This window comes from Rana temporaria, chromosome 7, assembly GCF_905171775.1.
Source record: "Rana temporaria chromosome 7, aRanTem1.1, whole genome shotgun sequence".
Taxonomy (NCBI): Eukaryota; Metazoa; Chordata; class Amphibia; order Anura; family Ranidae; genus Rana; species Rana temporaria.
Window position 1 is genome coordinate 173,398,485 of NC_053495.1, and position 144,179 is coordinate 173,542,663.

Below are 144,179 nucleotides of genomic sequence, written 5' to 3' on the forward strand. Positions count from 1 at the left end.
CTCTTGTAGAGTTATGGGCACTGCTGCCATCAGTGTGTCCGATAACACATCCCCCGCTGGGCGCTGTGGTTCCTCCCGCTGGCCACTACATTACTATAGAACACAGCAGTCTTTTAGCGCTAGCAGAAGGAACCACAGCGCCCAGCGGGGGACATGTTACCACATACATCTGATAGCAGCAGTACCCATAGCTCCTTAAAATGGAAGTAAACCCGCCTATCATTTTCAGCCAAGGAAGCTGCCATCTTGGCCTCTGTTTAATCTTAACCTGCCATGATGCTGCACATGTGATCAGTTATGACACCAGCCATTGGATGGTGTGACAGTTTGGTTGAGAGCACAGCCAATGAGACAGTTAGCATTTCCGGCATGCCGGGAATGAAACTGTCTTTGGAAACTATTAAAATCATTGGGTTTACTTCCGCTTTAAGAGAACAAAGATTTAACTCCGCACTGGAATACCTTTTTTTTTCTCTCTCTCTCCTGTAAGGAGAAGTAAGGTGAGTGTACAAATACACACTCTATCTATCTATCTATCTATATATATATATATATACATACATACACACACACACACACACACTGACCCAAAAAGTACTAAAACCAAAAAGGCAACTGCCATTTTCAGGAGGAGGTCAGCAATGTCATATTTCCATTAATATATTCTAACGCCGCGTGCACACGATCAGATTTCCATCTGACTAAGCGTAGGACTTTTGTGCGAAGGGCGTTGGCTGTAAACTTTTATTGCATACAGACGGCAAATATTTGTTGGCCAGCAAATACGAAAGTGTGGTTGTTTTTTTCAGCTCTTTAGCGCAAACATTTGGGCAACTTCAGCTAATATTGTGTTATGGTGAGCATTGCTTCCGAGCATGCGTGTTTGTACTTTGGATTTTTTTCCCAAAGGACTTGTGTACACACGATCGGATAATCTGACAACATACATTTGATGTTGGGAAATTTTAAAGCAAGGTATCCAAAATTTGTTGGTGGAAAATCCACCAACAATTGTCCGGTGGAGCGTACAAACGGTCGGATTATGCGATTATGCATCCTGCCATCACACAATTCCTGTAGGAAAATCCGATCAGGTGTACGGGCCTTCGGTGTGGTAATCGGGGCTCATTTTGTGTCACTCCAACTGTTTCTGCTGTGGCACGTCTGGAGCCAATGTGGAGAGACGTTGCTGCATCACCACCACAGGTCCTCTTTATTCTCCTCACAGATATCATCAAAAATGGAGTCACAGGCTAGGACAGGCAGCAGAATCTTTCCACAGCCACAGTGCTGGGTTTACAGTGATGGTGAACCTTGGCACCCCAGATGTTTTGGAACTACATTTCCCATGATGCTCCACTACACTTGAGTGAATGAGCATCATGGGAAATGTAGTTCTAAAACATCTGGGGTGCCAAAGTTCACCATCACCGGTTTAGGACAACAGGCAGTGAACAGTCACTTCTCTTTACTGTAGATCATGGGTCTTCAAACTATGGCCCTCCAGGTGTTCAGGAACTACAATTCCCATCATGCCTAGTTATGTCTGTGAATGTCCGAGTTTTACAATGCCTCATGGGATGTGTAGTTCCGCAACAGCTGGAGGGCCGTAGTTTTAGGATCCTTGCTGTAGACCTACAAAGAATCAGTCAGAATGGAAAGAAGTCCATGCCTTTGCGATTTGCTTATGAAGGAGTTACTTAAAGGGATGCCATCCTTAGCTGCACTCTGTTATATAGAGTTCCTAACCCAGCATATGTATTTATATATATGTTTGGATCTCTGCCAGTCCCTGCTTGAACCATGTATGGGCAGGCTGATCCTAAAATTAGATAGATCGACTTGGGTACAACCAGCATGTCGGCTTTTTAGGATGTGATTATTGCCAGCAGCTATAGCGTATAGCAATAATCACTGTGTTCTCCCAGCTACAATGGCTTCCTGCACCCCCCTTCCCCAGGAAAACACAATAGCTCTGCGGGAGGGATACGCAATCAGCGCTGATGGGGGAATCTAGCGATTTTTCTTTCCTGCAACCCATGGAAAGAAAATCATATCATCTATAGCCGGCTTTAGCCATGTGGATTTGGATTTGTTAACCTCATTAAAATGGGGGCATTGTGCCTATGAAGGGTCAGATGGATGATGGCAGATGCTTATAGAATCATGTCAAAGAATTGATAGCTGGCGCTACCACAAGCAATAAACAGACATTTTGTAGCCTGTATTTGCAGACCACACAATCAGGGATAGATTGATTTCAGTAACAATACATTCTCTGATGTGATGGGTGGATGTAGTGTCCATCTCTCTGGGGGTTATTTACGAAAAGCAAATCCACTTTGCACTGCAAGTGCACTTGAAAGTGCAGTCGATTTAGATCAGAGGGGGGATATGCAAGGAAAATAAAAAACAGCATTTTAGCTTGCACATGATTGGATGATAAAACCAGCAGAGATTCCCCTCATTTCAGATCTACCCCTCAGATTTACAGCGACTGCACTTTCAAGTGCACTTGTAATGCAAAGTGGATTTGCCTTTCGTAAATAACCCCCAGTGTGTCACTAGACAGCTCATTTATCTGTCAGCATCTGATGAATTGCACTGTAGAAAATAAATGCTGGACTTCAAATAACACCGGACATGACGCAGAAAGTGCTAATCAGCCCAACCATTTATCATTGCAAATAGATTTATGACCTTAGTACTCATTAATGACTATAGTCATGATGTGGCAGGTGATGGTTAAGCACAACGCAGCTTAATGGTGTTCAATGTATGTATCATCATCATGTCAGATGTCATACAATGAGGTGGATAAGTGGCGCTGGCCATAAGAGGTTTGAGTCCAATATAATAAAGCTTTACAGCCTTCCCTTTTTCTAAATTAGTGCTGCTCTGGTCCTGATAGGTCCTTGCAATGCTCAATACTCTTATACAAGCAGAAGTCCATGTGAATAAGGCCATAATGGCCAATACAATGTCTAAGCTCATGTACTGCAGACAAAAGCTGCTATACTGCACATACAGTTCTGATTGGTCACTGTGAAAGTGAACATTACATAGTGCAGTAATTGCACCCATTAACTTTATTTTCCCCATCTTCTTGAGGACTGAATAGGAGGCAGGCCCAGACTGGCCATGGGGCAAACCGGGCATATGCCCGGTGGGCCACAGAGGCCCGCCGGCTGCATGTCACATCTCCCCCCCAGTGTAACATGCAGGGGTCCAGAACTGTTAGGGGGTGTCTGTAATGTAAAGTGGTGCAGGTTGCCATGTAATGTAAAAGGGCCCAGAGGTGCAAGGTGCTGTGTAATGTAAAGGGGTCCAGAGTGCTGTGTAATGTAAAGAGGTCCGGAGGTACAAGGTGCCGAGTAATGTAAAAGGGTCCAGAGGTGCAGGGTGCTGTGTAATGTAAAGGGGGTCCAGGGTGCTGTTTAATGTAAAGGGGTCCAGAGGTATAGCTGAGTCTCTAGTGCAACACCACTGGATCGAGATGGAGGGCTGCTGCACGCTCAATGTTTTTTATTTTAATGCTTAGAATACATTAAGATAAAAAAAACACACCTTCTGCCTTTAGAACCACTTTAAGCTCCTTTCCTCTAGAGACTGACTGCAGTTACAATCTATCATAAGCGGTAAGAAGCACTGTTCAGGCTTAGAGAAGGTCTGAGAAGTTTTTATCTGAAATTTTTTTGCCAAAAATAGTTCAGAACATTGTAGATGATTTAAAATCGTTTATATCAAAATCTGATGTTTCTTAATGAGGAAAATGTCTGTATTTTTCTATTGTTTGTTCACAATAAACATAATTTTATCTATTAAAGTGTTTCATGCTCCATAGAATATAGACGGCTGCTTTTTTGATTCTATGAATCAGTCGCATAGATAGAAACAGAGACACGACGGCGTATCAGCAGATACGCCGTCGTATCTCTTTTGTGAATCTGGCCCTAACTTCCTGGAAGTCTTGGATGGGGAGTGAGAATTGGGCAGCGCACTGCATCCTGGGAAATGATGACACACATTTCCAAGGAGCATTAGAGGGAGATGATGTCAGAATCCTAGGTGGTTTCAAAGGCAGATTTCGTGGGACCGCATAGCAACAGGCTTTTCCAGATGAGTAAAAAAAAAAAAAAAAAAAAAAAAAAAAAAATTTTGTTTTACTTTTTTAGGTCTAATGAGCATAATAATGAAAAAAAAAATTGGGATGGAAACTCCACTTTAAGTTAATTATTTTGCAGCTGCACATATTTTTACAATATGAACATTTATTTTCCATCAGTTTCTGTTCTTTTACCATCTTGTTATGTTAAACACTACAGAAAGAGAGGCCACATTCTCCAAAACCCATTGGCTAGAATTTACTTCTTTAAATCATATGCTGCTAGGCGCAACACAACACCAATCACTATCATACTGATAAACTCAATCTTCATCACCATCAGAAACACAAGAGCCTGGGATCCAAAATCAGTTTCTCTCCTAGTGTACACAGAGCCTTACTAGTGGTATACTAAATAGCCACTAGAGGGCAGTGGAGAGTTGACAATAAACCAACACCCCACACTATTACCAATGCAGAAAGTACAGTTGTGCTCATAAGTTTACATAGAATTTATGATTTCTTGGCCATTTTTCAGAGAATATGAATGATAACACAAACATTTTTCACTCATGGTTAGTGTTTGGCTGAAGTAATTTATTATCAATCAACCGTGTTTACTCTTTTTAAATCATAATGACAACAGAAACTACCTAAATGACCCTGATCAAAAGTTTACATACCCTGGTGATTTTGGCCTGATAACATGCACACAAGTTGACACAAATAGGTTTGAATGGCTAAGAAAAGTCAAACTTTTGATCAGGGTCATTTGGCTAGTTTTTGTTGCCATTATGATTTAAAGAGAGTAAACACAGTTGATTGATAATAAATGGCGCCAGCGAAACACTAACCATGAGTAAAAGAAAAGTTTATATTATCATCATTTGTATTCTCTGAAAAATGGCCAAGAAATCATAAATTCAGCCAGGGTATGTAAACTTATGAGCACAACTGTATATGGGACTGGACCAGCCATTGGAAATTAAAACTAAAAAAAATATATATATATATTTTGGTTAGTTCAGGGTTTAGATTTGCTTAAAAGCACTTTGTAAATACACTTACTGCAGTAATAAGACATCTGATGTCCCATTAAAATTTGGAAGGGATATAATTTTCCTAAAAATGCATATTTAGTATCCAAAAGGTAATCTGTTAAACCCCAGAATCTGTGTTCATTTCACACACCCAAGAATATGCAGGAATATGAAGTAAATGCAGACTCCCAGCTCCCAGAATAACTATTTGTACAACCACCCCCTTCCCAAAATCCCATTTTATAAACCAATCAGATCGCTGTCCACAGGGGCATTTTGAAAGGCTTGCACAGGTAATAAGGGGGATTGTTTCTTTTATTTAGACCTATATAGTTGCAATGCCTGTGTATTACTAGATGTACAGTACATGCTGAGCACTGGTGCTCAACTCTGGTCATTGAGAGCCACAATGCACGTTTTCCCCATCACCAGGCAGGGCCAAAACTGCTTTATAGCTCAACTCCAGGCAGAGATGAAATACACAAATTAAATATATAAAAAGGAGTTTACCTGCCAAATAATGTATACAGTACTCAGATGTGCACAGCTCTTGCACAGAGCACGGTCTTGTCGAGCAGGGAAAGGGACCCGATCTTTTTATGCTGCACTTTCCCTTTCCAGCTCCCTTGTCCACCCTCTGGACAGTGAAAGTAGGAGAAGCAGAACTGATGAGCTCATCTGTCACTCACTCTGCTCTCTTCAGTCATCAGCATGCACCCCACAGGGCAGCACACCGGAACAGCTCCTTGTGCTATACAGGGACTGATATGTAGTCAAATGCAGGTACATACATCATTAATTAAATGTATTTTTTACATTACATGTATTGATGATTACACAGAACTGCATTTGTGTCTTTTATGTGCTTGGAGTTCAGCTTCAAATATTAGGTTGTGCAAACGTACACCATCATTGTGCCATTACTTGAAGACACTTCACAGATACTGTACAAGATGACAGCTTTCAACTATATCCATTGTCGGCTATGCGATTCAGTGACCCCTTTCTAATACCTTCTGCACCAGAATCCATTCCCTGCAAACAGCTTGCTTGGAACATTGTTGGTAGGATTTGCTTCTATTAAGCCACAAGAGCATTAGTGAGCCTGGCACTGATGTTGGCGGATCAGACCTGGTACACAGTTGGCATTCCAATTCATCCACAGCTGTTCATTTGGGTTGAGGTCAGGGCTGTGTGTTTGCTCCAATCTCAGACCACCAGAGAAAGCTCTAACGGGGCAGAAATGTGATATGCTGACTTGTTGGAAAGCTGGCATCCTACGATGGCTTCACACTGACAGTTACCCGGCTCTTCATTACAAACCTTTTTTTCTGCCATTTTTCATTATGCATCAATTCATTGCACCTGAACCGGACCCAAAAACAGGTCCCTTTTCAAAATCACAACGCAGCCGCCCCAGACATGTGAGAACCGATCACATTCACATTTTATGCAAATGTTATACTTGCCTTTTCCCTGTGCAAGGGTTTTGTACAGGGTGGCCCAGATCCTCCTTTTTTCCCCTCACTCTATAATTAATAATAAATAAAACAGACATTTTAAACAAATTCTGCACTTCAAATTTTGTGGCAGCCATTTGGGGAAGACCTTTTCTGTTCTAGCCCCTGTGCAAAAAGCCATAAAGGCCTAGTTCGGAGAGTTTGGTGTGGAGGAACTCAAGTCTTCTACGCAGAGCTCCGATTGCCTCCCTGAGCAATTAGATGGAGTTGCCCCCGCCCCCCAGTGTTATTACAGCCTCCATTTATTCTGGCAAGGGTTCCCACAAGATTTTGGCACACGTCTGAAGATTTGTGCATATTCAGCCAAAAGAGCATTTGTGGGGTCACATTTTGATGTTGGATGAGAAGACCTGGCTCAGTCAACTTTCCAATTCATCCGATTATGTTCAGTAGGGTTGAGGTCAGGGCTCTGTCAAGAACAGTCAAGTTCCTCCACATCCAACTCCTCCAACCATATCTTTATTGATCAGGTTTTCCTTTGGGTGCACCATTATCCTGGAATAGAAAAGGGCCTTCCACAAATGACTACGTAAAGACATTTTTGGACAACTCTGTACATCAAACTAAATGTATGTCACTAAACACACATAATAAAAAATCAGAGTTAGACTTACCGGTAACTCTGTTTCCAGGAGTCTTCCAGGACAGCCCCTGAGAGATGGAGCTCCTCCCTGGACAGGAAACACATCACCTCCAGCTCTTTAAAAGGCAGTCCCTCAGGCATCTGGTCAGTTTTATCCAAGAACCGAAGGACGGAGCTCAAACACAGTTAATACCGTACATACAATTTATTTTATCTATGTACATATACCTACTCAAAAATAGGATGGGAACGTGCTGTCCTGGAAGACTCCTGTAAACAGAGTTACCGGTAAGTCTCACTCTGATTTTCCCAAGACGTCTTCCAGGACAGCCCTTGAGAGGATGAGCAAGTACTCACCAGCTTAGGGTGGGACCACTGCTTGGAGGACTTTCCTCCCAAAGGCTTGATCTTGATCACTTAAGACGTCCAATCAATAGTGTCGAATAAACGTGGACATGCTTGACCATGTGGCGGCCTTGCATATCTGCTCCGGGGTAGCGCCGGCTCTTTCTGCCCAGGACGTGGCTAACGCCCTTGTAGAGTGTGCCTTCAAGCCTTGTAGAGGGTCCAAGTGCAGAGTTTTGTACCCTTCCATGATGGCTATCTTAATCCACCTGGCTATTGTTCCTTTGGAAGCCTGCTTTCCCTTCCGCTTGCCTGAAAAAAGAACAAACAGGGCTTCCGATGTTCTAAAGCTTTTAGTCACTTCCAGATAGGCAAGGAGGCATCTTCTGACGTCTAGCCGGTGTAGCTGTTCCTCTTTGCAGGTTTATTGCAGAAGTAAGGTAGTATGATGTTCTGACTCTTGTGAAAAGAAGAAGCAACTTTAGGAATAAAATGGTCAGTCTTTAAAATAATCCTATCCTCCAATATTTGCATATATGGTTCTCCGATTGACAGAGCTTGGAGTTCACTGACTCTGCGAGCAGAAGTCATAGCGACTAGAAAGACTGTTATTAAGGTAATCAGTCTTAACCACTTCCATACAGCGCCATAGGGAAATGACAGCGGCAGGAATCCCTCGCCGATCCAGGTGGACATCATATGACGTCCTGTGTTCCCGGCGACCTAGGGCGCGCGGCAGCGCTCATGACCCGGCGGCCGCGATTGCCGGTAATCACGGCAGGAGTGTGGATCTGTGTGTGTAAACACAGTGGTGTCTGTCAGCGGTGAGGTGACCAATGTGTGTTCCCAGTGCAGAGGAACACACCTTAGGGAACATTTTAACCCCCTAGTGGTTAACCCCTTCCCTGCCAGTCACATTTACACAGTAATCAATGCATATTTATAGCATTAATCGCTGTATAAATGTGAATGGTCCCAAAAACGTGTCAAAAGTGTCCAATGCGTTCACCGCAATGTCACGGTCACAGTAAAAAAAAAAAAAAAAAAGAAAATCGCCGCCAATACTAGTAAAAAAAAATTTATAAAATAAAAATGCCATAAATCTATCACCTATTTTGTAGACGCTATAACTTTTGCGCAAACCAATCAATATACGATTATTGCGTTTTTTTTTTTACCAAAAATATGTAGAAGAATACGTATCGGCCTAAACTGAGGGAAAAGTTTTTTTTTTAATTGTGATATTTAATAAAAAAAAAGTAAAAAATAGTTTTTTTTTTTAAATTGTCGCTCTTCTTTTGTTTATAGCGCAAAAAACGAAAACCGCAGAGATGATCAAATACCACCAAAATGAAAGCTCTATTTGTGGGGGGGGGGGGGGGGGGGGGGGAACAAAGATTTAGTTTGGGTACAGTGTTGCATGACCACACAATTGTCATTCAAAGTGCAACAGCGCTGAAAACTAAAAATTGGTCTGGGCAGGAAGGGGGTGAAAATGCCCTGTATGGAAGGGGTTAAGGATGCCTCTGATATTGGCTCAAAGGGATCCCTGATGACTGCTTTCAACATAATAGAAAGGTCACGTCGTAACTTTACAGCATGGGGCCGGGCGCTGTTTAGCAAAACCTATTAAGCGGATCCTGCTGTAGGGAGCGCTGTACATAGACTGATAGGGCAGCGATCTGTACTTTAATCGTGCATAAAGATAACTTTTTGTCAATGCCCTCTTGTAGAAACTCCAAAATTGTTGGAGAATCGTATTCTTTTCTTTTGCCATTTTCTGTTAGCCAGAGGTTAAATTTCTTCCAATTTTTCAGGTATATTGCTCTGGTATTTGGTTTGCGACTTTGTAATAGAATTTTAATCATTCTATCCGATAGACCCTTGGATTTCAGGATGTCTACTTCAGATACCAGGCCGCTAGTTTTAGCATGGCTGGATTGGGGTGCCGTACTGGACCTTGGGACAGCAGGTCCTGACTGCACGGTAACATCCAAGGTGTTCGATCTACTAATGATAGCAGAAGTGAAAACCACACCCTTTTTGGCCAAAATTAGGATAAGAGAAGTCTTCCCTGTCCAGATCTTGGAGAGGACTCTCGGTAAAAGATGCAGAGGCGGGAAGGCTTCAAGCATGGTGAACGTCCATGCGTTCTGGAGTGAAACGACTGCCACTGGTTGATCCCTTGGGTTCAGTGAGAAAAACTCTGGTAGTTTGGCATTTTTTCTGTTGGCAAATAGGTCGATCCTCGGAAGGCCCCACTTGGCAACTATTTCCGCAAATACTGTCGGATCTAGTGACCACTCTTCTTGTGAGATTAATTGTCTGCTCAAAAAATCGTCTAGATTGTTCTGTGTACCTTTGAGATGGACTGCCCAGGTTATGTTGTCCGACCTGACATGTAGGTTTTGGTGTTTGAGCTAACTTTCGAATGCTGAGATTCCTTTGGCTACGGCCTTTAATTCTCTGTAATTGGATGAGCGTCTCTTCTCTAGGCGACTCCAAGTGCCCTGTGCCCATCTAGATGGGCTCCCCATCCTTGGTTGCTGGCATCCGTAGTTAGGATGCGCGTAGTCGGGGGGGTTCCATAGCAGACCTTTTTGCAGGTTGTTTTGGTTTCTCCACCACCAGAGGGCCTGTTTTGTTTTCTCTGGCAGCTACACCTGGTCTTCCAAGTCTTTTCCTACTAGATTTTGTAGGAGAAATGACTGGAGTGGTCTTTGGTGGAACCTGGCCCATTTGACTGCCGGGATGGAGGCTATCATGAGTCCTAAGACTCACATTATTTCCCTTATTGTGACAGGGAGATTTGTCTGCATTTGCGCTATCCGCTGACCCAAATGAGCGATTTTGTCTTGCAGGAGTATGGTTTTCTGTTCTGTTGAACTGATTATGTAGCCCAAGAACAGGATCTCCTGTGAGGGAATGAGGTTCGATTTCTCTTTGTTGATGATCCAACCCAACTGGGTTAACCACTGTTGGGCGATCACTAGATTTTCTAGCAGTTTTTGCTTTGTTGGTGCTATGAACAGCAAGTCGTCCAAGTAAGGAATGACTGTTATGGCTTGGAGTCTTAATAGAGCCAGCGTCTCTACCAGGATCTTGGTAAAGATCCTCGGAGATGAAGAGAGGCCGAAGGGGAGGGCTTGGCTCTGAAAGTGATGGACCCTTTTCCCCCATCCGTACTGCTATGCGTAGGAATTTTTGGGAGCTTCCCCTGATGGGGATGTGAAGGTAGGCATCCTTCAGATCTATTTTTGACATAAAAAAAATCTTTTTGGAGTACATTTTTTACAGAATAAATTGATTCCATCCAGAATTTTTTGTACTGTTTTTTGTACTGTTCAAAGGTTTTAGGTTGAAAATCAGGCGATATTTGCATGACGGTTTCCGCACCAAAAAGGCGTGCAAGTAAAAACCCTGGCCTTCCTCTTGTTTGGGAACTGGTATTAGGACTTTCTGGTCCACTAGTTCTCCTATGAGTTGCTGTAATGCTTGCGCTTTTGCTGGATCCCTCGCCAGCTGTGTGACCAAGAATCTTGCTGGTAGTTTTTGGTTGAACTCTAGGGCATGCCCTTTTGCCATTACTCCCCTGACAAAACTGTTGGAAGTCCGTTTTTTTCCATTGTGGAAGGAAGTCCCCCAGTCTTCCTCCCACCTGGATGCTGGCATCACTGCGGCTTGGGATTTTTGTCAGGAGGGTTAAAGAGCACCTTTGCTTTTTGTTTCCCTCCTTGTGCCGCCCAGGGTCTGTTTGGTTTCCCTTTCTCTTCCTGGGAAATTACTTTCTTTTCAGGAAAATAGGATTTTTATAACAGCTTACCTGTAAAATCCTTTTCTTGGAGTACATCACGGGACACAGAGCTGCATAGCCATTACATGTGGGTTATAGAGTCTACCTTCAGGTGATGGACACTGGTGTAATCAATTAAACAGGAAGTTCCCTCCCTATATAACCCCTCCCCTACTGGGAGTTCCTCAGTTTTTGTAGCAAAGCAATAAGTGTCCCAATATCCCCAGACAAGAGGGGTGGGAGCTCTGTGTCCCGTGATGTACTCCAAGAAAAGGATTTTACAGGTAAGCTGTTATAAAAATCCTATTTTCTTTATCGTACATCACGGGACACAGAGCTGCATAGCCATTACATGTGGGATGTCCCAAAGCAATGCTTACTGAGGGGAGGGAGACACCAACAACGCAGACCGCCATCAGACGTGAGGACCTATAATGCTGCCTGCAGCATACTGCGCCAAAAAGCTGCATCCTCTTGCCGTCTTATGTTCACCTGATAGGAGTTAGTGAACGTAAGCATAGATGACCAAGTTGCGGCCTTGAAAATCTGCGTCATAAAGGCTTGGAAATGCATTGCGCATAAAGCGCTTACCATCCTGGTAGGGAGCACCCCCACAAAAAAACAGGGGGAATCCTACTCTAACCACAAGCCTGAATAATAACCTGATGAATCAACCTTAAAAACAGTTGATTTTAGACGCTGCCTGCCCTTTCCTGGGGCCTCCTGGTAGCGCAACAACATCAGTTTTCCGAGCAGCCGCTTCAGATAGGCCTAGACCCTTCTTACTCCAACGAGAGAGAGAGAGTGTAACCATTTTAATAGCTGACCTGAACACTGCCTGCCCATCTAGGGTCTTCTGGCAGCCCAATAAAAACGTCAGCTTTCTATATCTGAAACCTTCAGATAGGTATTTAACTGCTCTCATCTCAATTGAGAGAAAAGCAATAACCTTTCCTTCCGTGAAACAAGGTTTTGAAAAAAGGGAAGGTAAGAATATCTAGATTCAAATGAATACTAGATCCTTCTAGTAAATAAGGTTGGGTGAGGATGAAAAAATCACTCTACTTGTACGAATAATTGAGTATGGCTCTATACCAAGAAAGTTGCCAATACTGAAACTCTTGGAGGCTACCACAACCAAGAACACCAATTCCCTTGTTAAAGGATGAAGGGAAATATGGTGCATCGGCCCAAGGAGCTGACCCTGTAAGCCGACAAAACTAGAGCCAATCCTCCGAGCACAAGGGCGACCTAACTGGTGGACTTATACAAGGGGTGACGTGCATAACAGCCCGGACCAAAGAGTGTGAAGTAATCGACCTCTGGAAGCAAGGCCGAGATCGGATCCTTGATATAACTTAAGGCTAGCTCCCTCTCCTTTCCAAATGTAGGAAGGCAGGAATTTTACCTTTGACAAACTTCCACGGATGCCACCATCTGGTTTCACACCAGGAACATGGGCCTTCCAGACCGTAGGCTATCTGGTCCTGGAGGCCAGCTCTCTTGTATGAATCAAGGGAATTGCCGCTGATTCTGAAAGCCCCGATCCTCGAGAATGTGGTCTATAATAGCCAGACCATTAATTCACCTGTTGCAAGGCAGAATGTAATACCCCCTGCAAAGTAGGCCTGGACAAGATGTAAGGGACTGTGGGTCCTCTACTACCACCCTTACTGTTCCTGCACCGAGAGGTCGTCCGGGTTATGCCGGAGTAATCATGCCAGCTTCCGTTCTCCTCTAAATGTTGCATAGAAGCCACAAAAGTCGCGGCACTGGGGGGAGAGACACAACCAGTGACAACTGGTCCCCCCCCTCGGATTAAAAACACATCTGCCCCGCATGCGGGTGGATCCTTTATCCTTGACCCCAAGCTGTTCAATCTCTTGTTGAGCCTGGACGCCAATACATCTTATGTACAGGGTACTATTTCTGTGACATTTGGTCAGGAAAACAGTCGGGGTGTAGAGGTCATTCTCCCGGAGACACTTGTTGACGGCTCCAGCGAATCGCCTGCCAATTCTGCATTTCATGAAATGACGAATGTCAATAGGCAAGGCACAAGCTCCTCCTTGGTAAATTAAGTAAATCACTAGTATGGCATAGTCTGATTGTACTCTGACAGAACCAACCTGCCACCTGAACGTTCAGGCCCCTAAGCCAGATGCTCCATCGGTAGCTCTAGCTGACAGATAAGGCTCCCTTGGAGCTTGACTACTTCCCCTGGGCCATGGTCTCTTCCTGACCTGGCAAACTCTTTTAGTTAAGAATCACCAAGAGGAATTCCAGCATATCTCTGGGACCGGGTTCTTTGGATAATGCTAGGTCAAGATCCACTCTTTCTAGGCCGACAAAATACTGTTTATAACAGCCCTGAATAAAAGTTAGTATAGGGAACTGTCTTGAATGAAGCCAGCATCTTCCCTAGTGCCTTAATCAAAAGGCCAAAAGTAAGGAACTGTTCCTTGCCGTGACCACATAGACCAGTTTTCTTATAGCGATGGTCTTGTCTGAGGCCAAAAAAAAAAACTCTCCTTTTTGGACTGTGCCAAACATACCCAGCTTCTTGTCAAATGAAAGAATGTATCTTTAGAGTTCCAGATACTTGACCATGCTGGACACCCTTAGGTCCAGCCATGCTACTGACTGACCCATCAGCAGGAGTTTGCTTCGGTATGCCATTACTGCTATACCCTGGGCCTACAGACCTGCTAGAGGCGGGCCCTAGCACCCTGACAACCCAGGCACGGAGGCTAACCCAAAAGGGCAAGACCACCAACTGGAGATAGTGCTGTTCCCCTGCGAAATGCAGACAACCTCTGCAGACCCAAGTAAATAAACACATATGCAACTGGCTCCCCATGTGTGTATGTGGCAAGTGTTAAAGCCATATGCCTCAATGGAAGTGTGTGTACATGGCAGCGTGTGTTCCTGGAAGCATGAATTCATATAAATATGTTTTAAGAAAAACATGCATATAGCATGTGTGCTCTGGAACAAGCATCTTGCAAGCAAGCATGCGATATAAACGTGTTATGCAACAATGTGCAACATGAACCCATGCAGACACGTATTTCTATGCAAACACAAGGAATCCTGTATTGCTTAATTAGGCCGCCATGTGCAACTTTAAAGTAATCATGCATCCTTATGCGATTCAGCATCTTCCATGCGATCAACATCTTATGCATTTTAAGCACTACTGTGCGGACAAGAACCCTTGTGTGACCAAGGACTCTTGTGTGACCAAGCACCCCTGTGCGATCCAGCATCCTTATGCACTCAAGCATCTTAATGCGACTTTAGGCATTTCTGTGAAACAAGCCTCTCTATGTGATCAAGTATCCTTGGGTAATCCAGGACGCTGTTGATCCGACAACCATGTGTGATCCAGCTTATTTTTGCATTCAAGCATCTTTAAGCGATCTTTAGGCATTCTTGTAGAAACAAGCCTCTCTTGTGCGACCAAAATATCCTCGAGTAATCAAGGACTTGGGTGATCGGGTAATCATGTGTGATTCAGCATTTTTATGCCTTCAAGCCTCTTTATGCGATTCTAGGCATTTCTGTGGAAACAAGCCTCTTTGTGTGACCAAATATCCTTGGGGAATCAAGGGCTTGGGTGATCGGGTAATCATGTGTGATTCCAGCATTTTTATGCCTTCGAGCCTCTTTATGCGATTCTAGGCATTTCTGTGGAAACAAGCCTCTTTGTGTGACCAAATATCCTTGGGGAATCAAGGACTTGGGTGATCAGGTAATCATGTGTGATTCCAGCATTTTTATGCATACAAGCATCTTTATGCGAACTTAGGCACTTCTGTGGAAACAAGCCTCTCTGTGTGACCAAATATCCTTGGGTAATCCAGGACGCAGATGATCAGGTAACCATGTGTGATGCAGCATCTTTTTTGCATCCAAGCAACTTTATGCGATTTTAGGCATTTCTGTGGAAACAAACCACTTCTGTGTGACCAAACATCCTTGGGTAATCAAGGATTTGGGTGATCAGGTAACCGTGTGTGTGATCCAGCATTTTTATACATACAAACGTCTTTATGCGATTTTAGGCCTTTCTGTGGAAACAAGTCTCTCTGTGTGACCAAATATCCTTGGGTAATCCAGGACTTGAGTGATCAGGTAACTAGCATCTTTATGCACTCAAGCATTTCTATGCAACTCTAACAAACATGCAACACCATACAGACAGAAACATGTATCCTTATGCGATCCACAATAAAACATGCTTTGTTACTTGTTTTTATCCCACATGCATTCCAAACTTATGTATCTTATGCAACATGCGGACTGGTAAAAAGGAAGTTATCCTCTGTAGATGTGCGTTTCCTCAATTAAGAGACGTTAGCAATGTGTACCAGCAACTGTGCATCCCTCAGATGTGCATTTGGTTAGCCTGAAGCCGACACCAGGCTGAGGACCATATGGAGGTCTTACTAGCCACCTATAGGAAAACCTCTCTTTACACTCTAAGGAGAAGATAGAGGCTTTGGCCGAGTAGGCAGAGGGAAATTATATGCAGCATGAATCTCTGAAAAGACTGCAGGTGCAATCAGAACCTGTAGGGCTATTGATAGCTTCTCCTCGTTAGGCTGCAGCTCCTGTCTCCTGTCCTCTGACAGTGAACCTTCATCCCCAGCTCTTCTAATCCCTTTGTTTAAGGATTAAAGCAGGAAAAGGGACACACCCTGCTTTTTTTTTTTTTTTTTTTGCTTCTTGTGAGGATGCTGCGAACATAGCAGTTAACCTCTTGTAGAACAACAAATGTGATGCAAAAAACAAAACACATGCAGAGTGGCTGCAATGTTGGGGGAGGCTGCATTGATTGCCTGACAGGTCTGATGGCTCAATCTGTGAGCTGTCTCTACAGGGGAGAATAAGGGGCCACCAGGTTCAGGTGGCGATTCCTTTTTATATTCCTACCCCTGACCTTATTCAATGGGAAGACCAAAGTCCTAAGCTAAAAGCAGAGGAGCTTAACCCAGGTGCATCAACAGCTGAACATAGTCTGGCAGCAACAATGCCTGCTAATCTGCACAGCTAGATGCGGAGTAGGCGTCTTAGATGAATCTGTATCCAACTCACACAAGGTGCTTGCGTTTGTGTCCCCCTAGCTTTACAGAGCTCTGACGTCTGGGCCTTTTTGAAGAGCCCTCTCTGCGACTGTACTGAGCCGGTGAGCACGTGCGACATGGTAGAGCCTGAAGCTGAGGAAGTGGGACACACAATAGACCAGCTAACACTTAAGCTTCCGTCTTTGGAAAGCATGGTAAGCGAAAACATCAGGCATGTCTTTTACTGCCCATAGTAGTGGAAAAACAGATAAGACTTGCAGCTACTCATGGAAGACAATGCTTTGCATAGGATTAAGGGCATTTTTTTTTTTTTATGTACCAGCCCCTTCAAGGGGAGATATATGGGTACTACAGCCATCCTGTCTGAACAGACATAGTGGCCCAGGCTACATGCCGGCTAGGGGAGGTATATGGGTGCCCTGAGCCATCCCGTCTCAAAAGACATTGTGGTTTACATTGCCCATGCATAAAAACATAAATATAGGCGAGACCCATAGTCCCCTACAGAAGACCTACTGTCGAACCAAGTCCCGTAGGTCCCTCTCTTACCTTTCCACGCTGCAGGGTATTGCCAAGCAAGAGGCCCAATCTTCCCCCTTCACCGTGGGTATAGTCCTAGACCTTCAGGGACCGGGGTCCATGGCAGGAACACCACACCCCTGGACCTATATAGCACCCTGGCAGCAGAAAAAACATTTGGTCCTTAGAAGGCACAAAGTTCTGGAACCCAGGATCCAGCCCTCCGCAGAGAGGCATTATAGGCTAAACCTCGTTCTTCGTACCGAGGCCCGGGTACCGTCCACTTTGGCTATGAAGCACCTTGGACGGATCCGGATTTATGGAGGCTTTTTACATCCAGCATGGATCCCTCCAGTGGAGCTCCTAAGAGCACATGTTAACTCGTGACCAACACCTTAGACACTGATGAAAAAACTGAGGAACTCCCAGTAGGGGAGGGGTTATATAGGGAGGGAACTTCCTGTTTAATTGATTACACCAGTGTCCATCACCTGAAGGTAGACTCTATAACCCACATGTAATGGCTATGCAGCTCTGTGTCCCGTGATGTACGATAAAGAAAAGTCTTCTTTTTATCCGCAGTGCATTCTAACGCTTCGTCTAGCGGAGTGCCAAACAGAAATTTAGCTGAAAATGGAACGCTACATAGGCGCAATTTAGAGGCGGTGTCTCCCAGCCTGGTTTTGAGCCAAAGAGTTCTCCTGGCTGCTACTGACAGTGAAGCCGCCCTGGCTGAAAGTTTTACAGATTCTGTTGAGGCATCTGCGATAAATCCTACTGCTTTAAAAAGCATGGGGAAAGATTTTAGCATATCTGCTCTAGGGGTACCTGCCGTCAGGTGTTCCTGTAATTGTTTAAGCCAAAGTTCAAAATTACGGGCTACACACGTGGTTGCTATGGCTGGTTTAAGGTTGGGCATAGCCGTGTCCCAGGATCTTTTGAGGATTACATCCCCCCTTTTATCCATGGGATCCGCTAAGTGTCCCATGTCGTCGAAGACTAGGTCTGAATGTTTTGACACCTTCGCCAGGGGGGCATCCAGCTTTGGGGACTGGTTCCAAACTGCACTGGGGTCCTCGTCAAAGGGAAACCTTCTTTTCAGGCCACCTGAAAAGAAGGGCCTTTTATCAGGTTCCTCCCATTCCCCGAGCACCAAATCTACTTTTCTTCTGTTTAACCCCTGGTACATTTTATCATGTCGTGAGAGCGAGGTTTTTTTCTTCCTTCAGCTCTAACATTTCATGAATGGCCCTTACCAATTCGTCTACTTCCTCTTGGGAGAGTTTGAATCGGGTGGGGGTGCGGGAGTCATCCTGACCTTTTTCCTGCCCAGAATCTGGGTCAGTATTTCTAAGGGAAACATCCTCATTCGCCACAGATTCACCTGATTCTGATGCTACCGGAGTGGGAGAGGTGAGCACCTCTTGCTGCCTGGCAGTTAGGCCTGGGATTTGAGTTTCAGCAATAAGTTTTCTGAAGGATTGGAAGGTGGATTGCATTTTATCTTTGAAGGATCCAAGGAATTTGGTAAGAGGGGAATCCTCCTTGTTGTTTAATACTGTTGTAATACAGGGGGCACTTAAGCTTTTAGTATAATCGGATGAAAGCCTTGCATTACATGTGGGGGCACTTCCTCTTGTCTTTGGAAGGGCCCTTTGCACTGTGTTCTTTAGGATCCTTCTGGGCAGGGAACAAAAAAGGGAGAGGGGGAGATTTTTTTAGTGACCACAACATAGTAGTGTCCCCCTCCCCTGTCTTAAGGTGCCCACTGAGCTCTGAATACGTACACTGCCCTTTCTAGCTCCCCTTCTATGCAGGTGAAAAACACAGGAAAAAGGTTGTTACGGCCAGCCTACCTGTGAAGAGCCGGCGCCAGACTCCCCTGGAGCGTAGGAAGCCTCCATGATGCTCCGGTGTTACAGCCCATGCTTGATGCCTTATGGGCGCCGACTCGGCCTTCCCTCGTTCTCTGCGCCGGAAACAGCGTTTCCGGCGCAGTGATGACGCGCATCCAGGCCGGAGGTTACTCTCGGCGACTTCCGGGTCAAGGCGCCCACCGCGAGGGGAGTGCTGCCGATGCCGCCGCCATGCTGGCCATCACTGCCCACTCCCTCACCGGGCTCCGGAGAGAAGAGGGAACGGGGAACTCCATGCACAAGCGGAGGGAACCCGAGGCCTTAATGGAGAGAATTTTTAAGGTGAGGGGCAAAAGGCTTAAGTGTACAGCCCATACGGTCTTCCTCCTGCCCTTGTGATGGATATTCTCCCGGATCCATCCCCCTTTTTTAAAAGACGGTTCTTCCAGGTAACATGTCTCCTCCGTCTGAGGAAACACAAAAAAAAAAAAACTGACCAGATGCCTGAGGGACCGCCTTATAAAGAGCTGGAGGTGATGTGCTTCCTGTGCATGGAGGAGCTCCATCTCTCAAGGGCTGTCCTGGAAAAAACTCATAATTGGTGTATTCCATGCTTTTCATACTCACGCAATCACTAGGAGGTTAGTTTGCTGTATTCTGCATAAAACCTGGTCGATCCTGCTGCTCTCCATCTCCACCTTCTGTTCAGGTCTCCAATTCAGCAAGGGATTTTGCAGCTGTGGTGGCAACTCTGCACATGCTTAGTTTTCGTTGAGTTTCTGTGCTGAGCATTTCCCATCACATCTGAGCAGGCCACACAAGTGGGCATGTAGACAGTGGTAAATGACAACCCACTCCCTCCCTCCTTCTCCATGCCCACTAACCAGGTAAACACGATGAAGGTGGGAAATTACATCAAGATCAGCTTTTTGAAGAGTGAGGGCGACTTTGTAACTGGTCGCGGGCCACAATAAGTGGAGGGGGCAGATGACAGGTCTGTGTCTCTGCACACAGCAGAGCGGACATGAACACAGCCCACTCTATGGGCCCTCTGATCCACCTAGACAGAAAGGGACGGATCACCTTCTGTTTTTTTTGCGAATTTATTTAGAGGTAGGCGGGTGTAAACAGACACAAGCCCATTTACATCTGCCACTCCAGAGGAGTGAATGGGGGGTCCAATTGGGTTGGCTCAATTGTATGAAAAGGGGCTGAGGCCTGCTTTCACACTGATGGGCTGCTGTTTACCCACATGGGGGAGGGGGTGCATATATACACTGCGATTTTAGAGTCCTACAGTCTTCCATTCAGGTAGCACCGGCTGTTGCTGTCCCAGGCAGAGTGCATTTGGTATCACCCACCTGTGACAGGAGCAGACACTATACAGGAAGCAATAGCTTATGCAGCTCTGCTCTTCAGCCACTTGCTTACTCTACTGGCTTAATTCACAACATTGATGCTCTGGGATAGAGGGTCAGCAACTAGTAATCTGAGCTTGCCGACCCCCCCCCCATCCCAGAGCAGGAGACTGCGGGCCACATCAGAGGGCTTTGCGGGCCAATGGTTGGACACCCAGATGGAATAAAAGGGAGGTGAAGCCTCCATTAATCTACAAGACACAGGCTGGAGGGGTGTGACAGCCTGTGGGTGGCAGAGATCCCCAAGCACCATGTTATTTCTACAAAATAATAAAGATTTGATTTCAAATATATATTTGTATGACAATTTAAAACAGTTTATTGATATTATTTATTTTTTACCCTGTATTCCAAAGGCTGTTTTTTTTTCTTTGAACATGTGACCAGCAGCAGAAAACTAGAAGCTCCTCCTACTTATGTTTCCCTGCAGACAGGCTGGGAAAGAGCTGGGCCATGTGACAACTGTATATCGATTAGGAAAAAGATACTTGGATCGTTTTTTTTTTTTTAATTAAAATAATTAGTGCCATCATTCATATACATTAAACGAAGGGACAATGTAAATTAAACAGTGTGTGTTCAGTATCACTTTAATATTACCAGTACCCTTCAAATGGAAAGACCTGAACCCAGTGTGGTGGGATGTCAGCATAGGTTTGACCATATAGTGTACCTAAAATCATGTAACAAAAGTCCATCAGCTTGGTGGTGTTTTGAAGACCTAAAGGATCCAAGACACCACTTTTGGAATGTGACTTCTAACAAGAGGATATAAGTGTGATGGTCATGTGGCGATTTAGTGCATCAAATGTGTAATAAAGTTTGTTGCCAGCCAAGTATTGTACAAATCTCCAGTTACAAACTCCAAAGCCAAGCTCATAGTTAAGCATTAGCGCTAGGAGGTCATTTCCACCCTCGTCTCTGTTGAGCTCAACTTCTCCAGATCAGATCACATGTTCTCCTGGTTTCAGTTTCCACAAAATGAGACCCTGCATGGCCATTACAAGTTAAAACAGAAGCAGGCCATCTTATCAGACTAGTACTATTGTAATGTAACAAATGTATCCGCATGAGTTGCAGATCTGCTATCTGAAATGCTGAGAACAGGGGCTCTTCAGTCCTGGGTATTAAGCGTTTTGAAGCACAGCCAAATCAGGGGTTTAAACTTTCAGAATACACAGCTTTAATCTGATGCTGAGCTAGCAACACCACTTTTCAAAGGCCGATGATGAAAATACAGTTGAGTTTAAACAAAAAAAAAAACAAAAAAAACACACAAACAGAAAAATATACGGTAGTGATTACATAAACATAAATGTAACACAAATGATGGTTAATCCCTTTGAAGTCAGCAAGCGCCCACCTTGTGCGGTGGGGATGTCCTGAACCTCACAGGGGCTTATTCTACACAAAAAAAGGTTCTGCAATTTGTGTATTTGCTTAAAATACACAGTTTAAAAAAAAAAAAAAGAAAAAAGAAAAAAAAAAAGGAACTCACGTTTGGTTAATGGATCACGTTCGAACACTTCGTGATTCTAATTGCAACACTATTCTGCAGTCACCTCTCGCTAGGCTAAGCATGGGCAAGCTACGTCTCTCCAGCTGCTGGGGAGCAGCAGGGCATGCTGGGATCTGTAGCTCCACAGCAGCTGAAGCGCTAACTGCATCAGACAGCGTCGCTTGGGTGAGGAGCCTGTCCTGTGATGACAAAGTTCAACGTTACAGGGACCTAAGGCCATGGAATTTCCATTTCCAATGGAAAGAAATAATAATAATATAATATAATTAATTATAATAATAAAAGGTGCAAATAAATCCTCCGCTCAAGGAGGAGCCAGAAGCCTGTCACAGGCCATCCTGGGAGCCAAAGGGTTAAAACTAGTTGCGTGCCAGTCCTTTAAAACAGGAGTTGTCCTCCACAAATCGATCACCGTTGGCACAGATGTGCCCGGACCCAGAGGGCCTGGTGTCTCTATAAAGAGTGGATTCCTCTTCTCTCTTCTGCAGACTATCCTTCCAGGAGGTAAAGCACAGGAGGATGAGCACCCTAGCGGACATCACTGTGTGCATATATCAGCCGCGTTTCGTCCAAAAAAGGTCCACATACAGAGCGACAAAAACACTAGTGCCCAGTATATCCATCCGACGCCAGGCCTCGTATAATGTCCAGGGCGATGCGCGGCTTTAACCCCATACAATGACAGACACAAACCCTCACAAATTCACTTAGAACATCATAACAGGCTACTGAAGGAGACGTGGAAGGTGCGGAATAATGACAAGGCAGGAGACAGAATCAATAGAATTAACATACATAATAGGCCTTGTATCCAATGACAGGAACATAGAAGTGAACAAAGCATTGTTGTTTTTTTTTTTTTTAAGCACGATAGGATCCGAGAGGGAGAAGAAATCATCCATTAGACAGGAGCCGCCACTTTAAACCCCCGGTTGGATTCCTGTGATAAAAATGGATTCCTTCTGACGTGAAGTACTTGGGATATATTGAAGGATGCCGACAGGAAGGTCATTCAGTATTTTGTGTGCAATCTCCTAATCCGTATGCTCGTGGCTCTTCGGGTTCAGACGAGGGGAACCCTGGGCAGCCATTGTTTTGTTGTGCGAGGTCCGGGAGAGGCTCAGTTAGTCTCATAAGATGACAGCAGGGCTGCATCCACTGGTTCCATGCAGGAAGGGCAAGTGAAGGATCGCATTAGCCAGTCATCTATACAGTCCATGTGATAAATATGCATGCAGGGCAGGAATCGTATGGGGTCCCCATACACAAAGTCCATCATACAGATCACACACCTATGGAAAGAAGACGACATTCAGGTTTATTGAGAAATAATTGGCATGTAGCACACTTATAAAAAAAACAAAACAAAAAACGAGGGGTAGAATACACATGCCAAAGTGCACTGGACATTTTTTTTTTCCCTTTATAGTTTACAGACTATATGACCCAATAGAAGACGAACTTCTCAATGTTTCTTTTTTGGGCACCCTTCTTTTCTGTCTTTTCTGCAGAATTTTAACCAAAAATAATTTTTACATAATGCAGCAACGTCCACACACGTAGGACACCAAACATTAGCCCTGGTTCACACCAGTGCGACTTTGAAGCCAACATTCTTGCCCAAGTTCATTACGCCTTGCATACAACTTCTTTAACAGAAGTCAATGCAAGTGGTGATGAAGTCGCACCAAAGTAGTGCAGGAACATTTTTCTAAGTTGGAGTGACTTGAGTCGTACCAGTTAGAACAGTTTCATTGCAGTTAATATGGTGCAATTAGTCATGCAACTTTGAGCTCTCAAGTTGCATGACAAGTCGCAGCAGTGTGAAGAGATGATTTATTCTTCCAAAGTAAACACACCTTTGCACCCTGGTACTGACTAGTATACCAGAGTTTTTCCTCCCTCAGTTTCTATCCCTCATTCAGCCAATGTGACCCCAGGGGTGATGGAGAGGGGCAGTGGAGGGGCAAAATAGGTTGCTGTGCAGGCGCTCAACATCCTCTATCAACCAATGACATCACTGGTTAGTAGGATGCCAGTGGCTAGAAGGTTGTAATGGTGCACGATAAAAAAAAAAAAAAAAAAACTTTTTTTTTTTAACCAAGAGGCAGGCTTTATCCACCAGTTGACTTATATACAATGAGGACTTTTTGGGCATTTTGTCAATGCACCCCTGAAGAAACTTGAAGGCACCCTGGTTGGAAAAAGCTGATCTGGTTCATAGGCTGCATGTTTATTTCCAGGCAGTGACTCAAGAACCTGAAACCCTCCACATCACTGCTCTGGGACTAGTTAGCAACTTGTGAACCTGGGAAAGGCAAATTACAGACACTTCCAAGTGTATGGATTAATGAGATTGCCAATAAAAAGGGACAGTAAATTAGATTTGGCCAATGCCAATAGCTGTGGGCCAAGGAATCATCTACACCTCTCATATTTCTGAACCTTGGGGGAATATAACCTTCTATATTAAAGGATGAAATTCTTAGGAAGATCTCCTTTTTGAGAAAGGAGCAGCAATAGTGCAGTGGCAGAGGATAATAAAAGGATACACCAATATGGCAATTGTCCTGGTATAAAGGTTAGGTGATCATGTTCGAGGACTGACAAAATTAATACTTTTACTGCTCATACAGTTGCCTTTTCTTTCATATTTATCTGTATACAACCTCCCTGGAATTGTGAGGATTGAAGATGAAGGCAATATAGATAACTCAGGGAAGTTCTGTGCTTTGAAGGACAACTGCTGACCAATTAAACTTGTCAGAATACAATAGCACAGCGGGAGAGATCCCACATCACATTGTTGTTTGGATGTCGGGATGAGTCAGGTTTTTTTTTTCCATTCAACCCACTGATTGCAGAAAAAAAAAAAAAAGAACATGTATAGCCAGCTTTAAGGGGGATTAAAGTGTATGGAAACGTTAACAATGAACTTCCCTTATCTATTCCTTTTTGACCTGCAAAATGTACCATTGAAAGCATTTTGTTACATCTGTTCAGCAAGTGATTTATTTTTATTTTTTTACTGTTGATACTGCCAGAAGTCTTGTGTGCCGATATATTCCTTTGATCTCTGCTTGTGCAGGAGGGGGGATTATGGAGGGGAGGGGAGACTGGTGCTCTTTATAATCCATGAGAAATGAAAGCAGAGCTTAAATTTACCTTTCCATCAATGGTCCACATTTTCTACTGAGTGTTGGTCTTTGGCTGTCTTCCTTGGCCAGTTCAGGACAACACAGGATGCCATTCCGGCACACAGACACGGAGTTGGGCCTCTCAGTGTACATTCTAAAAAAGATTGCAGATACGTTTCTTTTATGCATAAGAGAGATTGCATATCTCTCTTCTGCTATAAAGAGTCTGTCTGCTTGCGGTTTCCGACAGTGGGACTTTAGTTTCCGTTTTAACGTGGTTCTAAAGCAGGGGTCTTAAACCGGCGGCCCTCAAGCTGTTGCAAAACTACAAGTCCCATGAGGCATTGCAAGGCTGGCAGTTACAAGCATGACTCCCACAGGCAGAGGCATGATGAGACTTGTAGTTTTTCAACAACTGGAGGGCCCCAAGTTTGAGACCCCTGTTCTAAAGGCTTAGTTTTATTTTACCTTAATGCATTCTCTGCATTAAGGCTGGATTTACACCTATGATTTTTGCATTTTGCAGATTTGCACTACAGAACGTGTTCCATGGGAAACCATGTTAAATGGATTGTAGTGCAAATCTTCAAAATGCAAAAAGCACAAAAACTGCATAGGTGTGAACCCAGCCTAAGGCTGGGTTCACACCTAAGCAAATTGGATGTGGCTTTCTCTGCATCCAATTTGTATAGACGGAGAATGTGACTGGCTCTCTATGGTGCCAGTTCACGTATCTCCGGGGTGGCTGCGGAGTGCACTGAACAGAAACAATGTGCATCTTTGGTTCCATTTCAAGGACGAATTCAGGCAAAGATCCTGCCCGATTTGTTCCTGAAATGGAAAACAGGGACGCGTTGCTGTGTGATCCGAGTCCGGTTTAGGTGTGAACCGAGCCTAAAAAGGTAAAAACCTTCTAGTATCAGCTCCTCCTCCTAAATACCTATCCTGGCTTCTTTCAATCCAGCACCCTGCCCAAGAGCAGCCTTGCTGCTCTCTCTTCCCTCGTAGGCAGAGGCAGCAGCGAAAGCCATTGGCTCTTGCTGCTGTCAATCATATCTTCTGAGGGAGCAGGCGTGGAGCCAAGCCACATCCTGTGTGTACGTCCATGGACACAGAGATCCTGCATGTCTGCCCCCATAGCAAGAGCTTGCTATGGATACAGACACAGAAGAGGAGGAGTCAAAGTACAGGCAGGGAACCCCAGAGAAAAAGGTTTTGTGCGCAATAACACTGCACAAAGCAGAAGAGTATAGTTAATTATATTAATCGTGTTTTAAGCAAGAAGGGCTGACACCAGGTGCTTTAGAATTTAGAGCCAAAAATGTGTGTTGTCACATTAAAGAGAAAAGGTAGGAGCACACAATTTTTCTGGCAGATCAACTGGATAAAAAATTGAGAAATGTACATGTATTGTAGAGATGTGGGCTATGTTTTTGATTGCCACGTGGATGTTTGTGAATCGTAACACTGTTCAACTTTATTTGAGCTGTATAAAGTGACACTTCATTTGTGTCACCGTGCTGGAGCATGGTGCACTGCGCTGCTTACAGCGACATGCGATTCAGCCCAGAATTCTGAGATCACTGCAGCACAGCTCCGGGCAGCATTGCCGTGCGAAGAAGACAGAAAACTCCGGTCACTGCAATATATGTGACCTTGCCCTTAGAGAGTTTGTGCTTCAACTGACAGAAACTGCAAAGATTCTGGAAGATAACCGCAATTGTTTTTTTTCTTAACTGCCCAACTCTTGGCCTTTGTTATGCTCTGAAAAATAATAGCAGATCTCTTCTGAAAAGCCTGTGTCCCCATAGGAAGACTAAGAACACACATACTGTACACAATCCCTCTGGGCTGGAGCGGAGGAGCCTGAAGTACGCGTTTGTGTTTACAGCTATTCCCGTGAAACTTGCAGCAAAAAATGTGTATCAACTACAGCCACCAGGACTATTGCAGATCGCTTCAAAGAACTGCACTGGATTCAGGGGTGGCTATTTGGTGAGCCAGTAAACTTGTGATCTGCTAGCTTAGGTTAACCACTTAATGTCCATAGGTCATGTAACGGAATGACCCGGGACAAACAGAGACTTTGGAAGGATGAGGGGTACTCCTGTGCCAGCGTCATTAATAACTCTTATGTCTAGGGTCACCTTATGTCCGATAGGGCCATAGGGTGACTGAGAAATTATATCCTAAATTACAGGACAGGGGACATTACTGATAGCTCATATTGCAGGAGATATTGCGAAGTGTTGGTTTATTCTATGACTCATCTCTCTGTGTAGACTGTTGACATGCTAATTAAGTCTGGTCCAGGATCTCTCATTATGTATGCTAAATACTGTTGTGTGTGTGGAATGGAACTTGTCAAGCTGTATGCGGAGACAGAACGTCTGTCTAAAGATGTGGATTGAGAAGAAATCATTGTGTGATGGTGTTTTGTTTGAATTCTGTTAATGAAGGAATGTGACTTCTCAGGTGGAGTGATTAGATCATGATAATTATAGCCCGGCATCGAAATGTCTGGAATGTTTAGCAATTAGCCATCTGAAGGTGTATTGAAGCCCCCCAGTGTGTGGGTGGAGAGTTTGATTGTTCCTTTCATGCTTAAACTGTAAATAAACTTGAGAGCTAGCCATTAAAGTTGTCTTGCATTTGAAACCAGAACACAGAGCTGTGCGTCTCGTGTCTGGGGGGGGGAATTCTTATGGGTCGTGTTCGTTTGCCTGATTGTGGAGTGTCGATAAGCTGTCGTGGGTTGATGGAAGGTCGTAAACGGTGGTGACCGTTACAGGTCATATATAAACAGCCTGGATTTCAGGGGGTTAAAAACAAGCTTTGTTCCCCATCTCCTCTGTGATGAATTGATCCACAGAGCAACAAGCATGGTCATTCCCAGGCGTAGAACTGTAATTCCCCAACCACTGTGGCTGGGTAAGCAGCTAATCCAGCATGATCTGTGCTTGATTAGCTGCAGTGGAAGGCAGAGGTGACATTCTGGGTCTAGTAGACCCCTGATGTCTCCATGCTATCACATATGGGGGGGGGGGGGGACTTGTTGGCCTTAAAATGTTTCACCAAGTTCACCCTTTGAAACATGTTCCACCCATATTTATGGTGAAACATGTTCCACCCATATTTATGGTGAAACATGTTCCATCTCCTGTCGCCAGGATAGCCTCCTCTGTGACACACAGTATTATATGAAGTGGGGTTTCTCTAATTATTAAAGGATCCAAGTGAAGAATGGTCAGTGTTGCCACACTGTAGCAAATTCAATTCCTCACGCTATTCTTAAATACTGCAAAAGGGAAAAGCCGATTGGATGACCATGTGACAGATGACTGTTCTCGCTCTCTGAACTGGACCCATTGCATATGAATGTGACAGCAGTGAAGTAGAAGTGAAATGCTGAGAACTTACTCTCTAATCTTCTTCTCCGACCCATCCCGTCCAGGATCGTACACCCCTTTAGGAAGGTGCTGTATGAGTCCTATTCTTTGCGCTATTCTGATTTGCTCCTCTTCTGTGAGCTGAGTAGCTAGTCGGGTCTGGCTTGGGGTTGGATGGTACACCGGTACTGGGGCCTGCTCCTGGAAGACAAAAAAGAGATTTTATTACTTAAAGAAAATGGTAACGAGCAATAAGACAAATTGTAGTTTATTGAATCTAAAAGCTAGCAAAAAAAAGAAAAAATCCAAAATGTAACTTTTTCTCCACTAGTTCGCCTTCTGCTGGCATTTCTCCAGCATTGGCACCGGTTTCTACATTCCATACACTGGTGACTGGTCTATTACTCAGAGTTCCGTTACACAGCAGTTACTGAATTCTAGTCAAATATAAAAAGAGGTTCTTCATTCTGGGGAAAAAATAAAATACAAATTTAAAGTCAGCAGCTACAAAACTGCTGGACTTGAAGAACCTCCCCTTTTGGATGAAGCTCCCGCTTTAATGCATCTCTGTATTCATTGCCGCATTGATATTTTTGTTTTAAATGCAATCAGTATAAGTACCTGAATTTGACCTATTATAAGACTCTTTACAGCAGAGCTCAGATTGGGAGAGCAAGAAGCTTCATGAAGTAAGATGCTAATAGGAGAGCAGAGTGATTACCGTCACATCAGTGGTAGCCCACCCCGACCCCCCACAGTTAGAATCAACTCCCTTGGACACTTAACCCCTTGATCGCCCCCCTAGTGTTTAACCCCTTCCCCGCCAGTTTTATAGAAAAAAGTAAAAAAATATAGCTTTTTTTCAAAATTGTCACTCTTTGTTTACAGCGCAAAAAATAAAAACCATTGTTTGGGTGCAACATCGCACGACCACACAATTGTCAGTTAAACGACGCAGTGCCGTATCGCAAAAAGTGCTCTGGACAGGAAGGAGGTAAATTCTTCCGGGGGTTGAAGTGGTTAAGCTTTAAAGTGGATGTAAACCCACTCTCATCCTTTCTAAACGACTGCCATAGTGCTGATCTATAAGGATATAGATGCCTCCTGCATGTATCCTTACCTGTCAAATGTCTCCCCGCTGTCTGTTATAAGAAGTGAAAAACTGCAGATTCTGTGGGTGGATCTGTTGTCTGGAGCTTGGTGGGTGAAGTCGTGATGTCAGTAGACTCCCCGCCCACCTCTACACTCCTTGTCAACATACATTTTCTCCTGTGTATTTCTTACACTAAATTCTGCTATGATCACCAACAACAGGTAACAGCAAACGTCAAGCGGTCCAGTCCTAGCCAGTGATGCTGAATCTGACCCCCTCTTCAGCTGACATACCAGTTTAGTAATACTGTACAAAGTAACAGAAAAAAAAAAAAAAAAAAAAAAAACATAGTAGTAATTTATTATCCCAGATATAAATTTTGCTCCACTCAACAGAAAATAATAAAATTTCATGTGTGGCTTTCCAATGTACCAAACCTGCAATATTTCATCCAAAGACACATTTTGGATGTGGGAGGGAAGGAATATTCTGTGCAGCTCTATAGAAGCCACACAAAAGCAAGTCACACCAGAGTCAATTATGTGAACTCAAACTGTTGGATTAGCACAAGTGACAATATCTGTACATCGATCAGAATTGTTCCCTTCTCTGTGGGAGAAAGCAAGCTAATCACTCGGAGCGTTCGCTGGCTGACTATGGAAGAAAAGCGCAGTGTGGTTATAAGCGTGCGGATCTCTTATAGCCAGTCATACTGTATGATCAGAAATAAAAGGTGGCACTGTGACAACATTTCCCCTTTTCTATTTTTTTTTATTTATTGTAGCCTGGAGGAAATATTCTGCATTCACAGACAATCAATCGCTGCTTTCTTCTACAAGCCAAAAGTAGAACTTCATTGCCACAAAAGGAGAAAGGTGTGGGCCCTACAACCTTCGCAAAGCACGCTTCCATAGACAGGATTGTCACCCAATGTACTGCATCCTTCAGGCCCGTTCACACTAGAATGCAGTGCGGGAAAGCGGTGTTCTTGTGCGGCTTCACACACCGCATTCCAATCGCAAAGCCCCTGCGATCTGCTGCGGGGGTCAGCACAGAGTTGACAACCCAAAACGAGGGTCAGAAATGCTGTGCGTTTGTCCACACCGGATCACATGGCACAGAACATGTAATGCCGCTGCCACGCGTTTCAAAAAGTAGTGAATGCACCGCTTTTGGCGAGGTCCGGTGCGATTTTAGCCCATTCAAAATTAAATTGGGCTGAAATCCCACTGCACAGAACTGCATGCGAATCGCGCAATGTTCCTGTGCGGCTTCACCCCGCGTCTCCTCCTCGGCTTCACCCCGCGTCTCCTCCTCCTCCTCGGCTTCACCCCACGTCTCCTCCTCCTCGGCTTCACCCCGCGTCTCCTCCTCCTCCTCCTCGGCTTCACCCCGCGTCTCCTCCTCCTCGGCTTCACCCCGCGTCTCCTCCTCCTCCTCGGCTTCATCCTGCGTCTCCTCCTCGGCTTCACCCCGCGTCTCCTCCTCCTCCTCGGCTTCACCCCGCGTCTCCTCCTCCTCCTCCTCGGCTTCACCCCGCGTCTCCTCCTCCTCCTCGGCTTCACCCAGCGTCTCCTCCTCCTCCTCGGCTTCACCCAGCGTCTCCTCCTCCTCCTCGGCTTCACCCAGCGTCTCCTCCTCCTCCTCGGCTTCACCCCGCGTCTCCTCCTCCTCCTCACCCCGCGTCTCCTCCTCCTCCTCGGCTTCACCCCGCGTCTCCTCCTTCTCGGCTTCACCCCGCGTCTCCTCCTCCTCGGCTTCACCCCGCGTCTCCTCCTCCTCAGTCGCCAATAGAATAGCTTCTCCTCTCAGCCAAATCGGGTCTCAGGACCCGCTTCCTGATTGGCCTATAGCAAACATTAAATTTGCATGACTGGGTCGGCTCAGGGTGGCGCCCCCTGTGCCCCGTATGGACGGGCCGCCACTGCCCTTAACCTCACAGAATGCAACCATTGGTCCTCTTCAACCCAGACTACTCTAGCTGACCCAGATATGGGAAACGGAATGTCAAACAGGAATGCCGAAAAACGATTCATCGCTCTCATTTGGGTGCTTGGAGAAATCTGTTCGCTTTTTCTTGTTCAACCCACTGATTGAATAAACTAAATTAAAATGGAATCATCTATGGCCAGCTAAAAGAGTGATCCTAAGCATTTTTGCACGGTCGCCAATTTGTTTATTTAAGAAGAATCTACTGTGTGCGCCTTGCAGTCAGTTGCGCAGTCGGCGTTGGACATACAATTATCTATGGAGTCTGGCTGACCGGGCTGAGGATGAATGCTGCAGACAGCAGTCTCCTCCTTGGCCAGCTGTCTCCAGAGGCCATGCCAGTTGCTGCCGTCTTACACCATTAAATCACCAGTCTGCTGACACACGTGCAATAAAAGAGGCTTCCACTCCTATATCCCTCCCGGCATCCCATGCTCTGCACAACGCAGCAGATCGCTGGACTGGAAAACAGTTGTGTAATTGTCAAGCCCTCAGGAACTTCTCAGAACACATGAAAAGATCTCTTTTACGGCTGGTAAGCTCCATGATATGTCTACGAATCACTACCACGAGCAAAAAAAAAAAAAACAGCAAAGCGGTAAATCACGATATTATACATCTGCAGCATTAGAAATGTAATTGAATACACTTTAGAGTTCACAGAAAATATTTTTAAAGTTAACCTCTTCACGCCTAAGGAGAAAACGGATCTTAATGCCCAAGTAAGCCCAATTTTGCAACTTTGACACGTGTTGGTAAATCTGGAAATATCACCACAACTACTTTGTGTATCCAGGTGGATTATACCTTGTTTTTTTCAGGCCAAATTGGGCTTTGATGTGGCGGTAAATGGTAATGGATATCTCCTGATATTTTTTTTAAATCAAAAGGAAAACTGGCACAAAATAGTAGAAAAACTCTTTTTTTTTTTAAATGCAACTAAATTTCTTGCTACTACCACAACCTATCACCAAAGAACAATTGAAAATAAGTTCTGCTCCTGACGATCGCAGCGATATCACACATGCGTTTGTACTCATTCTACAGCCCAGAAAATAATGCGCATTGTTTTTTTATATTCTGCCTAAAACACCAATACTAATTAAATAAAAAAAAGCAATCCTGTCCAAAAAAAATATAGTGACCCTTATCTGGATCTAGGTATTTAACAAAAAAAAAACCCTATCCCTATAATGTATCCGTCTCGTCCATTCACAGAGACACAGGGGTGGACTTCACAGTGACTGATCTGTGATGATAGCCAATCAGAGGCTACCACAGCGACCAGGTGACCCAGAATCGGACGTTGTGGGTCCCGTTTGTTAGAATAGGGCCCGGGTATTTGTCCTAGGAGCGCTTCCAGCACAAAAAAAAAAAAAAAAAAAAAGGGAGATGGGCAAATATGTGACCCCACAAAAAAAAAAGCCAAGTCCAGTAAAGCCACATATTTGCACATGGTTGGCATGAAGGGGTTAAAACAGTAAAATGCTTTAGGTAGAACTACAGGCAAAACTTTATTTTTTTTCATTATGGATAGAGAAAGGGAGGGTTATGAATGAATGAATGAAAAACTTATAAAGCGCGGCGCATGCGAACTGAATCGCTTCTGGGCGCTAGTTGTTCGTGTCTCATGACATCAAAAGAGCAGAGTTTTGATCTGTCTTCTGAAAGTCAGGTGGTTTTCCTCCAACCGAATGCTGGTTGGTAAAGCGTTCCATAGTCTAGTTATAACTTTTTTTTTTTCTTCCACCATCTGTGCCCCACTTCGGAGATTTCCCTTCACTTCTTGTCCCATAACCAAACAGGAAGTGAGAGGAAATCCCTGCAAATGAAGGGAACCCATTGGTACTCCCAGGTCACCAGAACTAGTGTCCGGATTGGAAGATTTTCCCGCTATTGTTTTTCTGACGACAACCCAAAATTTGGGGTTTTCTTTTACTTTCACTTTTAAAAATAACGGTAAACAGGACAGAGAGGGCAAATCTCCATAATGAGGGCACAGACAGCAAATAAACACTGACAGGTATTCTAATCCCGCTGCACTTCTATCCAAAACTTATAGAAAAAAAAAAGTATTGCGCTTATTTACACTAAGGGCGTACTTTAAAACATACAAATGGCCACTGCCCCCACCTATAACGGTCATTCAAAGCTAGGAGCACATGGAAGGGCCACACGTCAAACCAAAACCAAAGACAATTCCCAGCTCAACTTACCAAACAGCCTAAAACCAACCCGACTCTCCTGTCTAACAGTTTGCACATATTTGCAAATGCATGTGTAAGCTGCCAAGACACTCCACGGCACCCCAGTATTATCTAAAGTCTTAACTCCAATTTTTTTTAAGAGCCTCCATCGTGGAAACACATGCGTAATAATGGACAGATCGAGAGCAGATGAGCATGGAGGGAGCCCACCCCCTCCTTAAAAAGGCACAGGGGTGCACTGGACACCCAGCACATAGAACCCTGCCAGCAAAGGTATTCCAGTGCATCCCCTCACCAGTATTCCAAAAGTACAAACAAATGGTCACTGCCCTCACCTATAGCTGGCCTTCGGAGCAAGGGGACGACGCATGTCAAAAAAACCTAAAGAAAATTCCCAGCTCAACTTACCAACCAGCCAGCAGCCAACCAAATTATCTTAACAGTATGCATTAAAAAGATATACTGGGGTGCCGTGAAGTGCCTGTGCCGCCAACACATGTATTTGCAAATATGTTAAAACAAAATTCCTGGGTGTGGCCCCTAAAAATTTTCACACCTTTGGCCACCTTGGGATCAAAAGTCCCTAAAAAGACCGATTCAAAAAGGTTTTAAAGGCCAAAATGTGCAGAACAGTGTTTAATGGCCACTTCTGGGTTTGAGAAGGTTAGTTTTGGTTTCAGTAAATGGCAAGCAATTTGTTGGCTTTCTAAGGTTGAAATATAGTAATTTCCCATCACTCTGGTCATTTCTTGGTAAAAGGAAGCCAAAAACAGGTAAAATGGCTGAAAAACAAATTTGGTCCATTTTACAGGCGTGCCCTCTCACCATGCTTCAGAAAGTTTGACCATAAAGTCCAGTTGGTTGGACTAGTGGGATCACTCGGTACCAAGCCCTGGCCCATTTAAGTTTAGTTTTCTGGCAGAGACTTAAAGGGGTTGTAAAGGTTCGTTTTTTATTATCTAAATTGGTTCCTTTAAGCTAGTGCATTGTTGGTTAACTTACCTTTTCCTTTGATTTCCCTTCTAAATGTTTTTTTTCTTTGTCTGAATTTCTCACTTCCTGTTCCTCCTCAGTAAGCTTGTCCCCATCATCCATGGGGGTTAGTCAGCCAGAACAGCTTACCGAGGAGGAACAGGAAGTGAAAAATTCAGACAAAGAAAACAAAGAAAAAAAACATTTAGAAGGGAAAATCGAAGGAAAAGGTAAGTGAACCAACAATGCACTAGCTTAAAGCGGGGGTTCACCCTGTTAAAAAAAAAAAAAAAAATTTTTTTTATTAGACCATTACATTCGGCATCGTAGCGCGAGCTACGGTATGCCGGTCTTACATTTTTTATCCCCGTACTCACTGTGCTATGGCTCATTGAAGATTCCGGGGAATGGGCGTTCCTATGGTGAGAGAAGGTGATTGACGGCCGGCCCTGGCACGTCACGCTTCTCCGGAAATAGCCGAAATAGGCTTGGCTATTCACGGCGCCTGCGCATAGCCTGTGCGCAGGCGCTGTGAAGAGCCGAGACCTACTCCGGCTGTCTTCGGGGAGCGTGACGTGCCAGAGCCGGCCGTCAATCATCCTCCCTCTCCATAGGCACGCCCATTCCCCGCGGGAGTCGGATTCTTCAATGATCGATAGCACAGTGAGTACGGGGATTAAAAATTTAAGACCGGCATACCGTAGCTCGCGCTACGATGCCGAATGTAATGGTCTAATGATGTGAAGGAGGGTGAACCACCGCTTTAAAAAGGAACCCATTTAGAAAATAAAATAACGAACCGTTACAACCCCTTTAAAAAATGTTACGGTTACAAAAAAATGTAAAAAAAAAAGAAGAGCATTGAAAATATTTTTTTATAGAGCATTTATAAATATTTTTTTTCTTTTTTTTGTTATGCGAAAATAGCTTAGAAATCCTGGTAACAGGAAGACAAAATTCATACAGAGACAATAGACCAGACACAGATGGTTAAACCTAAATCACCACCTTTGAGAAGCCACAAAACTCATGCCAGCCCAGTTACGTAAACAGGGGAAAACCAGAAATAGCTGGCACTATATTTACTGTACAGCAATGGCAAACAAACTGTGCCTTCCTCCTACTTGGAATGATATCCCTGGGCCTAGCATAATGCGCTGATGAACTACCACCGTAAGTCATGGCGAGATTTTTATGTTTAAAGTGGAGGTTCACCCGAAAAGTTAATTTTTAACATTAGATTGAGGCTCATTTTGTCAAGGGGAATCGGGTAGTTTTTTTAAAATAGAAGCAGTACTTACCGTTTTAGAGAGCGATCTTCTCCGCGGCTTCCGGGTATGGGCTACGGGACTGGGCGTTCCTACTTGATTGACAGGCTTCTGACAGGCTTCCGACGGTCGCATACATCGCGTCATGATTTTCCGAAAGTAGCCGAACGTCGGTGCGCAGGCGCCGTATAGAGCCGCACCGACGTTCGGCTTCTTTCGGCTACTCGTGACGCGATGTATGCGACCGTCGGAAGCCTGTCAATCAAATAGGAACGCCCAGTCCCGAAGACCATACCCGGAAGCGGCGGAGAAGATCGCTCTCTACAACGATAAGTACAGCTTCGATTTTAAAACTAGCCGATTCCCCTTGACAAAATGAGCATCAATCTAAGGTTAAATTTTTTTTTCGGGTGAACTCCCGCTTTAAAGAAGTCCCCATAACACCCAAACATTCCTGATTCCACAGGACAGTCCCTCTTTATAGGCCCGCCTCCTCATTTTACCACACCCTCTTTTTGGACGGCTGTACTGATGTGTGTAAATTACAGAGCAAATTATCCAAGGTCAGGCATTTCGCCCCTGACAGGACCGGTGACTTGTCGTTAAGGTTCTCCTATCGAGATGGTTCCTGTAAGGACTGCGCAGGCGTAATCCTTGCCGATGGAAATCTGAGCCTCGGCCGGCATCCAGGCTCATTCCTTAACATCCCTGTGGATTGGAGGATGTTAAAAAAAAAGAGCCAGGAGGCCGAGCGAGCCGTCCGAGCGAAGTGAGGCCGACTGGCCACTTTCCCCAAATTCCACGTCGCCCTGGATGCCGGCCGAGGTTCGGAGATTTCCGTCGGCAAGGATTGCACCTGCGCAGTCCTTACAGGAACCATCTCGATAGCCTGAACCATATCGTCAGATCACCGGGAGCTGTGTGTTTACACACACAGCTCCCGGGTTCTCGCTCTGTAACGAGCGATCGCGGGTGCCCGGCGGTGATCGCGACCACCGGGCGCGCGAGAGTCAAACGCGAGCGGGGGGGCGCACACCCCTATTGGCTGCTGGGAGAGATGCCGTAAAACTGCGGCGGCTGGTCGGCAAGCAGTTAAAAGATCCGCTACGGACAGCTTGGTGCCCGTCACCCCAGTATAGATTCAGAGGTCTAATGGTGTCCATGCCTTGATGGGTCAGAGCGGTTGTGGCAAACAAAGAGGGACCGTACTCATTATTTGGTAGGTAGTTATAAAATGATGGCTGGTCGGTGCACAGACAGACAGGATGTGTCTGGAAAGAAACAAGTCAAATGAGACACAAAGGATTAAAAAAAGGTAAAAATATTTTCAAACAGAAAAAAAAAAAAAAAAGAAGATTGGAATTGCTTATACCACCATGTTTTAGCAAACCAGATGCCATCTGATGAGGCGTTACCATCTACTTTAATTATTCATCGCAGGCAAATGTAACACAGCCTAATGGGACATCCATTTTAAAGGCCCCTGCAAACAGCAGCATTGATTTATGTGGAATTTTTCTACCAGGTGTATGCTGTATGTAATGTTTGTGCCAACGTTTACATACAGAGTAAATGGACCCGACTGACCACCACTGCTCAGGGCTGACACTGCCAACGAGTTATTAATGTTTAAATGTCAGTCCTGAAAGTCATTAATGCAGCGGGGGCGATACTGAATGTCACAAGGATGGTGGTCATTCTGCACATGCGCTGCTACGTTACTGATAACTTATTCAGCGCCAACATGTAAACATTAAAGGAGTTGTAAAGAAGAAAAAAAATGTTTTACCTTAATGCAATCTATGTGAAAAAACATCCGAGCCCCCGTTAAACTTACCTGACCGCCGAGCTCCTCTTCGCTGCTCAGCCTGGCCACTGATTGGCTAGAGCGGATTGGATTGAGAGCAGCGCAGCCATTGGCTGGCACTGCTGTCAATCACATACAGTGACGCGGCTCGCCGAGGGTCGGGGCCGAGTGATGAAGTGAGCAGCTATGGCCGCTCGCTGTATCACGGGAGGGCGCCCGCAATTACTCACCACCATGCGAGCTCTTGCATGACTGTGGTCAGTAATTGCGGAGAGGACAGAGACAGACGCCGAGGGACCCCAGAAGACGGAGATCGGGGGCACTCTGTGCAAAACGTACTGCACAGTGGAGGTAAGTATCACATGTTTGTTAGTTTAAAGCAAAAAATAAATAAAAAATCCTTTACCAACCCTTTAATAGTGTGTAATCAGCGGCGTCACTGCTGAGGAACAAACACTGGATTTGGAATTTCTAGCGGTCAGGGAAATTGTCGCTGGGCACACTGGCTACAGTTCAGAATCATTCAAGAAAATGGGGACCATCCTCAGGAAAAAGGGAACAGACCCAAAGTTCAGGATCCACATGCATACAATCCAATGACAGCGCCATACAAACAGCCAAGAGCCCAAGGTAACTGAATGAGGAGGCCGATTCATACCAGAATAGAGCCAATGTGATTCAGGGGCCAATCCCTCCCTTTCATCATGGCTTAAAGTGGACCTTTACTCTCTCAAATCAACATTGACTGTTTTTTATCCTTGTGCTGCCAGCATTAGTAAATGGATAGGAAAATACATATTTGCTGGTTTTAAACCTTTTTTTCCTCCACATTTTCAGTTACTTCCGGCTTTCCATGCCTGGGCAAATTATGTCATACATCCCAAGAGTTTTAAAAACGGGAAGAGTTTTCTCAGCCAAGCACACCCTTCCTGCAAGCAAGCCAAAGCTAAAGGCAGATGGATTCCAGGAAGTAAATGCTACATGAATCGCCTGCCCTTACTCAAGATGGCCAGAGCCAGAAATGCTAGAGCAGGGGTGTCAAACTCAATTTCATCGTGGGCCGCATCAGCATTATGATTGCCCTCAAAAGGGCCGATTGTATCTGTAAGAATAGATGTCCAGCGCATTCCCCTCCCCTTACATTAGATGTCAAGAACCACCCCATTATCAGAAGTGGAGTCCCCCACTCTCCCTTACATCACAGTGCACCTCCCCTTTCTTATGCTGCTGCTGGGAAGAAGCTGGATGCATTGCTTAAAAAGCAGAAAGTAAGGGTCTGGAGGACCAGAGGATGGCTGGAGGTGCAAGGGCCACATGAAATGGCCTGGAGGGCCGGATTCGGCCCGCGGGACTTGTATTTAACACCTGTGTGCTAGAGGGTGTTTTTCAAAGTGATTTCTCAACAAATTAAAAGCATGGAGACATGAATAGGTAGGGGAGTTTGCTTTGAATAATAAAAATAACTTAAAACAGAGTTTTTGGTTTGTAGTACTCAGATGCAGCCTAGTTCCACTTCAAGTTCTGACTCTGCTTCCATGCACGCAGGTGATCAGATATCTTAAACCATGATGAGGGGGGCGTTTGTCCTTTTTGTAGCCGTGAATTGGTCCATAGCCTTCTATACTGCTATGTACAGTTTAGAGCTGTATGATTCTGAAAAAAAAAATAAAAAAATAAAAAGAAGGAGAATCACAATTGTTTTGCTTAGAATGAAGATCACGATTCTCGTGGCGTAACATCTTTCACATCATAAAAAAAAAAATTGTGCCAACTTTACAAATTTTTTAGCAGAAAATAATGATTTTTAACATCAACAAGTGTCAGAAAAAGGTTTAGTCTTTAAGTGGTTAAACTTCCCTCATTTACAGACCGAAGTTCACAGACCAAAGTTCATTCCTTAGGTCTAAAGAACAAAATCGTTACAATGTTTATAGTTGGCTAAGCCTCTGAGGAATGTTGTGAAACTTGTCTGACTGCCTGTTTTTTTTTTTCTTTGACAACGGTCAGCTTGAGAAGAGAACTCTTCATAGAAAATGCTTTATTAAGATCGTGAGGGGGGAAGAATCGCGATCTTGATTCTTAACGCTTATTCGTGCAGCTCTACTACAGTTGCATACAAATGTATAACGTTGCTATACTATGTACACATCTGTATGGGTAATATTTTTGGCACCTGAGTGAATGAGCCCTAATAATTTACCTAAACCAACAATGCTGTGATCAAGGCAACCAATCAGAAGTCACCTTTCAACAGGTTAGACGGGGCAAGCTATTGAAAGCAGACTTCCAATGCATTTCTATTACTGCAGGAAAAAATCTTCACACTACATTGTCAACTAAGCCAGGAACATTGAGAGGCATCCAGACTGTATATACGAAGAGTGGAAAAAGAGGTCAGCCAGCACAGGAGGCCAGTTATCTGTGGTAATCCCCAGGATAAAGATTAGAGGAAGATTACAAAAGCTCAGCACCACGAAAAAAAAAAAAAATCAACTAAATAAAATCCCAGAGCAGACAGCGGCAGCACTGCTTGTCAGGCTTTCTAGCGGCGTATGAAGGTGGGAAAGGTTTCTGCTGCCAAGAAGAAAAATTATCAGCGTCTGTCTGAAAGGAAACAGGAAGGGCAAGCGGAGAATCCCAACCTGGACGGCCGTGTGCGCTCTGGGCCTACTGCTACCGCAGACATGAAGCCGAGCAATCCCCTGCAAAGCAAACCGTGGCTTTTCCTACCATTGTGTGTGGCTGGAAATGCACACGATCATTTAAAGGGTCAGACCACCCAAAAACAAATTTACCAATTTAAAAGGTAGACATTGCAGGTTTAAATCACCTAGGTGTGTCTCTGGTTGAGTTCCCAGGTCTTGATGACTTCTACAACCACTACCAAAGAATTCCAATTCCCCCTGTTGCATTTTTAAATATTCTAGATCAGCCCCTTTCCACCCAGAGTGCCTTCGGCTTTCTTCAGGGTCCCAAAAACCAATGACATCATTGGTTGATAAAGGGGATGTTAGGCACCTGCACAGCATCCTTGTTTGCCTTTCCCTCAGCCCTGGGGTTCATTAGCCAAGTTAGGGCAAGAAACTGAGGGAAAAGAGAAAATACTGGTAAAATAATAGTCCGTATCAGGGTGTAAGGTTGCATTTGCTTTAAAACAGTGGTCTCCAAACAGTGGTCCGGGGGCTGGATGCAGGCCGATGGGGCACTATTCCTTCCACCTTCCCCAACGGTGGGCCACTATTGTTGCTTCCCCAACGGTGGGCCACTATTGTTGCTTCCCCAACGGTGGGCCACTATTGTTGCTTCCCCAACGGTGGGCCACTATTGTTGCTTCCCCAACGGTGGGCCACTATTGCTGCTTCCCCAACGGTGGGCCACTATTGCTGCTTCCCCAACGGTGGGCCACTATTGCTGCTTCCCCAACGGTGGGCCACTATTGCTGCTTCCCCAACGGTGGGCCACTATTGCTGCTTCCCCAACGGTGGGCCACTATTGCTGCTTCCCCAACGGTGTTGCCACTATTGCTGCTTCCCCAACGGTGTTGCCACTATTGCTGCTTCCCCAACGGTGTTGCCACTATTGCTGCTTCCCCAACGGTGTTGCCACTATTGCTGCTTCCCCAACGGTGTTGCCACTATTGCTGCTTCCCCAACGGTGTTGCCACTATTGCTGCTTCCCCAACGGTGTTGCCACTATTGCTGCTTCCCCAACGGTGTTGCCACTATTGCTGCTTCCCCAACGGTGTTGCCACTATTGCTGCTTCCCCAACGGTGTTGCCACTATTGCTGCTTCCCCAACGGTGTTGCCACTATTGCTGCTTCCCCAACGGTGTTGCCACTATTGCTGCTTCCCCAACGGTGTTGCCACTATTGCTGCTTCCCCAACGGTGTTGCCACTATTGCTGCTTCCCCAACGGTGTTGCCACTATTGCTGCTTCCCCAACGGTGTTGCCACTATTGCTGCTTCCCCAACGGTGTTGCCACTATTGCTGCTTCCCCAACGGTGTTGCCACTATTGCTGCTTCCCCAACGGTGTTGCCACTATTGCTGCTTCCCCAACGGTGTTGCCACTATTGCTGCTTCCCCAACGGTGTTGCCACTATTGCTGCTTCCCCAACGGTGTTGCCACTATTGCTGCTTCCCCAACGGTGTTGCCACTATTGCTGCTTCCCCAACGGTGTTGCCACTATTGCTGCTTCCCCAACGGTGTTGCCACTATTGCTGCTTCCCCAACGGTGTTGCCACTATTGCTGCTTCCCCAACGGTGTTGCCACTATTGCTGCTTCCCCAACGGTGTTGCCACTATTGCTGCTTCCCCAACGGTGTTGCCACTATTGCTGCTTCCCCAACGGTGTTGCCACTATTGCTGCTTCCCCAACGGTGTTGCCACTATTGCTGCTTCCCCAACGGTGTTGCCACTATTGCTGCTTCCCCAACGGTGTTGCCACTATTGCTGCTTCCCCAACGGTGTTGCCACTATTGCTGCTTCCCCAACGGTGTTGCCACTATTGCTGCTTCCCCAACGGTGTTGCCACTATTGCTGCTTCCCCAACGGTGTTGCCACTATTGCTTCCCCAACGGTGTTGCCACTATTGCTTCCCCAACGGTGTTGCCACTATTGCTTCCCCAACGGTGTTGCCACTATTGCTTCCCCAACGGTGTTGCCACTATTGCTTCCCCAACGGTGTTGCCACTATTGCTTCCCCAACGGTGTTGCCACTATTGCTTCCCCAACGGTGTTGCCACTATTGCTTCCCCAACGGTGTTGCCACTATTGCTTCCCCAACGGTGTTGCCACTATTGCTTCCCCAACGGTGTTGCCACTATTGCTTCCCCAACGGTGTTGCCACTATTGCTTCCCCAACGGTGTTGCCACTATTGCTTCCCCAACGGTGTTGCCACTATTGCTTCCCCAACGGTGTTGCCACTATTGCTTCCCCAACGGTGTTGCCACTATTGCTTCCCCAACGGTGTTGCCACTATTGCTTCCCCAACGGTGTTGCCACTATTGCTTCCCCAACGGTGTTGCCACTATTGCTTCCCCAACGGTGTTGCCACTATTGCTTCCCCAACGGTGTTGCCACTATTGCTTCCCCAACGGTGTTGCCACTATTGCTTCCCCAACGGTGTTGCCACTATTGCTTCCCCAACGGTGTTGCCACTATTGCTTCCCCAACGGTGTTGCCACTATTGCTTCCCCAACGGTGTTGCCACTATTGCTTCCCCAACGGTGTTGCCACTATTGCTTCCCCAACGGTGTTGCCACTATTGCTTCCCCAACGGTGTTGCCACTATTGCTTCCCCAACGGTGTTGCCACTATTGCTTCCCCAACGGTGTTGCCACTATTGCTTCCCCAACGGTGTTGCCACTATTGCTTCCCCAAGGGTGTTGCCACTATTGCTGCTTCCCCAACGGTGGGCCACTATTGTTGCTTCCCCAACGGTGTTGCCACTATTGCTTCCCCAACGGTGTTGCCACTATTGCTTCCCCAACAGTGTTGCCACTATTGCTTCCCCAACAGTGTTGCCACTATTGCTTCCCCAACAGTGTTGCCACTATTGCTTCCCCAACAGTGTTGCCACTATTGCTTCCCCAACAGTGTTGCCACTATTGCTTCCCCAACAGTGTTGCCACTATTGCTTCCCCAACAGTGTTGCCACTATTGCTTCCCCAACAGTGTTGCCACTATTGCTCCCCAACGGTGGGCCACTATTCTTCCTACCCATACCAAAGATGCACCGTTTACTCCCACTGACTACAGGACAATTTCTACTCCCAATGATCACAGTCTGGGCCCCAAAAGTTGAAAGACCAGTAAACTGGCCTTTGTTTAGAAAGTTTGGAGACCCCTGCTTTAGGAGAAGAATACATTTCTAACACTGGGCGTCAGTGTGTGGATGTTGCTACATTATGTTTTGTTTTCTACATTTTATTACGGGGAACCTTGATCGAGAAACACTGTTCTAGAACAGTTGATGGAGCACACCCCAGAGCGAAGAAAGTCTTACCGCTGAGGTCACCCAGAAATGTTAGCAGACAGAAAACGTCTCAGCCCACTATGATGTCACTTTTAGAAGGCATTGCACATTTTAATACTGTACAACTCTAAGGGGTCGCTCACACTGGCTGCATTGCATGCCAAAATGGTTGTTTTAGGCTGGTGTCCTCTGGGTTGTGTTGCCGCCTTATGCGGTTACAACACAAGGCACCGATTACCTCCACTTTGTTGAAATGTCATTGAACTCCATGTACCTCAGTGGAGCTTTGCGATGCACTCACATGAGGTGTGAAAAATGCAGCACGTCTACATTTAAAGGCAACGCACAGCAATCCAACTTCAACACAGTGTTGTGGCCTGAACAGGGGACATTGATTAAATAGTTTTCTATGAAACCCTGCAAGAAGCCAAAGAGTAACACAGATGGTAACAGCACATGGTGTGAATGAGCCCCAATGGCCATTTCTGTACCTGGCTGGACTAAGTTATTACTCTCTATGGCCAGGTTTGGAGCCCTCACTGGGAGGTATGCATTACCATTGACCTTTTACAATGAAAGGGTCAGGGAAAGGACCTAGGTCGCTGTCATAAAGTTGCTTCTTTTAAAATAGTACTGGCATAGACAGCAAGTCACACAGGGAGTCTGGCTTGGAGGGTTAACGGATTAGTAATTTCAACATCCCATCTTAAATATCCGAGACAAAATGAATGCAAACTATATATATATATATATATATATATTAGAGGTAGACCGATATATCGGCCGATATTTGGCCGTTTTTGTGAAATCGGCATCGGCCGATTTTTGTGAAAGAATCGGCCGATTATCGGCTAAAGTGTCCGGCCCGCATGGCTGCCTGCCCTGCAGTACTGACCCCACTCCCATGTATCCGATTCCTCCATCTGCACGGCCACCACAGAAGGGACATAGATTTCACTGGCATCGCGCCGCCAGCCGTGCCCCGCCCCCTCCCTCGGCTTGCTGTATTAGGGACAGGTGAAAAACAAACAATCATTGGCTTACAACTGCTGCCTGACTAATGTAACTCCCCCCAGCAGGAATGTCTTCCTTCCCTGCTGGCATTACACCAAGTTCTAAACAATGATTGGCTGATCAGCTCATCAGCATGCACCTAGCCTATTAGGTGCATGCAGATAGAATTGGATTATGATACCAGCATGTATGGAGGGTAAGTTGCCCAAATTATGTGCTACTGTGCCCCCCTGCAGAATTTATTAAAACTCCTTTTAAAAGGGGAAACCTGGCTGAGGCTGGCATTGAGAAAATGGATGAGGATGACTTTGGGTGGAAATGAGAGTTACATTGTGGAGATCCTTCTCACAATGTAACTCTCATCCCCACACAGAGTCATCCTCATCCATCTTCACAATGCAACACAATCATCTTCATCCCCACCCAGCACCATCCACCCCACTCCAACGCATCCCCTGCACCATCCATCCCTCTCCACAACGCATTCCCATCCACCCCTCTCCACAATGCATCACCACAACGCATCCCCACCCACGCCCAGCACCATCCATCCCACTCCACAATGCATCCCCACCCACCCCTCTCCACAATGCATCCCCACCCATGCCCAGCACCACCCACCCCTCTCCACAATGCATCCCCACCCACGCCCAGCACCACCCACCCCTCTCCACAATGCATCCCCACCCATGCCCAGCACCACCCACCCCTCTCCACAACGCATCCCCACCCACGCCCAGCACCATTCATCCCTCTACACAACACATCCCCACCCACGCCCAGCACCATCCCTCCCTCTCCACAACGCATTCCCACCCACCCCTCTCCACAACGCATCACCGCAACGCATCCCCACCCACGCCCAGCACCATCCATCCCACTCCACAATGCATCCCCACCCACCCCTCTCCACAATGCATCCCCACCCACCCCTCTCCACAACACATGGCTGTGGAGGAGTGGGGTACAGAGAGGTGGCTGTGGAGGAGTGGGGTACAGAGAGGTGGCTGTAGAGGAGTGGGGTACAGAGAGGTGGCTGTAGAGGAGTGGGGTACAGAGAGGGGGCTGTAGAGGAGGGGGTACAGAGAGGTAGCTTTACAACCACCTCTCTGTACCCCCCTCCTCAAAAAAAAAAAAAAAAAATTATTATATATATATATATATATATATATTTTTTTTTTTTTACATGCAAACCACAATATTGTGTCAATAAATGTATAGTCGGAGGAAGTAAAAGTTGTAAATATACTAAATAAGGAAGTGGGAAAAATATTTATTCAACTTTTTTTTGACTGGTGAATTCTAAAATAAGAATAACAGCCACTGATAAATATACAGGGCTAGATTCAGGTAGGGGCGCGCAATCTAACGGCGTTGCAGCGCATCGTATTTATGCTACGCCACCGCAACTTACAGTAGCAAGTGCAGTATTCACAAAGCACTTGCTCCGGAAGTTGCAGCGGCGTAGCGTAAATGGGGCCGGCGTAGTTCAAATGTGTAAGGGGGGGCGTGTTTTATGTTAATGTGTGTTGACCTGACGTGATTGACGTTTTGTACGAACGGCGCATGCGCCGTCCGTGTACATATCCCAGTGTGCATTGCTCCAAATGACGTCGCAAGGACGTCATTGGTTTCGACTTGAACGTAAATTACGTCCAGCCCTATTCGCAAACGACGTAAAAAATTAAAAAATCGAAGCGGGAATGACGTCCATACTTAACATTGAGTGCGCCTCATAGAAGCAGGCACAACGTTACGCCGAAAAAGCCTCACGCAAACGACGTAAAAAACGAACGCCGGGCGCACGTACGTTTGTGAATCGACGTAACTAGGTAATTTGCATATTCTAAGCGGAAAACGGAAGCGCCACCTAGCGGCCAGCGTGAGAATGCACCCCAAGATACGACGGCGTAATAGAATTACGCCAGTCGGATCTTAGGCTAATGTCGGCGTATCTAGCTTTCTGAATACAGAAAGTAGATACGCCGGCGCAGCTTTGAATTTACGCGCCGTATCTATGGATACGCCGGCGTAATTCTTTGCTGAATCTAGCCCACAGACATTTGGGTTAGTAAGAAAAAAAAAAAAGAACAAGAAGAAGAATGCAGAAGTTCCGGCTAGCAGACACATGATTGCAGGTATTGTTCCCATATTTGCATAAACTTGCAGAGCTCCCATGAAGTTGCAGAAATATCACCCAACACCTGATCTTCCTGGAGGCAAGCCCGGTAATCTGAGCTGGCACAATGACATCACACAGTGACTCTGCAAACACACGTACAATCCCGCTGTGTCCTCTAGAAACAGGTTTACACACAGCTGAAGGTCTCTTGCACATGAAAGACCGTTCTTGGGAAACACAGACAAGTTGGGAAATTCTGAAGTTTCATAAACATTCGGTGTGCAATGTGGGTATTGTCTGAACTGAGAAACTCCACATTCGATCTTTCAGCTTTGCATGGTAGGTGGCAAATTAAAATACAGATTAGTAATCCTCTAACTGCAAAGACAATCGCCCATGATTAAATACAAAAATGAAGGAATCTACCTGCGGTAGCAGTATGGTCTCATAGGGGTCACACATAACTAGAGAGACAGCTCAACAGAGTAGCTGGAAGCCACAAGTGCTCATCCGGGCACAAGTCCTGCCAATGTGCCTATATACCGGGTTTCCCCGAAAGCGAGACCTACCCCGAAAATAAGACCTAGCGTTATTTTCCAGGAGGGCTGCAATAAGCCCTACCCTGAAAATAAGCCCTAGTATAAAATGCTTGTAAAACCCTATAATCCATTCTATTACAGTAGTATATATAATGTACAATGTGTGTTTCCTTAATTGCTGGGAAGAGAAGCTCCGGCTCACAGAAGTGCAGAGCTGCACTATAACAAAGGTATTTGGCACAACTATATTACAGAAACACACACATTGTACATTATATACTACTGCAATAGAGTGGATTATAGGATTTTACAAGCATTTTAACTTAAAGCGGAGGTTCACCCGCACATGACACCATTTCCCCCTAGATGGATGCTCGTTTTGTCTAGGGGAATCGGCTAGTTGTTTTAAAATATGATCCGTACTTACCGTTTACGAGATGCATCCTCTCCGTCGCTTCCGGGTATGGGCTGCGGGACTGGGCGTTCCTATTTTGATTGACAGTCTTCCGAGAGGCTTCCGACGGTCGCATCCATCGCGTCACGATTTTCCGAAAGAAGCCGAACGTCGGTGCGCAGGAGCAGTATAGAGCCGGACCGACGTTCGGCTTCTTTCAGCTACTAGTGACGCGATGGATGCGACCGTCGGAAGCCTCTCGGAAGACTGTCAATCAAGAAGGAACGCCCGCTCCCGAAGACCCATACCCAGGAGCGACGGAGAAGATGCATCTCGAAAACGGTAAGTATGGATCATATTTTAAAACAACTAGCAGATTTCGCCTAGACAAAACGAGCATCCATCTAAGGGGAGAAGATAAAAAAATATATAATTGGGTGAACTCCCGCTTTAATTCACATGGGGATTGCTGTCAGGCCGGGAGAGAGAAGACAGCACATTAACTGATAAGACCTACCCCAAAAATAAGCCCTACTATGACTTTTGTTGCCAAAATTAATATAAGACCCGGGCTTATTGTCGGCGAAACACTATATAAATGAGATTACCAAATTTTTTTTATATTCAGAAACAAGCAGAAGATTTGAGTATTCACACTTGCGAATGTACCCGGGGCAGCTGCAAATACCCCAGCCAGGGGGTTCCCGTAATTAGCTGGGAATAGGCAGCCCTATTGAAAGCAATAGGAGGCCGCTGGTTCTCGCAGCTATTAATGCCCACTTGTGTGTAATCGCTCATGCTGTGATCACATGGAGTGAACGGCCCTGGAAGCAGACTGCCTGCATCCAGGGCTGATAAGGGCCAGGGGCATAGAAGAGGGACCCGAGAAGAGGAGGATCTGGACTGTCCTGTGCAAAACCACTGCACAGAGGAGGCAAGAATGCCTTCAAGCTAACCTACTTCAAAAAATGCTTGCTACTTGGCTGTCTAAATGCATAGAACCGAGGTACAACTAGGATCACTAGAAGGTAAGCATGACACCATCAGCCCATCTACAGGCTTGTGTAGTATAAAAGAGCCCTTGTTCTGAAAACAAAGCAGCATACATACAGAACATACAATACAGTAATTTCAAACAATTCTATGCTTCCAAGATCAAAGCAAAACCCTATAAAAATGAACACGGATACTGCAAAGTGTGTTCACATTTTCAGCATTATCCTCTTCTGCGCTGTCCGCTATGGGAGGACCACCTTGCCCCTTCACCTCTCCTTTTCTTCTTTACTCGCCCCCCTCCTTTTCCATGTTTTTCATTCCCTTCCCCCTCCCCTCTGAAGATTATACCAGCACGTCGCACAGATCACATTTCTATAGGTTACCATCCTCCCTTGGTTATCATAACATAGAAGACACATCCATACAATTGTACTGAGAAAACACTTCATTGTATCACCTAGCTGAGGATTGTGCATTACAATTCATATGATCTCCTGAAATTTTCTTTTATAATGTGACTTCATGGCGGCTTTGTGCCTATTTTTTTTTTTGCATTTGTTCTTGTAAACCTGGAAAAACTAAAACTGATTGCATAAAAAAAAATAAAAAAAAAAAAGGATATAAAGGGTACCCGCCTTTTGTTTCCTGATGTGCCACTGTGGATACAAAAAGAAAAACCTTCACCCCTGCCTCCCACAGACAGTCTTCGGTGCCTGGGCAGCCAATGCCAGGCCCAGCACGGTCATGTCCATGTCAGGTTTAGCCCTATGCAAATATAGGCCCAGATTCACATACATCGGCGCATATTTAATGCCGCCGTAGCGTATCTTCTTTACGCTACACTGACGCCGACGCAGAGAGGCAAGCACCAAATTCACAAACATTTGCCACCAAATCTGCGCTGGGTTTCTTAGGCGCAAGTCTTCGTAAGTGGAAGTGGGCGTGGGCCATGCAAATGAGGTGCGACCCCATGCAAATGATGGGCCGATACGAATAACGAACGGCGCATGCGCCGTCCCGTGACGCATCCAGTGCGCCTGGTCAGAATCACGACGGAACTACTCCCTAAGATACGACGGATCATTGCCTACGGCGTGAACGTAACCTACGCCCAGCCATATTTACGTCCAACGTAAAATACGACGGCTTGTGCTCCCTGGTCCATACCTTTGCATGGGTTGCGCCTCATATATGGGGAATAACTTTACGCCGGACGTACGACTTGCCGGGCGAAAGTACGTTTGTGAATCAGCGTATTTCCCTCATTTGCATATGTGCATAGAAAATCAATGGGAGCGGCAAATGCGCCCAGCGTAAATATGCGCCCACGATACGATGGCGTACGCAAGTTACGTCGGTCGTAGGGAGCCTATTTTTAGGCGTATCTTAGTTTGTGGGTCGGCGCATAGATACGACGGCGCACATTTGTACTTACGTCGGCGTATCTTGAGATACGTCGGCACAAGTGCTTTGTGAATCCGGGCCGTAGACTTTCAGAAAGATCACTGCTTAGGCTTTCCTAAGGGTTCAATGGCTCATTAGGAATACAGAGCAGTGCCGACAAGCAGAAGTCAAACTTTGTCAGCAGTTCACAAGTGCCGATATCAGCTGTTGTGTGTGGGTAGAAGATGCACCCCGTCCCCAAACCCTAAAGTGTTTTTTTTTATCTTAAAGTAACACCAAAGGTTAATTTTTTTAAAATAACAAACATGTAATACTTCCCTCCACTGTGCAGTTGGTTTTGCACAGAGTGGCCCCAATCGTCCTGTTCTGGGGTCCAAAGGCGGCTCTCAGGACTCCTCTCCGCATTAGATAACCCCCTCTGGGAGAAGCTCTCTCCCAAGGCGGTTACCTTGCAGGCGCGCTCCTGTGTCATACACTTGGCGTTTATAGTTACCGAGTGTACGACTCGGACCCGCCCCCAAGTCATTGGATTCGATTGACAGCAGCATGAGCCAATGGCTGCACTGCTATCAATCTATCCAATGAAGAGCAGAGAAGCCGTAGAGAGCGACACGGGATCGCACCCACGAAAATTCAGGGCTCAGGTAAGTAAAAAACGGGGGGCGGCTTGGGGGGGCCAGACACTGCAAGGTGTTTTTTCACCTTAATGCATAAAGGTTATGACAAGCTTGGGTTCACACAGGAGCAGAGGGGGGACACTGCATGCATTTCGGATAGGAATCGCACCGCAATCCTGTGCAAATCACATGCATTTCTTTGCAGTGTGATTTGAGCCCATTGATTTTGTATGGGCTCAAAGCACATCACAAAGGTATCGGTATGCAATATCTGCTAATCAGTTTCAGGTATCGGAGAATTTGCTCAGGCAAATGCTTAGTATCAATAATTGGTGAAACCCTAGCATACAGCCTGTCATAGCTGCACACCCCAGTACTCCAGAAAAATTCACAGCGAAGCACTGCCATTTACACAACGTGAAAGTGTCGCATTATGGAAAGTACATCGCAGGTACATATATGGATAAATGCAACAAAGCACTGATGTTTACAAAAGCATAGGGCCCCACATTTTTTTTTTATACACTAGATATATTTTTTGCATACACAATAAATTTATATATATATATATATATACATACATATATATATATATATATATATACATACATATATATATATATACACATATATATATATATATATATATATATATATATATATATATATATATATATATATATATATATATATATATACATATATATATATATATACACATATATATATATATATATATATATATATATATATACACACATACATATATATATATATATATATATATATATATATATATATATATATATATATACATACATATATATATATATATATATATACATATATATACATATATATATATATATATACATATATATATATATATACATATATATATACATATATATATATATATATATATATATATACACACACATATATACACACATACACACACACACATACATATATACACACACATATATACACATACACACACACACACACATACACATATACATATACATATACATATATATTTGTATGCATGAGGTTCTAAACAAAAAGGCACCAACTGCCATACTGTAATAGAAGAAAGCAAGCCTGCAGAGATGGTCTCACATACATGATCACACCCATGAGGTTGAACCCATGTGTGATCAGACAGGACATAATATGTAACAATAACCGTCACAGCTGTTCATTTCCATGGGTTCACAAATCTATCCTCGCTCATGTTATGGCATTTCTCCCACAAGGAAACGGAAGCTCATTAATACCAACATTTGCCGTGAAATATATAGGTCGCAGTAACTCCACATTTTGATTCAGCCCTGGCTGCAGGATTACTGGAAGATGCTTCGGTTTCACGTGATAGGTCTGCTTTAAATATCCTTGTTACCAGGTAGTCCTAGTATGAAATACCATGGAACTGCATGCAATCCACAGAGGAGGGTCATACTCTGGTTATATGGCCATAAACTGAGCTTTTACGTAATTGCGATTTTAGCTAGCTGTGCAGAACATGAAGGTTACATCAAGAACACAGTTATGAGTTTGGCACCATCCACTTAGAGAGCAGAAAAACATACCAGTCATTTATATCTTCAGCATAGGTGTCAGGACCCATCAAAGCTTTCCATTTAACCTTTGTTCAAGTCATCACTCTATCATCAATCAATAAATGTACACAGACCCACACATCCCATACATATACCATAGTACATATTAGGGCTGCAACGAACGATTATTTTCATAATCGATTATTGTTTCGATTAATCGGATAATAGCCTAAAAAAAAAAAAAAAAATGTTTACATTTTTGGGGCCAATTTGTTGTTGGGCAGATTACAAAACACATTTTTTTTTACTGTGGGACAGTGAAAGTAATATTTACAGTAGCGATTTGCTTTTTTGTACTTTAAAGGGCTAATTTTAGTTGTTTTAACCCCATTATGTTACTGGCCGATTAATCGATTATGAAAATTGTAATAGATCAATTTCATAATCGATCAGTTGTTTCAGCCCTAGTGCATATGTATGGGAGATAATACACAGAAGGCTTGAGAACTGGGGATTGCTGGATCAGGCTTTAAAAGCATCAATCCCTGAGATTTTTAGTCTTTTCTATTGTTCCCAGGATAAAAAAAAAATCCACTTTTCATTTTATGGCTTTGGATGACTGGCACATTCGCTAAGCAAAAGTATATTAAAGTAGTACTAAATGCTCCCATTTTTCTCAGAATTTGATCTATGTAGGCCAACTGAGCAGAGGACGTTAAAGTCGTTTTACAGGTTGAAGTTTTTTTTACCTTCATACATTCTATGCATGAAGTTAAAAAACCTTCAAAATGCAGCTCCCCGCCCCCCCCTCATAGCCTCCCCTAACGCAAGCCAGATCGCGGTCTAGTGATGTGCACGAGTGCAGCTGCTCTCTTGGGTTTCTGTCTCCTCATTGGCTCCCACTGCGGTCAATCAAAACCAGTGATGAGGAAGCAAGCACAAGTGCCCCCATAGCTATGGGAGTACTCGTAGAAGAGGAGGAGCCAGGAGCACTGTCATGGAAACAGAGAAGAGGAGGATCGGGGCTGCTCTGTAAATAACAACTGCACAGAACAGGCAAGTATAAGATGCCATTAAAAAAAAATATATATATATATATATATATATATATATATATATATATATATATATATATATATATATATATATATATATATATATATATATATATATATATATATATATATATATATATATATATATATATATATATATATATATATATATATATATATATATATATATATATATATATATATATATATATATATATATATGCGTATACCGCGCACTGTTTTGCCCTGACAATCAGGGCAAAATCGTGGGTGCGCGATATACGCCGATACCCGCTTTCCCGCCACGAGTTTGAATACTGCGCCGGCATATACCGAGCGCAGTACACTCGTGAATCTTCGGGCAGTCTCAGCGCCTCTCGCACTGACGTCCTGTACGTACAGGACGTCAGTGCGACAGTTGCCGAGCCTGCCCGAAGATTCACGAGTGTACTGCGCTCGGTATATGCTGGCGCAGGATTCAAACTCGTGGCGGGAAGGACGCCGGACCCGCCGAAGAGGACACCGGACCCGCCGAAGAGGACACCCGAAGCCGCAGAAGGACGCCGGACCCGATGAGGCCGCCGATGGACGCCGCGCAAGACACCAAAACCGTAAGTACAAAAAAAACGTTTTTTCCACCGGATTGGGGGCCACTTTAGGGGTGCGCGTTATACCACGATAAATACGATAGAGATATATATATATATATATATATATATATATATATATATATATATATATATATATATATATATATATATATATATATATATATATATATATATATATATATATATATATATATATATATATATATATATATATATACATATACATATATACATACACACACACATACACACACACACACACGTTAATGTCACTTTAAAAGCAGAGCTCCAGGCTCCCTCAGAAAAAAATAAAAGTCAGCAGCTACAAATACTGTAGCTTCTGACTTTATTAGGACACTTACCTGTCCACAAATCCAGCTGTGTCTTCATCCGAGACGATTTCACAATCGGCTCTTGGGTGCTGCCATCATGGGTAGTGGAAACCAGCACAGCGCTTTGTGAATGGCCCATCAGTGGGGAAAGGAGGAGGGAGGCCGAACCTCCAGATGAGTTTGCCGTGTATGGACACATCTACTCACCCTAATTGGACAGGCTTGTGGGTTTGTAGCCCCCCCAATGCAATGTACAGGGTTACCCACCCACACTCCTGTTAAATTAAGATGAACTGCTAAGAAACACACCTACCTAGACATTTCATGGGCTACATGCATGCCCTTGCACGGAACAACTGTACCTCCTGGGCGGCTGAAGACAGCCGCCCTTCAAAAGTGTATGGATCAGTTTGCATTTGTGAATAAGGCCCTAAAACAAACCTGTTGCCTATCCCTGGATGGATATCAGCCACAAAGACTGTGCACTGTTTTTAATGAGTCTGCTGACATTCATTGTGTAAAGGAGCATTAAATTATTATTGCAACACAGAAGCCTGTGACTGCACTTATGTACATAATATGTATGTATACACATTCCCTGAGTCATCATTGTTGAATATATATATGGAAATGCGTGTATATACCGGTATGTGTAACATATAAACACATTCCAAACAGGTTAGTAACAGGACAGATCTAGACACTGGTTTGCACACAACACACTTATTTGTCATGGGAAAATATTCTGCAGACTTTATTGAAGACGGTGCGGGGAAAACACAAATACATCGCAGTGCAAGGAGCACGGCGCTTCTTCTACAAAGGCAAATAGATTTCAGCCATTCCTGGCAAGTGAAAAGAACTCCTCCTTTTCCCTGGAACATTTGGTCATAGCGTTCATTAAAAATGTTGTAGAAAACAAATAATCAGCCTTTCCCCTCCCCCCGAGTCCTGAACCTTCCCACTGAAACAATGTGAACAGTGGTGACTGTGAAGACTCACAGTCATGTGTTCAGTATGGGCTCACGGAGATGAAGTGCTCGTTATTTAAACAAGGATCCGAGCCGCCTTCTCTCTGAACCGTACACATGGCAGAACAAAATCAAAACTGCTTCACATGCCAAAGGTCACGTGTAGCATGAAATGGTTAAAGTGAACTTCTTGAATCGTCATCACCTACAAGAGACACAATTATGTTGCCTGGATATACAAGGTGACAATGTCTCAACATTTGGGTAAATATTGATGCATGCCGTATGGTAATAGGCAGTGGATTGTGTTGCTCAATACTGACGAACATCAATATTATTATTATTATTATTATTATACAGGATTTATATAGCGCCAACAGTTTGCGCAGCGCTTTACATCAGGGAAGACAGTACAGTCACAATACAATTCAATACAGGAGGGATCAGAGGGCCCTGCTCGTTAGAGCTTACAATCTTGACAATCTTTCCAAACTAGAGCCGGTTCACACTGGGGCAACTCGTCAGGCGACTCTGAAGTCGTCTTCAGGACGCCTTGCCGAGTCGCCCGCGAAATCGTGCCGCCCCAGTGTGAACCGGCTCTTAAGGGCCACATAAGAAAGCTGTCAAAACAGGTTTTCATGCACTCAGGCAGAAGAGAGAGCTTACATAGGAATATATGAATACAAACAGGGCTGGTACAAGGATTTTTGACACCCTAGGAGAAACCTAGTTTGGGCGCCCCCTCCCATTGGCTCCACCCCATTCGCCCTGCCCACCTTTTTAATAAAGTGCCCATCACATGCACCCCACCAGCGCCAATCAAATGCAGCCTTAACCAGCGCCAATCAAATGCAGCCTTAAAGCGGGAGTTCACCCAAAAAACAATTTTTAACCTAAGATTGAGGCTCATTTTGTCAAGGGGAATATTTTTTTTTAATCGAAGCAATACTTACCGTTTTAGAGATAGATCTTCTCCGCCGCTTCCGGGTATGGTCTTCGGGACTGGGCGTTCCTATTTGATTAACCGGCTTCCGACGGTCGCATACATCGCGTCATGAGTAGCCGAAAGAAGCCGAATGTAGGTGCGGCTCTATACGGCGCCTGCGCACAGATGTTCGGCTACTTTCGGAAAATCGTGACGCGATGTATGCGACCGTTGGAAGCCTGTCAATCAAATAGGAACGCCCAGTCCCGCAGCCCATACTGCTTTGATTTAAAAAAAAAACACCCGATTACCCTTGACAAAATGAGCATGAATCTAATGTTAAAGTTTTTAAGTTTTTGAGGGAACCTCCACTTTAACCAGCGCCAATCAAATGCAGCCTTAACCAGCGCCAATCAAATGCAGCCTTAACCAGCGCCAATCAAATGCAGCCTTAACCAGCGCCAATCAAATGCAGCCTTAACCAGCGCCAATCAAATGCAGCCTTAACCAGCGCCAATCAATAAATATATGTTTGCTTGCTTCCATGCATTACATAGTCGGGACACAGACACAGTCCTCTGCCTGCCAATGCTGAGATTTAGTTGCTTGCTGCAGAGAAGATAGTGGGAACACCAGTGGCTGGGCGCCCTAGGCAGCAGTGCGCCCTAGGCGGCTTCCTAGTTTGCCTAGTGGTAGCACCAGCCCTGAATACAAATATAAAGACTCTGACCAGAGAAGATGGTCAAAACCAAACCAATGTGTCACCAGGACAGGCACAGACCAAGGTCTATCCTCAAACACAGCAGCATGCTACCATTCTGAATCTAACATCTGTGGGGGTTACGGTTTGCATGGTGAAACACTCGTTCCTTTATCGCGTTATCAGACACACAATACGCATTGTCTTGGATGAAAAATATTACAAACTCAAAATAGCTTTGGGTCCACTGTCAACATCTAAAAACAGGAAGTAATAACAATGGATGGCAAATCGTGAGCTTATCAGCATATGGCAAGCCATCCGACAATATCCACACCTAGAAACTCAGGGATGCTCAACACTGATCTCCAGATAACATAAGTTTGCTTCATGGAACACAATCTCATGGCTTTAGGCTTTAAGCGACCAGCCTGAAACAAGCGCCACTTCCGGCGAGATCTCCAGGTGAGAAACTTGGCAAGAGATAGAAAAGAAAAAAAAAAATTTATAATTTGCTTACCCATCCATCCCTTTAATAGGGTCTGTATGCCCAGTGGGCAGGAAAATTTGGCTGATCACATGACCACTGTAACAGACAGTCACAGTGGTCACATGATAGGGAGTCACCGCTGCACATATGCATTACATGGGCTGCAAGAAGTTGAGAAAACTGTATACAGAGAAACCTCATACCAGGCACCCTGAACATAGATTTGGGGTTTATATCAGGGTGGATATAAATAAATGATTTTTTTTTTATTTATTTTTTTTATTTAAATCTATTTTTGATTTTTATCAAATTTATTTTAATATGCCTTTGGAGTAAAAATCTAAAGATAGGTTTTTATAAAATGTAGCTTATGAGGCTCCATGTATATTCTGCAATATTGACATTTTTGGTAAAAACTCATTCAATGAAGTTCTGCAAGCCGAGATAACACGCACTGCATTGATGCATTCACACAATTTCACAGTAATCATGAGATAAAACAAAGTTCAGGAATATTCTCTTATCCCATTGCTTTGGAAATCTATGTACACTACAAACTGATTGAATCAGTTCAGATATCGCTGTTTTACCAACCTGACAGCTTATTATTCTAAATAGGAAATCTTCATTTTGTTTGCAAATATTAAAGCGGATGTGCCATGGGAAAAAAATATTAAAAGCCAGCAGCTACAAATACTGCAGCTGCTGACTTTTAATATTAGGACACTTACCTGTCCTGGAGTCCAGCGCCGATCGCAGCAGAGGACGAGCGATCGCTCGTCTCTCTGCTGCTCCCCCCGCAATCCACGCTGAGGGAACCAGGAAGTGAAGCGATTGGCTCCCGCTGTGTGCTGGGAGCCGAGTGTTCCCAGCACACAACTGGGGGGCCACGGGATGTGACGAAATGCCCGTCTTTTGCCTGTGAATGCCGGGCCGGAAGTGGGTGCAAATACCTGTCTTTAGACAGGTATCTGCACCCCCCTCCCCCTGAAAGGTGTCAAATGTGACACCGGAGGGGGGAGGGTTCCGATCAGCGGGACTCCACTTTAGGGTGGAGAACCGCTTTAAACGAACTACCAGAAAGAATATGTCCTTACATTTAGGCTGCATTCACACCTGAGCGTTTTGTCGCCTGAAGCATGAAGCTCCAAAACGCTAGAGGGGAAAAAATACATTATTCTCAATGGAGATGGTTCACATCTCCACTCCAAAACGCCTGACGCTGAACGCCTGAAGCTCAAACAAGTTCTGGACCCTTTTTTGTAGCTCTAATTGAGCGTATTTGGGCGTTTTTCTGTTTTTTAACATTGGTGACCTGTCCAAAAAAACGCAGCGACAAATCGTGGTAAAAAACGCCGCACAATCGCAGCAAAACGCTACGCTCAGGTGTCAATGCAGCCTTAAAGAGCACGTGTAATTTCAGATCCATCATGGCAGCGCCTGTTAGCGGCATCCACTTACCTGCTGCTGCCACGTCCCTCACCTTTTTGTGTCACTGCCACATCACCAGTCGTCCCATTAAAGTGAATGGGACGGCCGGTGAGTCAACAGCGGGTCAGAGGAGGAGCTGCTGCGGGACAGAGAGACAGCTGCTCTTTAAAAATTAGGATTTAAATCAAATTACTTTAAATCAAATCCACCCTGATTTATATATACTTTAAAAAATAAGTCATCCATTCTACTGCTGTAGTCCCATAAGGGCCTTCTACATTTGGTAAAGGCTGAGATCACATTCCCCTTCCCACCGCTGATCGACCACACAGGAATGAAGGAGACAAATATCTAATGAGGCTTGGTCGATTGGTCTTGTCACCTGCTCTGTGCGTTTGCAGTAGACGAGTACTGTTACTAGGAATGGGGGGGGGGGGGGGTTTACTCCTAGAAACTTTGTAGCTCTGCCTGTGCTGCTCACATGTGGGAATGCTGCATACTCACAGATTGCTACACAGGGGGTGGTGGCAACTGAGCACTGCCCCCGCTTAAGTACCGACACGCCTACAAATAGGGCCCTGATAATAGGAGATGCAGCAAAAGGAGAAAGATAACAACAAAACTAAAGAAATAATATAAAAGTTGAGGATCAAGGGACAGACAAATGGAGGTAGCAATACATGAATGTATGGACCGGCATTTTTGTTTATGTAACATAAGAGTGGAACTCCGCTTGTTTGCACCCTCCGCCCTTCCACTGCCACATTTGGCACTTTTTGGGGGGGTAAAGGGGAGCGGGTACCCGATTTTGACAGGTACCCACTCCCACTTTCAGCTTAGATCGCCGCAGCAATCTGAGCCCGAAGTTCGACTGCCGCTTCTACCCCTGCAGTCTTCTGGGACACGCCACAGGTCTCAGAAGACTACAGGACCATTCACAAGGAGCAACATGACTCACGCACACGCAGTAGGAAACTGTGCCTGTGAAGCAGCAAGGCTTCTCTTCCTGTTGCCCTTACTAAAGATGCCGGTGCCTGCACCCAAAGCTGATCAAGGAATCGGCTCTGGTGAAGACACCGCAGATCCCTGGACAGGTAAGTGTTCTTATATTAATAGTCAGTAGCTACAGTATTTTTAGCCACTGACAATTTTTTTCTGAAGGAGCCTGGACCTCCTCTTTAGGCCATCTACAGACCTGGGGGAAGATCCTCAAAGAAATTACGCCGTCGTATCTGTCGATACGCCGGGTAATTTTAAATTTTGCGCGTCGTATCTTTGATTTGGCATCCACCAAACAAGATACGACGGCATCTGTGTTAGATCCGACAGGCGTACGCTGTCGGATCCAAGATGCAATTTTCCGGCGGCCGCTGGGTGGCGTTCACGTCGTAATCCACGTTGAGTATGCAAATTAGCTTTTTCCGACGATCCACGAACGTACGAGCGGCTGTCGCATTCTTTTACGTCATTTCCGTTCGGCTTTTTCCGGCGTATAGTTAAAGCTGCTATCTGGTGGCGTACTCAATGTCAAGTATGGCCGTCGTTCCCGCCTATAATTTTGAAAATTTTACGTCGTTTGCGTAAGTCGTCCGTGAATGGGGCCGGACGCCATTTACATTCACGATGAAAACAATGACGTCCTTGCGACGTCAATTGGAGCAATGCACCCTGGGAGTTTTGACGGACGGGGCATGCGCAGTTCATTCAGGGCGGGGACACGCTTCATTTAAATGAAACACGCCCCCTACTCGCCGCATTTGAATTCCGCGCCCTTATGCCGCGAGAGATACACTACGCCGCAACTTACGGCGCGAATTCTTTCTGGATTCAAACCAAAGCCAGGTAAGTTACGCCGGCGTAGCGTATCTCAGATACGTTGCGCCGGTGCAGATCTTTGTGAATCTGCCCCCTGGTCTCTGAAGATCCAACCAAAGATCTTTGCACAAACATGCACAGTTACATCTGATGGACATGCGTGTGCCTATGCTATGGAGTATAAAATGTTTGGTCACTGCCAGTCTTTCTACAGAACAAAATTGCAAAGATGGCAGAGAAAAAAAAAAATCAACTCTGGCCTCGAAAAGGATGAAGATGTATTCTACAGTAGAGGGCCAGTAAACAGATAAACATTCCTGACGTGCAAACAGCCAGGCGAACATTTTCTGAGCTCTGTCGGCATCTTAGAGAGAACAATCAGGGAATTATTTTAGCTCATAACTGTAAGAATGATGGCAAGACACACGCGGTTATGCTTGAGCTGCCTAGCCAGCACCCAGCTGGATAAATGTAAGCACTGTATGAAGGCCAATCTATGGGGGGAGAGACAGTATGAAAAGATAAATACTGCATGGCTTGGAAGCACTGTACAGTATTCGAAATTATCAAGGAAATTGAAAAAAACAGAAAAGTACTTAAAGCGGGAGTTCACCCATTTCTAAAAAAATTTTTTTTCTTCCCCTAGATTCCTGCTCGTTCGGTCTAGGGGAATCGGCTATTTGTATTAAAATAGGTGCAGTACTTACCCGTTTTCGAGCTGCATCTTCTTCCGTCGCTTCCGGGTATGGTCTTCGGGAGCGGGCGTTCCTTCTTGATTGACAGTCTTCCGAGAGGCTTCCGACGGTCGCATCCATCGCGTCACTCGTAGCCGAAAGAAGCCGAACGTCGGTGCGGCTCTATACTGCGCCTGCGCACCGACGTTCGGCTTCTTTCGGAAAATCGTGACGCGATGGATGCGACCGTCGGAAGCCTCTCGGAAGAATGTCAATCAAGAAGGAACGCCCATTCCCGAAGCCCATACCCGGAAGCGACGGAGAGGATGCGTCTCGTAAACGGGTAAGTACTGCACCTATTTTTAAATAAATAGCCGATTCCCCTAGTAATAACGAGCAGGAATCTAAGGGGGAAAAGTGCCCTCTAAGGGTGAACCCCCGCTTTAAAGTGATACTAAAGCTTCATTTTTTATTATAAGGCTTCATTTCCATGGACGTTTTTACAGCCACTTTTTTTTTAGCCTTTTTTTACAGCTTAAAAACGCCTGTCCATGTTTTTTTTTTGAGCTGGAGCTCAAAAACGCTGCGGTAGCGTTTAACGTCTGGCGTTTTTACAGCTCTAAGGCTGGAGCTTCAGAACGCACTGGTCCTAGTTTTTGTTTGCAGCTTAAAAACGGCCCAGCCATCTACAGCTCAAAAACGTCATGGTGGGCATGAGGCCATAGACTAACATGGAGAGCCGTTTTTAAGCGGATGTGCCATGGGAAAAAAATATTAAAAGCCAGCAGCTACAAATACTGCAGCTGCTGACTTTTAATATTAGGACACTTACCTGTCCTGGAGTCCCGCGCCGATCGCAGCAGAGGACGAGCGATCGCTCGTCTCTCTGCTGCTCCCCCCGCCATCCTCAGTGAGGGAACCAGGAAGTGAAGCGCTCCGGCTTCACTACCCGGTTCCCTACGGCGCATGCGCGAGTCGCGCTGCGCCCACCGATTGGCTCACACGCTGTGTGCTGGGAGCGGAGTGTTCCCAGCACACAACGGGCGACAGACGGGAAGTCAGAAAAACCCGTCTTTTGCCCGTAGCGTGTGGCCGGAAGTGGGTGCAAATACCTGTCTTTAGACAGGTATCTGCACCCCCCTCCCCCCTGAAAGGTGTCAAATGTGATACCGGAGGGGGGGAGGGTTCCGATCAGCGGGACTCCACTTTAGGGTGGAGAACCGCTTTAAGCTGCAAAAAAAGCTCAGAAAAGTGGCTGTAAAAACGTCCAAAAACGTCCATGGAAATGAAGCCTAAAAATAAAAATCATACTTTCCTCCTCTGTGAAGCTCGTTTTGCACAGAGTGGCCCCGATCCTCCTCTTCTGGGGGGCCTGGGTGGCTCGTACAGCTCCCCCTGCATTAGATAACCCCCCTAGGAGAAGTGCTCTCCTAAAGGTGTTACCTTGCAGGCGCACTTCCGAGTCATACACTCAGCAACTGTAGGCGCCAAGTGTATGACTCGGCTCTGCCCCCTGTGTCACTGGATTTGATTGACAGCAGCGGGAGCCAATGGCTGCGCTGCTAGCAATCTATCCAATTAAAGTTGGGACTCCGTGGAGAGAAGGATGGCGGAGACGCGCCAGCGGATATTCGGGGCTCAGAAGGGCCGGACACGGCAAAGGTGTTTTTTCACCTTAATGCATAGGATGCATTAAAAGGTGAAAAAACAAAGGTTTACAAACCCATAAAGAGGAAAATGTGGTGTTGGTCAAAACACTTCCATAAGGCACAAAAAACACAAACCACACAAAGGACGATATACTACTTTTATATGCAAATAGTTATACCGTACTGTGAGATCAGTCTGGATTTAATACATGGAGTTTGCTAAACCAGACAGAGGAAAAACCACAGTGAGGCATCGGTCAGATAACAGATATATGAATCAGAGTGACTAATAAAACGTAGCTACATTCTGATCAATCAGGACAGTCCTGTTCAGAAACTGTGAGATTGAATTACTTCCACCGCTGCAAAGAACATTAGTCACCGAGAGATAAAAAAAAAAAAAGACGATCGGAGTATCCCAATTCAGAAAATGGAAAATGAGCACTTGATGACCTGCATGGCTGCAGGACACAATGGGAGAAATCTAGGGCTGCAACTAATGTTTTTTTTTATAATCGATTAGTTGGCCGATTGTTTCGATTAATCGGTTAATAACCTTAGAAAAAAGAATTTTGTGGCGATTTGCATTTTCTAGAGCCAATTTGTTGTTGGGCAGATTAAAAAACACAAATTGCCTCAAAAATGCATTACATGCTTTTCTGCAGCTTCTCTGCTGAAGTATATTGAGCCCTGGTTCACACTGGGTACGATTTGGAACGATTTGAGATGCGATTTTTTTTTTTTTTACATATCTTTTATTTTGTTTTTCTCCAATAAACAACACAAAATGTTACAACTGTAAATACATCTTCTACACATTATCATTTAACAGTTCCTGCCTCCTAACCCTTCTTCGTTTATATCCCTTCTTAACCTCCCTCCCTTCCCAAACCCAAAAAAAAAAAAAAAAAAAAAAAAAACCCCCCTACCCTCCCCGTCCACCCTCCCCTCCCTTTCCCTCCCTCTCTCCTCTCTCGGTAACTAGGACTTGAACCTCTCAGAACTTTCTCATCAGCCTCTGGCCTACTTCCTTCACACTACGATTCTAATTTCCCTCTAACAACCTCCTTCCTTCTTCTGATCTAATGAATACCTTCCACCCCGACCATGTTTCTTCATACTGTGTTTTCTTATTCTGTGCTGTATATACCAAATCTTCCATTGCTCCTACTTCATCAATCCTTTTCAGCCACCCTGCAATAGATGGCGGGCGCACATCCCTCCACCTCAACGTGATTCCTACTTTTGCCGCGTTTATCATGTGACACACCACCGACTTCTTATATTTCTGCACTGGTATCTGTGAGCTATGTAACAGGAAGAGAGCAGGATCGTCCGCAATCCATTCTTCCGAAAATTTTTGAGAGATTCTTCTTACTTCCTCCCAATAGTGTCGCATTTTTTGGCAAGACCAAAAAATATGGAACAAAGTTCCTTGTTCTCTACCACATCTCCAACACCTTTTATCTACCTCTTTATCAAATTGATATAATCTTTCTGGAGTGTAGTACCATTGTATAAGGAGCTTGTAATTAGCTTCTTGCATTTTTGAGCATACTGATGAGTTGAATGTCAGGTATATTATTTGTTTACGTTGACTTGGGGTGAATATTCTCCCCAGATCTTCTTCCCATTTCTGAATACCTGGCATCACATAATCCTCAGCTGGCACGTTCAAAAACCCATACATTTTAGATAATGTCCTTGAAACTGGTTCCACCCCGCTGCAACCTTTTTCCAATACTGTCAATTTCCTATTAAATTCTGTTACCTGGCCCAAAGATCTTAAAAAATGACTTACTTGCAATGCCTGCCATAATGCAAGTTCAAATGTGCCTCCCACTTCTGTCAAATCCTTAATTGATGGCCACGCATTTGGCCTCAGAAAATCTGAGACCTGACAGAGGTCCTTTTCTTTAAATTTTTCTTTTATGTTTTTTTCCATCCCTGGGGTAAAATTAGGATTACCTATTATAGGTATCAATGGCGATTTACTTGGTGTATATTTCTTATCTTGACAAATTCTTGCTGAGATTTGCAGTGTAGGGCCAATTATAGGGTGTCTCTTAAGGTATCTAGGAAGAACCGCGTAGCACCAAGGTGCTCTAGCCAGGGGTATCTGACTCACGTACTGCTCTATGTTTACCCAGCGTTTAGACTCCCCGTTTCTACACCAATCTACCAACCTAGTTAAATGCGATGCTCTGTAGTATTTTATTATATCCGGGACTGCCATCCCTCCTACCTTTTTCGACATTCTCAACAATTCTTTTTTAATTCTAGCTTTTTTCCCTGCCCATATAAATTCCATAAACAGGGTATTTACCTGTCGAAGGAAGGTCATTGGTATACGGATTGGCAGTGCCTGAAACAAATATAATACCTTTGGCAAAATACACATTTTAACTATACTTCCTCTCCCGAACCAGGAGTGCATTCCATGTCTCCACTTTTCCAACAGTCTTTGTATTTCGTTATATAATGGGGGGAAGTTCAACGCATAAATATTTTTAATATCTGATGGTATATATGTGCCTAGATACTTTAATACCTTTCCCCATTTAAACCTAAAATTCTGTTTAATTATATCCCCCATAGGTTTTGGTATCGCCACCTCCATAGCTTCAGATTTTATGTTATTTATTTTCAAATTAGATAGTCTACCATATTCCTCTATTTCTCTTACGAGATTAGGAAGTGATACATGAGGGTTGGTCACTGTAAAAAGCAGGTCGTCCGCATATGCTGCTACTTTATGTGTCTGATCTCCCATCTGAATTCCCTGAATGTCTACATTTTGTCGGATCCTATTTAATAGGGGCTCTAGTGTAAGGGCGAATAACAAGGGTGATAGGGGGCATCCTTGTCTTGTTCCATTTGTAATTTTAAAAGGAGGTGATATTACTCCATTGACCCTTACTGAGGCACGTGGGTCTGTGTATATACTCATAATCCATCTGACCATCTGTTCACCTATTCCCACTTGTCTCAGTACTTCCTCCAAAAAACGCCAACTCACCCTGTCAAACGCTTTTTCTGCGTCTGTGTTCAAAAGCACACAGGGTATTTTTTTTTCTCCTACATAGTGTACCAAATTAAGTATTTTAGTCGTATTATCTTTAGCTTCCCTTCCTGGGATAAATCCCACTTGATCCATATCTACTAATTCAGCTATCCATGGTTGAAGCCGAGACGCTATTATCTTGGAGAAAAGTTTAAGGTCTGCGTTTAATAATGAAATCGGCCTATAACTCCCACATTCAGCCGGGTCCTTCCCCTCTTTAGGAATGACAGTAATATGAGCCAGAAGTGCCTCGGGGGGGAATACCGCCGTACCTCCAACTGCATTAAAGAACTTTGCCATCTGTCCATTTAATATCGTGGAAAATTCCCTATAATAGCTTACCGAGAATCCGTCTGGGCCGGGTGATTTCCCTAACTTCATTTTTTTTAAGGTTTCCCCTACTTCTTCCACTGAGATAGGACTCTCCAACTTCTTCCGGACTGAGAATGGTAGTCTCGGTATGCCTGCCCCAGATAAATATTCCTCTATCTCCGGCTGTTTGTCCCCTACTGTTGGTAAATTGTATAACGCCGAGTAATAATCCCCAAATGTCTGAGCTATCTCTCTAGGTTTTTTTTTAAGCTGTCCTTCCTTCCCTTTGATCTGTGGGACATAGACCGACCTATTCTTTTCCTTAAGTTTCCCTGCAAGTAGCTTACTGCATTTATCTCCCAACTCATAATTGGCCTTCCTACCTCTCTGTATAATCGCCTTAGCTTTATACCGCATAATCTCTGAAATTTGCCTCCTTAGTTGCCCCAACTTTCTCCCAGTCTCTAGTAGTTGTTTTTTTTTATGTTGAAGTTCTAGTTTCTGAATTTCCACTAATATCTCCCTGATCTGTTTATCTCGTTTTTTTTTTAAATAAGATCCATGTTTTATCAAAATCCCCCGAATGACTGTCTTATGAGCCTCCCAAACCATTCCTGGATTGCTTCCTGGTATATCATTGACCTGAAAGTATGCCGCAATCTCCTTAGCCACATCATTCCTGACTTCTGGATTTTGCAGCAGCCCCTCGTTCAATCGCCAGTTTCTATCTTGGGCGAATGCCTCGTTAGAAAGGGAGAGACATAGACTAATTGGGGCATGATCCGACCACGTTATGTTACCAATTACTGTCTCTGTTACAGAAGTAATCAAATAGTGGGGTACAAAAAACATGTCTACCCGGGTGTAAACCTGATGCGGATTAGAGAAAAAGGTGTAGTCCTTTTCCCCTTCATGTAGAATCCTCCACACGTCCACTAGTTGTGCCTCATACAATTTCTTTATTATCCCCCTTCTGACCCTCCTTGGGGTCGAAGAGGTCCCAGACGATGTATCTATCTTGGGATCCAGCGTAATGTTGAAATCCCCTCCCAAAATTAATTTTCCCTCTGAGAATTCGATCAATTCTGTAATAACTTCTTTAATGAATCTATCTTGTTTAGTATTCGGTACATACAACGAGGCCAAGGTAACTCCAACCCCTCCCAAGCTGCCCTTTAGGAAGAGGAACCTGCCATTCGGGTCCAAGCGTTTATCTTGTAGAGTCCAGTTCACACGGTTTGAGATCAGAACCGACACTCCCTTAGATTTCGCCTCTTGATTCATTGAGTGGTATACGTGAGGGAAAAATCTATTCTGGAGGTATGGCAAACTCCCCCCCCTAAAGTGGGTCTCCTGGACAAAAGCTACATCCGTATCCCAGTTCTTTAAGTCCTTCAAAATCATTTTCCTTTTTTCAGGAGTATTCAGTCCTCTCGCGTTCAGAGAGGTTATTTTTATTGTCCCCATCTCGAGAGTAGGAGCGAGGGAGACAAAGAGAGAGAAAAAAAAAAAAAAAAAAAAAAAAAAAAAAAAATCGCATCTCAAATCGGCGGCAATTGTCGGCAATGGCACTGTCCTAATCAGTGCGACGCCGCATCTGCGATTTCAAAAAGTAGTTCCTGTACTACTTTTTGCGATTTCGGGCCGCGATTTACATTAAATTGCGTCCGAAATCGCGGCAAAATCGTGGCCGTGAAATCGCGGTAAAATCGCATTTTACCGCGATTTTGAATTCGCAGCAGTGTGAACCTAGGCTGAACCAAAAACACAAAATAGCACCATTTTGCTTTAAAAAAATAAAAAATAAATAAAGTCCTTGCCCTTTCCAAATACACAGCAGCTGAAAAAAATCATGCATGTGAAAGTGTCCCATAGGAAACCATGTAAATGAACTGAACTGCAGTGCTTGTCTGCAAAAAACACCTGAAAACAGTGGTGTGACCTCGGCCTGAGATGTTTAGTAACATAATGGGGTTAAAAAAAACAAAAACTAACATTAGTACGAAGAGCAAATCGCTACTGTAAGGGGTTCATTTTTTACTGTGCGACAGTAAAAGGAATATTTACAGTAGTGATTTGCTCTTTTTGTACTAAAAAGGGGCACTTTTTTTTTTTAACCCCATTATGTTACTTGCCGATTAATCGATTATGAAAATGGTATGTGAACCATTGGTCTAGCAGCCGCTTGCGTCTTGCATCGAAATACAAACTTGGTGAAAACACATCCCCTGTTCTCTCTACAGCAGTGTAAAAATGCAGCTTTGCAGTCAATGTCCCATGGACAATTCAGTAAACATTTGCCACAAAGGGCCCTTCACAAAAGAATGTACTATTATTCCAATTGCATGTTTATGTGGCTCTCCCTGACATTTCTTACACTTACTCTGGGTTTAGTGTGTACTTTAGAACTTATATGAAGAGCTGCACCGCTCCTCATCTGGTGCCGCAAGCTCACATTGGTAAAATCAGATCCTCAATCCCAACTTTTGGGTTGATAAATATCCATCCAGCAGTACACAGCACTGTACCACGCAGGGGAAATGCAAAGATCAGCTGCAATGGCAACAGGTGAGGGAACCCCAAAGGACAATCCACACACCCTGGGTAAGAAACCATGCATGGCCGGTCATAGAATAGCCAGACCTGTTTATTCACATATCAGCTTTGGGGATGTAACTTAACCACTTAAGCCCCGGACCAATATGCTGGCTAAAGACCCAAGGGGTTTTTACAGTTCGGGACTGCGTCGCTTTAACAGACAATTGCGCGGTCGTGCGACGTGGCTCCCAAACAAAATTGGCGTCCTTTTTTCCCCCCACAAATAGAGCTTTCTTTTGGTGGTATTTGATCACCTCTGCGGTTTTTATTTTTTGCGCTATAAACAAAAATAGAGCGACAATTTTGAAAAAAAAGCAATATTTTTTACTTTTTGCTGTAATAAATATCCCCCAAAAACATATATAATTTTTTTTTTCCTCAGTTTAGGCCGATACGTATTCTTCTACCTATTTTTGGTAAAAAAAAAAAAAAAAAAAAACGCAATAATCGTTTATCGGTTGGTTTGCGCAAAATTTATAGCGTTTACAAAATAGGGGATAGTTTTTTTGCATTTTTATTTTTTTTATTTTTTTTACTAGTAATGGCGGCGATCAGCGATCTTTTTTCGTGACTGCGACATTATGGCGGACACTTCGGACAATTTTGACACATTTTTGGGACCATTGTCATTTTCACAGCAAAAAATGCATTTAAATTGCATTGTTTATTGTGAAAATGACAGTTGCAGTTTGGGAGTTAAACACAGGGGGCGCTGTAACATTTAGGGATCACTGTGTATGTGTTTACCAGTGTAGGGGGGTGTGGCTGTAGGATTGACATCATCGATCGAGTCTCCCCTATAAAAGGGATCACTCGATCGATGCGCCGCCACAGTGAAGCACGGGGAAGCCGTGTTTACACGCGGCTCTCCCCGTTCTTCAGCTCCGGGGAGCGATCGCGACGGAGCGGCTAAAAACAAATAGCCGCGCCGTCGTCCTGGATCGCTCCCCGAGCGGACCCGACCTCCGCATGTACCGGGGGGGGGGTCCCGATCTGACCCCCCACCCACATCTAGGCAGGCACGTACAGGTACGTACATGTGCCTGTCCGTGCCATTCTCCCGACGTACATATACATGAGGAGGTCGGGAAGTGGTTAAAGTACACTGAAGGGGCTGTTTTTGGCTGTGCCAGTTCAGAAGAAAAGTCTATAATGAGATTTCATGACCTGTGACAGGAAAGCCTACTTAGAGAACTTCAGCTCTACCCGATTATCTCAATTATACTTTAAAACTACTATATATAAAGAGAGGGGTGTACACCAGACTTAAATAACATTTGGTAATGATGCAATGTAAATTGCTAAATTCGGAAGTCATGATCTGTGAAGTCCCAAGCAATGTCCTGCTTCAGTCTTTTGCTGACACAACACAACCTAAATAATGTACCGTATTTTCCAGCGTATAAGACGACTTTCTAACTCCTTAAAATCTTCTTGAAAGTCGGGGGTCGTCTTATACGCCGGTAACCTAACCTTACCTTATCCTAAAGACATGCAGAATCGCGGCCGTATGTTTTTTCAAAAGCCGCGCCTCCTATGTCTTCTGTTCCGTGATAGGCGGAACACTCAGCTTCCCAGGAGGCACTGTGTTCAGTGTCCGCCTATCACAGAGGCCCTTTCGTCCTGTGTTTAGTGTCACAGTGCCTCTAAAAAAACGTACAGTATGGCCGCGATTCTGATGTGGATAAGGTAAGGGCACAGCGAGGGGGGACACGGAGAGGAGCGCGGACGGGGAGAACAGCACAATAGAGGGGTAATGTAATGGGGCACAGTCTGGCATGTAATGGGGCACAGTCTGGCATGTAATGGTGGCACCGTGAGGCGAGGCATGACTAGTAGGAAGGGGGTAGTTTTATACGGTGAGTATATCCCAAAACCAACATTCTGGCTGGAAAATTTGGGGGTCGTCTTATACGCCCAGTCGTCTTACACGCCGGCAAATACGGTACATATTAAAGCGGAGATCCGCCCAAAAGTGGAACTTCCGCTTAAACCACTCCTTGCCCCTTACATGCCACATTTGTGGGCTTCAGTAGGAGTGGGACTTCCTGTCCCACTTCCTCCTCCCGCCCAGGGACCGCTTAGGCGATACGTCATATCGCCTACGGCGGCCCCTCCCTGTAGGTGATCACCTGGGACACGTGAAAAGTCCCAGGCAATCGTCTGACCACTCAGAGCGCAGCGCCACTCGCGAATGCGCAGTGAGTTCCTGGCCGTGAAGCCGAAAGCGGTCACGGTCGGGTGCCCACACTAGGAATGAAGGCGCTGGCCGGAGAGGGGGCCACTTGCCTCTCTAATAACTATGATGTCTTCTACCCCTCCTCTAGTATCCCCACTGTTCCTTTTTTCTTTTCTATTTTTCTCTCATACACTTCACGGCTCTTTCCTCTTGCTCCCCTAAGGGCTAGACACCCTTTCCTTTCACCGCCCTCTCTTTTCTCTCTCTTTCTCACCACGGATTGATTCAAAGTAACATCTCACCAGCGGCGCTTAGACGCTCACTTCACAGTGAGCATTTGGCGCCTAACTAAGCTCAATAATCAATCAAGAGGAGTGGTGCATCGCTGGAACGTGGAGCAGGTGAGTGTCTGTTTATTAAAAACCAGCAGCTACACTTTTTGTAGCTGCTGACTTTTAATAAACATAAAAAAAAAAATTGAACTCCCCTTTAAATGATTATACAAGTAAAAAGAGACTCTGCCACCAGATCACTTATTTCAACAACAACCACAAAAAAAATATGTGGATGTAATGCACTGTATTTTATGAATGTTAGAGTTCAATTGTGTAGAAATCCAAAAGCTCCAAGACTTCCTCGTGGATGTCATCTTGGATGGGATGTCAACAGCCCCAGCAGATTCAGAGCCATCAAGCGACACTGTAATATTCCTCTTTGTTCCTTCTCTAGCAGCTACATAAAAAGGTTACCGGTATTTAGGGAGGTGAAGGAAGGGCCGGAGGAGCCGGGCCACCACATAGGAATAGGGGACCATGATGTGGCAGAAAAGAAGGGGGACCCGTGGCCATTCTGGATCCTGGCCCTTGAAGTGATCTTATTTAATAGCAAGTTCAAAGGCACATTGCAAGTGAATACAAACTATGTGGAGCTTTAAAGGACCAATCCCACACATCTGAGATGTAAGCTGGCCAGACATGTAAAGCTGGGCTGAACAAGAGAATCATTGGATTCCTCCATCCAAGATAAATAATATGGATGGATGAATCTCCTGAAAGCTATTGCATTCTGACAGCTGGCTTACACAGAATACCAGAATAGTGACTACATCCGATTGGCTACAGTCACCGTTCAGCTTTTTTCTGCCCGGCTCCTTTGGTTTGTCAAAGTTTGATAAGAAGGGTGGGTGGATAGCTTTAGTTTTTAAAATATGCCTTTGGGGTGGGTTTAGTTCAGCCTCTCAACCTTTTCACGTCAAAAGAACCCTTAGGGCTCTTTCACACGTCCGTTCCGTTCGTCCGTTTTTTGGACGTCCGTTAACGGACCGCAATGCTTCCCTATGGGCTAGCGTCCGTTAGCGGATGAGCATCCGCTAACGTCCGTTAGCATTCGTCTGCGTTCAGTTCCGTTTTTTTGGACGGAAGAAAACCCTATTTTTCTTCCGTCTAAAAAACGGAATGGACGAAAAACAGACGTTAGCGGATGATCCGTTTATCATCCGTTCCGCTAACATCCGTTTTTCTATGTAAAAAGCCCCCCAAAAAAAAAAAAAAAAAAAACACGGATGCAAAAACGGATGCAAAAACGGATCAACTGATGAAAAAAAAACTGATCTGAAAAACTGAACGGACGTGTGAAAGAGCCCTTAAAATAACTTTACAGTCTCAGGGAACTAGGGCTGCAACGAACGATTATTTTCACAATCGATTAGTTGGCCGATTATTGTTTCGATTAATCGGATAATAGCCTTAAAAAAAAAAAAAATTAAATTTTACAATTTTTTTTGGGCCAATTTGTTGTTGGGCAGATTACAAAACACAAATTGCAGCAAAAACACATTACATGCTTTTCTGCAGCTTCTCCATTGAAGTATATTGAACCAAAAAAAAACAAAAAAGCACCGTTTTGCGTTAAAAAGTCCTTGCCCTTTCCAAATATGCAGCAGCTGAAAAAAAATCATGGATGTGAACGTGTCCCATAGGAAAACATGTAACTGAACTGTAGTGTGTTTCTGCAAAAAGCACCAAAAAACAGAGGTGTGACCCAGGCCTGAGATGTTTAGTATCATAATGGGGTTAAAAAAAACCAAAAATAAGTACAAAAAGAGCAAATAATCGCTACAGTAAGGGGTTAATTTTTTTTACTGTGTGACAGTGAAAGTAATATTTACAGTAGCGATTTGCTTTTTTGTACTATAAAGGGCTTTTTTTTGTTGTTTTAACCCCATTATGTTACAGGCCGATTAATCGATTATGAAAATTGTAATCGATTAATTTCATAATCAATTAGTTGTTTCGGCCCTAATTGATTGTAAGGGGTGGCTGTACATAAAAACAAACTGTGCAGCTCTGACTAAAGTTGGATAATGCTCTTGCTATAGATGGTGGCCATTTACGTACCTCCTGAAGCCCATTCCAAAAACTCCCAAAGATCGCATTATCAGGTCCCGTTTTGTTGCTAGGACGTTGTGGAGAAACTCCCGGCCATTACCGCTCATCCCCACCATCACAGGATCAAACCCCCGACACATGTGTGGTTCACAAGCTCCTCTGCAGCAGCATTCCTGACCTCAGAGCTACTGTGACAGGGAAGAGAGTACATGCAGAGGGGTTTGAATTGGCGAGGAGTATCTTAGCAATGTCCTGGCAACAAGGCAGGACGGGGTGATGCCATCTCTGCGAGTTCCTCAATTAGGCTGCAGTAATGTACAAAAATGGCCTACACCTATAGGAAGAGCATTATCCAACTTACGTCAGAGCTGCACAGTTTTTTAGCTACAAGCGCCCCTTACCCACTTGGGCCGCTTTTTGGTAAAGGTGAACTAACCCTTTAAAGTGTTAGCAAACCCACAACAGTAAAACCAGTCTGTATATGCAGTAAAGCTTGCTTGATATACCCACTGTGGAACCTAAGGGATCAATCCTGCGCAATGTGTAAAAAGGCTGTTTGAACCTGTCCTCTCCGATTCTCCCCTTCTTCCACAGACCCCAATCCATCTCCTGATAAGAAAGAGCCTTGGTGGCACTCTGCACGTGCTCAGTTTGGTGTGTATTGCTAGAATTTTTTTTTCTTTGGAGGGTGAATGTAATCAGCACTGTCCAGACACAGAGTCAGGGGTCATGCAGCCTTAAAAGGACAATCAGAAGAGAATCAAAACTCCTTCTACAAGCTTTAACCAGACACTGATAAAAGTCACAAGACTGCTATATACTGCTAATGAAAAAGTATTCAGCAGTTTATATTTAATACAATAATTGCATTTCCATGTACTGTGTGGAGACCAGATATAGTGAATGCAGGGTCCTGGGTTTAGTAACACTATCACACTATCCTCTGTTAAATAATGTAATCTTGCCCAGTGTCCATGTTATATATATATATAATAAAAAATAAAATAATGCATCTAGATACCCAATTTCAGAGCACCACTTGCCACTCACATGACCCATCGCCTCTCTTCTCCCCGTCTGACAGCTGCAGTGGGTGGGGCCAAGATTCCCCCGCTGACATCAGGAGGGGAGGAGGAGAGAGGCGGTGGGTCATGTGAGGGCAGAGTGGCGCTCTGAAATTTGGTATATCGCTGCATTTTTTAAGAAGACAGACGCTGGGGCAGATTACATTATTAAACAAAGAGGATAGTGTGACTTGTGAACTGTCATTTTAGCAGCAGGAGGGGAGGAGGCAGACACGGAGAGGACAGAGGAGGACAAAAGAGTTGCGGATGATGGAGGCACGTTAAAGTGGAGGTTCACCCAAAAACTCAATTTTTAACATTAGATTGAGGCTCATTTTGGGAAGCAGAATCGGGTGTTTTTTTTTAAAACGAAGCAGTATTTACCGTTTTAGAGAGCGATGTTCTCCGCCGCTTCCGGGTATGGGCTGCGGGACTGGGCGTTCCTATTTGATTGACAGGCTTCAGACGGTCGCATACAGCGCGTCAGGATTTTCCGAAAGTAGCCGAACGTCGGTGCGCAGGCGCCGTATAGAGCCGCACCGACGTTCGGCTTCTTTCGGCTACTCGTGACGCGATGTATGCGACCGTCGGTAGCCTGTCAATCAAACAGGAATGCCCAGTCCTGAAGACCATACCCGGAAGCGGCGGAGAAGATCGCTCTCTAAAACCGTAAGTACTGCTTCGATTTAAAAAAAAAAAACTGATTCTGCTTCCCAAAATGAGCCTCAATCTAATGTTAAAAAAACTAATTTCGGGTGAACTCCCGCTTTAACTGGCCACAGTGTCAGAGATCAGCAGCCATGATAAACCATGGTCAGTTTACAAAGAGGAGGGCATAACCAGGCAGCATCGGGCAGGTATTTCAGGTGTTACAGGGGGCCAAATGACACGGCACAAGCACTGTGCTGTATAACATGCTTTAAAGGAATAGGATCCATTTTTATTTTATAGGGCAACACAAACGTTAAGTAACCCCTGGCAATCTCTGCAGGAACGCCAAGGATCCACGGTACCCTGGTTGAAAATGGCTGGTTAGGTGGGATATAAACGTAGAGGCTTGCTGTATTGTACAAAACACGAAAGCATTCAGACAGGAGTGATGCAACAGACCTCTGGTGTTTCAATGGTTAATGACACAATTAGTAAATATAAATGTGATGACAGTAAGCAGAATGACATGAAAGGTACACTTCTGTTCCTTTGTTCCTTTTCCAGAGCCGGTCACAAAGAAACCTCTTGGAAAATACAGACCAAGACTGTTCAAGAGAAACAATTCACAAAGAAAAAGCTGCTGATCCAGCACTGCATTCCGATATTTACACCAACTCCCCGAGAGGTTTATTAGAAATCCGCTACATTCTACAGCTCCTCATCGCTGCCAACAAACCAATGACGCCAGCAGATCAGTGCAGCCTCAATCTAGCAAAAAAAAAAAAAATATCATGGAAAAAAAAAAGAAAAAAAGGCAGGGCGCAGGGATGGAGTCGTCTGACAAAGGCGCTCTCAGACGGACTGCGCCTTTGTTCTCGCTGCAATCAGAGGTCAGCAGCTGAGCGGTTAAGTTAAAGGAAAGTTATGTGTGTTTATAACTGGAAATGCAGACTCGGACAGTGAGATCACCATTGTGAACATAACAAAGGAAGCAAGCAACACAGAGCGAGCGGCCAGGCCCCAGCCCTCTACCCAAACACTGGGGACATGCTGACCTAAATGTCACCTCCCAGCTGATAAATGCCATAGCAGTGACCACATACTACCTCCAATCATCCCACCCAATGCCAGGGATTGCAGAACTTTGATGAATGACTTGCGGAAAATCTGACGTCATTAAAAGGATTGAAAACTGAAAAAGTTTAACCACTTTAATGCCACGCATGCTGAACCCTACCAAAGGAGCACATCACTCACGAAGGCCAGTGAAAGGAAAGTTTTAAAGTGGATTTCGACTGAATTGGGATTAGGACCTTCTTCATAGTCACACCGAAGCTTTTTGTGCTTTTTGCAGAAACGCAGTACAGTCTATTTAACACTATGGGGACATTCACAACTATGCTTTTTTTTTTTCAGCCGCTGTTTGCTCGGAAAGGGTCAAGGACCGCACAAATAACGGCAGCCGCAACCACCCACACACAGAAATGCATTAATCCTAACGGCGTGCAGTTCCCGTGTAGGCTGCGATTTTGAAAATAGTGTACGGGCACGGCAGCCAATTTAAATAAAAGCGCTTGACAAACTGTAAACGCGCCTAAACAGTTATAAAACTTTAATGCCGCGTACACACGATCGGTTCGTCTGATGAAAACGGTCCGATGGACCGTTTTCATCGGACGAACCGATCGTGTGTGGGCCCCATCGTTGTATTCCCCCCCACATTGGTGAAAAAAAACGGTTTTAAAATTATCTGATGGTTAAAAAAAATTATTGTCTGTGGGCAAGTCCATCGGTTAAAAATCCACGCAAGCTCAGAATCAAGTCAACGCATGCTCGGAAGCATTGAACTTCATTTTCTCAGCACGTCGTAGTGTTTTACGTCACTGCGTTCTGACACGAACGGATTTTTAACTGAAAAAATCCATCAGTCCGTTTTCAAATCGGATGAACCGATCGTGTGTACGTGGCATTAGACACTTTTACAAGCGTCAGACGTTTATTCCGACAAAATGCTGCTGCCAGGAGGAAAGGCTTCTAGGATGGTTTGCAAAATGTCCCATGTGCATGAGGCCTTAAAGTGGTTGTAAACCCTTACAGACCACTTTATGCCTATAATAAGGCTTACCTGCAGCTACCCAGGATATCCCCTAAACCTGCACGGTTAAGGAGACGTCCCCTGTATGTGCCATTGAGTCAGTCTGTGTGCCGTTACCGGGAGCTCACACGCGCATGGGTGCGAGTGACATCACGGCTCCAGCCGATCACAGCGCCGAAGCCACGATACCCTGAAGAAACCCCCCGGGAGAGACGTCGGCCGCCGGAGTGGTGTACGAGGACAGCTGCGGGGCTTAGATCTCAGGTAAGCCCTCAAGTATGCATACTAGCTCATTATGGGAGACCACCCCTCCCTTACCCCACACATCGACCTCCCTCCACCTAGTATCCTGTACTTCTGACCACAACTCACCACACGTCCCAACAACTCAAAGCATAAGGATGCCATTTTTATTTAATTTTTTAACAGAAATGGCTGACTTGGTAAAGGGCAGACATCTGAAACCCAAAAGGGATCTACAGCACACATCCCCTCCTCCAATATATTCATATCAACACCTCTATATCTAGTGTCTCAGCTGTCCACCATGAGAGCAGATTGTGGGAGAAGCCCGAGACACAGACATGCCAACTACAGAAGTCCACCCACCAGATGAGGACAATATCAGAAACTACAATTCCCAGGCTGGGGAATACCTAGGTATGGCACGTTATTGATGCTGGAAAAGCCATCCCTATACCGAGACTTGGCTTCCTCACATTCCCTACAAGGTCCAACTACTGCTAATAATGTTCACATTACTTGCACAGCAAATTTTTAGTTAGGTCAGCCTTCAGAAAGGTCATTTTATCATTTTATCACACCTTGCCAACAAAGGACACATGGATGGGTAAGCTATGTGGGTTATTTTCGTCTGTACAATCCTTCAGTTGTAAGGTTGTGAAGTACCACATGGGTGACTATGGAGGACTGTTGTGGCGCTACGACTATGAACCAGGGGCTAGCTGGACACATCTACGGAGAGAAGGGTTTCACTTCAACCTTTTATTCTATTTGCGTAAATGACATGAACCACAACCCAACCCACACAAGTGAAAGTCGAAGCTTAGATATGATTTTTATAGCCTAGTTCAGTGTTTCTCAACTGGGGCTCCACAGCGATCTACCCGTCAGTCGCAGACGACAGCTCTCAAGTAGATCGCATGGACACATGCAGAGATAGGCAGGGAAGCAGGTGGCATACCATCAGCTGTAGTGCGCCTGTTCCCCACTCGCCCCTCCTTCCCTGTCCATTCTAGGTGCTTGAATATGACATCACATGGGATGGACAGGATAGGAGGAGGGACCAGCGGCGTACAGCACATCACTGGAGGGGTTATAAAAGCCGCCTCTGAAGCCAGTACTACTGTAGTGTTCCCAGCTGTGCAAAACAGTTTGTGCCACATAAGGTGCCCTGTGCCACATAAAGGAGCATCTCTGCAGAAAAAGAAAGCACAAGTGTCACATTAAATAGGCAAGTTTTAACTCCTTAGATCCGATTTGCTATGCAGGGCTTATGTGAGTGCCGCGATTGGCTGTCACGACAGTCACATGATCAGAAAGCTGCCGATCGCAAGATGCCAACAGGAGCTTTCAGTAACTGCCGGTAAATGTGCCAGGAGCGCGCTCTCGGCACAGCTCTATTGCACGCAAATATGCGGCCGCTCGGCGCCAAGGCCTGACTGCCGCGAGGCCTTATATTTGAGCGCAAAACTGGAGTAAATCTGCGCTAGAATAAAAGTACAAAGCTGTCCTGACACAAAAACAGAACAAATAAAGAAAAGTGCAGTACTTCAACATATACAGTATAAATAAGTAAACACTGATGGTTCATAAAAAGTTGAAAATTGTGTATTAGTAATCAAAGTCCAAACGAAAAAGCCAAAAGCTCCAGTTTCAGTGATCCCACAACCATGATGGAAAAGGAATCCTCTGAAAAGCCAGGCGACACCCTTCACTCTCATGTACTCACTAGATATCGTATCCCCCCTAAGAAGAGTGGTCACCATACACTTATCTTGCATAGAATCTGACATCTCAGGTAGGCGGGAAGGTCACTTTAAGACCGGTGAACAAACAACTCCAGCAATCAAACAGCAGCAGCTCAGCAATTGTTGCAGAGCAGTGCTGGGCCAGATATAAAAGAGGCACTCCAATAGTGTAATATTGTAAAAACACTCTTCCCTTTAATATAAAAGATGCACTTACATGTTTACAGGGATATCAGGCATATAACAACAGACATGAAAGGCAACAGACCGGGCTTCCAACGACAAAGATGGCAGCCAAGCTGCACCTCCACGGTGGTGTGTGTATGTGGTTCAACACTACGCGTTTCATCACATCTGACGTCACCAGGGGCATGTACACACACCCCACCGCTCTCCTTATAACTACACAGACTAAAGGAAGGATCCTCGTCATTGGTTGAATTGCAGATGGAGCAAGTTACCTCTAAACCCACCGCGTGCGCTCCTTGCCAAGAAGTTAAAGCGGAGGTTCACCCTAAAAACATGTATATAACATTACATTCTGCATACTTCCAACATTTACAGTATGCCTTTTTTTTTTTTGGCTGTACATACCGTATTATTGCTATTTTCCACCCGGCTTCCGGGTACTCACTCCAGCGGGAGTAGGCGTTCCTATGCAGAGGCGCAGTGTCATGTGAGACTTTGCCCAGATGATTGACGTCTTGAGAAAAACTTTACCCGGTGGATAAGGCGCGTCACGAGTTTCCGAAAGTAGCCGAACTGCGAGTCGGCTCTATACGGCGCCTGCGCAGTCAGCTCTACACGGCTCCTAGTCGATGCGCAGGCGCCGTATAGAGCCGACTCGCAGTTCGGCTACTTTTCGGAAACTCGTGACGCGCCTTATCCGCCGGGGGGGGGGGGACGTCAATCATCTGGGCGAAGTCCCACATGACACTGCGCCTCTGCATAGGAACGCCTACTCCCGCGGGAGTGAGCACCCGGAAGCTGGGTGGAAAATAGCAATAATACGGTATGTACAGCAAAAAAACAAAAACAAACAGCATACTGTAAATGTTGGATATATGCAAAATGTAATGTTATATACATGTTTTTAGGGTGAACCTCCGCTTTATTATTTATTCTTTTATTTAACTCCATTTCTAAAAAATTACTCAACAGCTCGCTGATCATACCAACATTCCGTGAGCTGCAGATGCGAATATCAAACGTAAGATGAAACGTAAGAAGGTTAGGAAACACTGGCCGACTGCACTGACATTGGTCTACCATAGACCTACATAAGTATGCATCTCTCAAACCTGACCAATCCCTGTGTAAGCTGCAAATCACAGTACTAGTCACCATTACCACATCAAAACCCGCCTTCTGGGTTCAGTGCCCTTCTGCACAGTAACCACACGGGGTCCCGTGCTGGACCCGGCTGTCATTCAGAGAAAGCCTGACTTTTTTTTCAATGAACACAAAGCATTCTCCGATTAGACGAGGTATAGATGCTGGCAGTGATGTCACAATCTCCACCTCGTCCAATCAAAGAACGCCTTGGATTCATTTTAACCAAGATATGCAAACCGACATTGGATTAGGCTGGACCAGTTTAACAGCACTATCATAAAATCATACTTAAATGTCAGCTTGATGGTCAAGGTTACCCATAATTTCCACTGCACAACGAAACTGCAGGATTGCTCGACTGTTCAAGGCCGACTTTGAAACTGTGCAATCAAATAAGGACAAACCACACACTTTACACAGATTAAGGCAAACGTTTTTTCTGCCTCTCATTGGGAGGAAGAGAATTACCTGCACTTCCTGTCTAGTAGACACAACAGGATGTGAGGTTATATTTCTCACTGAGATACAGAGAGAGAAAAAAGTGGTTATAATCATTCTCTGCTGTAATAATAATAACCTTTGGCTTTCCTTAAAACCCTTTGGAGCCATCCTTATAAAAGGATTCTTATATGTAAAATATTAGCTTGATCTAAATATATGCGTTTTAGGTTTTTAAAAGCCTCACTACTACGTACGAGTTGAAAAATATATTTTTACATAGGGCAGCAATATTTGCTCATTAGAAAAGTATGCTCGGTTTCCTGCTTTACAGTGCTGCATAATGGCTGCACTCTACTGCTTACACTCACAGTGCAAGTCAATAAGAGTCTGCAGACTCACTAAAAACAATGCACTCCCTGTGTGACTAATATCCCGTTTTAAAAAAAAAAAAAAAAAGGAGACCTGCTGCCCATGCCTACAATCTCTGCTTTCTTGCAGAGCTATGCTGCTCAAATAATATTCAGCATCTGACACTCTTAAAGGAACACTAAAGTTACATTTTTTTTTTTTGTAAAATAACAAACATGTTATACTTACCTCCACTGTGCAGCTCGTTTTGCACAGAGTGTCCCCGATCCCCATCTTCTGGGGTCCCTCGGCTCCTCCTCGCAAGAGCTTTCCACCTTCATGCGAGCATGGTGGAAAGCTTTTGCGGGCGCGCTCCCGTGATACAGCGGCGGGAATAGCCGCCAACTGTATTACTCGGCCCCACTGTGATTGACAGCAGCGCCAGCCAATGACTGCGCTACTATCAATCCATCCAGCCTAGCCAATCAACGGCCAGGCTGGGAACCGAAGAGGTTAAAACGGGGGTTCAGGGGGGCGGTACCTTTGGATGTTTTTTCACCTTAATGCATTAAGGTGAAAAAACATTTATCTTTACAAGCCCTTTAAGCATGTCAGATGCCTGCAGCCCCCCGACATCCACTCTAGTGCCATTCTCCAGCCACTACAATTCTGAAAGAACACAACAGTGATGTGGCGGCTGGCAATTGGATCTACAGCGTGTACCAGGATATTCAAGCATCTGATACTTCATCTTAAAGTGGAGTTCCACCCTAAAAATGAACTATTAACAGCTTGCCTTTAATGTAAAAAAAAAAAAAAAGTTTTTCTTTTACTCGCTTCTATCTGGCTGTTACTAGGCAGATCTCGTAATCTGCCTAGTTTCTGGTCCCAGGTGGTTCAACTTCCTGTCCCAAGACCCCATTGTCTCCTAGGAAATCATGACACTCATTTCCCAGGTGTCACTGGGTATTATTGTGCCTAAAAATTGCCCAGCATGCACCTCTCTATTAAAACCAGGAAGAGAAAGGAACTGGGTTTCACATGCCCACACATATGATGGATACGGGTACAACATGAGCTGGAGGCAAGTGTTTGCAATGATTTCTGGAATGATTGGGGAGCCATTAATATGTTTTAAGGACTATTTAATGTGATTAATTTTAGCTTGTAAAAAAAAAAAAATTATGCCCGGAACCCCAACACTAAAAATAAATATTAAAAGTCAGCATCTACAAATACAGCAGCTCCTGACTTTGAATATTAGGACACCTACCTGTCCAGGGCGCCCGCGATATCCTCACCCGAAGCCAATCTGTCCCTCAGCTCCTGGGTGCAGGAGTCGGCATCTTTAGTATGGGATGCGCAATCTCACTGGTCCCTGCTGTCTTCTGGGACCTGTGTGTCTCCCAGAAGACAGCGGAGGGATGGAGGAGGCGCCGGACACGGCGCAGATTGCCACGGAATCTGCGGCGATCTATTGCCGTAAATGGGAGCAAATACCTGTATTATACAGGTATCTGCTCCCCCCTGAAAGGATCCAAAGGCGACACCGGCGGGGGGGTTACCGGAAAACGGAAGTTCAATTTTTGGGTGGAACTCCGCTTTAACAGGTAATCCCTGTATTTACTGAAGATATACACTCGCTGATCAAATATACGTTCTCTACGTTCCTTGCAAACCGTTTTGGTGGATTTAATGCCTGAAATTTCTGAGCTCTACAACAAGAAAAGAAGAGTGATATAGATAGAAAGGGCGGCATATTCATTCATCAAAGTGTGCGGCTGTTTGCCTTTTTTGGAGACACAGAGGGAGAGGAAAGTCACATTGTTATGTAGGATCTTTACTTCTGAAATCTGCTGAGCTGGCAGATTTTACAGTCATAATCATATGAAGAATTAGAACAAAAGGCGTATTCAATACCTGAGCTGCATAAATATATACAGTACTGTATACAAACTAATTTGACTAGTCACTTATTTTGTGACACATGCTACTTGTGTCATGTGAATAAGACAGTAGTATCAAGTTCTCCAACAATAGAGTAGATAAAGTCATGTATAATTTATATTGTGATTCTTGGCTGGATCCTAAGACGCAACATGCCGGGACCAACCCCTATCCAAAGCAAAAGAAAATGCACAATCCTGACAACTCCAGATGAGATTTTGTATGAAACTTTACCGGAAACATCAGATTTAATGCTTATCTAAATAAAATTAAAATTATATATTGCATTTTTCGATGTCGTGGCTGCATTTGTTTTTCTTTTTTTTCAGGCTTTTTCTTCTAAAGGCCCTTTCACACGTACGGACCGTATGTTGGCATTTTCATCCGTCCGTTGCAGATGGAAACGGGACATACATGGGTCCCTATGTGATTACGGGTGTCAGCGGGTGACCATCCGCTGACACCGGTAATTTGTCCGCCTCCGCGAAGATCCGCATTTTCGGATGGAAGAAAATCCTATTTTTCTTCCGTCTGGCGGATCGGATGAACACGGACATACGGTCCGTGTTCATCCGATTCCCCCATAGGGGAGAGCGGAGGAAAGACAGGGTGGTCCCTGCACAGTGTGCGGGGACCGCCCTGTCAGCTGCTAGCTCAGCGGGGATTTTACGGAGGATCCCCGCTGAGCTGTACGGACACACGGAGGCGGATCATTACTGAAACCGCCCCGTGTGAAAGGGCCCTAATACTTTCACCTGCTGATCTTGCAAATGGCACGTTAGGCCTCATGCACACAGGTGAAATTGATCTGGGAAATAAAAGTTAAAGGCCAACTTCACCTTAAGGCCCCTTTCACACTGGGGCGGGAGGCGCGGTGGCGGTATAGCGTCGCTAAAAATAGAGGCGCTATACCGTCGGAATTGCCGCGCGATTCGGTCGCTAGCAGTGCGGTATTAACCCTTTATCGGCTAGCGGCCTGATAAAGGGTTAATACTGCGGTTTCCCATTGTTTTAAATGGGAAGGAGCGGTGTACATACCGCTCCTCACACCGCTCCAAAGATGCTGCTTGCAGGAGATTTTTCTCTCTCCTGCCAGCGCATCGCCTCAGTGTGAAAGCCCTCGGGCTTTCACATTGAGAATGCTGGGCAGGAGTTTCAGGCGGTATTTAGGCGCTATTTTTAGCGCTGTACCGCCTGAAAAACTCCTCAGTGTGAAAGGGGTCGAAGGCTCGATTTTGAGAGCGCAAGTCGCGCAACATGTCAAATCTTATGTTAGTAAATGAAAGCTGTCATACTCCAAAGACATGCTGGTAGGTCAATTGGCTTCTGTCTAGAATTGACCTTAGTATATGAATGTGAGTTAGGGACCTTGGATTGTAAGCTCCTTGAGGGTAGGGACTGATGTCAATGTATAATGTATATGTAAAGCGCTGCGTAAAATTACAGCGCTATACAAAGACCTTAAATAATATTATTATTAATAATATTAATAATAAAAATAATAATAATAAAGCACTACTAAAGTCGCTCCGCCTTCAACTTTAGAAAAGGTTCCTGTACTACTTCAAGGTGACTTCTATCAAAGTAGTACTCAAGTCACCAGGAAGTTGCACCCCATGTTGCAGCAGTGTGAACCAAGCCCTACCAGCATGTTTTGCCCATATTTAGGGTGTAACATGCTCCTATGTGTAGCAACCTCCCACTGCCAGTGCTCGCCCTCCACCCACAGACATGCCATTCACTCAGTTTATTGTGAATAAATTAGAAATACCATCAGCGGCTGACAGCTTTGTAGTTCTCTTACTGCGAGGGCGATAGTAAGCAAACATTCTTTAAAGCAAAAGCTAAATGCAAAAAAATAAAAAATTGGGAACAGGCAGGCTCTTTAAAGCGGGGGTTCCTCCGAAAAAAATGTTTTAACATTAGATTGAGGCTAATTGTGGGAAGCAGAATCGGGTGTTTTTTTTAAAATCAATGCAGTACATACCGTTTTAGAGATAGATGTTCTCCATAGATTAGTCCATTAACAAAAAAAAAAGATTTTTTTTACATGCCTTTAAACTGTTGTTGCTAGGCAGATTAGTTAATCTTCCCTCTTCCTGCACCGCGGTGCTTGTGCTTTCTAGCCTACACCGCGCAGACTCCTGGGAATGTAGTGTCATAATTTCCCAGGAGTCTGTGCGCTCCTAAGGACAGTACAGGTGCTGTTTACAGCGCCATGTTTAATAAGGGCACAAAACCCTTACATTTCATTCATCTGCAGGACGAAAGAGAGAGCAATGTGGGGATTCTGTTATCATCGTTGTCATAACAACAGGGCGGGACGTTCCTCCGCCGCCCGTTGTAATGACAACGACACAAACAATAGTCGCTACGAGCAGCGCTCTAACGCGCATGCACAGGATTTAAAGCTTACCCAGCATGCACATCTCGCCGGGAAGAGTGAAAAAAACGTACTGGGCTTCAATTGCCCACACAGGAGATGGAAATGGCCACATCGTTCTGGACAGCAGTGAAGTTTTTTTATTATTGTAGACAACAATGTGGTATGTTTGATGCTCTTTAATGGGAACTTTATCTACATAATATTTCAATGGCCAAAAAAACAAAAAAAAAAAACGTGACTGGAACCCCGCTTAAAATGAGACAAGTACACACTATAGAGCAGGGGTAGTAGGGCTGCAACTAACGATTATTTTCATAATCGATTAGTTGGCCGATTATTGTTTTGATTAATTGGATAATAGCCTTTAAAAAAAAAAAATTGCATTTTGAAAAAAAAAAAAATTGGGGCCAATTTGTTGTTGGGCAGATTACAAAACACGAATTGCCGCAAAAACACATTACATGCTTTTCTGCAGCTTCTCCATTGAAGTATATTGAACCAAAAAAACAAACTAGCACCGTTTTGCGTTAAAAAGTCCTTGCCCTTTCCAAATACGCAGCAGCTGAAAAAAATCATGGATGTGAACGTGTCCCATAGGAAAAAGTAAATGAACTGTAGTGTGTTTCTGCAAAAAAGCACCAAAAGGTGTGACCCCAGGCCTGAGAGGTTTAGTAACATAATGGGGGTTAAAAAAACTAAAATAAGTACAAAAAGAGCAAATAATCACTACTGTAAGGGGTTCATTTTTTTACTGTGGGACAGTGAAAGTAATATTTAGCGATTTGCTTTTTTGTACTATAAAGGGCTAATTTTAGTTTTTTTAACCCCATTATGTTACTGGCCGATTAATCGATTATGAAATTAATCCATTATGAAATTAATCCATTACAATTTTCATAATTGATTAATCGATTAGTTGTTTCGGCCCTACTTGAGTATAACTTTAATTATTTACAATTTAAAAAAAAGTTTTTACCCAATTTTTTTTTTTATTCCTCCACATAGTGATGATTTCTTTGGTGAAATGTTCTCTTTAAAGTGGAGGTTCACCCAAAAAATAAATTTTTAACATTAGATTGAGGCTAATTACTGGAGGCAGAATCAGGTGTTTTGTTTAAAATCAATGCAGTACTTACCGTTTTAGAGATCAATGTTCTCCGCCGCTTCCGGGTATGGGCTGCGGGACTGGGCGTTCCTATCTGATGGACAGCCTTCCGACCGTCGCATACAGCGCGACACCAGTTTCCGAAAGTAGCCGAACGTCGGTGCGCAGGCGCCGTATAGAGCTGCACCGACGTTTGGCAACTTGTGACGCGCTGTATGCGACCGTCGGAAGGCTGCCAATCAAATAGGAACGCCCAGTCCCGAAGACCATACCCGGAAGCGGAGGAGAACATCTCTCTCTAAATCATTGATTTAAAAAAAAAAAAAAAAAACACCCGATTCTTCAGTAATTAGCCTCAATCTAATGTTAAAAAAAGAATTCGGATGAACCCCCGCTTTAATAAGAAAAGGGTCTAAAAGACCCTGCATGTCTCTCCCTGTGCTCCACTGAATATAATGCAGTTTGCACTGCCCTACATTCTTTCCCGGACTTGATGGCCGGGGAAAATGTCAACGGGGACCCGGAAGTGACATCACTTCCAGGTAAACAAGGTGGTGAGGAGGAGCGGCCATGTGCATGAAATTTCCTGGCGCCTGGTTTAGAGGCAGGGAAAAAAAAATGCCTAACGCCCCTGGAAACAGCTGTAAAAACGTGCTGTGTGCATGAGGCCTAAATCGCAAGAGTCAATTGCAATAGGGCTACGGCATTGGGTCGTGTTCTGCAACAGATTGCTCTTCTTTAGAAATTAAAATGACAACTAATAGAAAGGCATTAAAGCGGAGTTCCACCAAAAAATGGAACTTCCGCTTAACCCACTCCTCGCCCCCTTACATGCCACATTTGGCATGTAATTTTTTTTGGGGGGGGGGGAGTGGGGGCTTCAGGAGAAGGGGACTTCCTGTCCCACTTCCTCCTTCCGCCGAGGGGCTGGTAAGGCGATTAGCTTAATCGCCTTATTGCAGCCCCTCCCTGTAGGCGAGCGCCTGTCCAATCGGACGCCGCCGCGCGCAGTGGGTGCCCGACCGTGAAGCCGAAAGCAGTCACTGCCGGGTGCCCACACTAGGAATGAAGACGCCGGCCGGCGAGGGGGGGGCGCGAGGAGCGGAGCCCCGGCCGGCGCATCGCTGGACCGTGAAACAGGTAAGTGTCGGTTTATTAAAAGCCAGCAGCTACACTTTTTGTAGCTGCTGACTTTTAATAAACTTAAAAAAAGGCTGGAACACCCCTTTAAAGAGCAATTGTCACTAGAAATTCTGCCAAAAAGCTGAATCTCGATCGCAGGGAGAAGGTGGTCTAAAAATGCTCTAAAAATGGAAAAGAAATGATTACGCATTTCTTATTGAGAAATCACCAATGAACGTTTAGCCCAATTCAATTGTCAATTCAGTGCCAAATCGTTGAATTACACAAGTTTTCATTTGTAAAGCTATCCTTGCAAACAGAATGTTTTTGGCAGAAAATTAAAACCCGTAAAAAACGAATACAAATTAATATACTTTGTCCTTTTTCGGTAATATGAGTGATCTTTTCAAAGGTCATCAACCCCCCCCAGCTGAAATATAGCCAAACTTGCACATGTTGTTGTGGTTCTGATAACATTTCCTGCACAGGCAGGATTGCTACATCTAATGGCATCCACAATCTAAGACCAACTTATCTAACCAAAGAAATGGCTATACATACCTTTTTTGAAGCCGTTCAGGTCCTGCCTCCAGCGGCAGAAGCTCTGCAGAGGACACAGCCAACGGCTGGTAAATGAATGGGGCTTCCATTGTCGCTGCCTCCTCTGCCCCCACCTCCACAGAGGAGCTGCCGCTGACAGCTCAGAGTGGGACTGGACCACAGCGGCTTCCGAAAAGGTATGTATAGCAAATTCTTCTTTACAGGGCTAGATAGGTCAGTCTTAGATCATGGATGCCAGTATTATCCCACATGGTCTTTGTATATTCTGAATGAAAAATTGAGAAGTAGCTTCATAAGATGTTCTGCAGCTGCTGCCAGAATCAGGTTGTGAGACGGCCATAAGACATTTTGCCTCGTCTCATGGTGGGGGTGCGGTGGAATAGCCACCCAACAGTCCCACTGAACCTGGTGTGAACAGACACTTTGAAAACAAAATGTTTTACTACCAACCACGGCCAATGAAAATTCTTGTGGCTTACCGCCGGGAAACCAGAGGAGAAACCCAAGAACCTGCTCGGTAGCTTTTTCCCCCCCTACACACGGCCGGGTTTCCCGACAGGAAAACTGCTATGAAAGCTTTGGTTGGGAAACCCGGCCGTGTGTATGCTCCACCACAGCCTTTTCCCCACAGGAAAAATAGAGTTACGTACCGGTAACGTCTTTTCCAGTAGTCTTTCAGGACAGCCCACAATTGAGAGATACTCCTCCTCTTCCTCTAGGAAACACTGCGCCAGCCCATAAATTTCTCACTCCCCCTGCCAGACCTCAGTATTTATACGAGCACCTCCGGTCAGCTGGGGAGACACAAGAACATGTTAATAACATACAATTACATATCAACATCATGTCCTGGTCTTGAAATCAGACTTCCTCTATTCGGGTGGGTACCCAGGGCTGTCCTGAAAGACTACTGGAAAAGACGTTACCGGTACGTAACTCTATTTTTCCCCTCCCGTCTTTCAGGACAGCCCACAATTGAGAGGATAACCGAGAACTTACCAACTAGGGTGGGACTATGGCTTGCAAAACCTTTCGTCCAAAGGCTTGCTCACCTGCCGAAACCAGGTCCACCCTGTAGTGTTTAACGAAGGTGGTGTAGCTGGACCATGTTGCTGCTTTGCAAATCTGTTCCGGCGTTGCTCCCGCTCTTTCTGCTTGAGAGGTTGCCAGCGCTCGAGTGGAGTGTGCTTTAATTCCTGTAGGGATATCCCTACCAGCCAAAGTGTATGCTTGCTCAATGCTTAGTCTTAGCCACCTGGCAATAGTGCGCCTGGATGCTTTGCATCCCTTCCTGGTTCCAGAAAATAAAACAAATAGTGAGTCTGACCGTCTAAACGGTTTAGTCACCTCTAAATAATGTAGGATACTTCTCCTAACATCCAACGTACTGAAACGTCGTTCCCTTTCCCCCGAAGGGTTGGAACAAAAAGAGGGTAAAACTATATCTTGACTCCTGTGAAACTTTGAAGTCACTTTAGGAAGAAAGGCTGGATCGGTCTTGAAAACGACCCGATCCGGGAAAATAACACAAAAAGGGGGTCTGATCGATAGAGCTTCTAGCTCGCTGACCCTCCTAGCAGTGGTCACTGCAACCAAAAAAGCTGTTTTTAAGGTTAAATCCCTTAGAGAACAATTATCTAAGGGCTCAAAGGGAGTACCCGTTAGGGTACGCAATACCAGAGACAGGTCCCAACTGGGGAAGGGTGGCCCTCGAGCTGGTCTCTGTCTGGATAGTGCTTTAAAGAACCTGACTATCCAGGGACTGGTGGCCAGAGGTTTTTCTAAATACACCGTAAGTGCCGAAACCTGCCCTTTAAGGGTGCTAACCGAAAGACCCTTATCTGCCCCACACTGAAGAAATTCTAAGACAGCCGTGGGGCTTTGTACAGAACAGGGGCAATTTACACACCATTCGTTGAAACGAAGCCAAACCTTCTTGTAAATTTTGCGGGTCTCCTTTTTTCTACTATTAAGGAGGGTGGCAATTAAACCTTCGGAAAATCCCTTGGATCTTAGTATGGCTTCCTCAGTAGCCACGCTGCTAGTCTCCACCTGTGGACTTGTGGACATAGGACTGGGCCCTGTGATAGAAGATCCTCCCGCTGAGGTAGAAATAAGGGTGGTTCTGCCGCTAACTGTTTGAGGACTGAGAACCATGCCCTCTTGGGCCAGTAAGGAGCTACCAGGACTAGAGAGGTGTGCTCTGATTGGAATTTTCTCAGTACTGCTGGAAGAAGTACCGGAGGTGGGAATGCATAGCATCTTCCGAACTTCCAGCTTTGGGACAGGGCATCCACTCCCCTTGCTCCTTCTCCTTTGTTCAGGGAGAAGAAACAGGGGATCTTCGCATTTTCTCTTGAGGCGAAGAGGTCCACCTCCAGAGTTCCCCATCTCTTGTTCAGGAGATGAAAGACCTCCTGGTTGAGGGTCCACTCGCCCTCCCTCAGCTGCCTCCGACTGAGGAAGTCTGCTGTTACGTTTCTTTCTCCCCTCAGAAAGACCGCCGAAAGGGAGAGGGTGTGGATCTCGGCCCAGCCCAGAATCTCTGCTGTCAGGACCGACAAACTTTCGCTTCTCGTGCCGCCCTGCTTGTTTAAATAGGCTACGGCCGATGAATTGTCCGATCTCACCTGAATGTGGTGCCCCTGGAGTTCCTCCTGAAAGAACCTGAGGGCTAGGCCCACTGCCCTCAGCTCCTTCCAATTGGAAGATCTTTTTAGATCTTGGAGACCCCAGGTACCCTGCGCTGGAAGGGATCCCAGGTGCGCTCCCCAGCCCTTGCCGCTTGCGTCTGTGGTTACCACCCGAGACACCGGGATAATCCACAGACGTCCTTGGGTTATGTTGGTGGCCTTTCTCCACCACCAGAGGGATCTTTTTACCTGAAGGGGTACTAGAATCAAGGAGTCTAGGGCTTCTAGGCTGTGATCCCAGACCCTTAGTAGGAAGGCCTGCAGTGGGCGAAAGTGAATCCCTGCCCACTGTACGGCTGGGAGGGCAGATGTCAGCAGACCTAGCGTTGACATCAGGGACCTTAGTGACACCTGTTGATTGTTTTGGAGGGAAGCTACTGCTCTGTCCAATTTCCTGACTTTCTCTACCGGGAGGAACACTCTTGAGAGAGTAGAGTCCAGCAGGTACCCTAGGTAAGTGATCTGTTGGGATGGAATTAAACTGGACTTGTCTAGGTTCAGTAACCACCCTAGGTCTGTTAGAACCTTCTTGGTCACTTCCAGGTCCCTGGATAGCTGCTCTGGCGAGGCTGCGAAAAGTAGCAGGTCGTCCAGATAGGCTATGATGGATATTCCCTGAAGTCGCAGAAACGCTAAGGGTTCTGCCAGGATTTTGGTAAAAATCCGGGGCGAGGAGGATAGCCCGAATGGCAGAGCCTGGAACTGGAGGTGTACAATCGTTCCCTCTAGGTCCACGGCCAATCGCAGATAACTCTGAGAATTCTCCGCGATCGGGACGTGTAAGTATGCGTCTCTGAGGTCCAGAGATACCATGAAACAATTTAGGGGAAGGAGGGCTCTGACTGTATAAATTGATTCCATACGGAATTTCCTGTATGAAATGGATCTGTTCAGAGGTTTTAGGTTTAGGATTAACCTGTATTTTCCCGAGGGCTTCTTTACCACAAAGATGTGTGAATAAAATCCCCTTCCTTCCTCTGCCCTTGGAACTCTGAGGATGACACTCTGATCCTCTAGTTCCCTTAGAGCTCCCAACAAGGCTTCGGATTTCTCCTTGTCCCTGGGTAGATGGGTGACTAGGTATCTCTGGGGGGGAGGTGATGAAAATTCCAGTCGGTATCCCCCTCTTATGACCGCCAGGACAAACTGGTTTGGGGAGATTGATTCCCATTGTGGGAGAAAGGTCCCCAGTCTTCCTCCCACCCTGACTAACAAGTCATGGGTTTTTAGGGGGCTGGACAGGAGGGTGAAAAATCGCTCCACCTCTGCCTCTGCCCCTGGGGGTCCAAACCTTCTTTTGGCCTGCTGGTTTGGCCCCTTTTTGCTTATGCGGACGAAACCCCCTTCCTGCCTGTACTGTGACTCTCTTTTTAGGAGGAAAGGCTTTCTTTTTGTCCGCCGTGCGGTCTAGTACTGCTTCAAGGCCTGGGCCAAAAAGCAGGTCCCCTGTGAAGGGAATACCACATAACTTGGATTTAGAGGCGCTGTCGCCAGTCCAAGTCTTGAGCCAGAGGGCCCTTCTGGCTGAGTTAGCCAGAACCGCCGATCTGGCCGACATGCGGACTGACTCCGCTGAGGCATCCGCTATATAAGCGACTCCTTGCAGGATAGTAGGGAAGGAGGCTAAAATAGTTTCCTTATCCGTACCAGCTTCAATGTGCTCCTGAATTTTAGAGAGCCAATGCTCCAGATTGCGAGCCATTACTGTGACGGCAAGTTCTGGTTTAAGATTCCCCATAGTAGAATCCCAACATTTCTTTAATAGGGAATCCATTCTTTTGTCCATAGCATCGGACAAAACCCCCATGTCCTCGAACGCTAAATCCGTGTTCCTGGACACTTGGGAGAAGGCGGCGTCTAATTTGGGGCTTTTGTTCCAAACAGATAAAGGATCCTCTGAGAAAGGGAATCTCCTCTTTAGGGATCTAGAAAAAAAGGGTTTCCTTTCAGGATCCTGCCACTCCTTCTTAATGGTCTCAACCAGTATATCATGTACTGGGAAGACCTTTCTCTCTTGCTCCTCCAGACCCCTGTACATTCGATCATGGAGGGTAAGAGGTTTCTTGTCGGTTTGGATACCAAGGGTTGTGTAAACTGCCCCTAAGAGGTCCTCTACCTCATCCAGTGACAATTTGTACCTAGAGGGCTTCCTGGACTCCCCGTCCTGGTCCTCTCCCTCTGACCCCTCTTGAGAATCAGAGGTGGCACTATCTGGAGGAACCTGTTCCTCTTGGGAAGGGCCTGCGGAAACATCTGCCATATCTGCTGCAATGGGTATGACAGGAGCAGGACCCTGAGCCTGTGGCTGGGTTGTAACCTGGGTAGGGACAGCCAAAGGCTGTAACCTCTCAAACAGAGATTTGAATGAGGAGAACGTGGATGACAGTTCTTTAACAGAGGCTGCAAGTCCTGACTCCTGTTCTAATTCATTTTCCCTGACCAGGGATTGAATGCAATCCCTACATAGGACCTTAGTCCATGTTTCTGGGAGGACATCCCTACAGGAGGCACACTTCCTTTTTGAGCTATGCCTTCCACTTCCCGTTTTTTCAATGGCTTTCTGAAACACAGAAAGGGCAGAAAACAACAGTTATAAAAAATTTAAAAAATTTAAAAAAATTTGGTTACAACCCTGGGAGTGCACCTAGCCCCCTATAAACCCTGGGACTAAGGACTCCCCCTCCCCTGGCCACCCAGGGGGCTTGCCTCCCCATGCATTGAACCCTACATGGAGAGGCAAACCTAAGCTAGAGAGCGCCCCTCCCCAGGGTACCCTTACCTTAGGCTCGCTGGAGGTAGCGTCAGTTGTCAGGGCTGGCTCTGGAGATGCTGCCGACATGACTGCAGGTGGCTGCTTGCTGAGAGTTTTCTCCTCGCCTGTGCGAGATCCGACTCCCTCCAGCGTCCGCCCGGACCTCCTATCAGCACCGCGACCCGGAACCGGAAGTCGCGGTTCAAAGGGGAGACATCCGCTCTACGCCGGAAATGACGTCACCCGCCGTCCAGCCCGCTCGGTTCAAAAAAATTCTTTGCGGCCTGTAGTACAGGGCGAGCCTGGATGTCCCCCCCGCTGCGCCCCGCTGGACGAGATAGGGGTCCCCCGCAACCAGGAGCCGCGCTCGGCGTGGAAGGGGTGGCTAATGGTGGGCCTGCACCGCACCAGGATTCACCTGGAAGCCTCTGCTTCCTTAAGGTAAAATAGATGGCCTCAGTCCTCTGCCTGAATTGGCCTAGGTTCCCATGCACAGTGTCTCCCCACCGGAGGAAACACTAATACTGAGGTCTGGCAGGGGGAGTGAGAAATTTATGGGCTGGCGCAGTGTTTCCTAGAGGAAGAGGAGGAGTATCTCTCAATTGTGGGCTGTCCTGAAAGACGGGAGGGGAAAACTGCCGGCTTAACCACCGCCTCCTGCACATTTACGTCGGCAGAATAGCACGGCTGGGCACATGTATGTACAAGTACGTCCTGTGCTAGTACCCAGCCGTGGGTCGCGATCCGTGACCGGGACCTGATCGCTGCTGGAGTCCCGCAATCGGTCCCAGGAGCTGAAGAACGGGGAGAGCTGTATGTAAACACGGCATCCCCGTTCTTCACTGTGGCGGCGTCATCGATCGTGTGTTCCCTTTTATAGGGATTCACAATCGATGACGTCACACCTACAGCCACACCCCCCTACAGTTGTAAACACACATGAGGTCACCCATAACCCCTTCAGCGCCCCCTGTGGTTAACTCCCAAACTGCAACTCTCATTTTCACAGTAAACAATGCATTTTAAATGCATTTTTTGCTGTGAAAATGACAATGGTCCCAAAAATGTGTAAAAATTGTCCGAAGCTTCCGCCATAATGTTGCAGTCACGAAAAAAAAATCACTGATCGTCGCCATTAGTAGTAAAAAAAATAAAAATAAAAATAAAAATGCAATAAAACTATCCCCTGTTTTGCGCAAACCAACCGATAAACGATTATTGCGTTTTTTTTTTACCAAAAATAGGTAGAAGAATACGTATCGGCCTAAACTGAGGGAAAACGTTTTTTTTTTTTATATATTTTTGGGGATATTTATTATAGCAAAAAGTAAAAAAAATGTTGATTTTTTTTCAAAATTGTCGCTCTATTTTTGTTTATAACACAAAAAATAAAAACCGCAGAGGTGATCAAATACCACCAAAAGAAAGCTCTATTTGTGGGAAAAAAAGGACGCCAATTTTGTTTGCGAGCCACGTCGCACGACCGCGCAATTGTCCGTTAAAGCAATGCAGTGCCGAATCGCAAAACCTGGCCGGGTCCTTTAGCTGCCTAAAGGTCCGGGTCCTAAGTGGTTAAAAACCGCCAGGATTCCCGGTGAAAAAAAAAAAAAAAAAAAAAAAAAAAGTAGAGCTGGTTCTCTTTTTCCTGTCGTGAAAACTGCGATGGAACATACACACGGCCGGGAATCGTCGCCAAAAGCTCTCATAGCAGTTTTCTTGACGGGAAACCCATACGCGTGTACGAGGCAGGAGACCTTCTTCCACACAAACGGAAGATCTCCAGGTTGACATCAGTGGGCCAGATTCAAGAAGCTATTGCGCCCGTGTAACCATAGGTTACACGGCGCAATTGCTTACTTGCTCCGGCGTAGCGAATGCTCCCGATTCAGGAACATCGCTACGCCGACTGCAGCCTAAAATCTGCGCGGCATAAGGCTCTTATGCCACGCAGATTTTAGGCTGCATTCTAGCGAAGACCGCTAGGGGGCGCTCCCATTGTGATCTGTGTATAGTACGCAAATTGCATACTAACACCGATTCACAAACTTGCGCTGGCCCTGCGTACGCAAATTACATAATTTGCGTACGTCGGGTTTCGGGCAACGTTACACATCCTAATGGCAGGCGCAGCCAATGCTATAGGATGGCCACGTTCCCGCGTCACGACGTTCAAATTTTACGTCGTTTGCGTAAGTGGATCGTGAATGGCGCTGGAAGCCATTCACGCTCACTTTGAAGCAAATGACGTCCTTGCGACGTCATTTGCCGCAATGCACGTCGGGAAAGTTTCCCGACGGACCATGCGCTCTACGCTCGGCGCAGGAGCGCGCCTAATTTAAATGATTCCCGCCCCCGGCGGGATCATTTACATTAGGCGCCCGTACGCCGGGCAAGTTAACACAGCGCCCCCGCAATTTACGGAGCTTCTGCTCCGTGAATCGCGGGCAGCGCAGAAAATTTGCGCGGGCGCAGGGCAAAAACGCTGCCCTGTGCCTGCGTAAGAAAGGCGCAGATTCTTACTGAATCTGGGCCAGTGATAAGAATGTTATGACAGGGTTCAAAAATTAAACGTATTGCTTAACTATAGGGTTTAAATGTCTACTTAACCATAGGGTTTAAACTTGTTCCCTATGTAATGACAGACATTAACAGACAATCCATAGGCCAGGTATGGATGACATGGACAGGTGACAAGTCTAAACGATGACAATGGAACATACATTCATCATTTCAATGCCCAAAAGGCAAGTAATGGGCAGATTATAGGGCAAACGGGTAACCCTGAGAGATTCCAACGAGATGAAAATCACAGATGCAGTTTACACTGATGGTGGGTTACAAATGATCTGTGTGTCATATTCCTAACAATAGGTGTGCAGTGTATGTAACAATACAGAATACACACAAAGATATGGATACCAAGAAAGGAAATCTGGAACAAAACACACGGGGAGTACATATCGGCACACAGCTAGAAAGCATTGGACAAAGCACAGCGCACAGAATAGGAGGATCTGGTATATCGATGACCTAAAGCCGGGTATACACCGAGAACCGGACACAATCCTCCTAGCGGTGACCCCCGTGGCCCCTCCTGTATGACGCCCTTCAATTACAACAAGAAAAAGTTCAGGGTGGAAAATTGCCAACTGAACAGCGGCTGCTTCCAGCTGTCTGAATACATTAGTATCAGCAGGAGATTCATCCATCTTTGCTCAGCATGGATGGCGGAATCTGTAAGGCTTCTTTCAGAGATCTGGAAGTGTTTTCTTCCCTCTGAAAAGTGATCTGCAGTGGATCCCTTTTCAGGTGGTGGCAAGACCATGGGTGACATGCATTAGAGGCACTACTGCCCACCATGCCTATTGTTATTTAAACGACATTTTTAGTTAAAGGGGAAGACAGAAATCCTGCCAGATCCTGCACTTCTCTGTGCAGCCCCGGAGAGGCTCGTCTCTGCACCCCCCCCCGGGGACAGGTCTACATGGAGGGTGTACAGTCCGGGGACAGGTCTACATGGAGGGTGTACAGTCCGGGGGAGGAGGAGACAGGTCTACATGGAGGGTGTACAGTCCGGGGGAAGGGGTGACAGGTCTACATGGAGGGTGTACAGTCCGGGGGAAGGGGTGACAGGTCTACATGGAGGGTGTACAGTCCGGGGGAAGGGGTGACAGGTCTACATGGAGGGTGTACAGTCCGGGGGAAGGGGAGACAGGTCTACATGGAGGGTGTACAGTCCAGGGGAAGGGGTGACAGGTCTACATGGAGGGTGTACAGTCCAGGGGTGACAGGTCTACATGGAGGGTGTACAGTCCAGGGGTGACAGGTCTACATGGAGGGTGTACAGTCCAGGGGTGACAGGTCTACAGGGAGGGTGTACAGTCCAGGGGTGACAGGTCTACATGGAGGGTGTACAGTCCAGGGGTGACAGGTCTACATGGAGGGTGTACAGTCCAGGGGTGACAGGTCTACATGGAGGGTGTACAGTCCAGGGGTGACAGGTCTACATGGAGGGTGTACAGTCCAGGGGTGTCAGGTCTACATGGAGGGTGTACAGTCCAGGGACAGGGGTGACAGGTCTACATGGAGCGTGTACAGTCCAGGGACAGGGGTGACAGGTCTACATGGAGGGTGTACAGTCCAGGGACAGGGGTGACAGGTCTACATGGAGGGTGTACAGTCCAGGGACAGGGGTGACAGGTCTACATGGAGGGTGTACAGTCCAGGGACAGGGGTGACAGGTCTACATGGAGGGTGTACAGTCCAGGGGTGACAGGTCTACATGGAGGGTGTACAGTCCAGGGGTGACAGGTCTACATGGAGGGTGTACAGTCCAGGGGTGACAGGTCTACATGGAGGGTGTACAGTCCAGGGACAGGGGTGACAGGTCTACATGGAGGGTGTACAGTCCAGGGGTGACAGGTCTACATGGAGGGTGTACAGTCCAGGGGTGACAGGTCTACATGGAGGGTGTACAGTCCAGGGGTGACAGGTCTACATGGAGGGTGTACAGTCCAGGGGTGACAGGTCTACATGGAGGGTGTACAGTCCAGGGGTGACAGGTCTACATGGAGGGTGTACAGTCCAGGGGTGACAGGTCTACATGGAGGGTGTACAGTCCAGGGGTGACAGGTCTACATGGAGGGTGTACAGTCCAGGGGTGACAGGTCTACATGGAGGGTGTACAGTCCAGGGGTGACAGGTCTACATGGAGCGTGTACAGTCCAGGGGTGACAGGTCTACATGGAGCGTGTACAGTCCAGGGGTGACAGGTCTACATGGAGCGTGTACAGTCCAGGGACAGGGGTGACAGGTCTACATGGAGGGTGTACAGTCCAGGGACAGGGGTGACAGGTCTACATGGAGGGTGTACAGTCCAGGGACAGGGGTGACAGGTCTACATGGAGGGTGTACAGTCCAGGGACAGGGGTGACAGGTCTACATGGAGGGTGCACAGTCCAGGGACAGGGGTGACAGGTCTACATGGAGGGTGCACAGTCCAGGGACAGGGGTGACAGGTCTACATGGAGGGTGTACACTCCAGGGACAGGGGTGACAGGTCTACATGGAGGGTGTACAGTCCAGGGACAGGGGTGACAGGTCTACATGGAGGGTGTACAGTCCGGGGACAGGTCTGCATGGAGGGTGTACAGTCCGGGGACAGGGGTGACAGGTCTACATGGAGGGTGTACAGTCCGGGGACAGGGGTGACAGGTCTACATGGAGGGTGTACAGTCCAGGGACAGGGGTGACAGGTCTACATGGAGGGTGTACAGTCCAGGGACAGGGGTGACAGGTCTACATGGAGGGTGTACAGTCCAGGGACAGGGGTGACAGGTCTACATGGAGGGTGTACAGTCCAGGGACAGGGGTGACAGGTCTACATGGAGGGTGTACAGTCCAGGGACAGGGGTGACAGGTCTACATGGAGGGTGTACAGTCCGGGGACAGGGGTGACAGGTCTACATGGAGGGTGTACAGTCCAGGGACAGGGGTGACAGATCCACATGGAGGGTGTACAGTCCAGGGACAGGGGTGACAGGTCTACATGGAGGGTGTATTGGTCCATATGGACTGTTGGGATGACAATGTCCTCTTCCCCTCCCCCCTCAGTATTACCTGGTAGGGGGGAGGGGGCTCCTGGTCGCCGTCGGTCCCGTCCCCGTAGCTGGCCCGGTCGGACTGGGATTCGTGTAGAAGGGAGATGTCATCCGAGGTGGGGGACTTCAGACAGTTCCCCATGTCTCTCGCACTGAGCTCCCCTCCGGACACTTGGCTTTCTTATCTCCCCGGCTTCTTCTCTCCTGAGTCCCGGCCGGCTCTGCTCCTCCCCCGGGGCCGGTCACCCTCTGTCTCCGCCGCGCTCCGCCAGCCCTCCGGTCGCCATTACTGAGCCCTGCGCTCACAGACACGGCGTGACGTCACTAGCAGCCGGTAGACCACGCCCCCGAGTTTGTGTCTGGGAGGAGGACGGTCACGTGCCACGGTACACCCTTTCCCTGCTGGAAGATTCTGTCTCCGAGCAGGACAGGACACTGTAATGACGTCATCGCTGTGCTCATTCTATGCAGAACTGCCCGGCTCCGCCCACCTGCCATACCCCACCATGAGGGATTCTCCCCTCTATACCCCACCATGAGGAGGTCTCACTTCTATACCCACCATGATGAGGTCTCACTTCTATACCCACCATGAGGGGGGTCTCCCCTCTATATCCCACCATGAGGGGAGTTTCACTTCTATACCCCACCATGAGGGGGTCTCCCCTCTATATCCCACCATGAGGGGAGTTTCACTTCTATACCCACCATGAGGGGGGTCTCCCCTCTATATCCCACCATGAGGGGAGTTTCACTTCTATACCCCACCATGAGGGGGTCTCCCCTCTATATCCCACCATGAGGGGAGTTTCACTTCTATACCCCACCATGAGGGGGTCTCCCCTCTATATCCCACCATGAGGGGAGTTTCACTTCTATACCCCACCATGAGGGGGTCTCCCCTCTATACCCACCATGAGGTGGTCTCACTTCTATACCCCACCATGAGGGGGTCTCCCCTCTATATCCCACCATGAGGTGGTCTCACTTCTATACCCACCATGAGAGGGTCTCGCTTCTATACCCCACCATGAGGAGGTCTCACTTCTATACCCACCATGATGAGGTCTCACTTCTATACCCACCATGAGGGGAGTCTCCCCTCTATATCCCACCATGAGGGGAGTTTCACTTCTATACCCCACTATGGGGGGGGGGGTCTCCCTTCTATGCCCCACCATGAGGGGAGTTTCACTTCTATACCCACTATGAGGGGGTCTCACTTCTATACCCACCATGAGGGGGATCTCACTCTATACCCCACCATGAGGAGGTCTCACTTCTATACCCACCATGATGAGGTCTCACTTCTATACCCACCATGAGGGGAGTCTCCCCTCTATATCCCACCATGAGGTGGTCTCACTTCTATACCCACCATGAGGGGGGTCTCCCCTCTATATCCCACCATGAGGGGAGTTTCACTTCTATACTCCACTATGAGGTGGTCTCACTTCTATGCCCCACCATGAGGGGGATCTCACGCTATACCCCACCATGAGGGGGGTCTCACTTCTATACCCCACCATGAGGGGGGTCTCACTTCTATACCCCACCATGAGGGGGATCTCACTCTATACCCCACCATGAGGGGGTCTCACTTCCATACCCCACCATGAGGGGGTCTCACTTCTACATCCCACCACGAGGGGGTCTCACTTCTTCACCCCACCATGAGGGGGGTCTCACTTCTATGCCCCACTGTGAGGGGGGTCTCACTTCTACACCCAACCATGAGGGGGTCTCGCTTCTATACCCCACCATGAGAGGGTCTCGCTTCTATACCCCACCATGAGGGGGTCTCACTTCTATACCCACCATGATGAGGTCTCACTTCTATGCCCACCATGAGGGGAGTCTCCCCTCTATATCCCACCATGAGGTGGTCTCACTTCTATACCCACCATGAGGGGGGTCTCCCCTCTATATCCCACCATGAGGGGAGTTTCACTTCTATACTCCACTATGAGGGGGTCTCACTTCTATGCCCCACCATGAGGGGGATCTCACTCTATACCCCACCATGAGGGGGGTCTCACTTCTATACCCCACCATGAGGGGGATCTCACTCTATACCCCACCATGAGGGGGTCTCACTTCCATACCCCACGATGAGGGGGTCTCACTTCTACATCCCACCATGAGGGGGTCTCACTTCTTCACCCCACCATGAGGGGGGTCTCACTTCTATGCCCCACCGTGAGGGGGGTCTCACTTCTATGCCCCACCGTGAGGGGGTCTCGCTTCTATACCCCACCACGAGAGGGTCTCGCTTCTATACCCCACCATGAGGGGGTCTCACTTCTATACACCACCATGAGGGGGTACTCACTTCTATACCCCACCATGAGGGGGTCTCACTTCTATGCCCCACCATGAGGGGGGGGTCTCACTTCTATATCCCACCATGAGGGTGTCTCACTTCTACACCCCACCATGAGGGAGATCTCCCCTCTATATCCCCACCATGAGGGGGTCTTACTTCTACACCCCACCATGAGGAGATCTCACTTCCATACCCCACCATGAGGAGGTCTCCCCTCTATACACTCCATGAGGAGGTCTCCCCTCTATACCCACCATGAGGGGGTCTCACTTCTATACCCACCAAGTGGAGGTCTTACTTCTATACTAAGGTGACCAGATTTTTAAAATGAAATCCGGGGACATATTTTTTCTCTACTAGTGTAGCGCTACCCCCGAAGGAGCCGCTGGTTGATTTGGGATCGGCCTACCAAGTTACCCTGGCAGTGTCTAGTGGTGCAACTTGTGAGAATAGCAACAGTGAGTGGAGTCCAGACATCCAATAAAGAGTTTTCAATGCTTTATTGTCCAGGCCAAACACGGCCAACATCAACACATTTTGGGAAGGTCAAAGTTGATGAAGGAAGAAAAAAGAACCATGCGGTATCAGGCCTGGATATAGAACTGAGCAATATACTGCTCTGCATCGAACCAATTTTGTAACACGTCGCCACTCTGCTCGGAGTGGGTGAAGTGCCCCCGGACAGACCCCTATGATAGGCCTGGCAGCCGGAACGTCACTTAGGATAATACTGGGAGGAACAGGTCTCTCACACAGACCTGTCTCTAGGGACCCTGCCACGGGCCAATTTCAATAGAGGACTTGGGTGAATAAGGAAAGAGAATCCTCCCAGTAGACTTTTCTATAAATGGTCTCCGGATGACAGCAAGCATACCTGTCAGTGGTCCAGACACCCGATCCCAGGCTGGGATTCTGTCAATAGGCCTTGGAACCCAGCGGAACGCTGAGATCCCTTCTCTCATCAGGATGAGGTTCGCTGCAAAGTTCAGCTCTGGCCAGGTGGGCCGCGCCGGCGGGGTCCATGGATGCGCGTACCCTGAAGGTGGGTACCGCACCTGGAACGGGGACCCGCGAAGAGATTTTTAACACATGACCTCCGTCCCAGATATACCCTCCCCCAGCATGCCCTGCGAGGGAAAACATCCTCTAATTGGCTGCTGGGAGAAGATCTGCTCTGCTAGAACCCCTCTGGCGCCAACTGCCGGCCAGGGGTGGCATTGCACTCCCTTACCGCAGACTGACCCAGTGGACATTTCCAGAATGACAGAGGTCCCACATTTAAACAAACACTGGAAGGGAGCAAAGTAACTCTCCCTTCCCCACTAAATTTAGGCGTAGTGCCCATGCTGAAAGCAAGGGGGTGCTACACTAGTAATGGCAACAATCAGCGACTCTCTGCCCGTCGCCGCCCGCCTCACAGCCTCTCAAGTCTTACTCTTCGGGCCGGGCTACTACTGGATGGGGAGCGGAGGAAGATCACTCCGCCAGGGAAGGCAAGGAGATAGGCAGGTAGCTGGCTAGGATTTAAGCCAAGGCAGAAGAACATGTGAGCGAAGCTGAATGGTCATGCACCCGAAACTGAAGAAATATTCCCTCCGCTCCGACCAGCACATGATCATCAGAAAGGGGCACAGATAATGGAAAAAATAAAACCCCCCTATGCTAGTAGGCATGGCGGAGCGGGGGTGTGTAATTCAATTATTATTTTTTTATTCTGCACTGACTGGCCCAGATTCAGGTAGGAGATACGACGGCGTATCTCCAGATACGCCGTCGTTTCACTGAGTGTGAGGCGTCGTATCTTGGCGCCTGATTCAAAGAATCAGATACGCCAGAATTTGTCTAAGATACGACCAGCGTAAGTCTCCTACGCCGTCGTATCTTAACTGCATATTTACGCTGGCCGCTAGGGGCGTGTACGCTGATTTACGCCTGGAATATGTAAATCAGCTAGATACGCCTATTCACGAACGTACGCCCGCCCGTCGCAGAACTGATACGCCGTTTACGTTAGGCTTTTTCCGGCGTAAAGTTACCCCTGCTATATGAGGCGCAGCCAATGTTAAGTATGGACGTAGGGCCAGCGTCGAATTTTCCGTCGATTACGTCATTTGCGTAAGTCGTTCGCGAATAGGGCTGTGCGTCATTTACGTTCACTTTGAAAGCATTGGCTTTTTGCTGGTTAATTTGGAGCATGCGCACTGGGATACTTTCACGGACGGCGCATGCGCCGTTCGTAAAAAGCGTCATTTACGTGGTGTCACAATAAATTAACATAAAACACGCCCACATGTTCCACATTTGAATTAGGCGGGCTTACGCCGGCCTATTTACGATACGCTGCCGCAACTTTGCTTTGTGAATACTGCACTTGCCTGTCAAAGTTGCAGAGGCGTAGCGTAAATAGGATACGTTACGCCCGCTCACAAATACGCACTCCCTAAGTGAATCTGGGCCACTGTCTTTGAAATTGCCCCTGCCCCTTATTAAATCCAATCTGTGGACAAAACCAGGGACAGACTTGGTCTGGGGACAGTGTCCTCAATCAGGGGACTGTCCCCTGAAACTGGGGATGTCTGGTCACCCTATTCTATACCCACCATGAGGGGGGGTCTCACTTCTATACCCACTATGAGGAGGTCTCACTTCTATACTCACCATGAGGAGGTCTCACTTCCATACCCACCATAAGGAGGTCTCCCCTCTATACCCACCAAGAGGAGGTCTCACTTCTATACCCACCATGAGGAGGTCTCACTTCAATAACCACCATGAGGAGGTCTCCCCTCTATACCCACCATGAGGAGGTCTGGCAAGGCTTCGGGCGCCCGAATCGGTGGACCTCGGGGCAGGTAAGTGTCTGTTTATTAAAAGTCAGCAGCTACACTTTTTGTAGCTGCTGACTTTTAATAAACGAAAAAATGAGTGGAACTCCGCTTTAAGCTAGAATTATTGCACTTCCTCACATGTGTGGTTTGAACACCGTTCACATATGTGGGCGTGACTTACGTATGCGTTCGCTTTTGGGCGTGAGCTTTGAGGGATGTGGGGGCTTTAAAAACTAAAACTCTTATTTATTTTACTTTATTTTGTTTTTTTTACACTGTCTATGAAAAAAAAAAGGATTTGATCACTTATATTCCTATTACAAGGAATGTAAACATCCCTTTCTTTTGGTGGTATTTGATCACCCCTGCGGTTTTTATTTTTTGCGCTATAAACAAAAAAACAGCATACATTTTGAAAAAAAAGCAATATTTGTTACTATAATAAATACCCCCCAAAAATATATATAAAAACACATTTATTTCTCAGTTTAGGCCGATTGCGCAAAAGTTATAGCGTCTACAAAATAGGGGATAGTTTTATATCATTTTTATTATTAATTTTTTTTATTAGGAATGGCGGCGATCATCGATTTTTATCGTGACTGCGACATTATGGCGGACACATCGGACACCTTTGACGCTAATTTTGGAAACATTGTCATTTATACAGCGATTAGTGCTATAAAAATGCACTGTTACTGTGTAAATTACACTGACAGAGAAGGAGTTAAACACTAGGGGCGATGAAGGGGTTAAGTGTGTCCTAGGGAGTGATTCTAACTCTGTGGGGGCTGGGCTACAAGTGACACGACAGTAATCACTGCTCCCGATGACAGAGAGCAGTAGATCACTGTCCTCTCACTAGGCAGAACAGGGAAATGCCTTGTTTACATAGGCATCTCCCAGTTCTGCAGCTCTGTGACACGACAGCGGGCACCTGGCGGACAAATCGAGTCAGTGGTTCCTGCGGGCACGGTCACGGAGCACGCAATGGGCGTGCCGCCGGCAGTGCGCGTGCTCGCAAATTCAAAGCGACGTACAGGTCCGTTGCTTTGCGCAGCTGTGCCATTCTGCCAACGTAGATCAGCGTTAGCCCATCTGCAAGTGGTTAAACGTTGCTCCGGTCCTCTAAGGGCATAGAGTCGAGTGGGGGCCATCTTGCCCTTACCCGACTTCCTGCCCATCCATCCCTGAGAATTTGGGTCTAGGAAGGAGGTGAGCTGGTGAAGGGAGCACTTGTCACAAATTGCCGTCTCATTTGAGAAACACTTTTCCTCACAGTGAATATTGAAGCACATTTTATGTGTAGCGTGGGCATTTTTGCTTCTCAAATGTTATACTTGTATTAATCCATGACTAATGTGATAAATTGGTATTTGGCACCATCTAGTGGCAAAAACGTGAAATGGACTTCATTTATTTTCATTTTTCAAGAACATGGTGAGATATTATGCAAATAACCCACCCATGAACCCTCAGGGCTGAAGTGCATGCTGGGTAGGAGATAAAAGGCCCTGTTGTGGCCATCTTGGGTCTTCTGGACGTGTGGCCTGTCTACAGGGAGCTGTGAGGAGGTGATCCAGAGAGCGGGGCCTAAAAGACTGTGGGGAAGAACATCCAGCGATCCTGTGTCACATCCCTGAGCTGAAGAGATAGAGGGACGAGATCAAGAAGGATCCAGAGACATCTGCGTGTTCCAGCCATCCTGTGAAGCTAAGCGGCGTGCTTGTGCTGACTGAAAGCAGGATCCAGGGACAGCCGGAGCGGAGGTTTCCAGTTCTTCCAGGCCCAGTGTGGTGAGCAGGGCAGCCGCCCACTGTTGCTTGATACACTCTTACACTTAGGCCCCGTACACACGGTTGGACCGAACCGATGAGAATGAACCGAAGTTCAGTTTCATCGGACCAAACCGACGGTGTGTATAGCCCATCGGTCTGTTGTCCTTCGGTCCAAAATTTTAAAACATGCTTCAAAACCGAACCGATGGACCGCTGCCCGATTGGTCCAAACCGATGGTTAGTACAGAAAAGCATCGGTTCAAAACCCGCGCATGCTCAGAATCAAGTCGACGCATGCTTGGAAGCCTTGAACTTTGTTTTATTCAGCACGTCGTGTGTTTGACGTCACCGCGTTCTGACCCGATCGGTTTTTGGAACGATGGTGTGTACGCACATCAGACCATCAGGCCACTTCAGCGGTGAACCGATGAAAACGGTCCGACGGACCAGTCACATCGGTTTGGTCCGACCGTGTGTACAAGGCCTAAGACTTACTACCACAGTGTTGTTGAAACTTGTACCATATTTATCTTGCTATAACGCGCCCCAGCGTATAGCGCGCACCCCCAAACTTGAAGGAAAATTCCTGGAAAAAAAAAAATACTTACAGTTTGGATGCCCCTCGCCGGTGTCTTGCCCGTCGTCCATCGCTTCCTGCCCGTCGTCCATCGGCGGCCTCGTCCGGTCCGGCGTCCTTCTACGGCCATCGTGGTGTCCTCCCCGCTCGATCCCCGCTTCCCGCACTGTGTTCGAACCACTGCGCCGACATATACCGAGCGCAGTACACTCGGGTATAGTCGGGCAGGCGACATGAGCAAATTAATATTCGCTAATGTCTTCCTGTCCCCCCCCCAGCCAATCAGTAAGCAGGTCCTGAGACCCGATTGGCTGGGAGTCCTAAGACCCAATTGGCCGCCATTTTAGGACTCTTGATTGGCTGGGAGGAGAAGCAACCGCCAGGACTCGGGAGGAAATGCAGGGATGAAGCCGTGACCTGGATGGGGTAAGTATGGTAGGGTAGCGGCGATCCAGCAATTGGGAATTAATGACCACCTTGGGGGGCCCCTTAGGGAGCTGTATGATGGAATGTGGCCCCCTGTATTATCTTTATATCATGGTGGATGCCAGACTGCCTGCCCGCAGCTCTTGGGTTGGTGACCTTGGCATAGAGATCCCAGACACAGGAAGTCTGTGTGGAGAAAGTGCCAGCAAGGTTTTGCAGTGGTCTGCTGGTACCTATAATATAGTTCCTTTACCCCAAAAGAGACCTGGGCTGCCATACCTGGGCTTCATCTGACAATCAGTCCTCCTCTTGTGTAATTTCAAGTCTCAGCATGTCTGACCCAGGCCACTGGTACCTGTCATGACATTGTGTTCATCTGTTAGATTGTGAGCTCCTATGATCACTGTTGTGGCACCACAAGTCCCAGCAAGATGTTGAACAGGGCTGCTGCTAAGATGTGTAGAGGTGTTTGCATCTGGCCCCCTGATCTAAATACAGGGACGCCGGATCAATGGATTCCAATGGGGGGGGGGGGGGGGGGGTTTAACCAGGTGATTAGAGGCTCTAATAAGCTTCGAGCCTAGACAGGTGGTGAAAAGGTGTTGTATCGATTCCTCACTCCCGGCTTTATCTCATTGAACCCTGCACTAGTGCACCACAACTGTGTGCAATGCAGAGCAGCCCTATTCACCTGAAAGACCTGAAAGAGGTGTGTTCAGTGGGTGGTATTTGTGTGTTTGTGCCTATGTATTGTGGCCGCAGCCTCTGGTAGCGCCCTTTATGATCACAGTTGTGGTGCTGGCGCACCGAAGTGGGTGTAAAAAATTGGCAGAATATTGCATTGATGTCGAATATCCTGAAGAACTTTTTATTCATTGCACGCCACTTTATTTTTGGTGGAGGAACAATGAAATGGCAGCTAATTGCTGTCATGAGAGTAAGCAGGCATAGGACGATGAACCTCCCTGCCACACCCCCTGCCACACCCCCCGCGCTATCGCAGCGGCTTCTGTTAGAGGGATTCGAGGGACTTCGTTCCCCTTAGCAACTGCATGTGCTGCTAATCAGTGCTATCTATCAGCGCCCACCAGTGCTGCCAATCAGTGCCTCATCATCAGTGCTGCCTATCGGTGCCCATCAGTGTCGGCTAATAGTGCCCATCTGTGCCACCTCTCCGTGCCACCTATCAGTGTCGCCTCTTTAGTGCCCATCAGTGTAGCCTATCAGTGAAGGAGAAAAATGACCTGTTTGCAAAATGTTATAACAAAATTATGTTTTGTTTTTTAAAAAAAATCTGTCTTTTTTGTTTGTTTAGCAAAAAATAAAAAACCCAGCAGTGATTAAAGGGGTTGTAAAGGTTTGTTTTTTATTTTCTAAATAGGTTCCTTTAAGCTATTCACTTACCTTTTCCTTCTATTTCCTGTCTAAATGTTTTTTTTCTTTGAATTTCTCACTTCCTGTTGCTCCTCAGTAAGCTGTTCAGTAAGCTGTTCTGGCTGACTAACCACCGCTCGGATGATGGTGGCAAGTTTACTGAGGAGAAACAGGAAGTGATAAATTCAGACAAAGGAAAAAAACGTTTAGAAGGGAAGTCGAAGGAAAAGGTAAGTGAACCAACAATGCACTAGCTTAAAGGAACCTATTTAGAAAATAAAAAACAAACCTTTACAACCCCCTTAAATACTACCAAAGCAAAGCGCTATTTGTGTGGAAAAAATTATAAAAATGTCATATGGGTACATTGTAGCATGACTGAGCCATTGTCATTCAAAGTGCGACAGCGCTGAAAGCTAAAAATTGGCCTGGGCAGGAAGGCTTTTTTACCACTACTACTTTATATTGGCTTTTGAAATTCAAAAATGCAGTCATTTAGAAATCGAAAGAAAGGTTTAGGACTGGGAAACACTTTTTGAAGGATAAATGATGCATTTTATATCAGGGCTGTGGAGTCGGAGTCGGGGGAAATTTTGGGTACCTGGAGTCGGAGTCGGCAAACAATGCACCGACTCCTACTAAATTTAGATTGGAATTAAAAAAAAAAAAAGCAAGTTTAAATGTCCCAATTCACAAAAAGTTATAATTAATGACTTCTCTACAGTAAGAATAAAGACCAATGCATGCAGTACCTCACGTAACCGCAAAACGAACACGTTAAGTGACCGTGAAGAAGCATGCTTTTCATGTGCTTCGCTATATGGCACGCAACGCACAATTAGGAGCTGCAATACTTATACTTTCCATAGTGTTGTGTTCTGCTTTTATAGGGAACGCAGCGTCCATGTGTAACCTAGCCTCTCACTGATAAGGGATTAAGTAAATATGTTTTTTTGCAGGACTAGAGAGTGAGACACTTGTATAAGTGAAGGGAATGGAGGGCCAATAGTTCAAGACTGAAGCTGTAAACCATTGGAAAAACTGCTGTCATTTAGCTAAGGCTATAAAAACTTGTAAACTCCGATTGTTAGCTTAAACTTTAAAGCGGGGGTTCGCCCTGTTAAAAAAAAAAAAAAAGTTTTTTTTTATTAGACAATTAAATTCGGCATCGTAGCGCGAGCTACGGTATGCCGGTCTTACATTTTTTATGCCCGTACTCACCGTGCTATCGTTGATTGAAGAATCCGGGGAATGGGCGTTCCTATGGTGAGAGAAGGTGATTGACGGCCGGCCCTGGCACGTCACGCTTCTCCGGAAATAGCCGAAATAGGCTTGGCTATTCACGGCGCCTGCGCATAGCCTGTGCGCAGGCGCTGTGAATAGCCGAGACCTACTCCGGCTGTCTTCGGGGAGCGTGACGTGCCAGAGCCGGCCGTCAATCATCCTCCCTCTCCATAGGCACGCCCATTCCCCGCGGGAGTCGGATTCTTCAATCAACAATAGCACAGTGAGTACGGGGATTAAAAATTTAAGACCGGCATACCGTAGCTCGCGCTACGATGCCGAAAGTAATGGAATAATGGGGTGAAGGAGGGTGAACTACCGCTTTAAACATGACTATGGGATTTTCCTAGGAAAATCATGTTTTAGAATAAAAAACGTTGTTTTCATTGTGTTTGTCTTTTGCTTAAACTGTGCAATACAGTAGACTGTTGGCTTCCCAGCCAGTAGTCCTGTGGTAGGTTGCGTTTCTTTCCCTCAAGGAATGTATAAAATACATTTGCATATTAATACAGAGGAGTCGGAGTCGGGGAGTCGGAGTCGGAAGTACATAAAACTGAGGAGTCGGAGTCGGAACATTTATCTACTGACTCCACAGCCCTGTTTTATATACAACTCTATACTGTAGATCAGATCAAAATGAGGGACAAATGAGGAGGAAATATTGACAGAGGGACTTTGTTCCAAATTAGGGACAGTCCCTCGAAATCCGAGAGAGTTGGGAGCTATGGACACACGAAAGTCAAAGACTATGGGAAGGGTACAAGAGATGGTCAGAGACTGTGGAAATGATGCAAGAGATGGTCAAAAAAGTGGACATGATACAAGAGATGGTTGGAGACTGTTGACATGATAAAAGAGATGGTCAGAGACTGTGGATATGATGCAAGAGATGGGTAGAGACTACAGACATGATACAAGTGATGGTTGGAGACTGTTGACATGATAAACGAGATGCTCACAACCTGTGGACATGATGATAAAAGAGATGGGTAGAGACTTTTGACATGATACAAGAGATGGTTAGAGACTACAGACATGATACAAGTGATGCTTGGAGACTGTTGACATGATACAAGAGAATTAGAGCTGCATGATTCTGGCCAAAATTAGAATCACGATTTTTTTGCTTAGAATGAAGATCACGATTCTCATGGCGTAAAATCTTTTACATTTATACAAAAAAAAAAAAAAAAAATATGGGCTAACTTTACTGGCTAGTTTTTTTTAATTCATTAAAGTAATTTTTTCTCAAAAAATTGCATTTAAAAAGACTGCTGCACAAATACAGTCCAACATAAAATATTGCAACAACCACCATTTTATTCTCTAGGGTCTCTACTAAAAAAATATATAATGTTTTGGGATTCTAAGTAATTTTCTAGCAAAGAAAATAATGATTTTAACTTGAAAAGAGCTGTCAGAAAAAGGTTTGGTGTTTAAGTGGTTAAACATTCCCTAATTTACATACAGAAGTTTATTCCTTTGATGTGATACAATGTTTAGACTTAACTTTCCACTGATAAAGAATGTTTTCAAAACTTGGCAGACTGCCCAGACTTTGACTTTTGGCTGAGAGTAGAGAGGAAATTATTTGCATACCAAATTGCAGAGAGAAAATTCTTTTCATGTCAAAGATTGTGAAACCCTGTGTCAAGAATTGCAGCGGGAAAAAGATCGCGATAACGATTCTTGGCGATTAATTGTGCAGCTCTACAAGAGATGCTCACAAACTGCGGACATGATAAAAGAGATGGGTAGAGACTACAGACATGATACAAGAGATGGGTAGAGACTACAGTCACCATACAAGTGACGGTTAGAGACTTTTGACATGATACAAGAGATGCTCACAAACTGCGGACATGATAAAAGAGATGGGTAGAGACTACAGTCATGATACAAGTGACGGTTAGACTTTTGACATGATACAAGAGATGGGTAGAGACTACAGTCATAATGCAAGTGATGGTTAGAGACTGTTGACATGATACAAGAGATGCTCACAAACTGCGGACATGATAAAAGAGATGGTTAGAGACTACAGACATGATACAAGAGATGGGTAGGGACTACAGACATGATACAAGTGACGGTTAGAGACTGTTTACATGATACAAGAGATGCTCACAAACTGCGCACATGATACAAGCGATGGATAGAGTCTGTTTGCATGCTTCAGGAGACTGTCAGACTGTATGTAATATAGAAGTTGTTGGAAACTAGAAACATGCGTCAAGAGAGCCATGGACTGTAGAAACCTTACACAAGTTTGCTAGAGATAACTATTATAACTGTGAAAAAGGAAAACACAGTTTAGTGCCTGCAGGGGCCCCAAGGGCAACAAAAAAAAGTGCCAAAGGTTGGGCACCAGAGACCTAGAAAATTTCAATGGGGACACATTTTAATTTCACAGCACAAAGTCAGGGAGATTTAAAAAAAAAAATTCCGTAACATGAGCACCGCTCACTTACCGGCTCCTGATCCTCCATATGGAACTGGGACTCATGTAGGAGAGGGTCTTCATCCGCATCACCCAAAGTGCAGCACTTGGTGCAACAGGTCCCCATTTTTCCCTCTGAAGTCTGTACCCTGGGGGTACTTATGGGACACCCCTGTGTTTTTTTTCTTTATAGGAAATAGCACAGAATCCTTCGGGAACTTCACGTCTCCCCTTCTCACTGATCTATCACTGTAGGAATCAGTTGAGCGGCTGGAGCAGCTGGAATGTTGCCGTTATGACCACACATTCTGTTGGAACATTTTGATGGCTTTCCACAAAGAATGCTTTCTATTCTCTTTTATTTCTAAAGGCTACTGAACAGGCGGAAGACTATTTTCTTTATTCTTATCTATCCGGATGGACTTTGGAAGACCAAGTGCTGTGCAGGGATAGAAGACACCGAATCCTATTGGGCATACTATACATGAGTAAATCCCTCCAAGATAGCACATAGTCTCAGAGAGGTCAGTGTCTTCCCTCAAAGTCATACCTTTTACTTGTCAGATTTTTTGGTAAGCTTACCACCCTCTGAAAAGTGATCAGCAGTGAATCACTTTTCATAGGGCTGTAAAGGAGCATCTGACAGGTGTTCAGGAGGCACTATTGCTGTCTCCTGGTACCAGTTTTTCAGGTTTGTTTTGTTTATACTTTTTTTTTTTTGCTTGCCACATGCCAATTTTACATTGCAGGACTGCATTTAGTTTGTAGTTACAGTGGCCCCATGGGTCTCAATGGGTGAGTTTGGCAGGTGGTGATGCCTGTCAAACTCTGTGGCCTGAGTTAGAAATGCCACAGCTGTGAAGAAAAGCATTGTGGCCGCTGCATGTGTCCATATCAGGCTGTATTTTTAGGATCTGGGTGGGCGGCCAGGGGGGCGATAAATCTGCCGTTCAGCCACCTTTTTTTTACCGCCCACCTGTATGAAAGAGCCTAAACTCTGTTTTATGATTTACCAAAAATTGGAACTAAAGGCCAAACTTTTGTTTTCAATTTAGTTAGAGTAATGCCCTGTACACACGATCAAAATTTCTGATGGGATAAAATCCGATCTAATTTTCCATCGGAATTCCATTCAAGCTGTCTTGCATACACACTGTCAGACTGTCAGGTCACCTGTGGCCAGGTGACAAGTGCACCCCGTTGGGGTCTGGGATGCACCACAGGGTAGTGAACCCTGTGGCCGACTGCTGCGATCAGAGAGGAAGCGTGAGCCCAAGATTCCCCAGGGCGCGGAGTCTAAGACCCAGCTTTGTGTTCACCAGAGCCTCTGGTGGTGAGGATGGCCTTTGCCGCAGCTGGATCCAGGTCGCGACCCCTGGGGTCCCCAAGGTCACGCTCCGCAGGGAGAGAGGGGAAGCAGCAACCAGGACAAGCGATAGTGATGGGTAAGTCGAGGTCGGGGCAACAGGCAGACAAGGGTAATCAAGGAACAGGCCAAGGGTCAGGGAAACAGGCAAACAGGAGAAGTCAGAGACGAGCCAAGGTCGGTACACAGGAAGGTAAACGTAACACACTGCAGACGGGAACAAGCTACAAACAAAGGTTGAACAGCAAAGCAGACTAGCAGTGCAGTGGTGAATATAGGCTTCCTGGGATGGCCTAAGGTGGAGCCATACAGGGAGGAAGGTGATAAAAGACAGCCAGAAAGAGGGTCAGGCCTCTAATGAACACATATCCACATATCCATGACACAGACCAAATTCGGACCGTCCAAAACGCGGTGACGTAAAACACTACGACGAGCCGAGAAAAATTAAGTTCAATGCTTCCGAGCATGCGTCGACTGGATTCTGAGCATGTGTGTTTTTTTTCTCCATCGGAGTTCCACACAGACGATCGGAATTTCCGATAGGAAAAAAATAAAACATGTTCTATTTCTAAACTCCAATTAAAAAAGTCAGATGTGGCCCTCACACGGTTGGAATATCTGATGAAAAAATTCCGTCTGACTTTTTTCATTGGAAATTCCGATCGTGTGTACAAGGCATAAGGGAGTGTCATACCTCTATCAGTTTGTTTGTCCTTCCAAAATTAGGGAATCTCTGGTTGTCACCAGAACTAGTATCACTATTGGAGGATTTCTCTTCTTTTCCTCTACTGGTGACCACCCAAAATGTGGGATAAGGAGTCCGGAGCGTCTCCATTCACCATTTCAGGTCCGATTTCAGCCCGAATTTTGGGATGAATTCGGACCTGCAATGGACCAAAGGAAGCACAGGACTCTTGTGCAATTCACACCGGAGCCGCTGCAGAGATGTGTGTACCAGCTCCATAAAGAGCCGGTCACAATCTCCTGCTATGCAAATTGGACGCGGTGACGTAAAACACTACGACGAGCCGAGAAAAATGAAGTTCAATGCTTCCGAGCATGCGTCGACTTATGAGCATGTGTGTTTTTTTCTCTATCGGAGTTCCACACAGACGATCAGACATGTTCTATTTCTAAACTATGATTTCTCCAGTGTAAAAACCCGAGGGCAATTCAGATGGTAATGCGCTACTAAAAATAGCTGCGCTTTACCGCCACCGCACCTCCCGCCCCAGTGTGAAAGGGACCTTAGTGATAACAGTAAATAGCACAAATAGAGAGGCTAATGACCTTAATCTCCCTAATGTAGATAGAGACATAAAGACCCAATGGGGTTCTAATCCCTCCCCTCTCTATCCAAAACTAGAATAATAAGAACTAGAATATTTAGAATAATAGTTGTGCCTTTAGAGAGCACAGAAGTTTCCGGGGAAGATCACAGGGGGGCCAGGAGAGAGCAGGGAGGTCCGCAGGCAGCAGAAGTAAGCTGGACAAGAGGGGCTGCATATAGAGGAAACAATGCCTGCGGGAGGGAGAGGGGGAGAAGCAGGATATCAGCCGCTGCAGGAGGAACATGGAGGGCATCAATTTCTCTAAATGCCAACCCTCCTGTCCAGATGTAGAGGGGAGCTGCATGGGCCCCCTGGAGAATGGGGCCAGGTTTCAATGGCAACCCCTAAGACCCCTGTAACTACACCCCTGATGCCCCCTCTTCTCCATAACATGCAGGTAGGTATTTTGTAAACCAAATAGATGGCTAGGAACAATGTATTTTCTGGGCATTCTCTAAATGAAAGCCACAACTTTGAAAAGATTAAAAACGGCTTTGGAACTTACATTGAAGCTTATGTGAGATTTTAGTGATTGGGTTTAAATCTACTTTAATTTGACAACCAATCTGCTACGACATTTTCTTTCCATTAAGACAAACGCTTACTGTAATTTCTAGTTACAGTTTCTGTTTAATTTTTCATAATGCTCCCTCAGTGATCCATCATAGTGCAAACCACATGCATTGTCAGTGAAAATTCATTCACACGGGTGGCAAAAAAGAGGGTACAAGTAAGTGATTGATCCTTGTTTTTAGCATCCTACCTACAAGCTGACGTGGAGGCTGTTTGATGGGCGTGTCACAGTGCAGCAAATTTTAGACAGTGTGGCACATTTGGCAGACTTTATTGTCAAACTCTCTCTCAAACTCGTCCTGAAGAAGCCGCTAGGCGAAACGCGTAGGCGAGACGAAAGAAAATATTGCTTGTGAATGTATATTTTGTATTTTTTCATTGTATTTTATTGTATGTATTTTTTGTAATAAAATTTATATTTTTCTAAACCCGTATGTCCCTGTGATTGCCTTAAAAAGTCCGCCTTGTCACTACAGTGTGTAGTATTTCCTCCTTTACTCAATATTTCGGATGTTGGCAAATGTGAGTGCTTTTTTGTTTCCCCCCCTCCCCCCCCTTATCTTTTGATTGTGATGTCATTTTTAATGTGATTTTTTACATTTTGTTGTTGTATTAAAGAACAACCTCCCTTTTAGTTATGTGTTTAGACATTGTAAACATGTGTCTAACATACATCCCAGAAGTCGTCAAAGGCATTTTTTCTTCTTTCATCTGGAGGAGGGTGGAGGGACTTTCTCAGCTAAGCACACTTCTGCCTGCATGCCTAAGCTCAGGGTAGATGGATTTCAGGAAGTAAATGCTACATGTACAATCTGCCCTTACTCAACATGGCCACTACTAGTAATGCTAGGGGGTGTTTATCAAAGTGATTTCTTAAAATGTGTTTGTTTCATTTGTTTTTTTGTTTTTTTAGGAAAACTTAAAAAAAAATCGTAAGTTAAAAACCTTGAAATTCAACAAATTCGGAATTGGGAAATTTGGAAATTCAGAAATTCACAAGTCCAAATTTTCAGATTTGCAACATTAGAATTTTCTAATTTCCGATTTTCGAATTTGTATTTTTCGAATTTCAAAATGTTCTAATTTTTGAATTTTCGAAAATGCAGATGCAGGGCTGTGTACCTACAACTTTCCTGCGGGTTGGCTGTGCTTAGCCATAGACTTCAATATATCCTGCTGTTTTACCACCCCCCAACTTCATGTGTAAACGAGCCCCAAGGGTTCCGCTGCTAAACAGTGGCGTAACCAGAGTTATGGGCGCCCGGGGCGGAATTTTTTTTTCGCCCCCCCGGCGGTGCCGAGTCCTACTACTCCCATATATGTATGTATTGTCACTTGTCAGGCTCCTCACACACAGGCTCACCTGCAAGACTCTCCTCCCAGACGAAGTCCACTGCACATCCGGCGCTGTCAGGAAGGGGGGAGGAGAAGATGGCGGCGGAATCCGAATACAGAAGTGCGGACGGGACTCCTCCAGGGGCAGCCTTTGCGCATGCGCCCGCCCACGTTCATAGATTGGCCAGCCCCGCCAACACATGACCACATACGCCCAATCACAGGGCGCCAGCTGCCGCAAAATGGTGGCCGTGCTCGCTCGGATTACAGTGACACAGTATATTACTTTTTTATTGATTTTAAAAAAAGTGACACGGACGCCGGGATTTCGCCCCCCCCCCCCCCGATTTTTCGCCCGGTGCGACGGCCCCCCCTGCCCCCCCCCCCGCTACGCCAGTGCTGCTAAATGCAACTAAGGGTTCATTCACAAGTGCAGCACAAGTGCTGCTCCTCTGAAAAGTGATCCAAGTGTGTGTTGATAGGTTGTGAGGAGGCGATATGTTGCATTCTCACCACCTGGTTTAAACCCATGATTGCTGTGCAATGCATGTGTTTGTGACATGCGATTATAGGTTTACATCAGGTGTGAGGAGGCGACACTGTGCCCGGTGAACTTTGTCTTCTCCCATGTTGTTCAGGTTGATCTACAACTCTTTAACCACTTGCTGATCGATGCATGTACATTTACGTCGGCTGAGGGGTACGGCTGCGCAAAGGGACATACCTGTACGTCCCTTTGAATTTGCCCGTGGGTCCCAGAGACTCGATGTCCGCTGGGTGCCCGTGATTGTCTCACGGGGTGGCAGAACAGAGAGATGTAAACAAGGCATTTCTCTAGTGACAGGACAGAGCTCCCCATCTCTGCGATGGGGAGCAGTGATCACTGTCGTGTCACTTGTACCTGAGCCCCCACACAGTTAGAATCACTCCCATTGGCTCCCTCTGCTGTCAATTAAATCCAATGACGCAGGCCGGATTCTGCTGTCTGTGTCATTCTGCAGCAAGACACGTGAGTGCACCCTGGGAAAGCGCTTTTCAGGGCACTCGATGCAGGGAGGAGCCAGGAGCGCTGCCGGGGGACTCCAGAAGAGGAGGATCGGGGCCACTCTGTGCAAAACCCTTGCACAGAGGAGGTAAGTATGACATTTTTTTTTTAAAGCAGGACTTTACAACCCATTTAAGGTTGGCTACCCCTGCTATAGAGGGATATGCTTTGTTCATATTTCATGTCTGAGGTTTACAACCACTTTAAAACTAGCTGAGCTCATCAAAAGCAGTTTTATTATTTTGGCAAGTGACAACGGGAATGCTGAAAAAATCCTTCTTCATCGAAGTTTTAACAATGTATGAATGTGTCCATGGACTGAAAAGACAATCTGCGGGTGTGTAAATCTTTGACAATATTGTGTTGTCGCTGACACTGGCACCATCACTCGCTGGCTTTTCTCCTGTCGTGGCTCCTTGTTGCGCTCCAATTACAGATATTGGGAGGGGTTGCAGTGTTATGTTGCGCCTACGGACAAATTTTTGTGCCCCTGTGTAACAGGGGCGTCTAATAACAATTTTTGATGCAATACTTTGCACGTGGCTCTTTGTTGCGCTCCAATTACAGTATGTTTGAGGGGTGCCCTTTTTTCTACAATTTTGCTTTCACAAAAAAATAATGCCCCCCCCCCCACCACCCCTAAAATAATCGAGATATTGTTGCCACACAGCACGTGCGCAAGCAGTATTAAATTACTTTGTTCTTATAATAATTTCATGTTGTGCAGGGACATTTCTGAACACGTGCCACTACTATAGACACACAGCAGGTGTGATATTTAAAGAAATTTTTCATTTTTTTTTCACTTTAAGCAATATTAAAATCGCTGCTTCGGAAAAACGTCCGTTTTAAAAAAAAAAAATTCCATTGATACATGTTCCCTGGGCAAGACCCGGGTTCTGAAAGACGTTTTCCAACATTTAATTAAATATTGGTCTTTAAAATTAGCGTTTTTGAATTCGAACGTTCGAGTCCCATAGACTTCAATGGGGTTCCAAATGTTCGCGCGAACCGGCGGTCTGTTCGAACGTTCTGGTGCGAACCGAACCTGGGTATGTTCGGCTCATCCCTACCCACCAGTGTCAATGAGCATTTACACTGATTTCCAATATAACTGTGGACATTTCAAAGAAATATAACAGGGGTATGAAAAGTTTTCATTGAAGAGGATGGTCATTGACCAGCAATATAAAATAAGTAAAAATAGCAGGGGTGGAAAGGTCCACCACCACTAAGTTGGAGGTATAGATTTCTGTGCAATATACTATAGATAATATAAACTCCTGCTTAAAAATGTGTTGTTTACTAGAACACTATCAAATGAACATTATTGCTTAAAGTATGGAGATCCCAGATATAACCGTGAAAGAATGCATTTAACATTGGTGGTTGTTACAACAGAGTTACATGATCCCAATTCAGTACTTGTGATTGGTAGGAGAAAAAAAATCATCAAAATTGGTGGTCATTGATAGGAAGTATTCCACTTACATTGGTGGTCATTGGTAAGAACCTCTTACATTGATGTGGTCATCAGTAGGAAGCATGCCCTTACCTTGGTGGACATTGAGAGGAAGCATGCCCCTTACATTGGTGGACATTGAGAGGAAGCATGCCCCTTACATTGGTGGGCATTGAGGGGAATCATGCCCCTTACATTGGTGGGCATTGAGAGGAAGCATGCCCCTTACATTGGTGAAATTTGAGAGGAAGCATCCCCTAAATTGGTAGACACTGAGCGGAAGCATGTCTTTACATTGGTGGCAACTGAGCGGAAGCATTCTCCTTTACATTGGTGGGCATTGAGAGGAAGCATGCCCCTTATATTGGTGGGCAATGAGAAGATGCATGCCCTTACATTGGTGGGCATTGAGAGGAAGCATGTCCCTTACATTGGTGGACAATGAGAAGATGCATGCCCTTACATTGGTGGGAATTGAGAGGAAGCATGCCCCTTACATTGGTGGACATTGAGAGGAAGCATGCCCCTTACATTGGTGGGCATTGAGAAGATGCATGCCCTTACATTGGATGGGCATTGAGAGGAAGCAAGCCTCTTACATTAGTGGAAATTGAGAGGAAGCATGCCCCTTACATTGGTGGGCATTGAGAGGAAGCATGCCCCTTACATTGGTGGGCATTGAGAGGAAGCATGCCCCTTACATTGGTGGGCATTGAGAGGAAGCATACCCCTTACATTGGTGTACATTGAGAGGAAGCATTCCCCTTACATTGGTGGGCATTGAGAGGAAGCAGGCCCCTTACATTGGTGGAAATTGGGAGGAAGCATGCCCCTTACATTGGTGGAAATTGGGAGGAAGCATGCCCCTTACATTGGTGGAAATTGGGAGGAAGCATGCCCCTTACATTGGTGGACATTGAGAGGAAGCAGGCCCCTTACATTGGTGGGCATTGAGAGGAAGCATGCCCCTTACATTGGTGGGCATTGAGAGGAAGCATGCCCCTTAAATTGGTAGGAATTGAGAGGAAGCATGCCCCTTACATTGGTGGGCATTGAGAGGAAGCAGGCCCCTTACATTGGTGGGCATTAAGAGGAAGCATGGCCCCTTACACTGGTGGGCATTGAGAGGAAGCATGCCCCTTACATTGGTGGGCATTAAGAGGAAGCATGGCCCTTACATTGGTGGGCATTGAGAGGAAGCAGGCCCCTTACATTGGTGGAAATTGGGAGGAAGCATGCCCCTTACATTGATGATCTAATTATTTATTTTTTACATGCATGATTTTATATTTGATGTTCAAAGGAAGAAAATGTTCACTCCATTTTTTTTCCTGGACATTATTAGTATTTGTTTAACTTCATAATTACTGCAGAATATAATTCTGATGTATAGAGGGGGTCGGTATTTTTTGGGATTTCAAAATAATCTTTTCCAGACGTCTAATACAAAGGTGTGCCGCTGGTATATACTTTTCTAAGATGATAAACTGGTCAAGGACAATATTTACTTATATATTTATAAATCAAGGGATATTGCAATAGTGCTTAGTTAACACAAACAAATAATATTGCTAGATGTATAAAACTAGCTTGTCTGTGACCTTGAAAAAAAGCACAAATAAAAGCGGTGTAACAGCACACTCTGCTGGGCAGACGTGGAACTGACAGCTGTGCATGGAATTGTATTTGTCTGGAATTAAAAAGTTTATTTCTAATAAAAACGAGAATAAAAGATACAGGACTGTCTCTAGAAACCAGACAGGAGTTTCATTTTATTTTCTGTACCATTAAAACAGAAGCTGGAATGTGATGGAAGAAGGACACAAAACTGTACACGTATCACTGTTATCTGCATGGAGTTTGCATGTTCTTATGTTTATGTAAATCTCCTCTGAATACTCCCCATGGCTCATAACTGTACTGGCAGGTTAACTCACATCTTGTGTGTGTGTGTTTTAGAATGAGTATGTTAAAGTGCATCTATGGTCAAAATTTTAAATTAATTTCACATTGTATTTCTAGCCACTAGAACTTAAAGTGGAGTTCCACCCAACTGCAACTTCCGATTTTTGGAATCCCCGCCCCCCCCCCCCCCCCGGTGTCACATTTGGCACCTTTCGGGGGGGGGAGCAGATACCTGTGTAATCCAGGTATTTGCCCCCACTTCCGGGCATAGATCACTGCGGTGACCTACGCCATGTCCGGCGCCTACTCCATCATCCCTGCTGTCTTTTGGGAGACACACAGGTCCCAGAAAACAGCAGGTACCAGTGGGATTGCGCAGTAGGGAACCAGGAAGTGAAGCCGCAAGGCTTCAAAAAATCATTAGAGAGTACAAGTACAAAAGGTCTATTGTCTCAGACAGACCTTATCTGGCAGACTTGTTGTGAGGTGAGAGAATAAAGCTGTACTAACAATCCAACATTAGTATAGCGATCTCCCCCGCTAAGCTGTGGTGTTCTGACAGGGGGACGGAACCCCCCCCCCCCCCCACAGAACACTCTGAAGCCTCGTACACACGACCGAGGAACTCGACGGGCGAAACACATAGTTTTCCTTGTCGAGTTCCTTGTTACGCTGTCGAGGAACTCGACAAGCCAAATTTCTCCATTCCCGTCGAGGAAAAAGAAGACATGCTCTCTTTTTGGTTCAACGGGATCCTCAACAGTTTCCTCGTCGAAAAATGTACACACGACCGGTCGTGTGTACGAGACCTGATCCTCTCTGCACCATTGGCGGAGAGCGCTGATCAGGATTCGGGCGGCTACTGGTTTTCCAGCATGCTTGTCCGACAGACCGACACACGAGCCAAATGTCGGACTTTTTTTTTTTTTTAACCGGCAAATGTCCCCTGACATTCGACCCGTGGTTACCTGGCTTTATTAAAACAACACCAGGGCACAGACCTTGTATGGAAAAAGCAAATATGGCTACCCGTAAATAAGTACATACAGTGGAACCTCGGATTGCGATAACGCGGTTAACGAGCGTTTTTTCGCAATACGACCACTGTATTTTAAAAAATTGTAGCTCGGTTTGCGAGTGTTGTCTCGCAAAACAAGCACGATTTAGGCCAAAGCGGGGTGTAGTACCGCGTTTGCCCTGAGGTGGGGGGCGCCGGAGCCGAACGGCTGCGATCAGTGCCGTTTGGAAATGCCTGAGGACAGCTCGGCTGACCTCTGCAAATCTCGGGAACAACGTTTGCCAAGCTCCACCAAGGTGTCCTCTGGCCTTTTCGGCCATTTCCAAGGCTCTCCGGCGCCCCCACACCTCTGGCTGCATGTGGTATTGCATGCCATTGAAGTCAATTCGGAACAAATTATTTTAGTTTCCATTGACTTCAATGGGGAAACTCGCTTTGATATGAGAGTACTTTGGATTACGAGCATTCTCATGGAACGGATTATGTCCGTAATCGAAGGGTTCCACTGTAATTACATACTATCATTGCCAGGACAAGGTCATGCAGAACCCGTGACAATGATACTGAACTGTGCCCACCTACCTTCAGGAGGTGGAAGGTAAATGTTGTGACCTAGAGGGTGTGGGGGGGGGGGGGTGGAGGCACAGAGGGAGTGTAATTAAATAGGATGGGTAGGTGGAAGTTCTCTGATAGGGGTGAGATGGATGGGAGGCTATGTGCCTAGAGGGGAATAAATGGTGGGTAAAATGGAGGCATTGCAGTGGCATGAGGAGGAGGGGCTTGAGTTTAGAAATGCCGTGATCTGGAGAGGTAGTTGGCACAAAAGCACAGTGACCAGGAAAGGAGATAGGTGGAAAGAAAATGTGGTGGCATTTGGGGGGGGGGGGTATGGAGTTTTGGGGGGGTGGGAATTTAAAGTGGCAAGTGATCGCTGGGACTAGGACAGGGGTGAACTGTAGTGAAAAAAAGATACTTTATCCTCACTCCATTGCAGGACTTGGTTTCTGGTGGTCAGGCTGGTGCTCTGGGTGAGGTGTCTCCATACTCGGTCCACAAGGAATATAATTATATTCAGCTGGCTACTCAGGAACATCCGTTGAAATATGAATATTTATTTGCTACATAGTATAACACAAATCCAACAGGCTAATGCGTTTTGGCTGTGACCACAGCTGTGACTATGTAGCAAATAAATATCCATATTTCAACGGATGTTACCGAGTAGCCGGCTGAATTTAATTATATTCCTTGTAATGAGAAAAAGGGTTGGAGAGAGGCGTTGTGAGCAGGGGACCTCGCCAATGTTGCCATTAGCTTTCAGCAGAGGTATGTTCTGCTCACCAAAGCTCCTTCTGAGGATCCAATGCTGCTGTTACCACATCTCACCCAGGATGCCAGTGTAGGGATCTGCTGCCCTCTACTGTCTGAACTTGTAAATGCCTATAAATATATTGGCCGGGATTCAGAAAGATGAGCGCATCTTTCTGCGGGCGTAACGTATCTCCGATACGTTATGCCAACGTAACTTTGGGCGCAAGTTCCGTATGCAGAAAGAACTTGCGCCCTTAGTTACGTTGGCGTAACATATGTGTTGCGGCGTAAGCCTACCTAATTCAAATGGGGATGTTGGGGGCGTGTTTTATTGAAATTTCACTTGACCCCGCGTTTTTGACGTTTTTTTGTACGGCGCGTGCGCCGTCCGTAACATATCCCAGTGTGCATGGCTCCAAATTACGCCGCAAGGACGTATTGGATTTGACGTGAACGTAAATGACGTACAGCCCTATTCGCGAACGACTTACGCAAACGACGTCAGATTTTCAAAACTCGGCGCGGGAACGACGGCCATACTTAACATTAGCTACGCCTCATATAGCAGGGGTAACTATACGCCGAAAAAAGCCTAACGTAAACTACGTAAAAAAATGCGCCGGTGGGACATACGTTTCTGAATCGGCGTAAATACCTAATTGGCATATTCCTCACGTAACTATACGGAAGCGCCACCTAGCGGCCATCGTGAATATGCAGCCTAAGATACGACGGCGTAACTGATTCTCTGAATCAGGCGCATAGATACGACGGATCGCACTCAGAGATACGACGGCGTATCAGGAGATACGCCGTCGTATCTCCTATGTGAATCCGGGCCAATATGTATACACTTCCTGCCCCAGAGCTGTTGGTTTTAAACCCGTGGATTGAGGAAGTGGAGAGAGAGAGGGGTTGATTTACTAAAAGCAAATAGACTGTGCACTTTGTAAGAGCAGTTATCCCAGAGCTTAGTAAATGAGCAGAAGCTCTGCGGACTTCCATCATCCAATCACATGCAAGCAATTTTTTCATTTTCCTTGCATGTGATTGGTTATTCTTTGCAAAGTGAAGCTTTACCTCATTTACTAAGCTCTGGAGCAACTGTCCTTGCAGAGTTCAACTGCACTTTGCAAAGTGCATAGCCTATTTGTCTTTAGTAAATCAACCCCATAGTGTCTTAGCCACATGTCCTGTCCATGCTACTTAATCCTGGACCAGAAGAGACTATTAGGCAAGTTTTCCTTAAATAGTTCAACGGCAGCTGCTGAGTGTATATCTACATATCCTTATATCCTTGTGACAAGAGTATTTCTCCCCTGTCTTTGTTATTATTTCACATGCACAGTGCCAGATAGTAGACATGTGCAATTTGTTTAGTTCCAAATTCGTTTTTAACGAATTTTGACAAATTAGTTAATTCCGAAATTTTCAATTTCTGAATTTTCGGATTTCCAAAATTTCGAATTTCTGAATTCTCGAATTCCGAAACGTAGAATTTTCGAATTTCTGAATTTTCAAAAATTCGAAATTTTCATAATTTTAGAAATTCGAAATTTCGGTAATTCAATATTTTGTAAATTTGGAAATTTAGCATTTCGTAAATTCGAATATTCGAAGTTAGGAAATTTGAAATTTCGGAAATTCCAAAATTTGCATTTTGAAATGTGGAAATTCAAAATTTGGAAATTCAAAATTTGGGAAAATTGGAAAATTCTAAATTAGGAATTTCATAAATGTTGAAATTTCAAAAGAATCCGTTAATAAAAATGAAAATCTGAAAATTCTAAAGAATGAAATTCCTGAAAAATTTGAAAACCTGAAATAATAACTAACTAATAATAACTTAACTATTACTATTAAATTATAGGTATTGGAATTTCCTTTCAAATTTTGCTGAACATAATGAATACGAATTTATCGGAAGTTACAAATTATCCAAAATAACGAATGCCGCATCTAAACAATTGGAACGTAACAATCTAATAATAAATAGTAATAATAATAAAAACTTTTTATTATTATTATTTACTATTAATTTGTTTCATTCCATTTGTTTAGATGCAGCATTCATTATTTCGGACAATTCGTAACTTCAGATACATTTGTATTTGTACATTCACTAACAGCCAAATTTGAAAGGAAATTCCAATATCTATAATTTAATAGTTATTATTAATTAGTTATTATTTCGAATTTTACTGATTTTCGAAAATTAAAAAAAAAATCAAATTTTCAAATTCCAATTTTTCGAATTCCAAATGTTTGAATTTCCAAATTGCGAATTTTTTAATTTTCTAATTTCGAAAAAAGCAAAAAAAAAACGAATGAAACGAAAACGAGGGGGAGATTATGGAGTAAGGTTGTTTTTCAGGGGTTGGGCTTGGCCCCTTAGTTCAGAAAAAGAGTCGCCCATGGGACTTTAAATGAGGTGGTCACAGTTTGCCACTGAGTAACAAAAATAGTAACAGTATAAATGTTTATTCAAACTGATGTACATTGAATAATACAGCATAATAGCTCAGCCAATGGATTTGCACATGATAAAGAGATTAATTAAAATTGATACAAACGTTGTACAATGCAGTATGCACGCATCAGAAAAACCCGACGCACGTTTCGCGAGATCATTGCTCGCTCCTCAGGGGTGGATGCGGATGGGATGTATCTAAATAGATAAAGAGATGTGTCAGTGGTAAATGCAAGAACAATGGCAGAAAGGGCCAGAGCAAAACGGCCTAATATATCAATGAACGAAACCAGAGTTTCCATTGCTGAACCCCAAAAGGCAACTCTTAGGCCGGGTACACACGGGCAAACATGTACGATGAAACGGTCCGTCGGACCGTTTTCACCGTACATGTCTGCCCGGGGACTTCTGTACGATGGCTGTACTAACCATCGTACAGAAGTCCGCGCGTAAACAATACGCGGGGCGTGTCCGCGACGATGACGTGGCGACGTGGGCGGGCCTGCCTTTTAAATGCTTCCACGCATGCGTCGAAGTCATTCGACGCATGCGAGGGACGGCGGGCGCTCGGACATGTACGGTAGGTCTGTACTGACGACCATACATGCCCGAGCGGGCAGGATTCCAGCGGACGGTTTTAAAACAAGTCCAGGAATATTTGCCCGCTGGGAAAAGGCCCGGCGGGCAAATGTTTGCTGGAATTCTGCCCGCTCGCGCCTACACACGACCGAACATGTATGCTGAAACTGGTCCGCGGACCAGTTTCAGCATACATGTTTGGTCGTGTGTACGGGGCCCTAAGGCTTTGGCATACCAAGCCTTTTTTGTACAATTTCATGCTCCTAACCTTGTGGGCACAGTTTGGGCCACTTTCTGTTCCAACATGACTGCGCACCAGTGCACAAACAAGGTCCATAAAGACATGGATGAGCGAGTTTGGGGTCCTGACCTCAACCCGATAGAACCTTTGGAATTAATTAGAGCAGAGACTGCGAACCAGGCCTTGTCGTCCACATCAGTGCCTGACCTCACAAATGTGATTCTGGAAGAATGGTCAAACATTCCCATAGACACACTCCTAAACCTTGTGGACAGCCTTCCCAGAGGAGTCGAAGCTGTTATAGCTGCAAAAGATGGGCCAACTCAATATTGAACCCTATGAACTAAAACTGGAATGCCATTAATGTTAATGTGCTTGTAAAGGCAGGTGTCCCAATACTTTTGGTAGTATAGTGTAGGTTTGACGGTCAGGTGTCCTGCCTTAGGTGTACACTCAGAAATACCCAGTGCCTCATAGAGTTCCAAGAGATTCAATTATTTTGATTCAGCTGTACAGAAAACGAAACTGACTTTCATGTGGGCGAGTGACAGGTCCTCTATAGGAAACTGATACAAGCCTCAGAGATAATAAACAGCAACAGCAGGAAGTTATATGAAAGAGATGCGGAATCCTGAAGGATATGGAAGTCAGCGAACCGCACAATTATTTATGGGTATAGCAAGAGCTTTTAGATCTTGACATATGTACTGTTATTACAGGTTTAATAAACCACAGGAAATGGTTGGTTGGGTGGTTGACTGGCTGGTAAAATCTCTACGCTTCTCTTTTAATACTGAGTTCAGTTAGGTGCTAATGAGCCGTAACATTGGATAATTTCTATATTTATAAGAGAGGTGTAATAAAACATGTCAAGCACCAGCAGGTTAATCCAATAAAAGAGAACTGTTTGAAGAAATGTACAAACTCGGCATTAAAGAGGCACTATGACATATTTTCAGTTATTTTGCATTTTGTATTATTATTAAAACTTTAAGCCTAAAGTCATTTTTGATGTGACCATGAGATTTGTTTTCTGTTCCCTATTGTGTTTTGCATGCAATTTTTAAATGTTTACTGTAGTGGTCAGCTACAGTGGTGGCTGGTGCTATTTTTTGGGGGGGGGGGCAAACAAACCTATCCCCCTCACTCTGCCCACCCCCCCTTCGATCGATTGATCGCCTGTCCGCTCGCCCGCCCCTCACTTACCCCATCCAGGTCGCGGCTTTGGCGGCTTCCCCCTTCATCTCCCCCTGAGTCCCAGCAGTCGCTTCTCCTCCCTGACAATTTGGTCTCAGGACTCCTGGCCAATCAGGTCTCAGGACCCGCTTCCTAAATGGCTGGGAGGAGAAGCAGGAAGACATTAGCAAATATTAATTCGCTAATGTCACACAAGTGGGTGAGATCGAGGCGCAGTGCTCTGTGCCCCAAGGCCACCTATTTTGAAGGCAATTAGAGCCTCAGGCCCCACCCATCAGTGCCCATCACTGCCAGCTATCAGTGCCACCTATTAGTGCCACTTCTCAGTGTCCACCAATGCCACCTATCAATGCCCTTCAGTGCCACCCATTAGTGCCACCTCTCAGTGCCCACCAGTGCCACCTATCAGTGCCCACCAGTGCCGCCTATCAGTGCCCACCAGTGCTGCCTATCTGTACCCACCAGTATCGCCTTATATGTGCCCATCAATGCAGCCCATCAGTGCAGCCCATCGGTGCCCATCAGTGCAGCCTATTGGTGCCCATTAGTGGAGCCTTATCAACGTAATTCAATGAAGGAGAACAATTACCTGTTTGCAAAATTTTATAACAAAATATAAAACAGTTTTGTATTTTTTTTTCTAATCCGTATTTAATTTTTTTTAACAAAAAATAAAAACCGCAGAGGTGATCAAATACCACCAAAAAAGCTCTATTTGTGGGGAAAAATATATAACAATTTCATTTGGGTACAGTGTTGCATGACCGCGCAATTGTCATTCAAAGTGCATCAGCGCTGAAAGCTGAAAATTGGTCTGGGTAGGAGGGGGGTTTAAGTGCCCAGTAAGTAAGTGGTTAATGTTTCTTAATGCAGAGCGTGTACAGAACAAATCAGACAATGAAAATCCATACATAATAAATGTAAACAGAACAGAAAATAAATTTGACAATAAATGTATTTTGATTATTTAGAGCGAGCTCCCCCTCAAATAATTAGGTATACTGGGCCAAATTCACAGACATTTGCGGCGGCGCAACGTATCGCATTTACGTTACACCGCCACAAGTTTTATGGGCAAGTGCTGATTCACAAGCACTTGCCTGTAAAGTTGCGGCGGCGTAGCCTCAATCCCTCGGGAGCAAGCGTTTCCGCGCCGAACGTACTGCGCATGCTCCGTTTTGAAATTTCCCGCCGTGCTTTGCGCGAAATGACGTCGCACCGACGTAATTTTTTGAACGTCGACGTGAGTTACATCCTTTCCTATTCACGGACGACTTACGTAAAAAAAAAAAAAATGTAATTCGACGCGGGAACGACGGCCATACTTTAACATGGCAAGTCTAAATATAGGCCAAGAAATAGCAGCTTTAACTATATGCCGGGAAAAGCCGACTACGTAAGAGAATGCGACGGCCGCGCGTACCTTCGTGGATCGGCTGGAAAAATATAATTAGCATACCCGACGCGGTTAAACGACGCGAACTCCACCCAGCGGGCGCCGAAGTATTGCACCTACGATCCGAAGGCGTACGAAGCCGTACACCTGTCGGATCGAAGCCAGAAGCCGTCGTATCTTTGAGGATTCAAACTAAAGATACGACGCGGCAAAAATACGCCGGAGTATCAGTAGAGACTACGGCGTATTTCTTCTGTGAATCTGGCCCACTGTGTGTATGGGTAGAAGATGGCTCAAACCATGCACCACATCCCCAAATTTTATAGAGAAATTGTTAAAATGGAACGGGACTTTTTAGGTGCACAAATAATGAACACTAATAAAAGTTTACAAAATGCTTTATTAATTCCATTAAAATTGATTGATAAAACCAATACATACGTTATGGTCTCCTTTCACGTTAGCTAATCCAGTCAACTTGTACAAGGTTACAGATGTTGTTCGGTCAAACAGATAATCACAGTATGGTATCATTCAACATAGATGTTACATTCTCTACATGTTTCGACATAAAAACACAGCTTCTTCAGGCATTATTGTAGCATGGTAACTGTGTACAGAACAAATCAGACGGTGAAAATCCATACAAAATAAATATCATATTACTTCATGTGCTGGCAAGAAGCTGCTGATAAGAGGAGAAAGCAGACTGACAGAGAGATGACTTATCACTGTGCTGCTTCTCTTTTCACTGTCCAGTCACAGGCTAGGACAGGATGACCTGGGTTCAGAGGAGGTAGGTTGAAAATGCTGGATATCAGACGGAGGACATTTCAGAATTGAAGTGAATTTTGCAGCAAAAGCTGGTTTTGTTATTTTATGTTTTAATGCACTTTTCTTTTTTATCTTGTAATTTTTTTTTTTTATACCAGAGTTCTGCTTTACCACTTCCCTACCCACCCATAGTCATATGGCGTCCACAGATGGGATCTCCCATCCTGGGTGGACGTCATATTCCCGGTTGTCTAGGGGGCATCGCGTGGGACTCGGTGCGCGTGCCCGGCGTCCGCGATAACTGGCAGGCACCCGCGATTGCCGCAATCATGGCAGGACCGTGGATCTGTGTGTGTAAACACACAAATCGCCGTCCTGTCAGAGGTGAGTAGACAGATGTTGTTTTCCCAGTACAGAGGAACACACATCGGTCTCCTCCCCTTGTGAGTGCCCTCCCCCTACAGTTAGAATCACACACTAGGGAACATATTAACCCCTTCAGCGCCCCCTAGTGTTAACCCCTTCCCTACCAGTCACATTTACACAGTAATTGGTGCAGTTTTTATAGCACTAATCGCTGTATAAATGTGAATGGTCCCAAAAATGTGTCAAAAGTGTCCGATATGTCCGTCGCAATGTCACGGTCACAGATCGCAGATCGCCGCCATTACTAGTAAAAAAATAAAAATAAATTAAAATGCAATAAAACTATCCCCTATTTTGTAGACGTTATAACTTTTGCGCAAACCGATCAATATATGCTTATTGCGTTTTTTTTATTTTTTTTTACCAAAAATATTTAGAAGAATACGTACAGTAAAACCTTGGTTTGAGAGTAACTTGGTTTGAAAGCGTTTTGCAAGACAAGAAAAATGTTTTAATACATTTTGCCTTGATATACAAGCGATGTCTTGATATAAGAGTAGCGTCATGTCACAACTGAGTATAAAAAAGAAGAGAGGAGCCTCTAAGTGTAGCAATATGTTTCCATTTAATGAAGGTACAACATTTAGCAACTTATTGCTACACTTAGAGGTGCCTCTCTTCTCTTTTATACCCTGTAAATAAAATGCTTTGATATACAAGTGCTTTGGATTACAAGCATGTTTCTGGAACAAATTATGCTCGCAAACCAAGGTTTTACTGTATCGCCTAAATTGAAGAAATTTTTATTTTTTTATAGATTTTTTGGGGATATTTATTATAGCAAAAACTAAAACATATTGGGCCAGATTCTCAAAGAGATACGACGGTGTTACTCCTGATACACCGTCGTATCTCTGAGTTAGGCCGGTCGTATCTATGCGACTGATTCATAGAATCAGTTACGCATAGATATGCCTAAGATCCGACAGGTGTAACTGTGTTACACCGTCGGATCTTAACTGCAATTTAAAAATGGCCGCTGGGGGCGTTCTCGCTGATTTACAGCGAGGATATGTAAATCAGTGAGATACGCCAATTCACGAACGTACGCGGGCCCGACGCAGTCACTTTACGTTGTTTACGTAAGCGTTTTCCCGGCGTATACTTACCCCTGCTTCTATGAGGCGCAGCCAATGTTAAGTATGGTCGTCGTTCCCGCGTCGATTTTTTTTTACGTCGTTTGCGTACGTCGATTCTCCAAAGCGCTGGACACAAGTTACGCTCACGCTGAAACCAATGGCGTCCTAGCGACGTCATTGGGAGCAATGCACGCCGGGAAAAAGTTTTGAGGTAAGTGTTTTGTGAATTACCTACTTGCCTCAAAAACTTGCGGCGGCTGATCTTAAATCACATAGGTTACTCGGATCTAAAGATCCGCTAACCTATGTGAATCTGGCCCATTGCATTTTTTTTTTAATTGTCGCTCTATTTTTGTTTATAGTGCAAAAAATAAAAACCGCAGAGGTGATCAAATACCACCTAAAGAAAGCTCTATTTGTGGGGAAAAAAAGACGTTAATTTTGTTTGGGAGCCACGTCGCACGACCGCGCAATTGTCAGTAAAAATCGACCCAGTCCCAAATCGCAAAAAAAGTGCTCTGGTAAGGAAGGGGATAAATTCTTCCGGGGCTGAGGAGGTTAAAAAGTCTGGGGACTGATGGCTACACTAAGCAGTAAAAGTCTGATCCTATGATGTGATACCAGTAGCACATATTTTATTCTCATAACAAACTCTGAACTAGTTAATTCAGGAACTAGTGTCGTGCTTCATGTCTGTAACCGTTCCTCACCAGCCAAAACCGTTCTGCAGCGAGCTGTGAATCGCCATCCAAGTTTTCACGTTTGAAAAAGTTTGTGTAACCTGCCAAAATAACAATCTCATTCAGTTCGCGCCATTTTAAAACTGCTGCGGCCTTTGGAAGCGCTCCCAGCTCCCCCTCTCCCCCCTCCCCTTCTCCGTGTTTATGCATGCAATGGCTCTAAAGTCCAAAGGGGATACGTTGTACAAATTCACAGCTCAGCCAATGGCCGAGTGTGATTTGCGGTAGGACATCATAAATGACATTACAGCCTTTCAGTGTCTGAGCTTCAAAAGAGAGGATAAAACGGTCCTTTTATTGAAAGAGGCCGTGCAACTGTGGCTGAGTGCTTGGCTTTGATGTGGTCAGGGAGAGCGCTGCTGTTGGTTCTAATGTAAGGCTCTCATTGTATTGCAATAACACAGCTGTCCCGCGCCCCTGCACACCTGCAGGACTTGCGCTTGTTGTAAAGCCGCTTGCTGGATGTACATGACCTGGTGTACATCAGGGGATACGATGCCGAAATACAAACCAGACGCACAGTCCTGGAGACATTTTACAGCCTTGTAACACAGAACTGACATTAATATCTTAGTAAACCTCCGTAATTTATATTCTTATAGTGCATATTAGACAGTAATATTGCCCATAAATTTCTGGACGCACACGACATAAAACATGTGGCTTAGATGTATAAAAAATATCCTGAAAAATATTTATCTACCGTGGACGCTGATAATATTGATTTATCTGGTGGAGCCGTGATATCCCACCTGTAAAAATATACATTTTATATCTGGCAAATGTATGTGCAGAGTAGTGATGATTTATTTGTAAATATGATTCATACCTTTAAAAAGGACCGGATTTCCATCACCGGGCCTGTAGGCATTTAGAGCCTCACTAAACACCCCCCTGCTGGGATCACCTCTTCAACACAGAACATTGATTGTTTTATATGTCCATGCCTGGCCCAAGGTATAAATACGTTTATAAGTAAAGATGAGTTTGGGTTTAAAAAAACATTTGCCGATATAGGGGCAGATTCACAAAGATCTGCACCCGCGCAGCGTATCTGAGATACGCTACGCCGCTGTAACTTACTTGGCAAATCTTTAAAACCAGAAAGAATTTGCGCCGTAAGTTACGGAGGCATAGTGTATCTATCGCGGCGTAAGGGCGCGGAATTCAAATGCGGCGAGTAGGGGGCGTGTTTCATTTAAATGAAGCGCGTCCCCGCGCCGAACGAACTAAGGACGTCATTGGTTTTGACGTGAACGTAAATGGCGTCCAGCCCCATTCACGGACGACTTACGCAAACAAAATAAAAAATGTCAAATTCGAGGCAGGAACGACGGCCATACTTAACATTGCGTACGCCACCAGATAGCAGCTATAACTATACGCCGAAAAAAGCCGAACGGAAACGACTTAAAAGAATGCGACGGCCGCTCGTACGTTCGTGGATCGTCGAAAATAGCTAATTTATACTCGTGCATACTCGACGCGGATTACGACGGGAACGCCACCCAGCGGACGCCGAAGAATTGCATCTAAGATCCGAAGGCGTACGAAGACGTACGCCTGTCGGATCTAACCCAGATGCCGTCGTATCTTGTTTTGAGGATTCAAAACAAAGATACGACGCAGGAAATTTGAAAGTACGCCGGCGTATCAGTAGATACGCCGGCGTAATCCTTTTGTGGATCTGCCCCTGATTGTTTTATATGTCCAAGCCTGGCCCAAGGTATAAATAAGTTTATAAGTAAAGATGAATTTGGGTTTAAAAAAACATTTGCCGATATAGTGTATATGTAGCGCCCTGCTCCCAATGACTGGGGCGCTATTCTAATTTTAGAGGGCGTCTGAGCCAATTAAGGGCTCAGACTTTGTTGAATTCCATTGAAACTAGGCTCTGTTCTGGTTCTGGTTGTGCTTAGTAGGACTTTCCCCTGTTGCCTGTAGGTGGTGTTACCACCTCAGGCCCATGTTGGAACACAAGTGAATCATGGTGTGTTGAGTGACCCTTCTCGGCAGCAGTCCAGTGGGAGTGGTGCCCCGCTGTGCATGCTGGGAGGGGATACTTAAGGGGCAGATGCCGTTTTTCGGGGTCCTTTGCCCCTTAAGTATCCCCTCCCAGGTATGTGTGTGTGATTCCAGACTCAGGACCACGTTGGTCCAAGGCTCCTCCGCCGGATCCACCCCCCCCCAGATGGGGGTGTTCCTCCAACACGACAGTCTAGCCTTCCATCCTTCAGTTCACCCAGCTGACAACTCCTCCCCCAATATGCTGACCATAATTATATATAGGAGGCCTGCCCCCTGCAAATCCTAGTTGGGGATTGGTCAGAGCTCCTCACATGTACTCCATGTCACTCCAACTCTTAGCCCTGTCCTTCTTCCAGAACATTCTCACTGGATGCAGGGGAGGTGCCCAAAAGCTGAAGTACATGTCAGTCACCTACTGCTACACTAACCACTACCTGCTCCCAGATCAAAAACAAACAGGCCTAGCTTGCAGCATAGGCCTGCTTAAATTTACCTGCCTGGCAGCTAACACCCAAAACACCCTGCACTCAGCACCTACCTATGGTAGAGGGTGCTACAATAGATACAAATGAGTTCGGGTTCAGTCTGAACTCAGAAGACATCTGTTAGTGCCAGGCCAATGAAATGCAGTTGGAGGATTCACTGCCGCTCCATATATACAAAGGAGTGGGGATGCTTGTGACATCATTCATCTAAAATGGACATATGACTATAACATGTCAATGTCATTGACCATGTGGCCATATTAGGTCAATGTTGCTGTCACCAGGAGAATTTCTTTGATCCTAAAAAAACAGGAGCACCTCTGGATACACAGATTAAAATCTTGATGACCACTTTGGATTACATCTAATATAACTTTTTTAACTGAACAAAAATTAATTGGTCAAAAAACTGTAATGTCACCATGTGGTGATAAAATTAATAATGAATGTATGGACTGAAAAGTAGATAAATTATACAATGTTCCAAAACTGTATCATGCATATAGTGTATCATTTCTATATCTTAAAGCGGAACTCCACCCGAAAAGGAAAGCTCTGCTTGTTTGCTTCCTCCCACTGATCGAGACTCATTAATTAATTGATTTCCTGATACAATCTCAGGGTTACCCATTCTGCCGTCTGATTCAAATTACTATGGTGAAACAGTGCAATCTATAGACAAAACAGACCACATGCTCACCTTCCAACGTTTCAACAGCAGAGAGCATGGCTGCCGTCTGGGCAGTTGGCTTTATTATCAGCACACGATCACAAAATGCATTCTCATTGGTCAACCCATATAATTCATTCATCCCAGCCCCCTTATTACACGCCCCTGTGCTTAGCAGGGAACCCTCATTGGCCAGTTCATATAGAAGGGTGGTTTCTCCTCAAAAGTTCATTTCAGCTCTGCAAACAGTTTTCTTCCAAAAAGTCACACAGGCTCACAGTTCATTTAGGAATGCAATGGGGGATGGTAGAGCTTCCTCTCAAAAGTTATTTTCTGCTCTTTTGGAGTACATCACAAGGAGGAATGGCAGTAGAAGGGGGGACACGTAGTGAGTGAGGGGGATGGAGCTGCTTTTTGATTTTAATAGCTCTCTCTGTATGTCCATCCAAGTTGAAATATACTTTAAAAACATGGCTGACAAAACTTATCAAGGAAAATAAGCAGTATTGATCATTCTCATACATACATATGCATATATATCTTATATAGATAATGAATATAAAAACAATATATAAGAATATAAGAAAAGCAACATTTAAGTGATTCCAATCATAAAAAGAATTAGCCTAATTTGAAAAATAGGGATTTTATAATCATTAACTACACCACCCCCTCCGCTTCCATATTTGGCACCTTTTGGGAGGTAGGGGAGCGGATACCTGTTTTTGATAGGTACTCGTCCCCACCTCCGGGAGACCTCGCTGTGGCACGGTCACCCGGAATTTCGGCCTCCCTTCTCCTTCCACCGCTACCGGGCCATTCAGAAAGTGCAGCGTGCTAAGCACATGCACAGTAGGGAACCGGCTTTGAAGCCACAAGGCTTCACTGCCAGGCTCCCTTAGAAGGAATAGCGGTGGCAGCACCCGAGAGCCAATTGAAAAATCAGCTGGGGTGCCAACATCGTGGGATCGCAGGACAGGTAAGTGTTTTAATTATAAAAGTCAGAAGTAGCAGTTATTTGTAGCTGCTGACTTAAATTTTTTGGAGGGGGGCCGGAGCCCCGCTTTAAAGGAGACCCTGGACAGCCAGTAGAGGGCTCTGTTTTAACGAGCCAGTGGATGTATTGGAGAGTTTTCGCGCAAAGATTCCACACACCAGCTCCTTGTCTTTCCTTACTGACTTACTGAGCATGTCTATAGTGATCTTCTGTGACCCCTGCATGTTGCCATTTTTGTATTTCCAGCCATCCTCTGTGACTCCCTGTGTATTCCAGGCTGCAATCTGCAACCAGTGCCTAATAGGCACTGCCTATGTGTTCCACTTTGTGTGTGTCAGCTAACAACTCGCATCCCAGAACCTCTATGCGCACTCCAGTCTGTAACTAGCTTACCTGCACATGTAACTTTCTTTCTGTGCACCCCAGGCAGCATCCAATCGTCCTTCATCTCAGTGACTGCTTTTGTACTCCAGCCAACAACATAAGTTCCAGTCCCTGTGCATTTCTTATATGTTACAGCCAGTTAGACACCTGTGTGATTCTCAAAGCATTTCTATCTGCATCCACTCACCCTACACTCATGTGTCTCCTGGACACTTCAGACTCTCACTGCTACAAGAGACTTCAGACTTGTTCCTATTACTCCTAATGAGCCCCAAACCCCACTGCTGTAAGAGACTCATCCCCATATATCTGTACTCTATTTTGAGTAGCTGACTGCTCGGGTGACTCAGAGTGGCGCAATATTGGCACTGTCAGCAATTATACCCATCCCCACCATCAGGAGCTCTGGTGAAGACCAGGTGCCTCCGTAGACCCTACCGCTTGGCTTTTCTAAGGGCTCTATCTTCACTAATCGAGTAGGCGCTCTGAGATCTCGGTGTCTCCTCCGTGACTCCCCAGCTGCTATAACCAAATCCTAGTCAGCCTGTCTGCCCCTAGTGGGAACAGATTCCAAATCCAAGACAGTCATGAGTATCACTGTCCTATTGAGTATGTGAAGCTGCTGGGTGGTAAATCCCCCATCTTAAACTGATTGACCCAGCCGTCTTCTGAGTTTGACCAAACCCAAGCTCATCCCTATCTATGAGCGATGATTTCATTTCTACTGGTAAATAGAAAAAATACGCTATATGAATGAATGAATGAATGAAAAACTTATATAGCGCGGCACATGCAAACTAAATCGCCTCTGGGCGCTTGTTCCTGTCTCCTTTGATATCAAAAGAGATGAGTTTTGATCTTTCTCCTGAAAGCTAAGTGATTTTCCTCCAACCGAATGCTGGTTGGTATATGGCCAAACATAGGTGTGCATAGCCTATTGCATTAAGGTGTGCACCCCAAAGCTCTAACACATATGCGTTTGACATATTTACCGGCCTCTTCCCCGCTCTCCATCCTGAAACAATGGGAGGAAGGGGGGGCCCGTGCAACAGAAGGAAGAGGAACAGGGGTGGCATATATTGGTACCGATCCCCTATATTTTCCTCCTGTGGCAGCTGAATGTTGACAAAAGGGAGAGGAGGAGAAGCCTACTTTCAGCTGCTGCAAGAGGAAAATGCAGATTGGTTCCACTAAATTCTACCCCTCCTGTCCAGGTTCTGAGGGTCAGCAAGGAAGGATTGTGGTTTACCTGGCATCTGCCCACCATTGACAGGTTGCTAACCTCAGGATTAGGGTGTGCCCTGGCACACCCCTTGCGCACGCCTATGTGGCCAAATGTTTTTGGACACCTGACCATTAGGGTGACCACATTTCCAAACTGCCATTCAGGGACACCCCCCCCCCCAAAAAAAATACGTTTTTTTACATATTTTTTTTGCCAGTTTTGGGGGCAGGGGCGTATCATGAAATCAGCGGGCCCGTGACAGGGGACTGGGTGACAGGGGACTGGGTGACAGAGGGACAGAGGACTGGGTGACAGGGGACAGGGTGACAGGGGACAGGGTACTGGGTGACAGGGGAATGGGTGACAGGGGAATGGGTGACAGGGGAATGGGTGACAGGGGACAGGGTGACAGGGGACAGGGTGACAGAGGGCTGAGTGACAGGGGAGTGGGTGACAGAGGGCTGGGTGACAGGGGACAGGGTGACGGAGGGCTGGGTGACAGGGGACTGGGTGACAGGGGACTGGGTGACAGGGGACTGGGTGACAGGGGACTGGGTGACAGGGGGCTGGGTGACAGGGGGCTGGGTGACAGGGGGCTGGGGGACAGGGTGACAGGGGACAGGGTGAAAGAGGGCTGGGTGACAGAGGGCTGGGTGACAGGGGGCTGGGTGACAGGGGAGTGGGTGACAGAGGGCTGGGTGACAGAGTGTCTGGGTGACAGAGGAGCTGGGTGACAGAGGAGCTGGGTGACAGAGGAGCTGGGTGACGGAGAGCTGGGTGACAGAGGGACAGGGTGACAGAGTGACTGGGTGACAGAGGGACTGGGTGACAGAGGAGCTGGGTGACAGAGGAGCTGGGTGACAGAGGGACTGGGTGACAGAGTGACTGGGTGACAGAGGGACTGGGTGACAGAGGGACTGGGTGACAGAGTGACTGGGTGACAGAGGAGCTGGGTGACAGAGTGACTGGGTGACAGAGGGGCTGGGTGACAGAGGGACTGGGTGACAGAGGGACTGGGTGACAGAGGGACTGGGTGACAGAGTGACTGGGTGACAGAGGGACTGGGTGACAGAGGAGCTGGGTGACAGAGGGACTGGGTGACAGAGGGACTGGGTGACAGAGGGACTGGGTGACAGAGTGACTGGGTGACAGAGGAGCTGGGTGACAGAGGGACTGGGTGACAGAGGGACTGGGTGACAGAGGGACTGGGTGACAGAGGGACTGGGTGACAGAGTGACTGGGTGACAGAGGGACTGGGTGACAGAGGGACTGGGTGACAGAGGGACTGGGTGACAGAGTGACTGGGTGACAGAGGAGCTGGGTGACGGAGAGCTGGGTGACGGAGAGCTGGGTGACGGAGAGCTGGGTGACAGAGGGACAGGGTGACAGAGTGACTGGGTGACAGAGGAGCTGGGTGACGGAGAGCTGGGTGACAGAGTGACTGGGTGACAGAGTGACTGGGTGACAGAGGGACTGGGTGACAGAGTGACTGGGTGACAGAGGGACTGGGTGACAGAGGGACTGGGTGACAGAGTGGCTGGGTGACAGAGGGACTGGGTGACAGAGGGACTGGGTGACAGAGGGACTGGGTGACAGAGTGACTGGGTGACAGAGGAGCTGGGTGACGGAGAGCTGGGTGACGGAGAGCTGGGTGACAGAGGGACAGGGTGACAGAGTGACTGGGTGACAGAGGAGCTGGGTGACGGAGAGCTGGGTGACAGAGTGACTGGGTGACAGAGTGACTGGGTGACGAGGAGCTGGGTGACGGAGAGCTGGGTGACAGAGGGACAGGGTGACAGAGTGACTGGGTGACAGAGGAGCTGGGTGACGGAGAGCTGGGTGACAGAGTGACTGGGTGACAGAGTGACTGGGTGACAGAGGGACTGGGTGACAGAGTGACTGGGTGACAGAGGGACTGGGTGACAGAGGGACTGGGTGACAGAGTGGCTGGGTGACAGAGGGACTGGGTGACAGAGGGACTGGGTGACAGAGGGACTGGGTGACAGAGTGACTGGGTGACAGAGGAGCTGGGTGACGGAGAGCTGGGTGACGGAGAGCTGGGTGACAGAGGGACAGGGTGACAGAGTGACTGGGTGACAGAGGAGCTGGGTGACGGAGAGCTGGGTGACAGAGTGACTGGGTGACAGAGTGACTGGGTGACGAGGAGCTGGGTGACGGAGAGCTGGGTGACAGAGGGACAGGGTGACAGAGTGACTGGGTGACAGAGTGACTGGGTGACAGAGGAGCTGGGTGACAGAGTGACTGGGTGACAGAGGGACTGGGTGACAGAGGAGCTGGGTGACAGAGGGACTGGGTGACAGAGGGACTGGGTGACAGAGGGACTGGGTGACAGAGGAGCTGGGTGACGGAGAGCTGGGTGACGGAGAGCTGGGTGACAGAGGGACAGGGTGACAGAGTGACTGGGTGACAGAGGAGCTGGGTGACGGAGAGCTGGGTGACAGAGTGACTGGGTGACAGAGTGACTGGGTGACAGAGGAGCTGGGTGACGGAGAGCTGGGTGACAGAGGGACAGGGTGACAGAGTGACTGGGTGACAGAGTGACTGGGTGACAGAGTGACTGGGTGACAGAGTGACTGGGTGACAGAGGGACTGGGTGACAGAGGAGCTGGGTGACAGAGGAGCTGGGTGACAGAGGAGCTGGGTGACAGAGGAGCTGGGTGACGGAGAGCTGGGTGACAGAGTGACTGGGTGACAGAGTGACTGGGTGACAGAGGAGCTGGGTGACGGAGAGCTGGGTGACAGAGGGACAGGGTGACAGAGTGACTGGGTGACAGAGTGACTGGGTGACAGAGTGACTGGGTGACAGAGTGACTGGGTGACAGAGTGACTGGGTGACAGAGGGACTGGGTGACAGAGGAGCTGGGTGACAGAGGAGCTGGGTGACAGAGGAGCTGGGTGACAGAGGGACTGGGTGACAGAGGGACTGGGTGACAGAGTGGCTGGGTGACAGAGGAGCTGGGTGACAGAGGGACTGGGTGACAGAGGGACTGGGTGACAGAGGGACTGGGTGACAGAGGGACTGGGTGACAGAGGAGCTGGGTGACGGAGAGCTGGGTGACGGAGAGCTGGGTGACGGAGAGCTGGGTGACAGAGGGACAGGGTGACAGAGTGACTGGGTGACAGAGGAGCTGGGTGACGGAGAGCTGGGTGACAGAGTGACTGGGTGACAGAGTGACTGGGTGACAGAGTGACTGGGTGACAGAGGGACTGGGTGACAGAGGGACTGGGTGACAGAGTGACTGGGTGACAGAGGAGCTGGGTGACAGAGTGACTGGGTGACAGAGGGACTGGGTGACAGAGGGACTGGGTGACAGAGGGACTGGGTGACAGAGTGACTGGGTGACAGAGGAGCTGGGTGACGGAGAGCTGGGTGACGGAGAGCTGGGTGACGGAGAGCTGGGTGACAGAGGGACAGGGTGACAGAGTGACTGGGTGACAGAGGAGCTGGGTGACGGAGAGCTGGGTGACAGAGTGACTGGGTGACAGAGTGACTGGGTGACAGAGGGACTGGGTGACAGAGTGACTGGGTGACAGAGGGACTGGGTGACAGAGGGACTGGGTGACAGAGTGGCTGGGTGACAGAGGGACTGGGTGACAGAGGGACTGGGTGACAGAGGGACTGGGTGACAGAGTGACTGGGTGACAGAGGAGCTGGGTGACGGAGAGCTGGGTGACGGAGAGCTGGGTGACAGAGGGACAGGGTGACAGAGTGACTGGGTGACAGAGGAGCTGGGTGACGGAGAGCTGGGTGACAGAGTGACTGGGTGACAGAGTGACTGGGTGACGAGGAGCTGGGTGACGGAGAGCTGGGTGACAGAGGGACAGGGTGACAGAGTGACTGGGTGACAGAGTGACTGGGTGACAGAGGAGCTGGGTGACAGAGTGACTGGGTGACAGAGGGACTGGGTGACAGAGGAGCTGGGTGACAGAGGGACTGGGTGACAGAGGGACTGGGTGACAGAGGGACTGGGTGACAGAGGGACTGGGTGACAGAGGAGCTGGGTGACGGAGAGCTGGGTGACGGAGAGCTGGGTGACAGAGGGACAGGGTGACAGAGTGACTGGGTGACAGAGGAGCTGGGTGACGGAGAGCTGGGTGACAGAGTGACTGGGTGACAGAGTGACTGGGTGACAGAGGAGCTGGGTGATGGAGAGCTGGGTGACAGAGGGACAGGGTGACAGAGTGACTGGGTGACAGAGTGACTGGGTGACAGAGTGACTGGGTGACAGAGTGACTGGGTGACAGAGGGACTGGGTGACAGAGGAGCTGGGTGACAGAGGAGCTGGGTGACAGAGGAGCTGGGTGACGGAGAGCTGGGTGACAGAGTGACTGGGTGACAGAGTGACTGGGTGACAGAGGAGCTGGGTGACGGAGAGCTGGGTGACAGAGGGACAGGGTGACAGAGTGACTGGGTGACAGAGTGACTGGGTGACAGAGTGACTGGGTGACAGAGTGACTGGGTGACAGAGTGACTGGGTGACAGAGGGACTGGGTGACAGAGGAGCTGGGTGACAGAGGAGCTGGGTGACAGAGGAGCTGGGTGACAGAGGGACTGGGTGACAGAGGGACTGGGTGACAGAGTGGCTGGGTGACAGAGGAGCTGGGTGACAGAGGGACTGGGTGACAGAGGGACTGGGTGACAGAGGGACTGGGTGACAGAGGGACTGGGTGACAGAGGAGCTGGGTGACGGAGAGCTGGGTGACGGAGAGCTGGGTGACGGAGAGCTGGGTGACAGAGGGACAGGGTGACAGAGTGACTGGGTGACAGAGGAGCTGGGTGACGGAGAGCTGGGTGACAGAGTGACTGGGTGACAGAGTGACTGGGTGACAGAGTGACTGGGTGACAGAGGGACTGGGTGACAGAGGGACTGGGTGACAGAGTGACTGGGTGACAGAGGAGCTGGGTGACAGAGTGACTGGGTGACAGAGGGACTGGGTGACAGAGGGACTGGGTGACGGAGAGCTGGGTGACAGAGTGACTGGGTGACAGAGTGACTGGGTGACAGAGGAGCTGGGTGACGGAGAGCTGGGTGACAGAGGGACAGGGTGACAGAGTGACTGGGTGACAGAGTGACTGGGTGACAGAGGGACTGGGTGACAGAGGGACTGGGTGACAGAGGAGCTGGGTGACAGAGGAGCTGGGTGACAGAGTGACTGGGTGACAGAGGGACTGGGTGACAGAGGGACTGGGTGACAGAGTGGCTGGGTGACAGAGGAGCTGGGTGACAGAGTGACTGGGTGACAGAGGGACTGGGTGACAGAGGGACTGGGTGACAGAGGAGCTGGGTGACGGAGAGCTGGGTGACAGAGTGACTGGGTGACAGAGGGACTGGGTGACAGAGGGACTGGGTGACAGAGTGACTGGGTGACAGAGGGACTGGGTGACAGAGGGACTGGGTGACAGAGTGGCTGGGTGACAGAGGGACTGGGTGACAGAGGGACTGGGTGACAGAGGGACTGGGTGACAGAGTGACTGGGTGACAGAGGAGCTGGGTGACGGAGAGCTGGGTGACGGAGAGCTG

At 46.1% G+C, this 144,179-nt stretch overlaps 1 protein-coding gene across 2 annotated transcripts; it reads right to left on the bottom strand.

The window, feature by feature from the left end:
- Positions 1-21,427: 21,427 nt before the first annotated feature.
- Positions 21,428-112,738, bottom strand: RNF11 (ring finger protein 11). 2 transcript variants are annotated; one of them, XM_040360505.1, is made up of 3 exons: positions 112,628-112,738; positions 28,346-28,515; positions 21,428-23,080 (listed from the first exon to the last, which is right to left on the bottom strand). In XM_040360505.1, the coding sequence occupies exons 1-3, from the start codon at positions 112,721-112,723 to the stop codon at positions 22,909-22,911; spliced, it is 438 nt and encodes a 145-aa protein (XP_040216439.1). In that variant the 5' UTR covers positions 112,724-112,738; the 3' UTR covers positions 21,428-22,908. The 2 variants fall into 2 exon arrangements, with proteins under 2 accessions (XP_040216439.1, XP_040216438.1); XM_040360504.1 differs by lacking the exon at positions 112,628-112,738 and adding an exon at positions 99,583-99,926.
- Positions 112,739-144,179: the final 31,441 nt, after the last annotated feature.

Excerpts from the sequence above, each read along its gene's own strand:
- RNF11 (XM_040360504.1), bottom strand. The coding sequence starts at position 99,705 with ATGGGGAACTGTCTGAAGTCCCCCACCTCGGATGACATCTCCCTTCTA. Across the intron at positions 28,516-99,582 it reads AGCCCCCTCCCCCCTACCAG|GAGCAGGCCCCAGTACCGGT; the intron begins GTAATACTGAGG and ends TTTGTCTTCCAG. Across the intron at positions 23,081-28,345 it reads TCGGAGAAGAAGATTAGAGA|GTGTGTGATCTGTATGATGG; the intron begins GTAAGTTCTCAG and ends TTCTTTCCATAG.